Below are 128,360 nucleotides of genomic sequence, written 5' to 3'. Positions count from 1 at the left end.
AGTATACTTGTCAGATCTTTGGGAAAGGAATGGTTTTAAGACCAAGCAAGAGCTAGAAAAAAAATCACAAAATGTAAAATCAATAATTTTGATTACATTGAATTAAAAAGATTTTGTACAAACAAAACCATGAGAAGGGAAGCAACAAATTGGGGGGGGGGGGATCTCCATAACAAAAACCTCTGACAAAGGTCTAATTATTCAAATGTATAAGAAGCTAAATCAATTGTACGAAGAATGAAGCCATTCCCCAATTGATATATGGGCAAGGGACATGAATAGGCAATTTCCAGACAACAAAAAATCAAAACTATTAATGAGCACACACAAAAAATGTTCTACAAATTGTGGTATATATTTGTGATGGAATACTATTGTGCTCAAAAGACCAATGAACTAGAAGAATTCCATGTAAACTGGAATGAACTCCAGGAATTAAAGCAGAGTGAGAGGAGCAGACCAGGAGAACATTGTATCCAGAGACTGATACATTGTGGTATAATTGAATGTAATGGACTTCTCCATTAGTGGAAATGCAGTGATCTTGAACAACTCAAGAGGGATCTATGAGAAAGAACACTTTTCACATCCAGAGGAAAACCTGTGGGAGTAGAAACACAGAAGAAAAACAACTGCTTGATCACATGGGTCGAGGTGTTGATTGGGTATGTAGACTCTAAATGAACATCCTAGTGCAAACATCAACAACATGGAAATAGGTTCTGATCAAGGACACATGTAATACCCAGTGGAATTGTTCGTTGGCTGCAGGAAGGGTGGGGGGAGGGAAAGGAGGGAAAATATACGATTCTTGTAACAAAGGAATAATGTTCTAAATTGACTAAAAAAATAAATAAATAAAAATAAAATTTAAATAAAGAACACTATCCACATCCAGAGAAAGAATGGTGGGAATAGAAACACAAGAAAAACCATTTCCTTGATCATGTGGGTCGATGTGGATATGATTGGGGATATAGACTCTAAATGATCACCCTTGTGCAAATATCAATAATATGGAAATAGATCTTGATCAATGATACATGTAAAACCCAGTGGAATTGTGCTTCAGCTATATGAGGGGGTTGTGTGAAGTGAAGGGGAAAAAACATGTATCTTGTAACCATGGAACAATATTCTAAATTAACTAATTAAATGAAATTTTCTGAAAAAGAAATAAAAGGGTAAATATACCTCCAGTGAAAAGGAAATTGAAGCAATCATTAGAAACTATTTCCCCAATATGTGACAATACATCTGATAATCTAAGTAAAATTGATGAATATTTACAAAAATATAAACTTCCCAGATTAATAAAAGAGGAAATAGAATACTTAAATAATCCTGTCTCAGAAAAAAGAAATTGAACAGACCATCAATGAACTCCCTAAGAAAAAATCTCCAGGTCTAGGTGGATTCACAAGTCAATTCTATCAAACATTTAAAGAACAATTGATCCCAATACTATATAAACTATGGTAAAATAAGCATAGAAGGAGTCCTGCAAAATCCTTTTAATGGCACTAATGTGGTATTGATACCAAAGCTAGGAAGGCCAAAAACAGAAAGGAAATTATAGACCGATTTCCTTAATGACTAGCAATGCTAAAATCTTAAATAATAAATACTAGCAAATAAACAACAGCAATCAATTACAAGGATTATTTGCTATGACCAGGTGGGATTTACACTGGGACTACAAGGCTGGTTTCATATCAGCAAAACTATCAGCATAATTGAATATATCAATAAGATAACTGTAAGGCTCCACTATAGGGTTGGCCAGCCCTGTGTGACCTTACTTGGGGTAAAGAAAATGAAGAATAATGAATGGACGCTGTATGAAATGCATAGTGACAAAGTTTATTGGATCTATAAAGCTTATATAGGTTAAAACCACAGGAATGTATGACGTTACAGCCCAGCACCAGCAGGAACTATGATTGGGCAAATCCATAGGAATTCATGACGTTACCTGCCAGGCACCAGGAGGAACCAAGAGGACTCCAAAAAAGGGCAGAAAAACAAGTTTCTCACAGTCGTTATCAAACCTCCCTCTACTGACTATTCCAACCTTGAGCATGCAGCTGGGCAGGTCGTACACAGTTCAACCCACGACCTTGACTATGCAGCACAAGCGGGGAGAAGAGGACGCTTTTTTGCCTCTACGGCTATGCCTCGACTACAATTCCCCCTTTTTGTTTTGCAACAGTACCCGGTGTTGAGTCAGAACTTCTCCAATCCTACCCAAGCTGGACAAAAGGAATGGGAATAGACAGGGAAGAAGAACTACTAAGATAATTACAAACAGTATGAAAGTCAATATGGTTATACTCATTTGAGCTAAAGGAGATAGCCAGTTTTGGCGTGATTTAATCCAATTGTATAAAGAATCAGCAATATGTTCAGGATAAAGATCCTCAGCTAAGGAACTATCCATTTCTTCAATAATATGGTTTAATTGTTGGATGTCCTCTGAGATATTACTTTTTAGCCAAAGACCTTGCAAACCGTTTCTAATCTTTTCAAATGCATCAGAAATGTTAACTTTAACAGGAAGAAGACAAAAGGCTGAACAGCAATAACCACACCTTAATTTACCCATAATAACTAAAATTTTCTACTTGATTAGTTAGTAACAATACATCTTTAAATATTTGTTGTAAAGCATAAAAAACCCTTATCTTACTATCTTGCTGTATGTGCAAAGCCTTGGTTACATTCTGCGCAAGCCCGTGTAAGTATTCCGCATCATGTTCCAGAGTCCGTATTTTAGCTACACTTTGTGCTAAACAAAAAAATACAAAGAAACTCCTACTAGGAGCATGGAACATCAGGACATTACTTGACAGAGAGAATACCCCAAGACCTGAGAGAAGAACAGCTCTAATCGGTAAAGAACTGGCGCGATATAACATCGACATTGCAGCCTTAAGCGAAACACGCTTACCAGAAGTGGGATCACTCGGTGAACCCACCACTGGATACACCTTCTTCTGGAAAGGTAGAGCCTCAAATGAAGACAGAATGCACGGTGTTGGCCTGGCTATCAAGACCAGTTTGCTCAAACAGCTGCCAGACTTGCCTGTGGGCATCAGCAAGAGGCTCATGAAGATCCGTTTGCCTCTCAGCAAAGACCGGTATGCCACAATCACCAGCGCATATGCCCCAAAACTGACCAGCACAGAGGAGACCATTGAGCAGTTCTACTCTGACCTGAGTGCCGTCCTGCACTCAGTGCCCACCAATGACAAGCTGATACTACTGGGAGACTTCAACGCCCGCGTTGGCTAGGACCATGAAAGATGGAAAGGAGTGCTCGGCAAACGCGGCATGGGCAAAATGCACAACAACGGCCTACTGCTACTCAGCAAATGCTCAGAGTTCGAACTCACCATCACGAACACTGTGTTCAGAATGGCGAACAAATATAAAACAACGTGGATGCACCCACGACCAAAACAGTGGCATCCCATTGACTACATCATTGTACACCGGTGAGACATCCAGGATGTAAAGATTACCAGAGCCATGAGAGGAACTGAATGCTGGACAGACCACCGATTGGTTGGAGCAACTCTTCAAATGCGCATTGTCCCTCGCCATCCAAAATGCGCCCAGACAGTATGCGCATTTTACAATGTGAGTCGTCTTAGAGATTCATTTTAATTGCAAACATTCCAGTCCTGCCTGGATGACAAGCTGTCTGCCAAGGGACCACTCACTGGAAGCTCAACCAAGAAATGGAACCAGTTCAGAGACGCAGTGAAGGAAACATCAAAGGTAGTCCTAGGCCCCAAACAACGCAACCACCAGGACTGGTTCGACGAGAACAACACTGCTATTGAAGATCTGTTGAGCAAAAAGAACAAAGCCTTTATGAAGTGGCAAAATAACCCAAACTCTGCTCCTAAAAAGGACAGATTCAAGTCTCTCCAAGCCATGGCACAGTGTGAGATCAGGAAGATGCAAGACCGATGGTGGGGAAAAAAGGCAGAAGAAATCCAGTGCTTTGCTGATATGAAAAACTACAAACAATTTTTCAGTGCCCTTAAGACTGTCTATGGACCATTAAAACCCACCACCACTCCCTTGCAATCCTCTGATGGTGAAACTCTCATAAAAGATAAAAAAGGCATCAGCAACAGGTAGAAAGAACATTTCAGTCATCTGCTCAACTAACCCTTTTCAGTTGACCAAAGCGCCCTTGACCAGATCCCCCAAAACCGCACCATTGAACAACTTGATATCCCTCCTTCAATAGAGGAAGTCCAAAAAGCCATTAAACAAATGAGTGCAGGCAAGGAACCCGGTAAAGATGAGAACCCAACCGAGGTGTACAAGGCCTTAAATGGAAAGGTGCTCCAGGCATTCCACATAATGCTGACCAGCATATGGGAAGAGGAAGGCATGCCCCCAGAACTCAGATGCCTCCATCGTATCCCTACAAGAACAAAGGCTCACGAGCAGCCTGTGACAACTACAGAGGCATCTCACTACTCTCCACTGCTGGAAAGATCCTCGCCCGTGTTATACTCAACAGACTCCTGTCATCTGTTTCAGAGCAGAACCTGCCTGAATCACAATGTGGTTTCCGACCAGATCGCAGCACCATCGACATGGTCTTCACAGTGAGGCAAATGCAGGAAAAATGCCTTGAGCAGAACCTGAGTCTCTACATTGTCTTCATAGACCTGACAAAGGCATTCAACACAGCGAACAGGGACGCATTGTGGGATATCCTCAGCAAGCTTGGTTGCCCAGCAATTCGTCAAACTGATCCAGCTCTTTCATGTCGACATAACAGGGTAAGTCCTATCTGGTGGAGAGACTTCCAATCGCTTCAACATCTCCAATGGCTTGAAACAAGGCTGTGTCCTCACTCAGGTACTATTCAACCTATTTTTCACCCAAGTATTACAACATGCTGTGATGGATCTAGACCTGGGTGTCTATATCAAATACTGACTGGATGGCTCACTATTCGACTTTCGCCGCCTGACTACAAAAACAAAGACAACAGAGAGACTCATGCTGGAAGCTCTCTTCGCAGATGACTGTGCTCTCATGGCCCACCAAGAAAATCATCTCCCTAGGCTCAAAGTGACATCACTTTCACCAGGATTGGTTGATCTCTTTGACCTTATGCTCTATTGGCACTATGCAGTGGCTCTTTTGTGTATATCTTGTTTTGTAATCAGACAGAATCATTAAGCAAAGTCCCATAATTTTTAAATAATTAGTGGCATTGTTTTTATAGTCACAAGCTTTTTAGGGCATGCATTAGCAAATGTATCTTACACTTGTAGTACTGAAAAATCAAAAGGTTTAAAGAAAATCTTAATGCTGGTGACATGTGCTTCAAATATAAAAAGGAGAGAAAAAATTAAATAAAAAACAAATAGTATATTGCACATGCAAGGAAAATATAATAAAAGAGAGCTTTAAAAAATTCAAAAATATAACTTATAATCATTGACACTCTGTGTCAGTTAAGAAAATATAAAATGCAAGGCTTTCTCACCAAAAATGAGATCCACTTCCTCTTAATATCTGGCCATGCTCACTGTGAGTAGAAGGCAAATGAATTGAACAAGGTTAACAATTTTTTCATTTTTAAAAATACAGTAGTACAAATATGTAGTTATCAAAATCCCCAAAATTCTCAATAGCCCAATTAATTACAATAGCAAACAAACACACTTTCATATTTCACATAAGTTGCTGTATGACATTTTTAAAACCTATGAATTGATGGACATTTGTCACAATTTTTACAAACATAGCAATCTTTCAACCTTGGTATTTAAACATATATTTTTAAACAAAGTAAAACTCATCTTGGATTAAGAACATAATTAAGAAATCTATATATAATTCTGGTGCAAGTAAAATATGAGCTGAAGAGCATAAATAAAGGGGTGCTCCTTTATCTTGGAGGCTTTTTAGGGGTACAAATGTCCTGAGATTAACTGCCCAACTTCCATTCATATGTGGGAAGGTTGGGGGTTATAAAATGTATTTCACTTCAGCTACTATTGGCCTTACCTCGTGGTAGGGGCAGGCAAAATAACCAGATTGTTAAAAAAATTTTCCAAAAATCATATTTAAAAAAAAAACTTAAAATCAAATCATTTGAGGTATTTAGCACATTAATTTTTTCCAAGGTTGTTAATACAATTATAACCAGTTCTGAAGTCCATCTATCCTTGGCAAAATAGAAAAATGCTGTTTTTTTTTCATATATGGGCTTATTCAATAATATTTTTTTTTGCACAGTTATAGGGGGAAAAACAACAGAATTTTAAAACTCAGTACATTCAAAATAAATTCAATCAACCTTCAGTCCAAGCAGAATAATATTGAATCCAGTAATATATGAACTTAAAATCACAAAGTTAAACCGTAACAAAAAATGCAATAGAATACAGAGATTTTTTATAAATCAGTGGAGTTTGAAATGCTTCAAAATATAGCCTTTAAGTTCCTTGGGTTCTTATCCATTTAAATGTCTATTGTCGGAAGGCAGAGTGGTAAGGGCTAGGCAATGGGTTTCAAGGGACCCGTCCAGGGCCCCATAGCTGGGAAGTATCTGAAGCCAGATTTGAACCTAGGACCTCCTATCTCTAGGCCTGGCTCTCAATCTACTGAGCCACCCAGCTGCCCTTTCAAAGTTAAAGTTGCACACAGGTGAAATCAATGCTATTATCAGAACAGTCAAAAGGTATCCTTTTAAAAAGCCCATTGCTATTAAGTTTCTGTTTGAAAAATCTGTTTCTTCTTCTCTGCCTTTCCTCTCTCCCCTGATATGATCCCTCCTCCTGCCCCAGTCCACGTGGAGCCCAGGCAGCCCACGTGGAGCCAATACCCCGTTTGCTCAGAGGCTTAGCCTAAGGGAAAATTACCTGTTCTCCTTTCCCTCTTGTCTCTCCCCTCTGCCCACATGGCCAATACTGTTACCAGCTGGTCTCAATGAGTCCCTAGCGATGTGCTCCAAGGATCTGGGTGATGAGCCGGCTGGGGTCACACTCGTGGGTCTGGGGCTGGGGTGATGAGCCATCTGTGTTGGAGACCAGATGGGTGAGAGTCAGCCCACTGGGGTGGGTAGGGCCGGGAGCTCAGGCACCAGGTGAGAGGCCAGGAGCAGAAGCAGGAGTCGGAGAGAGCCACAGGCAGGAACTGATCAAGATAGTTTTCTAAAAAGGCATCTTGGAGAAACTGGCTTTAAAAAATCATTCTCTAGGCTAAAAAATTTGAGAAGTTCTCATACAATCTAATGGTCACCATCTGTAACAGTTAAAATTTAGGAATATGGGGAGACTGAGGCAGGTAGAAATTAGTTTCTCTCTGCAAGGAGTATTATATTTTTTAGAGGTTTATTAAGGATTAAAGATTAAAGAATATACAAGTAAGAAACATGTGCCTAGGCCAGAGGCCTAGAAAAAACAACCTCACATCACAGAAGAGACGCATCTGCTCCAAAACGGAAGTCCAAAAGAGACCCAAAAACCTTTGCCACCAGCTTAAATCCTTCCTTGATCTCTGCCCACCTCAGAATTCCCGTGAGATTACAAAGCATTTTGGGGAAGTAGAGCAAAGGCTTGTGAGGATTATAGTCCTGTATTTGAGTCTATTTTTAACACTGGCCCTGTTCATAAAAGTCTTTCCACACTGACTATTTTCCCTAGATTTTTCTTCAGGATGCATTCTTTGATGCTTAATATGAGATGAATTTTGAGATGCAACACATAATTCCCTGGAAGCAAAGTTATCAAGACCATCACTAATGGATCTTTGTATGTTCATTTCTTCCACAGGAAAGCTCAGTTGGATACGCCTGAATTTCAGGTCTGATTTCTCCTTCTAAGAGAAACAAATGGTAAAACATACACAGAGAGAAACATATACACTTATATAACTCTTATATCCTTTCCTTGACTGTCAGAACATAAATTGTTTCATATCCTATTTCCTCAGGTAAGAAGAAAAGGCTTCCAACTTAAATGGGCATAAACCATCCTTTGAAAATGCCATTGCCTCAAAACTAAAGAATAATTTAAATAATAAAGAGTCTCCCATATGATCTCATTGGCTCTTCATAAGAAATCTGGGATTTGGGACAGGTTAGTTTTATTACATTCCTATCTGAGTCCATCAACTCAGAAAGTATGGATGAGTGACTTGACCTGAAATCCTGGCAAATGAGACCAAATCTTGTAACTGGGCATGCTCTGTCAACACTACAAGACAGTTCACTTTCAATCTTTTTCCCTCCATGATCTATACATTCAATCCTCTCTTCATAGGTAGGACACTATTGGATGCATGTATGCTAAATATTTCTATTATTTCATCATTTAGCTTCTCTGTTAGAATTATGGAATTCCTGTCATGATTGCTTTCAACCTTATTTTTTTATTCCAGTATCTGAGATCAAATGTTGGAATTCAATACTCTTTTTTGCATTTGTTCAAGGTACAGAAGATTTTCTTCAATTCCCTGAAGTTATTACTTTTCTTTTAATGACTCTGTTCACTAAAATAAAATCCTTCTACTAAATACAATTTAAACAAAAACATGGCATTTCACAAGCTTCAGAAGTGTATGACACACACTAAGGCCATATTCAAATGGTGTTTATGTTTATCATTAGAATGTGGATCATTTGCTCCTTTGATTTCTTTTCTCCTTAAACTTGGATTCTCTTTACTCCTGTAGTTCCTGAATTCCCTGTTGAATTAAATGCATTTCCATTACCCTACACTCCTTTACCCCTGGATCATCTCAGAGGGAGATTCAGGATCTGTTGCTTCTTTCTAACCCACCTCCATGTCTGGATTCTAGATTGTGGGCTCCAGGACAGCCCAGATTGGTGCATCCCTTCCTTTGTATGCTCAGAGTTAAGCACTGTTCTTAAACATATTTATTTAATACATGTTTACTGACTGGGTGGGCACTGGGCTTAACCATTTCACCCCAATGCTCCAAACACTCTGACTTGATCTCTTTCTCCCCATGAGGTACTGTCCATCATCTGTCCTCCGGTTCATGGCTAAACTGCAAGATATGGCCATCTGCAGTGAGTTGTGCTGGTGCTTCTCCTTTGTTTACTTGACTATACATTCCTCCAGAATCCTCAGTCTGACTCTCTTGAAAATCCAGGTTACCTCCCCACATTTGACCTCACCAGTACTCCTTACCTTCAGAGCCTTCCCACTCATGATTAGTTGCCCTGGATCTGGGCTCTAGAGGGTTTCTACAGAACTGCTGGCATAGTACTGTCTGCTCCAGTAAAGGATGAGTTCCAGGAGAGCAGGGGATGTTCCCTTAAAACTTTGATGTCCCCCACAACTTACCCCAGCACCCAGCACAGCGCAAGCCCTCATACATGTTTCTGGATACTAATGTGGCCAGTGAGGATAAGCTCAGCCTTTCTGGCACCTGCAGAAGACTTCAAGGCCCTTCAGTCCCAAACACTGACTTCTTAGAGGATCACAGACAGATCCCCTGAAGGGAACTAATAGGAAATGGAATCTAATACCCTCATCTTACAGATAGGAAAACTGAGGCTCAGGAGTTCATGGACTTGCTCGGGGAGTACCTGCTAAAAGCTCTGAAAAAGAATTCCAAATAAGATCCTCCTGCTCCCAAATCTTGCCCAGGGAGTCCCTGCCAAATCCTCTGAAAAAGAATTCCAATTCGGGTACTCCTGCCCCACAAAATAGCCCTGGCATTACGAAAATACACAGAAACCTCTGGTCACCATGGCTCTCCCACACCTCTTTTCCCTTCTCTCACCTGGGTACCAGATCCTCAGACCTTCTTGCTCCAGCATCCATGGGACATCCCTCTGCCCCAAATAAAAGATCACTATTTCTGGGGGAGCTGGAAGCCCTGGGCATGGGGAACAGTCAGGGAAAACTGAGAGAAGCTCATCACTGAGTTCTCTTGAGGGAAAGGTTGGGGAGTCCAATGGCAGCTAGAAGGAGAATGGACTGGGGTGGGAGCTCAGAGCCAGGAAGGGCTCCATTTACATTTGGCCACAAACCACTCCTAAGTAGGTACCTCAGAACAAGCCACTTAACTCAATCTATTTCCTCATCTGTAAAATCTGGATGATACAGTCACTGAATTAGGAAGATGAAGGTGAGAAAGAAGTGCCAGAATATTAAAGAGAAAATGGTTGACAGAGCCCCAGGCCTAGAGAAGGTCGTTATAAACACTTCATCCCATCCCTTCCTTCCTCACTGGCTCTGTTGGAGGCTTAGGGCAATAGGAAGGATGACTAAGGACAAACCATCTCTCCTGGGGACACCAAGTAGCTGTGAGCTGTGAGTTCATGCTGGTAAAAGAGAAAAAAAATCCCAAATACTAGATCCACCATAGAGTAGAAGATGGTGGAAGGAAAACCCTCCTGAACACTTTTCCCAGATGGGTTTGGGAGATCCAATTCCTGGTAAGGGAGAGGCAAGACAGAATAAGGCAGAGCCCTGGAACAGGAGCAGGCCATTATAAACATTTCACCCTTTTTCTCCCTTCCTCACTGACTCTACTAGAGGCTTAGGGCAATAGAAAAAAGACTAAGGACAAACCATATCTCCTGAGGACACTGAGGAGATGTGAGCTACAAGTTTATGCTGGTTGAAGAGAAAAAGATCTCCAATATAGGGGAAGAGGGTGGGAGGAAAACCCAACTAAACATCTTTCTTAGATTGTTTTAGAAGACCCAATTCAGGGCTAGGAAGAGGTGAGCCAGAATCAGCCATCTGACATTACGTCCACCTATGAGTTTCTCCAGCAAGCATTTGATCTTGGACTTCAGGGGCAACAAAGGGAGCCCTCAAGGTCCCATTACACAATGCAAAGTCCTTTTATAGGAGAACCAGGCAGCGGGAGGGTCCTGGCTCTGGGACTCAGCATATCAGCCCTCATCCCTTCCTCATGACTAAAAACTGCTCCCAACCCTGCCTGCTGCTGAGGGAGATTTTCCCTTAGATTGTAGACTCAGGCAGCAGGGAGAGGCTCCTTACCCACAAAGAGAAGGTTCTGGGCATTCTCCAGCATCACCTCCTTGTACAGCTTCTTCTGGGGAGGGGACAAGAGGCGCCACTCCTCTCTTGTGAAGTCCACAGCCACATCCTGGAACGTCACCACCTCCTAGAGCAGCCCAAGGCAGAGCATAGAGAGCTGAAAGTCACATCACAAGGAAGAGCCCACCTCTGGTCAGTTACAGGAGGAAAATGACCCACAGAGAAGGGAGGGGCCCAAAGGTCCTGCTCTTTGTCAGTGTCAGACCCAGCACTAGATGCTCAGTCATCAAGAGCCCAATGGAGGCTTGAGAAGAGCAGCACTAGGATGCTCAGGAGGAAAGCTGGGACCTTCAGTGAGGCTCGGATCCAGATTCTACTTACCAGTAACTGTTTTTCAATGGTAACAGCCTGAGTCCTGCTTCTCTGCCTCCTAATTACATACTCAGCCAGCCTGTGACAGGGGAAGTGCAGAATGCAGCTCTTGGGCCCTTTATCACTGTTCTAGCCTCATTTCAAGCCATTCGTTGGCCTTGGAAGATTCAGGTGAGCCCCAGTGGGTCAGCTCTAGTCTTTCTTCACCCTCAACTTATCTCAGAGATGTCTGCTTTGCTTCCCAGTTGGGGCCCTGACCTTGCATTGGACTCACACAAAAACCTCTTCTTAGTCTGGGGAAAGAAGGAGGGCTGGGACACTGCTGGCCCCTTATTATTGATTATTCCACCAGTCACAGTGTCCCTGATTATTGTAACCACGAAATTGTGGGTGTCCAACACTGTGAATTTCCAAAACTGTAAAGGTTTCGGCCAAACTGAAAGAATAATTTTTAGTGTCTTCTTTTAAATCAAAAATAAGTGGTTGGGGACAGCTGGGTAGCTCAGTGGATTGAGAGCTAGCCCTAGAGATGGGAGGTCCTAGGTTCAAATCTGGCCTCAGACACTTCCCAGCTGTGTGACCCTGGGCAAGTCACTTGACCCCCATTGCCTAGCCCTTACCACTCTTCTGCCATGGAGCCAATACACAGTATTGACTCCAAGATGGAAGATAAGGGTTTTAAAAAAAAATAAGTGGTCGCCATGAGAAAATTCCCAAATATGAAAATACCCAAGTCATCTGGATTTTATTGAGATTTTAGTTAATATAAATGAAGGAATTAAGAGAAGGGAAGGAGAAAGAAAATAATAGTAGAAAGGGCCTAGGCCAAATGGCCTAAGCCTGAGCCTTAAGGGAGAGAAAGACAGTCTTTATCACTCACCACAAGATCGTCTCAAGCAACCTCCAGTATTTGACTAAAATCCTCAACTCCTGAACTGAGTTCTGAGACACTTTTCTGAACTCCTCAACTGAGTTCAGAGTGTTCCTTTTAAAGAGAATTTCTCTAATGTCACCTCCCCTAAATTTTCACATCTCCCAATCATAGTAGACACTTTTTCCCAGGACTGCCCATTCCTAGTTCTCATCACTCTTTAGTTTTCACCTTCTCTGGGTATATTATAACCTCTGAGTATTTCACATCTCTTTTGCTAAGCTTGCTGTTTGTAAGTTGCTTGATCTTTTTACTGATTAATTTAACCTTTATAGATACTTAGCACCTTTTTGTATTAGATCTAAAAATAGACCAAGCTTAAGATTATTGTGTCACTATAAGTATGAATTGGGGACTTTTCATTGTTCAATCAGGAGTTTTCAAATTTATCTTCCCCTAAGGCACTATCTGAGCAGGGTGCAGTAAAGTTATCAATATATTCCTGACCAAGTACCTCCATTTTTAAAAATGGGGAATAGCTTAATCAAATCTTCTGAAGTAGAGTCTGAGTAATTTTAAGATTCACTTTATCCCAGCTCTATAACTACTGGTGACCTTCCATTCTATGATAGACATCACTTTCCCTGTCTGTTCTTTGTTCTGTGCTCCCCCAAATTTATCAAAGAGATCTAACGTTCTGCTAAGGATATGGAGAATTAACAGAGGCAAATCCCCTGAGCCCATTTATTGACAGGAAGCATTCCTATACTTCGCTTCCTTGGAGAGCTACCTCAGTTTTCCCTTTGGTGAAATTTCACTCCCAACACCTCCAAATCAGAGTTCACAATGCTGCAGAACCACAGGGGAGAAGAGGAGGTAGATAAAGAGAAGAAAGGGACACAACAAAGTATCTCAAAGACCAGAAACTCTCATTTCCATTCCCTCTACATTCAGCACCTGTTCTGCCCTTCTGGGAATTCCCTAAGAGGGAAAAGACAGTCCTTGCCCCCTTGAAGCTCACAGTCCAGTGGGGGAAGGAGATAATACACAGACATATGGACACAAAATAAGCTCTGTCTAGGAGAAATAGGAAAGAAAGGAATGAATGAAGACACTCTGACTAAGAGGGAAGAGGGAGGGTTTCTTGAAGAAAGATTTTAGTCTTTATTTCGAACTTTCATGAAGTTAAAAGGGGTCAGTGATCTGAAATGTGGAGGGAAAATATTACAGACATTAGGCAAAGTCACTCAAAATGTCTGGAACTAGACAAAGCCAGATCAAATGGTGGAGAGTGCCAGATCTGGAGTCAAGAAGACCTGGGTTGAAATAAGACTTCCCTTACTGTCTAGCCATGGAATCCTAGCTAAATCAATTAACTTTGACTGCCTAGCCCTCATCACTCATCTATCTTAGAACTGATCCTGAGATGGAAGGTAAGCATTTAAAAAACAAAAAAAAAACAAAAACAAACATTTCCATTCTGGGGCTTTTAGGTGACTCTGGGAATGGAGAAGTAGAACTACAGTGAGAAGGTCCATTTGGCGACCACGAAGGGATAAAAGAACTTCTCAAAAATTAAAACAAAACATAGCCTAGATAGTGATCTTTAAGCCACATTTCACCAAGATGCTTTTTAAGAAAATCTCTTGATCAGCTCTGGGTCTGCACTCTTGCAATCTGGACCCTGTTCTCTCGCTCACTTTGTCCAGGCCCTACTTGTTTGCACCTGCAGCCTCGCCATCCTCTTCGGACCTAATCCTGGCCCTGCTCTGGCTCCTGCTTCTGGCTATTGCCTCCCTACCCTGCCAGCTTCTGCCTGTCTGTTTCTGCGACCCCGACCCCGGCGGCTCCTGCTTCTGGTCTCTCTCTAGCTCTGCTGTCCCAGCCCAAGCATGGCCTTCAACCCAGATGGCTCATTGCCCCAGCACTGAGTCTTCTGGTAGCAGACCCAATTTCTTCAGGATCAAAACCTAGCTGGTAAAAACGGGGGTGTGTTTTTCCTTAGGCTATGATTAGCCTCCATGAGGACTGGGGGAAAGGGATCACAGGGAAGGAGAAAAAGAAAAAACGAAGGAAGGAAGAGGCTTTTCCAAACAGGAACTTACAAGTATAGGGTATTTAAAAGAATATCTTTAGAGTGTACTAATAATTTCATTTATATCACCTGAGTGTCAGGGAAAAATTTCAGCTCCCTGCAACTCTTTAGCCAAATTTGAGATTCCTTACTATAGGGAAGCATCTCAGTGCCTCAGTGAATTGAGAGCCAGGCTTATAGACGGTAGGTCCTTGGTCAAAATCTGGCCTCAGACACTTCCTGGTGGTGTGGCCCTGGGCAGGTCATTTAAACCCCATTGCCTACCACTTTCCAATCTTACGCCTTCTGACAATAGGCATCTAAATGGATAAAAATCCAAGGAACATTAAAGAGACTGGAGGTTATATTTTTAAGGCATTTCATACTCCAGTGTTTTATAGAAATCTCTGTATTATATTGTATTTGCTAATTGTTTTGTGAAATACAATTATAACCCCCAACCTCCCACATTTATAAAAAATGTGAATGGAAGTTGGGCAGTTACTCCTAGGGCATTGTACCCTAGAAGACTCCCCCCCCAAAAAAAGGGGAGCATCTCTCATTTATAACTCTTCAGCTAACTATTTAACTTCCATCAGAATGATACCTAGATTCCTTGATAATGTTCTAAACATGAAGATGCCTCCAGACCACAAGCTGCAAGAAAAGATCAAGAATGAACTTTGGGTGTGGTTGATTGAACATTTATTTGTATGTATACTTTCATGCCAAAGGGGACTTCCCCCTAACTGTTTTTTTGTCAATGCTTCTAGCAATTATAGGTTTCTCCCTTTTTTCCTTCCTCTTATCCTCAAATTATTGTAATCCTTAAGTTGATTATGTTTTCATGATCCTTTGGGGAAAATCTTTTTCCCAAATGATCAAAAGAGGAATTGTAAAAATGGAGATTTGAATCCCGGAACTCAATTCCCAGGAGTCCTTGATAGCTCCCAGAGTTTCCTTCATATTTACCTTTTCATGTTTCTCTTGCTCTTTGTGTTTGGATGTCAAACTTTCCACAGAGCTCTGGTCTTTTCTTTACAAATACTTGGAAATCTTGTATTTTGTTGAATGCCCATACTTTCCCCTGGAAGTATATAGTCAGGTTTGATGGGTAGCTGATTCTTGGTTGAAGACCCAGCTCTCTTGCCTTTCTGAATATCATGTTCCAGGCCCTACTGTCGTTCACAGTGGAAATTGTTAGGTCCTGTGTGACCCTGATTGGAATTCCTTTATATTTAAATTGTCTTTTTCTGGCTTATTGTAAGATTTTTTCTTTTGTTTGGAAGCTTTGGAAATTTGGTAATTACTTTCCTGGGAGTTGTCTTTTGGGGATTTAGTGTAGAGGGTGTTCTGTGAACTCTTTCAATGCCTATTTTGTCCTCTTGTTCTAGAATCTTCAGGTACTTTTTTTGGATGATATCTTGTCTTATGATGTCAAGATTACTGTTTCTGGCTTTCCTGGTAGACCAATGATTCTCAGATTGTCTCTCCTTCCTCCTTTTTCCAGGTCTGTCACCTTGTCAGTGAGATATTTTATATTATTTTCTAATTCCTTAGTCTTTTGACTTGGCTTTATTAATTCTTGCTCTTTGCAAAAGATCAGCTAAACTTTTATACCCTCTGTTTCTCCATACATATGATGACCAATGTACAGTGGTGAAAGCATACTGTGAATCCAGAAGAATATTAGGCTTTTCCCTCTGGCTAATTCTAGGGCCATGAGCAGAGCCTTGAGCTCTTCTCCCTGGGCACTTCCATGACTTGGCAATGAAACATGCCAAAATGTTCTGTCGTCCACCACCCTGTGAATGTTCTCCCACTGTGAACAAAGGAGGACTCTATTTCTGGATCGATAAAAGGTGTGTATTTAAGGTGTTCATTTGGCCTATGCATGAGTTTCACTATCTGATCACAATTGTGACAAGGAAATCACTTTAAAAGACTGATATATATTAATTTAAGGTCGCCAAGGAATTCAGATATGTAATTCCTAAATGAAAACTCAAGTCAGCAGTCAACCTTTTATGGAGTTTAATTACAAACAGGATGAAGAAAGGTATTAGAGATAGAGAGAGAGAGGGAGAGAGAAAGGGGAGAGAAGGGAATAGGGCTTAAATACCCCTTCTGTTTAGGCTGGGCCAAAAGGCCCAAGCCCTTAGATAGCTGGGGCAAAGAAAGGAGATCAGTCCCTATTACTCATGTGACCAAAATGGAGAAACAGTCTCAGGGGCCTCCACCTCCAGCTTCCTTCAGAGCCACCCTCCAACCAACCCCCCTCAGTCCTCAGACCCCTCTATCTTTAAGCAAACCATCCAAGTTCCCTCCCCTCAGTTCTCACATCTACCAATCACTGTCCATGTCTTCCCTGTGCCAATGGTGGCTCTAGCTTAACCCAGGACCGCCCAGAGGTCTGTGGCTTTGCACATGTCTGTTGAAGGTCATATTCTCAATAATTAAATCTTGATTCTTTGCTGCAGTCCTTCCTAAATCCTGTTAGGACTGAGTGGGGTGGAAATTGTATTTTCCAAGACCTGGTTCTGTCATTCCAAGTATCTCTATTGTATGAATTCTAAAATCAATCATGACTCAAAGAAATTCCTGTTCTATGCTTAAGCATAGGTCAAAGCCCTTTCCATTGCTCAGCAAAAGGTTTCTGTCCTAAAGTAATCTTAAGAAGGGAGGTGGAGGAACCTCCCATGCCAATGGGGTTCACATTCCAATAGAGTTCCCACTATCAATAGGAAATTTTTCAAGTATGAAATTTCCCAATGGTGAAATTTCCAACATTTATAAGTCTAAGAAATTTTAAGGTTTACACAATCATACAATACTTCTCTGCCCATTGGGATATCAGGAATCAGAGTCGCTTGATTCAATCTATGAATTGTGATGTTATCATTGCCTAACAGAATGACTTCATACTGGGATATTAATTTGGTGTGCAGAATACACATGCAATTTATATCCGAGTACTATGTCATAGGACTTCTTGACCATTAGAGCTGGAGCTACTACACTCCTGACACAATGTACCATTCATTGTGCAACCCTGTCAGGGATAGAACTGTAAAATGCAATAGCCATCAGATTTAACCCAAAATACTGAGCTAGCATTCCAGAAGTGATGCCTTTTGCTTCATGGACATACAAGTGGAATTCCTTCTTATAATCAGGTATTCCCAAAGCTGGAGCTGATAGAATAGCTCCTTTCAACTGTGAAAAAGCATGTAAATGTTCTTTATTCAATTGTAATGGTTCTTTAATGTCCTTTTTGTCAAATCAGTTAAGAACATGGAAATATGAGAATACCCCACTATGTACTGTCTCAAGAAACCAGCAACCCCTAGAAAAGCTCTAAGTTCTTTCTTAGTTCTAGGGATGCCTAGCTTCTCTATGTCTGCTATTCTTTTATTAGAGATTTTCCTGGTGCCCCCTTCAGGACAAATCTTAAATATTCCACTATTGGGAGGACCCATTGAATCTTCTTTTTAGAAACTTTATGACCTCTCTTATAAAGTTCCATCAATAATTTCTTCCAAACATGTTTTTGTGTCAGAAGATGCTAGCAACAAATCATCCACATAGTATATCAATCTACTACATTTGAAAGTTATGGTAGCTAGATCTCTTTGCAACAGTTGTCAAAATACTGAAGCAGACTCACAACATCCTTGCAGTACTCTAGTAAAGCACAGCTGAGTTTGTCCCCATTGGAAAGAAAAAATATCTTGAGAATCAGGGTGCAAAGGTATAGTAAAGTAAGTGTTGCTCAGGTCTAACATTGTGAACCACCTAGATTCTGCAGGTATTTGGGTGTAAAGATTAAAATTTAAGGGAGACTGAGGCAGGTAGAAATTAGTTTCTCTCTGCAAGGAGTATTATATTTTATGAGGTTTATTAAAGGTTAAGGATTAAAGAAATTACAGAAGAAGAAAACACGTGTCTAGGCCCACAGAGAGCGTTGACACAACCTCACCTACATTATGAAATGAGCCACGTCTGCTGCTCCAAAATGGAAGTCCAAAAGAGACCAAGGGCCTTTCCAATCAGGTTAAGTATGTTCTCGATCTTGGCCCACATGAGAATTCAGTGATATTACAAAGCATTTTGGGGAAGTGGAGCAAGGAATTCTGGGGATTGAAGTCCTGGATTCGAGTTTATTTTTTATAATTCCCCATATGATCATTTTTGGAAAAAATTAATTTTTTCCCCAAAAGGATCATGAAAACATAATCAATTTAAAGATTACAATAATGTGAGGATAAGAGGGGGAAAAACCAAAACCAATAATTTCTAGAAGCATTGACAAAAAGCCAGTTAGGGGGCAGTCCCCTTTGGCATGAAAGTATACATACAAATAAATGTTCAATCAACCACACCCAAATTTCATTTTTGTACAGCTTGTAGTCTGGAGGCTTCTTCATGGTATCTTCTACAACAGTTCAGTTTCTGAATTCAGAGAGGTAGCATCTTTCTTTACCTAAAATTCTTCTCAAAAGGAATTTAAACTTTGCAATTTAAATAAGAATTTGTTTTTACATTTCCCCATGCTGTGAGTGATTGAAAAAATACAGGATCACTTAGGGATGCATGGCTGAGGTATGAGGTATGTGAACCAATTGGTAACAGAAATTAAAAAGACATCAGAAAAATCCAAATAAAAAAAGGAAAATTTTTGGACGAAAATATAGACTATCAAAGTCTTATAAGTAAAAATTCCAAGTAAAAAGAAAAATAAATCTATAACAGGTCCTTGAATCAGGGCCCAATCAAATGATCAAAGCAATGATGCATTTACCCAGTCAATAGCCAGGACTACAGAAAGGTACCACACTATGAAAGGCAGAAAAGGGGACCAGATTATATGAGCCAAGTTTTCGGGGATACTTGTCTGTGAGTATTTTCAGAGTGAGTGTGGACACAAGGAAAGCCTATGTGTAGCATGTTAAACACAGTAACCTCGAGTCTTCACACTAGGTTCAAGACCTTTATATTGGCCTAGAAGTGCATCAATCCATCCTGGATTGACTTTTCTTTGTCTCTTGTGTGTATATCTTGTCCTGAAATCAGACAGAATCATTAAGTAAAGACCCATAATTTTTAAAAAAATAATTAGTGGCATCATTTTTATAGTCACAAGCTTTTGGGGCATGCATTAGCAAATGTATCTTAAACTTATAGTACTGAAAAGTAAAAAAGTTAAAGAAAATCTTAATACTGGTGACATGTGCTTCAAATATAAAAAGGAGAAAAAACAAATAGTATATTGCACATGCAAGAAAATATAATAATAAAAGTCTTTAAAATTAAAAAATATAGCTTATAATCATTGACACTGTGTCAGCTAAGAAAATATTAAATAAAAAGCTTTCTCACCAAAAATGAGATCCATTTGCTCTTCATGCCTGGCCATGATCTACTGTGAATGAATGCAAATCATTTGAACAAGGTAACAATTTTTCATTTTTTTAAAAATTCAGTAGCACAAATATGTAGATATCAATATCCCCAAAATTCTCAATAGCCCAATTAATTACAATAGCAAACAAACACACTATCATATTTCACATAAGTTGCTGTATGGCATTTTTTAAAACCTGTTAATTGATGGGTATTTGTCACAATTTTTTACAAGCATAGCAAATCTTTCAACGTTGGTATTTAAATATATTTTTGAAACAAAGTAAAATTCATCTTAGGTTAAGAACACAATCAAGAAATCTATATATCATTCTGGTGCAAATAAAATAGTGAGCTAAAGAGTATAAATGAGAGATGCTCCTTTTTTTGGAGGCTTTTTTAGGGGTACAAATGCCTTGAGATTAATTGCCCCAACTTGCATTCACATATTTAGAAATGCGGAAAGGTTGGGGTTTTTAAAATGTATTTCACTTCAGCTACTAGAGTGGGCCTTACCTCGTGGTAGGGGCAGGCAAAAATGACCAGAGATTGTTAAAAAAAATTCTAAAAATCATGTCTAGAAAACCCTTAAAATCAGTTGAGATATTTAGCACATTACATTTTCCAAAGGTTGTTATAGCAATTGTAACCAGTTCTGATGAAGTCCATCTATCCTCTATGTGACAATTTACAAAGGCAAAAATAGAAAAACTGTTTTTTCATATATGGGCTTATTCAATATTGTTCATCACAGTTATAGGAGAAAAACAACAGAATTTAACAGTAATTAACTCTCAGTACATTCAAAATAAACAATGTAACAGAATAATATTGAATCCAGTAATATATGAACTTAAAATCACAAAGTTATATCTTAAACAAAACAATCAGTAAAATGCAATAAAATACAGAGATTTTTATAACCATTGGAGTCTAAAATGCCTTAAAATATATAACCTCCAGTCTTTAAAGTTCCTTAGGTGTGTTTTTTTAATTAATTATCCATTTAAATGTCTATTGTTGGAAAGCAGAGTGGTAAGGGGTAAGCAATGGGGGTTAATGGACCCATCCAGGGCCCCACAGCTGGGGAGTAACTGAGGCCAGATTTTAACCCAGGACCGCAGGTCTTTAGGCCTGGCTCTCAGTTCACTGAGCCACCCATTTGCCCCTTCAAAGTTAAAGTTTAATCTTTTTCCCTGACACACAGGTGAAGTCAATAAAATTACCAGAACAGTCAAAAGGTATCCTTCTAAATAGCCCATTGCTTTTAAGTTCCTGCTTGAAAAAAACTTTTTTTCTTTCCCTCTAGTCTCTCCCTTCCTCCAATCCACTCCGCCCATGTGGAGCCAATACCCCTGTTACCAGCTGGTAGAAATGAGTCCTGAGCTATCTGCTCCAAGGATCTGGGTTGAACAGGGACCAGGTGAGCAAGAGAGAGCACTGGGGTAGACCAGGATTGCAGACAAACAGGGCCAGGAGCTGGAGTGGGCAGCCAGGGTGGGCAGGTGAGCTACAATCTGCAAACAGGTCTGGAGGCTGGAGTGGGGGCTGCAGACAAGGACACACACAGGCAGGGAGAAATGGATGGCGTCAACAAGCAGGCAGGCAGGCAGGCAGAACTTAGCAGCCAGGGGCCAGGTGGGCAGCAAATGCAACAGGTCCGGAGCAAGCCTGTGAGGTATCTACTGGCTGGAACAAGCAGCAGCTTTGCGAGGGTAAAAAAAAACCTTGTCCAGAGAAATGTGGATCAAAAAAATTTCTAGACACTAGCTATTAAAAGCTGAACTTAAGATCAGAAAAGAATCAGAAGAATGAGATATTTCATTTTCCCAAAGTGGTAAGCCAACTGTAAAGATTAAAATTTAGGGGAGACTGAGGCAGGTAGAAATTAGTTTCTCTCTGCAAGGAGTATTATATTTTATGAGGTTTATTAAAGGTTAAGGATTAAAGAAATTACAGAAGAAAAAAACACGTGTCTAGGCCCCCAGAGAGCATTGACACAACCTCACCTACATTATGAAAATAGCCACGTCTGCTGCTCCAAAAGTCCAAAAGAGACCAAGGGCCTTTCCAATCAGGTTAAATACCTTCTCGATCTTTGCCCATGTGAGAATTCAGTGAGATTACAAAGCATTTTGTGGAAGGGGAGCAAGGAATTCTGGGGATTGAAGTCCTGGACTCAAGTCTATTTTTTACATGGGTTATGATATCATTTGGAGATGGCCTGACAATGTGTCTTTTCCTCATAAAATTATTCAGAGCCCTCAAAACCATCACAAATCTCCAGGCAGGAGTGCCATCTCCATTTAGCTTATTCTTTTTAATAGCTAAAATTGGGCTATTGTATTCAGACACCATAGGTCTCAATATGGCTTCCTCAAGCAAAGTATTTATGATAGGTATTATCCCTTCTTTTGCTTCTCTACTCAATTTGTATTGCAGTATCTTGGGTGGTATTCCTTTCCCTGACCTCAATCCTGACAGGTGGAAAGAACACTTCAGTCAGCTTCTCAACTGACCCTCTTCAGTCAACCAAAGTGCCCTTGACCAGATCCCCCAAAACCACTCCATTGAACAACTTGATGTCCCTCCTTCAATAGAGGAAGTCCAAAAATCCATTAAACAAATGAGTGCAGGCAAGGCACCCGGTAAAGACGGGATCCCAACCAAGGTGTACAAGACCTTAAATAGAAAGGAGCTCCAGGCATTCCACATAGTATTCACCAGCATATGAGAAAAGGAAGACATGCCCCCAGAACTCAGAGATGCCTCCATTGTAGTCCTATACAAGAACAAAGGTTCACGAGCAGCCTGTGACAACTACAGAGGCATCTCACTACTCTCCACTGCTGGAAAGATCCCCGCCCATGTTATACTCAACAGGCTCCTGTCATCTGTCTCAGAGCAGAACCTGCCTGAATCACAATGTGGCTTCCGACCAGATCGCAGCACCATGGACATGGTCTTCACGGTGAGGCAAATGCAGGAAAAATGCCTTGAGCAGAACCTAAGTCTCCACAATGTCTTCATAGGCCTGACAAAGGCATTTGACACAGCGAACAGGGACACATTGTGGGTGATACTCAGCAAGCTCGGTTGCCTAGCAAAATTCGTCAAACTGATCCAACTCTTTCATGTCGACATGACAGGGAAAGTCCTATCTGGTGGAGAGACTTCTGATTGCTTCAAAATCTCCAATGGCGTGAAACAAGGCTGTGTCCTCTCTCCGGTACTATTCAACCTATTTTTCACCCAAGTATTACAACATGCTGTGATGGATCTAGACCTGGGCATCTACATCAAATACCGACTGGATGGCTCACTATTCGACCTTCGCCACCTGACTGCAAAAACAAAGACAACAGAGAGACTCATCCTGGAAGCTCTCTTTGCAGATGACTGTGCTCTCATGGCCCACCAAGAAAATCATCTCCAAACCATTGTGGACAGGTTCTCCACCGCAACAAAACTGTTTGGCCTATCAGCCTCAGCAAAACAGAGGTGCTGTTCCAACCTGCACCAAGGAGGCCAACTAACCAGCCGTGCATTACAGTTGGCAGCACGCAGCTTTCTAACATCAACACTTTCAAGTACCTGGGCAGCACCATCGCCAACGACGGGTCTCTAGACCACGAGATCAATGCCAGGATCCAAAAGGCCAGCCAGGCACTCGGGAGGCTGCGCTCCAAAGTCCTCCAACACAGAGGTATAAGCACTGCGACGAAGCTCAAAGTGTACAATGCAGTGGTCCTCAGCTCACTCCTGTTTGGTTGTGCAACATGGACACTGTACCGGAAGCACATGAAACAGCTGGAGCAATGCCACTAAAGCTCCCTCCGGTCAATCATGAGGATCCAATGGCAGGACCAAATCACCAACCAGGAAGTCCTTGACAGAGCCAACTCCACCAGCATCGAAGTCCTGGTCCTCCAAACCCAGCTACGATGGTCTGGACACGTCATCCGCATGGACCCACCGCGAATACCAAGACAGGTATTCTACGGTGAACTGTCAGCTGGACTCAGGAAACAAGGCCAACCAAAGAAAAGATTCAAGGATCAGCTAAAGTCCAACTTGAAGTGGGCTGGCATGACACCAAAGCAACTAGAACACACTGCCTGACAGAAGCACCTGGCGAACCCACATTAACCATGCCGCCACTGCCTTTGAAGATGAGCGATGTGGACGTCTTGCCGCTGCACGTGAACACCGACACCAGGCCACAACTGCACCTCTAGTAACAACTGGTGTCCCATGCCCCATGTGCCACAAACTCTGCACCTCAGGCTTTGGACTCCAAAGCCACATGAGGGTACACCGTAGATGAAACTGCACAAAGACAATAGTCATTCTCGATCACGAGAGACTACCACTGGAACTGGAATTCCTTTCCCTGACCTCAATCCTGACAGGAGTAATCAACTTGATCTGACCCACATCGTTTTGATGTTTTGCAAACACCCATCTGTTGGTATGTCATACATAGATGTTAAAACTTGAATCTTTTCAGGTTCTTATTCTAGTTGTTCTAAGTACAACAATGGCTAGTGCTTCAGTGAATTCCTGGGTAAATTCAAATAAATTTCCCCAGATTTTTCACATTGTAATGTTGCTACAATCTTACACAAAAAATCTCGACCTAAAAGGTTGTCTGGGCATGATGGAATCAATAAGAAGATATGATCTATGGTGAGAGGATCCAATTTAACCATAGTGTTTTTGAGCTCAGGGACCTGTTGTATTTGTCCCGTTGCGCCAGCTACAGAAACCATATACCCTATGTCAGTTGTAAACCTTAAAACTTCTCAGACTTGTGAATGTTAAAAAATTTCCACATTGAGGAATCCTCCATTGGAACAAAATTCCCTCCTGAAAACATTCCCCATTTTGAGGAGAAAACTCCTTGCTGTGGGAGGACCTCTACTCCACCTGTACTTAAGACTGCTTTAGGGGAGAAAACTCCTTGCTATGGGAGGACCTCTACTCCAACCGTACTTAAGACTGCTTTAGGGGAGAAAACTCCTTGCTAAACAATGAAAGTACTTAAAAAACCATACTTATAAAGGCAAGGAGTTCTTTGAGCCATGCCTGTTTATAGAATTGATACAATGGGTTGCTATGTACCTATAAAGGTCGGGCAGGTTTTCTCTTAATGGGATTAGTCGACACAGCAGCATTTTCTCTGGTTCAGACTTACTGAGGAGATTAGTCGACTTAGCTGGAATTCAGATGGGTTGTCCTTTGGAAAATGTCTACTGTGTTTGGTAGATGGAAGAACTTAGGGGAGGTGACATAGGAAAAAAACCCCTATATAAGAAAAGGAATCTCTTGAGAGAGGGGCCTTGGACATAGACATTCTTTTGGAGGAGAGGCTATTTGAGATTGCTTTGGGGAAGCTCTTGGAGGAGGTTTTTGAAGAGGAGATTCTTTTGGAGATTGGTTGAGAAGGAGCTCTTGGAGGAATTCTCTAAGGAAGACTCATTCTGAAACATTCAGATCAAGGAGGGAGCTGGGGAAAGCAGCTGAGATGATGCTGGCCTGGTGTCATTAGAATCCTTGCTTAGACAGATCTTGTGGTGAGTGATAAAAAACTGACTGATTTTTCTCTTAAGACTCAGGTCTAGGTCATATTGGCTTGAGGCCCTTCATACTTATTCTTTTCTTACTCTCTTTCTCTTTCTCTGATTCCTCATTGTATTATTAATTAAATCCTCTATAAAACCCAGTTGACTTGGGCATATTCATAATTGGGAATATATTCCCTGGCGACCACCTTGTATTTGATTTAAAAACCAAGACACTGTAGAGAAACATATTCATATTCATAATTGTTTCCCCTTTCCCTGGCTTCACCAAATTTTAACTGTTACAGTTTATGCTCCCACTAATTTTAACTCTTACACAGTATCCCCTGGACATGTCCTCTAGGACAGATTTTGTAGCACCCGTATCTAACAGAGCCTTGTAGTTTTTCTTTCCCACCTTAATCCCTACATATGGTTCTGGCCTGTGTATTAAGACATACACAACATCTACTTACAAGACACCTAGGTACAAGGAAAAATCAGTGCAGAGAGAAACTAGGGAATGTTTCTTTTGTCACAGGAAAGGTCACTTGATTAGAAATTGTTTTTTAAAGAAGAAACATGAGATTAATAATGAGAACACACAAAATTCACAAACTAGGTACAAGAAGTCCCCTTGTGGTTTACATTGCAAATTAAAGTCCTCTAGGCAAGCTAATGATTTGCAAGACATGCAAAATGTAATTAACTCTGCAGCAAAACCCAAGTACTCTGATGTGGTTAGGAAAGAGTTATGAAGCCAGGACCATATGATATTTAGCGTGACAAATGGAGATAGAAGTAATGGTGACAATGAGGCTGCAGTTGAAAATAGTAGACAAAAGTTGGGAAATGGTGTAAAATTTGTACAAGAAAGTGTATCTGGGAATGATAGTACATGCATTAAAGCAAGAGAAAGGCAGAGACAGATTAAACAGACAGAAACAGAAATAAAAGGGATTATTTCAGTAATAGTAAATGAGATGAGAGACTTTGACAAGAGATGCACAGTAATTACAAAGGAACAGTGTCTGAATGAAATCAAACCTTTCTTAGAGAGCTTTTTCCAGTGTTGAGTGGATAATGGGATTGAATTATGCAAAAGAAAAAGAAAGAATAAGTCACAAGAACTCAAGCAAAAGTTTGTGACAGATACAGGGACACATAATTTCAATTCCCTAAAGGTTACTGTTGCTAAAGACGAAAATATAGAGACTTTGAAATCATTCACAGATTTGTATCATGACATCCCACCAAACTTAGTTAATTCTGTAAATAGTTACATGGCAAAGGTACCCAAAGAAAATACATCTAATTTGAATCCAGAAGCTGAAAACTTCCAACCAGCAATTAGTGATTTAGAGAAGGAAATATTAACTGAAAACGGAGCTGACATTACTGTTGAAAATAATTATCCCATTCAAAGTATTGGAGGTGACACTACAGTTAAATTTGAAAAGGAGGATGGAATGGCAGTCTTAGTAACACCCAAGGATTCAGTTGGTTCCAACCTTCTAAGGGGCACAGGGGAATCTGACCAAAGCAACTGCTGTGATTTAGGTTCATGTTCCACTGTAGTAGAGAATGCAACCTCCAATGTAGACTTCATGGGACACGAATCGAATCAAGAAGAATTAACTAAGTTACACATACAACTGGCAGAGAGTAGCAAAGACATGAACACTGATTCAGTGGTTATGAACACCTTAGCTACAAATTCAGAAACATTTGTCTGTAGTGCGGGACAGAGTGAAGGCACACATCCTACTACTGATACACAGGGAAATGCAGAAGTAGAAACCTTATTCCTAGAACAAAATACTGAAAGAGGGAAAGATTCCTATCTCGACACAGTCAAATAAGAATGAAGATAAACATAAACCTCAGACTAGTGGCAGAGTAGGATCTATGACTATTAACATTATGGTAGATCTGCAAGAAGAAGCTACCCCATACCATTAATTTACCAATTCAAAATGAAATTCTAAAGCTTAGTAATGACAAACTACCTGAAACCGATTTGAGAAACACAGAAGCTGGTGACATGGGCTTAGTTCACAATGCAAAGTCAGAGTTACCAACATCTGACAAAAGCTTACGTGGCATTGAGCAAAATCCTCAGAATAGAGTACATGGATTTAGTGATTCAGATTGAGATACCGAATCAGAAGGAATACCAGAAGGCATGATAATAACGGATGAAGATGATGTAGAACAAAGGCCTTATCAATTTTATAAGCTTTATGAAGAGGTAGACGAAGAAGGGGATGTGTGGGACACAAGTGAGAAGACAGAATACCTGGACCCAGTGCAAACAAAATCTTACCAAGACTATGACGAGGAATTATTCTTTGGGCACTAAACAAGTTGCATATCATTGGAAGAAATTTATGCAAGCTTAGGGGTTGATAATGAAGATGACTTTATAGAGAAGTTGAATTACATGGCTTGTACACATACAGATTTTGGATAGGAACGTGGATATCAAGAAATATATTGAAGAACTGGAGGAGGAGAGATAGATACACAATTTCACTTCTATTCTCTAACTTCACAAATATGACAAGTGCCATTCATGCTGTAACAGTAACACCAAGATTTGTTGGAGTTCCACAGGGTAACATACTACCCAAAACCTTAGGTGAAAGAAGACTAGTCTTAGATAGCATAGAAAATAAGTTATTCCAGCAAAAGAAGAACAAGTAATTCATCAACAAGAACACTCCTAACCTTGTAGCATAAAAACTCCAACTCCATAAATAGGACAGACACAAACATCTAGAATGCTAGAGAACCATGGATTCACATTGGCTGAATTTGTTATCTCAGATTTTAACATCAAGTTATAGATGAGAACTGAAAAAAATTATCCATATCTCTCAACCTTCATCCTTAAACAGTCTCTACCGGGGAAAGGAAGAGAGAGGGTATACCGTGAAGTTATTATCTCATAATTTCAGATACCTCACATGTCATCAGTGAAGACACAAAGAGATGACATATGAAAAAAAAAATCCTACTCATGAAAATCAACATGAATAGCCCAAGAAGAAATCAAAAGCAGTCCTCATGAATGAAAACTAATAAAAACAAAGGAAAGCACATGAGAGTACTTGCCACCAGGATACAGACAAGAGAGCACTGCACATACTAAAATGATGAAAGGATAACACCCCTGAAGCAAATACAGCCAGTAATGCAGATAAAAGGAAAATGTGTATTTGAAAATTTAGCAGTCATATAGAAGCCTTGATATAATTTTAAAGATAGTCTCTTCCAGCCAACCATAGTGACATAACAGAAAGAAACACTGTTATTGCAAATGAATGCATAATTTTCTAAATTCTGTCTCCAACAAATGAAGTACAGTCTCCTTGAAAAGAGTCACAAATGTGATATGGAAATCACTTTAAAAGACTGCTATATATTAATTTAAGGTCACCAAGGAATTCAGCTATGTAATTCCTAAATGAAAACTCAAGTCAGCTGTCAACCTTTTTATGGTGTTTTAATTACAAACAGGAGGAAGAAAAGTAATTTAACCAACCTAATTTAGTCTTCATCTGAGGATTTTTCACTTGTTCACTTTCTAATTTTTTAATTTACATACCCAATTCATTGACCTCTGCCCTCTCTGCCCTGACATTCTACAGCAAAGGGGAAAAGTGGGGATTGAAAGAATTCACAGATCACCTCCTGTACTTAATCCCCAACTGACAACACTCAGGAATGTTATAGCCAAATTCAAGAACTATCAGAACAAGGAAAAAATATTACAAGCTGCCAAGAAGAAGTCATTCAGATACCATGGAACCACAGTGAGGATAATGCAGGATCTGGCTGCATCTACACTGAAGGATTGAAAGGCATGGAATATGATATTCCGGAAAGCAAGGGAACTAGGTCTGCAACCAAGAATCAACAACTCAGCAAAACGGACTATATTCTTACAGGGGAACATATGGTGATTCCATAAAATAGAAGAATTCTAAGCATTTGTAAAGAAAAGACCAGAACTGAACAGAAAATTTGATGCCCAAACATAGAACTCAAGAGAACCATCAAAAGGTAATTAAAAAAGAGGGAAAAAAGAAAAACAAAACCAAAGAAACAAAAAATAACTTTTTTTAAGAGACCCAATAAGTTAGAATGATATGTATCCCTTTAAGAAAAGAGGTCATTGGTAACTCTTAAAAATTGTTAAATGAGGAGTTTTGATAAAATAAGAGAGTAGCTTTTAATCATTTAAGTTTTATGAGAATATAGTAGAATAGTAAATTAATATTATACCCTAGAGGCAGAGGAATGAAAACTTCTAGTAGCTTTTAACAATGAAAATTTTAGCTTAATTAAAAGAGATAGGAAAAAAATGAGGGTACAATGAATATAGTATAGGAGAGAAATATAGGAAAGAGGTAGCGTGACATCAGGGGAAAGCCTGCTACCAGCAGAGGGAGGGGGGGCAGTTCTGGAAGAGAAGAGAGTCTCAAGTGGCACATGAGCCCCTCACTCCGTTCCTCCTCTTCTGCCCCCTCATTTCTCACATCCTCCCAAATCCCCAAGAGGGAGTATGGCATTGGGATCCTCCATGGGTGGTAAAAATCAGACCAGGGAATGACACTTCCCTACCACACACAAAAAAATCTAGTCCTTGTTCTCTTTTATAGTACGGCAACTTCCTGTAGTCTTGGCTGTAAATAGGTAAGTGAAATATTACTTCATTCTGTCCTACAGAGTTGTGGGATAGGCATTACTTTAATTGGACCCTAATACAAGGGTCTGTTAGAAACATATTGGACACTAAGAAAAGGGCCTATTGTGAATTTATTCTTGTTTACTAAAATTTTTATATACAAAAATTTTGATATTTTGATTCAGATTTTGAATTTTTTTCTGTTCTCCCAGAAGTTTAACTTTCTTCCATTTTTCTTCATGTTTTTGGTTTCATTTCCCTCTTCTTTTGATAATTGACTCATACAACCCCATGACTCAACCTTCCATCCTAAGCAGAACTGGGTGTTTCCCAACACCCACTTTGGGGGAGGGGAATTGTATTTTAATAAAAATCAAAGATTACAAAATTTTTTTGTGAGAAAAATCTTCAAGGAAAGAAACTTGCTGATTCCTCAATCCAGATAATGAACTGTTTACAGAAAGATGCCTGAAAACCTACACTACATCAAGAAGATCCTGAATGAACTTTGGGTGTGGTTGAACATTTAACTTGAATGTATACTCTTATGCCAAAAGAGGACTGCCTCCAATTTGCTTTTGTCAATGCACCAAGCAAACATTGGTTGTGCGGTCTCTCTCTTCTATTCCCCTCTTATCTCTAACTATTGTAGTTTCCTCTTAGAAGGGAAAATTTTGTATGCACCTGCAGTTAGAAGAATTCAAAGGTGAAGAATGATCATGTTTAGTGATCAATTGGGGAGACTAGTCCTCTAATCATCTTCAGGGGGATTATAACTTTTAGATTTTCAACATTTTGCATAGTCTTAGAATTCTAGCAACCAGGAATGTCTACACCCCTACTTAAGGATTAAGTGTTGAGGAGAATGGCCTATGACTGACATGTACTAGCAAGTGACAAATAAGAAACAAGTAGGCTGTCCTGAGTTAAGCTTAAGCTACCCTTGGTACATGTGAGACGCAGGAAGTGATGTAAAGAACGGTCTCTATATTTTATGGCACTTTCCCTCACTGAGCTCTCGCTCTAGTTTGGGAACTGCTGATGGGGGAATTTTGTGTGGGCCTTGCTGGTAAGGTGACTGGGAGAAGCTCTTTAGCGTGGGTTAGGTGAAGAGCCTTCCCTGATTGACCTTGGTGAGGTGACTGATTCCTCCTTTCCTTGACCTCCAGTTCCTGTCTGGCTTACCAGATCAGTCCAATTCCCTTTCCTTTCTCACTCTTCTTCTAATTTCTTCCTTCTATTTTAATTAAACCACCACAAAAATCTCAAACTGATTGCTCAAGTCTAGTTTTAATTGTGAGGAGAGTGTTTTGTAGTTGTGTTCATGTAGTTCCTATGTTTGTCTCGGGAGATAGATTCCTAAGTATTTTATTTTGTGTAAGGTGATTTTGAATGTGATTTCTCTTTCTAATTCTTGCTGCTGAGATGTGTTGGAAATATATAGGAATGCTGATGAATTAGGCGGGTTTATTTTGTATCCTGCAACTTTGCTAAAGTTGTTATTTCGATTAGCTTTTTTGTTGATTCTCTAGGATTCTTTAAGTAGACCATCATATCATCTACAAAGACTGATAACTTGGTCTCCTTGTTTCCTATTTTAATACCTTCAATTTCTTTTTCTTCTCTAATTGCGACTGCTAGTGTTTCTAGTACAATGTTAAATAATAGAGGTGATAATGGGCATCCTTGTTTCACTCCTGATCTTATTGGGAATGCATCTAGTTTATCCCCATTGCAGATGATATTTGCTGATGGTTTTAGATATATACTGTTTATTATTTTTAGGAAAGACCCTTCTAATCCTATACTTTCTAGTGCTTTTAGTAGGAATGAGTGTTGTATTTTATCAAAGGCTTTTTCTGCATCTATTGAAATAGATTAGGTTTGGATCAACATCTCACACCCTACACCAAGAATGGGTGAATGACTTTAACACAAAGAAGGAAATTATAAGTAAACTATGTGAACACCGAATAGTATACATGTCAGAACCTTTGGGAAGGGAAAGATTTTAAAACCAAGCAACACTTAGAAAGAGTCACAAAATGTAAAATCAATAATTTCGACTATATGAAATTAAAAAGTTTTTGTAGAACAAAACCAATGCAACCAAAATTAGAAGGGAAGTAACAAACTGTGAAATAATCTTCATAACAAAAACCTCCGACAAAGGTCTGATTATTCAAATTTATAAAGAGCTAAATCAATTGTACAAAAAATCAAGCCATTCTCCAATTGATAAATGGGCTAGGGACACGAACAGGCAGTTCTCAGCCATAGAAATCAAAACTATTAAGAAGCACATGAAAATGTGTTCTAAATCTCTTATAGTCAGAGAGATGCAAATCAAAGCAACTCTGAGGTATCACCTCACTCCTAGCAGACTGGCCAACATGACAACAAAGGAAAGTAATGAATGCTGGAGGGGTGTGGCAAAGTAGGGACACTAATGTATTGCTGATGGAGTTGTAAATTGATCCAACCATTCTGGAGGGCACTTTGGAACTATGTTCAAAGGGTGATAAAAGACTGTCTGCCCTTTGATCCAGCCATAGCACTGCAGGGTTTTGTACCCCAAAGAGATAATAAGGAAAAAGACATGTACAAGAATATTCATAGCGGCGCTCTTTGTGGTGGCAAAAAACTGGAAAATGAGGGGATGCCCTCAATTGGGGAATGGCTGAACAAATTATGGTATATGTTGGTGATGGAATAGTATTGTGCAAAAAGGAATAATGAACTGGAGGAATTCCATGGAGACTGGAACAACCCCCAGGAAGTGATGCAGAGTGAGAGGAGCAGAACCAGGAAAACATTGTACACAGAGACTGATACGCTGTGGTTCCATCGAACGTAATAGACTTCTCCATTAGTGTCAATGCAATGTCCCTGAACAATCTGCAGGGATCATGGAGAAAAAAACACTATCCACAAGCAGAGGACAAACTGTGAGAGTAAAAACACCGAGGAAAATCAATTGCATGACTACAGGGGTTGAGGGGATATGATTGAAGAGAGACTCTAAATGAACACCCTAATGCAAATACCAACAACATGGAAATGGTTTCAAATTAAGGACACATGGGATACCCAGTGGAATGGCACATCATCTATGGGAGGAGTGGTGGGAGGGGGAGAGAAAAAGAAAATGATCTTTTTTTCCCCAATGAATAATGTTTGAAAATGACCAAATTAAATAATGTTGAAATGGGAAAAAAAATTCTCAAACTGACTTTTGTCTTTTATTGGGATTGAATTTTAATCCCTGGCAACCACTAGTATTCTATATTCAGTCAACAACCCTCAATTTACCCTTAACAAAGCAGAGCCCAAACTTTGCTGGTAGGGAAGGGCCCTGAGGGCTCAGCCAGAAGGGGGAGCAGGGAAGCCTGGGGAAGGGGAGCCATGGGAGAGGTTGAGAAGGCATAAGGTCCAAAAGAGCTCCTAGCAGGGAGGGCAGGGACCCTGGAGAGACTCAAGTGTTCCCCAGGGCAGCTGAGCCTGGGGAACATAAAAATAAATTGGTGAGTTAGAAAAATAAAATATTTAGATATTTAGATGGAAAAACTGTTCCAACATATTCAAAACTTTTCAAAACTTTTTGGACACTTTTGATAAAGGCAATCAAAAGTATACTAAGTGACGAAGGGAAGTTCAAAGACTTCCGTTCAGGGCCAGGTGCAAGGATGCTAAAGGACTCTTATTATAAACATAAAATGTTTATTGAAATATATAGGGATAAATAAAGGATGTCTAATTCTAAGGGATTCTAAATCCACCCAAATAAAGTCCCAGAATCCACAAGGAACCGCTTCTGCAGTGTTTCACAGGCTACACTACTCCTTTCTGATCTGACTAATCCAAATTTATTCTAGCTACTTAAAAAGTACCACAATTATCCTCATAAATCTTAACTTTGCCTTTGAATTATTGAGTCTCAGAGACTTCTGGGTAAGCATGGCGGCAGTCTACACTCGGGACACTTCCTCTCCCCAGCAGCCAATGACATAGACTACCTCAAAAGAACATTAAGACCATTTCCATGAAAACGGAGGGACCCTACAGTAGGGCGCAGCATTGAAGGTATGAGGGATTTGGGCATTTCCATAGTATAAGTGGGTGGAAAAGTTCCCACCCACACTCGAGTTGATCTACCCTCCAGACTCAGAGCCAGCATGTGCCAAGGTGGCTGTGAAGCATCAGATCTCAAACTATACTATAAAGCAGTGGTCATCAAAACAATTTGGTACTGCTAAGAGACAGAAAGGAGGATCAGTGGAATAGACTTGGGGTAAATGACCTCAGCGAGACAGTCTATGACAAACCCAAAGAGCCCAGCTTCTGGGACAAAAACCCACTATTTGACAAAAACTGCTGGGAAAAGTGGAAGACAGTGTGGGAGAGATTAGGTTTGGATCAACACCTTACACCCTACACCAAGATGAACTCAGAATGGGTGAACGACTTGAACATAAGGAAGGAAACTATAAGTAAACTATGTGAACACAGAATAGTATACATGTCAGACCTGTGGGAAGGGAAAGACTTTAAAACCAAGCAAGACATAGAAAGAGTCACAAAATGTAAAATAAACAATTTTTATTAAATCTAATTAAAAAGTTTTTGTACAAACAAAACCAATGTAACCAAAATGAGAAGGGAAGCAACAAATACAAATTGGGAAAAATTTTCATAACAAAAACCTCTGACAAAGGTCTAAGTACTCAATTTATAAAGAACTAAATCAATTGTACAAAAAATCAAGCCATTCTCCAATTGATAATTGGAACATTAATTCATTGCTGGGGGAGTTGTGAATGGATCCAACCATTCTGGAGGGCAATTTGGAACTATGCCCAAAGGGTAATAAAAGACTGTCTGCCCTTTGATCCAGCCATAGAACTGCTGGATTTGTACCCCAAAGACATAATAAGGAAAAAGACTTATACAAGAATATTCATAGCGGCGCTCTTTGTGGTGGCAAAAAAATTGGAAAATGAGGGGATGCCCTTCAATTGGGGAATGGCTGAGCAAATTGTGGTATATGTTGGTGATGGAATACTATTGTGCTAAAAGGAATAATAAAGTGGAGGAATTCCATGGAGACTGGAACAACCTCTAGGAAGTGATGCAGCATTGAAGGTATGAGGGATTTGGACATTTCCATAGTATAAGTGGGTGAAAAAGCTCCCACCCACACTCGAGTTGATCTACCCTCCCCCACCCCAACTATGGAGCCAGACTCAGAGCCAGCATGTGCCAAGGTGGCTGTGAAGCATCAGGTCTCAAACTATACTATAAAGCAGTGGTCATCAAAACAATTTGGTACTGCTAAGAAACAGAAAGGAAGATCAGTGGAATAGACTTGGGGTAAATGACCTCAGCAAGACAGTCTATGACAAACCCAAAGAGCCCAGCTTCTGGGACAAAAACCCACTATTTGACAAAAACTGCTGGGAAAAGTGGAAGACAGTGTGGGAAAGATTAGGTTTGGATCAACACCTCACACCCTACACCAAGATAAATTCAGAATGGGTGAATGACTTGAACATGAAGAAGGAAATTATAAGTAAACTATGTGAACACAGAATAGTATACATGTCAGAACCTTTGGGAAGGGAAAGACTTTAAAACCAAGCAAGACACAGAAAGAGTCACAAAACGTAAAATCAATAATTTAGAATACATCAAATTAAGTTTTTGTAAAAACCAAATCAACCAAAATTAGAAGAGAAGCAACAAACTGGGAAACAATCTTCATAAGAAAAACCTCTGACAAAGGCCTAATTACTCAGATTTTTATTTATTTTGGGGGGGGGGGGTTTGAATTTTTTTTTTAATTTTATAGCATTTTATTTGATCATTTCCATGCATTTTTCATTAAAGACAAAGATCATTTTCTTTTCCTCCCTCCCACCCCCCGTGGCTGACACGTGATTCCACTGGTATCATATGTGTTCTTGACTTGAACCCATTGCCATGTTGTTAGTATTTGCATCAGAGTGTTCGCTCCGAGTCTTTCCTCTGTCATGTCCCCTCAGCCATTGTAGTCAGGCAGTTGCTTTTCCTTGGTGTTTCTATTCCCTCAGTTTGTCCTCTGCTTTTGGATAGTGTTTTTTTCTCCTTGATCCCTGCAGATTGTGCAGGGACATTACACCACCACTAATGGAGAAGTCCATTATATTCGATTATACCAGAGTGTATTACTCAGATTTTTAAAGAATGAATAATGAAGGGCTGCCCTTGAATTGGGGAATGTTTGAACAAATTGTGGTACATGTTGGTGATGGAATACTATTGTGCTCAAAGGAATAATAAAATGGAGGAATTCCATGTGAACTGGAACAACCTCCAAGAAGTGATACAGAGTGAGAGGAGCAGAACCAGGAGAACATTGTACACAGAGACTGATACATTGTGGTTCAATCGAATGTAATGGACTTCTCCATTATTGGCAATGCAGTGACCCTAAACAACTTGCAGGGATCTACAAGAAAAACCACTATCCACATTCAGAGGAAGAACTGTGGAAGTAGAAATACTGAAGAAAAACAACTGCTTGATTATATGGGTCGAGGGGACATGGTTGGGGATGTAGACTCTAAATGAACATAGTAGTGCAAATACCAACAATATGGAAAGGGATTCTGATCAAGGACGGGAAGGGTATGAGAGGGGATGGGGGAGGGGAAGAAGGGATAGAAAATGATTTTTGTAACCAAGGAATAATGTTAGAAAATGACCAAATAAAAAAATAAAGAAAAACAAATTATTGAGTGTCAACAAGAATCAAGAGTCTGTTAACAGACTCGGAGTCCAAAGCAAAGACCAGCTTTTTCTTTCGTCTTCTCAGAGTTAAACAATTCATAAAAACCACAATATATAGTCAATAGTATGTCCCAAGTTGAGAAAGGAAAACCCTGAGCTCCTTCAGCTCTTTCCCTCAGACAGAGAAGCAAAGATATTCCTCCTCCAGCCCTGACAGAGTCTCAGGGTGTGTCTCTGCCAAGTGCCAGAGAGAGTAATTGACACAGAAAAACCGGTGTGAATCTTAAAATTTCTCGGACTTATGAATCTTAAAAATTCTCAGACTCTACCTTAGAACACTTGATGAAGACCATTCCCCATCCAAACAATGAAGGTACTTGATCAGGAATGTGAGAACTCTATTTCACCCATACTTAAGCATACTTTAGGGGAAGATAAAATTGTAAACTCTTTGCTAAACAATGAAAAGTACTTAACTCATACTTATAATAAGAGAAAAAGTTCTTAAGCTGTGCCTATTTGTAGATCTAATACAAAAGGGTGCTAAGTACCTATAAAGGTCAGGCAACTTGTGAACTTGCAAAAGGCAAAGAGGTGTGAATTACTCAAAAGTTTCGTCTACTCAGGTGTGAACTAAGAATGGTCTGTCCCTTGGAAAACATCTACTGTGATTGGTAGATGTGAGAACTTAGGAGAAAATTCTCTTTAAAGGGAGATGAGAAGCTGAGAGAGGGACTGTCTCAGAGAACTCTCTCTGGAGATTGAGCTGGCCAAAGCTGAACTGGTGTCTCTGAACACTAGAATCTTGCTTGGGACAAATCTTGTGGTGAGTGAATTAAAGACTGACTGATCTCTCTTAGGGCTTGGGCCGAGGCTGGCCTACCCCTTTTCTCATTATTTCCTCTTACTCTCTCTCTTTCCCTTTCTTTAATTCCTCCTTTGTATTAATTAAAATCTCTATAAAACCCAGCTGACTTGGGTATATTTCATAGTTGGGAATTTTTCCCTGGGGACCACTTTATTTTTAATATAAAAAGTATATCTTTGCGGTCACAATATAAGCCACTCTCTTTTAACTGTTACAGTTTATGGCTCCAACTATTTTAATTGTTACACCGGCTTGTAACTGTCACATCTGAAATTAACACGCTCTCTCACCTGTTTCAAACTCCAGCTCCTTCTCCAGCAGCCACTTTACTTCTTGTCTCTAAACTAATGAAACAAAACATATTTTCTAGCACCCTCATTATAGGAAGCAGGATGAAGGCTTGCTGGGGTTTCCCTGGAGGCTGGGGGGGAGGGGGAGGCGCCTGGGACCTTCTGGCACAGCTGAGACTGGGAATCCCTAAAGGGAACTGGAGCCAGGGAGCCCAAGGCCTGATGGGGACCAGCCCAAGGGCCAGGGGGCCAAATAAGGGGTCAGGAAAGAGCTTTGGTTCCTGGGAGGGTCATGGGACAGGAAGGCAGAGCTCAGGGATCCTCAGAGGGCTGGGTCTGAGGGCAGCCCAGAGGAAGCTCTAAGCACTTGGTTCAGGAATCCCTGGGCCCCTGGAATGGCTCCTCTCTCCCTCTAGAATGCACCCCAGGTTCTGGTTAGAAGAGAGTCCCCCTCCCCCTCCATCCAGTGCCTCCTTCCCTCCCTTCAGACTGTCTAGATACAGCCTGAGGAAGGTGGGGGCAGTAGAGAGCTCCTGGGGGAGAGCAGGGCCCCATGGGGGGTACTGAGAGAATGGGAGGCCCACAAGAAGGGAACTTCTGGGGTTGAACCATCTCAGAAGAATCGGTGTGGTTGGGGGGAGGAGAGAAATTAGGGAGGGGGAGGGGAACCAGGAACAGGGCCCAGATGTCCTAATTACCGAGGCTCGAGGCACGGGACAGAGGGAGTTTCTCTTACAGCCTAGCCTCTAGCTAGGATTCCTTTCCCAAGCTTGATTGTATCCTGTCAGTGAAGTTTGAACACTTCCATTTCCTTGTAGCTATAGTGATGTCAAGCATCTTTCCCTACTCCTGGATTCCCCAAATGGTGTATAGGTTCCCCACATTCTTTTGTTCCCTGGAGTACATCTAGCGAGGTGGCACTCCCAGGGGTCAGTGACCAGAGCGGCCAGAGTTCAATCCTCAGATTCTGTGCAGTCGTGTGTGGCGCAGCTCTGTGTCGAGGCCTCCTAGCGCTGAGCCCCTTTTGCCCTTAATTAAAGAGTGATTTTGACTATTTCATAGTTCTGTTTTTTCCCGGTCAACAGTGTGAAGATCTGCCCATTTTAGATCTAATCACCAAAGATGTAAACACCCCATTGCACACATTAAGTGGGAGGTCTGTTACCCACATGTGAGATAGTGGGTGATGAATCAGAATTGACTGAGTGCCCCCTGAGCAATCCTAAAACAAAGTGTCAACTGTGATTGACAGATGTAAAACTAGGGGAAGACACAGGAAGCGATGAAAGAGAAAATGTCTTTAAAAGCAAGTGACAACTTCCTGAAGTCAATTCAATTCTTCATGCTTTCGTGTTGAAACTGGTGAAGAGGGGCAGAAGGATCTGCTTACTCAATGTGAGACGTTCTCCTGACTGGACTGACAGGTGGTGAGTGAAAAGCTGACTCTTAACTGCTGGTTTTTTTCTGAAGAGACAAGCCTCAGGAAAGACCTCTTCTCTTTAGAAACATCCTGGGTACGGCTGAAAATCACTCTCCCTTCCTGGGGGGGGGGGTTGTGAAAATGGAGATTTGAACCCCAGAAGTCCTTGAAACTTCCCAGAATTCCCTATAATCTCACCTGAGATCCCCACCTGGGCCAAGAACACAACTTGTATTTAAACTGACTGTACTGCCTACTTGCTCTCTCTGCTTCTGATTCTAAGCACACATGTCTCTCAAGATGTAGTAAGTGAAGTTGAATGGGCGTACCAGCCCTAGGCTTTTTTCTATTTTTGCATTTCTTTATCCTTGATTTTTAATAATGTTTAATAAACATCTAAAAATATAATACTTTTAGTAGAGAAACTAATTTAACTGTCACAGGGGCCAGAGATAAATTACTTAGTGCTTGGGCTACCTATCTTACCTTATCCTCTCTCTGATTTCTCACTTCACTCTTTATACATTTTGTAAATAAGTTGTAAATAAAATCTCTTTGGAATTAATTCAATTCCTGGCGACCACACTGTTAAATAATGCAGTCCAACCCTTTTAAAAATAACTCATTTCCCCCATCACAATATCTTTGCCAGCAAAAACATGTATTACTAGGAGAGGCCTAAAGAAGGGGAGGGAGAGGGCACTTGGGCTCATTTTCATTCAGATCTGAGTTATTGGCCTCTTGACAGAGGGCACTCAGACCTTTATCTTAGATGGACTCCAAGAATTTGGATTGTTTCCTCCTTTGATGGCTTTTCTCCCTAAACTGTTATTCTCTTCACTATTCTAGTTCCTGATTTCCCTATTGAATTAAATGCATTTCCATTCCCCAGCACTCCTTTACCCCTGGATCATCTCAGAGTGAGATTCAGGATCTGTTGCTTTTTTCAAAACCAACTGCCTGTCTGGATTCTAGATTGTGAACTCCAGGACAGCCCAGACTGATGTTTGCCTTCCTTTGTATCTTTAGCGCTTAGCACAGTTCCTAGAACATATTTATTATTTAATACATGGTTTACTGACTGGGCCCAGGGCTTATGTCAGGCCCAAACTCTACCAGGATCCTTCCATTCTGTTCTCTCTCCTGGAAGGCAAAAAGCATGCTCTGGTCTCAGCTGTGTTTCTGTCTCTCTGTTGACCTTATTTATCAGTAATGAACAGAAACTCCATTGGAACTAGAGCAGACCCAGATCTGGAGATCCCAGAGGCTTCTCTCTAGGCTCTCATATCCCAAAAGTGAGGTGCTGTGGTCACCTGATTGTGCAACAACAGGACAAAGACTGAGCCCCAGAGACCAGGAAAGGGCCTGGAGCTAAAGATTTAGGGAAAGTTTAGCCTTGGATCACTTCCAAGGAAGGCAGCAGTCTTCATTCCTGCTCATGGTCTGCAGGTCAGTGAACAGAAGGAAAATCAAGAAACCAGATGCCTGGCTCCATTCTTCATTGAGGCTCCCTGACCTCAGCTGGGTATTCACCATGGCAAGGCAATCCTATGAGGTCCCACTCATGGATTCCCTTTGCCACCCACCACAGCAGCTTTTCCAAATATTTCCGTGGTCTCCTGCTCTACCTCATGGTTTCCTCGTATCCCCTGCCTCACCTTCCGAGCTGAGAACTTGGCCTCATTTTTCACTGAACAAGAGCTGGGCCTCTCTGCAGAGCTCTCTTATCCTCCATCTCTCACCCAACTCAGCTGCCTCCTTTTCCTCTCTGGACTCGGGATCAGAGGAAATGGTCCTTCTTCTCCTAGCTAAAGAAAATCTCTTTCCATAGCAAAGAAGCCTATCCCATCCCTCATTTAAGCCCCTCTATTTCTCCCTGCAGTGACCCCAATGTTTTTTCATCTTTAGTCTTTCCCACACTTGTGAGCTAATGACTCTCTTCTTCTGGGAACCAATAAACCATTTCTCCCCAATGCTCCAAACACTCTCACGTGATCTCTTCCTTCCCATGAGGTACTATCCAACATCTGTCCTCCGGTTCATGGCTAAACTGCTAGACATGGCCATTTGCACAGGTGACTTTCTCTTGTTTTCTCTGCTATAAATACCCCCAGAATCCTCAGTCTGGATTTCCTAAACCCTCAGGCCACCTTTTCCCCCACATTAGACCTCCCTAGTGCTCCTTCCCTTCAGAGCTTTCCCTCTTGGGATTGGTTGCCTGGAGCTGGGATCTAGAAGGCTTCTACAGAACTGTCTGCATGCTGCTATCTGCTCCAGCAGAGGGTGAGCTCCCTGAGAGCATTGGATGTCCACAGCAGCCCTTTATGTCCCCTATAACATAGCCCAGGACCCAGCATAGAGCAAGTACTCATCAGTGATTCTGGATACTAAAGAGCTCAGAGGGGATAAGCTCAGCCCTGCTGACCCCTGCAGGAGACTTCCAAGCCCTTCAGTCCCAAACACTGAAGGGAGGTGATAGGAAATCAAATCCAACAGTCTTATCTTACAGATAGGGAAACTGCAGCTCAGGGGCTCGGTGACTTGCCCAGGGAGCCCTTGCTAAGACCTCTGAAAATTCCAATCAGGTCCTCCTATCTCCAAATATAGCCCTGGCTTCACCAGAGCACACAGAAGCCTCTGGTCACCCTGGCCCTCCCACACCTGGGTAGTAGCCCCTCAGCCTTCTGCTCCAAAGAAGAGATCAGATCTTCTGGAGGAGATGGATGCCCTGGGTAAAGGAGAATCAGTCAGGGAGGAGAATAGAGAGAAGCTTATCACTGAGTTCTCTTGAGGGAAAGGTTGGGGAGTCCAGTGACTCCACTCAGAGACTCTGTCCATGGGGTTCCCCCAAGAGTCTACCCTCACCCCTCAGTGTCTGTAATGCAGAAGCCCAGGGTAGGATTTGCCTGTGAACCTGCTGGGGGATCTGGAGTGAGCAACAGCCTGATTCTGGTCCATTCTGGGAGACCTAAACTGGGTCCAAAGGTCAGTGTTTTACATCAGTCTGAAGCCCCAAACACAGGGACCTGAAGGGATTGGCTTTTGTCCCATTACCCTGTCTGTTTCTCCCTACATGACACCTCTCTGGGGTTCAGACTCTTCTCTTGGGGTGTCTCTGCCTCCTCCTGGGGAACTCAGCCATCCTCATTGGGCCCAATGCCATCTCTAGGTCAGTCCATTCATCTTGACAATCACAGAGTAGGGCAAGCAGTGCCAATGGGAGGCTTATGGGGACTCATGGAGGATAGTCTCCTCAGCATTTAGGGTGGGGAGAGGAGTGGGAGACCAGTTCAGGGAACCAATCTGGAGCCATATTTTAGGCCATTTTCGTCAGAGGAAGCTGGATTCAGACTAGTTTTCCATTACCAGGAAATGAGAGGCAGCCATAAGGGGAGGGAGCAGGGAGCAGGAATTAGAGGCAAGAAGGCCTCAATTTACATTTTTTTTAAAAACAGCTCCTATGTGGGTGCCTCAGAACAAGTTAATTTATGGAATCTATTTTCTGATCTGCAAAATGGGGGAAATTGTGTCACTGATTTTGGAAGATGAAAGTGAAGAAAAAGTGCCAGAATATCACAAAACCCTCATCAGAACCACAGGCCAAGAGCAGGTCATTATAAACCATCAGTGAATAAGACTAGATCTGGTTTGTCTACAGAAGTGTCCATGAGATTCTCTCGAGGTTTTTCAGCCATGGACACTTAAGATTCACAGCTATGTAATGGTTCTCCTGAAACTGGCAAATCAGGAAGCAAGTTGCAGGGTTAAGAGTTGTACTACATTTTAAAGTGATATTTTTGTTGCCCAACAAGTTTACATCATATCTTGTGAATCTTTGATCTGAAAATACCTGTGTTTATGCCTTAGCAACAATGCTTCTGCTTCATGTGGGCACATAATTGGTAATGGGCATTCCAATACTAGATAAGCAGCTTTTGTTACTAATAAATCTGTGGCAGCTATGCCTCTAAAGCATGGTGGTGTTCCTGAAGCTACTGGGTCCAGCTGGGCCAAATAATAAACAACCAGATGCTGAATTGGTCCCAAAGTTCAGGTTAAAACACCTGAAGCCACCCCTCTCTGCTCATGTACATATGAAGTATGAATTTTAGATTTACTCCACCCTGCTTAGTCTTTAGAATTCTAGCAACCAGGAATGTATACACCCCCACTTAAGGATTAACTGTTTGGTGGGATGGTTTATGACTGACACGTTCTAGCAAGTGACGAATCAGAAACAACTGATTGATGCCCTGGGCTGTCCTACGCCAAGCTTCAGCTACCATTGGTACATGTGAGATGCAAGAAGTCATGTAAAGAACTGCCTATATATTTCGCATTGCTTCCTGTGAACGCTCACTCGGAGGTGTTAGGAGCTCTTGACAGCTTTTGGTGTTTGTGTGTAGGCAGTGAGGTTACTTAGAGAAGCTTTGAAGCATGGTTTAGGTGAGGTGACATCCCTGAGAAACCTTTGTGAGTTATAAGACTGATTCCTCCTTTACTTGACCTCCTAAAAGCACTATCCTCTGAGGAGGCCCCTTATCTCAGAAGAGACCTTGTGGCTGGAAGCCGAGCTAGATTGAGAAGGCCCCTTGGAGTAGGCCTCTGAACTACCTGGCTCACCAGAGCATTCCAATTCCTTTTCTCTCTCTTCTTAATTTCTTCCTACTATTGTAATTAAACCACCATAAAAATCCCAAACTGACTTGAGTATTTTATTGGGATTGAATCTGGGATGCCTAGAGCAGGGGCATACAGGATAGCCTGTTTTAAATTTGACAAAGCTGACAGGTGATCTGGCTCTGAGTAATTCAGAGACTGAATGCTTTGGTAGTGCTATAAGGGGTTTAGCGATTTACCCATAGCAAGGAATTCACTGTCTACAAAAACCTGTTGTTCCTAAGATTGCTTTTAACAGTTCTTAGTGGTAGCACTCAATTTTTGAATATTTTCAATGCACTTAGGAGAAATACAATGGGCACCAGCAGTTAAAATGAGCCTTAAATAGTCTACTTTGGGGAGATAACAGTGAACCTTTGCCTTTGAGACCTTGTGACCTCTTCTATGTAGCTCTAAAAGATGTTTACTACTACTTGACATGCTGTGGCATTTGGTGAGATGAAGAGTAAATCATACACATGTTTAATGAACTTGATTTTAAATTTTATATTTTCTGTGTCTTAGCTCAAAATATGTGCAAAGAGTGTAGGGCTTTCCATGTACTCTTGTGGTAAATGACAACAGGACCACTGGGAACCTTTCCAAATTGAGGCAAATATATTCCTGGAATCTTCATTAATAAGTATCCAAAACACACACACACACACACACACAAACCTGAGAACAAGTCCACTACTGTAAAGTAAGAGGCTCTACTTGGAATAAAGTGAATTGTGTTTGTGTTTGAAACCACAGGATGCCTTTCTACAACATGATCATTTACAACCCTTAAATCTTGGATGAATCAATATACTACTTTATCATCTGGGCCTGATTTTGGCTCTTCACAGGTAAAATAGATATATTATATTCTGATTTACATAGAATTATTCCTTGCTCAATCAGTGAATTTATTAGTAGGGTTATGCCTTCAATTAACTCTTTTGATAGGGTGTACTAAGGAATGGAGGGAGCTGGCCCACCTCTTGTCTTAATTTGAACAGAAATAGCTGATTTAAATGTTGTTTAAACATCAGAGGAAGATGTGGCCCAAAGAGACTGAAGTATATCAGCTGGTAGTTCAAAAGTGGGAGGTTCCTTCACCTCCTGACTCTCTGAGGGAAATACAGGGAGCAAATTTAGATTCCCCAGGCAATTCTAGTGTCACAGTGGCATCTTGTGAGCAAATTATTGTGGCTTTAAGCTTACATAATAGGTCCCTTCCCAACAGGTTTGTTGGGGCCCCAGGAACTAAAAGAGATTGTTCTACATATAAGTGTCCCACAGTTACCATTTGAGGAGAACATTTGGGGAACTTTTAAGGAGTTCCTGATACATCTACTACATTTAGAGAGCCAAGAGTTGCATTTTCCATCTGGTTTACTCACCAGATCTAAAAAGACAGTTATAATATTAATTTGCCACTTTTAGGGTTACATGCATTTCATTAAAATGTGTGTGGGGGGAATGTATGGGAATAATTGGCATTAAAAAATCAGGGTCTGTATAATCAAAAGTTTTGATCTTTGATTCCAAGGCCCTTCCTCCCCCTGTACATCATCATAAAGATGCTTGTGCATTTTTCTGGGATACCCCAGTATGGGGTGGATTTTCAACCTGAGGATAGCTCAAATTTAGATATACTGTTGTTGAGTTTTTTGTTGTGTGTTATTATTTATCTCATCTGGAATATTGTTTCCATAAATATTTTTATTGTATTTTTGTTATAACATGTTACTTCAAAAATTACCATTATTCCTAAATTTTATGTTATTGAATACCTGATTCCAGTTTCTGCAACTTAACATTAAGTGGCCCTTTTCCCTCCATAATAATATTTTGGTTGTTTGTGAATTCCTGCATAGGGGCTAAAGTTACTCCCTGATTTCCAGTTTTTCTCTTAAAATTTTATTTTCTTTCTTTAAGGCCATCATTGATTCACTGTTCCCCTTATGTTTTTGTGCATGGCCCTTAAAAACATACAACTACCCTCCTCAATCCCGTGAGATATGTAAGAGTCTCAATTCGGGCAGCTAGTCTTAAAGAAGTCTTTGGCCACTTTACAACAATTATCAATGAATTGTCTCTGAATTTGTCAAATATCCCAATCTCTGGACAAAGCAAGGTCAATATATCTATTCCCCAGCTCTATGAGTCGGTCCACAAACTGAGAGCAGTTTTCATTGAATTTTTGTTTAGTCCTTTTGAATTTTGACCATGTATATGGCCTATCAGAGCAAGCTCTCATGGCTGTCAGTAGTGTTTCTCTTGCCTGGCATAGTTTTGTGTAATTTCTCTCAATATTGGGTCCCCTTTTTGGATCCTGAGTCTGTCAATGAGTTGCTCTCCTACCTTACTCATTCTCAGCAAGAGATTGTTTTATTTTTCTTTGTCAAAAAACATCTAATAAAATTTCAATACCTACTCAATTAGGGTCAAATGTTTTCAAAATGATCTCCATTTTTAAAATAATTATGATTTGTTCTTCTTTGGTAAGAGGGGTGTCTTTGTTGAATCTAATTAGATGTTGGGGGGGGATGAAGAGTGAGTGGTCTGAAAGACATCACATTTCTGCCTTTATTAAGGTGGGTACTTCCTTTAAGGGGAAGAAACTTTTAACTGAATCATTTTGTGTTCCTGCCTCTAGGCTCCATGCTTGGTTTTCAGTGGGGTAGGTAAGGTAAGGGGAGGGGCTGAGGGGGTGGGACTGTGGGCAGGGAGGAGAAGAGCAATGAAATGTGGGGTCAAGAGGAGTGGTAGAGCAATAAAAGGCAAGATCAGGAGGAGGGATGAATTGGGTAGGGTGGGAGGGGCTGAGGCAGAAGAGGAAGGACAAGAGATAGCAGGGTTGGGAGGAATAAGTTGGGCAAGAGAGTGAGTGCATTGAGGAGGAGAAAATTCTGTAGGGGAGAGTAGGACAGAGATTCTGATAATGAGGAAAATCATATATATATATATATATATATATATATATATATATATATATATATTTCTGGGTTTCTTTTTTAGCCCTTGGACTTATCCATCATCCCTGTGACCACTTGATTAGCCTTAAGACTTTTCCAACAGTTATTACACAACCATAAACTACTACTTCTTCAAATAAAATTATTTTATTTCAAATTGAATGAAATTTGAGTCTCACATTCTTGGCCTAAGATACTTCTACAAACTTGGGTGTGTTTCTCCCATAAGAATTCCCCTATATTATATTTCTGACCCAGTAATACTGGCCTCCAGAATGATTCTTGATCAGGACCCTTCATCTTAAAATGCTGCCTTTCCCTTAGTTGTTTCACTGCTTGGAATATGTCCTCCATGCTCACCTTAACCTCTTGAACTCAAGTCTTCTCAGGTAGCATATCACTTTCTGAGAAGTTTCTCTTTATCTCTAAAATTCTTAGAGTTTTCCTTGTGAGAGTCCTGAATTTTGTTCTTCCTCAGGCCTTCAAATTCTACCTCAGAGCCTGAATTCTATCTGGGCAATCACCACCTTCCCCATCTCTTCAACACCTTCCTCTTTTCCTCCTTCATTCTCTAGGGCTCAGACCCTCCTACTGATCAGGTAGGTAGACAAAAACGCTGAGAAGCAGAGTAATTTGAATGTAGAGGTCTTTACCATTTGAAATGCTGACAGCAAATGTCTCTTCAGAAAAGATTCTGTAGGTTACAATTTATATGGATGAATATATTTGACAGAACTGACTTAAAATCAGTTATAATCAAGTACTACTTCAATTCACATCTCTATCAGGATAATTGTTTTTCACATTATATGTGTAACTGAAATCCCTACTTTCTCTTTTATGATTGTAATAGTATTAGCTTTTTTGAGGATTTAACATAACCATTAGTTTTGAGTTCATAGCCAAATAATAGTTTGCTTTATAAAAATTATTCACTGCCTGTATCCTCATACATGTTTGCAGATTTTAAAATTTATGAGATTATTGTCTAATACCTCAATTATTGTAATTTTAGTTTATTATCTAACAAAATATAACCACATGACTGTTTTCCTAGCTGATCAAAATCCCCATGTTCTCATCTGCCATCACAGGAAGAGAAGAGAGCAAGAGGCAGGGCTCCACAAAATTTACACTCTGATTATGTCAGCACATAAAAACAGGATGACAGTGGGGTGCTAAGAATCAGATTTTAGGGTTAGATTTCTAATTACACAATGCTGCCCTAGAAAGGTGAGGAGAGAAAATTTCCTTCATACAGTAACAAGACTGGCACCGAATATGAAGATCCTTCCACACAGCCTTTAATTTTATGGTTCTATCCAGTGTAGGTTTTCTGATGTACAGCAAGATGGGAATTCCAACCGAATATCTTTCCACATTCCTTGCATTCATAAGGTTTCTCCCCAGTGTGGATTCTGTGAATCTTAAAATTGCTCAGACTATACCTTAGAAGATTTGATTAAGCTATTCCCCACATTTAACAATGGAGGTACTTGGTCAGGAATGTATTGAGAAGTTTAAAATTACTCCACCCTGCTCAGACAGTGCCTTAGGTCAAGGTAAAGTTGCAAATTCCTGGTGGAATAATGAAAAGTCCCAGACTCATACTTATCATGGAGCAAAAACCTTAAGCTAGGTGGTCTACTTCTAGATCTAATAGAAAAAGCTGATAAGTACCTATAAAGGTTAAATTAACCACTAAAAGGTCAAGCAACTTACAAAGGGCATGCTTAACAAAGAGATGTGAAATACTCAGAAGATATAATCTAATCAGAGAAGATGGCAAAAAAAGGAGAGATGTGAAATAAGAATAGACGGTTCTGGGAAAAAGCATCTACTATGATTAGTAGATGTAAAAATTTGGGGGAGGTAACAGAAGAGATGATTTTCTTTAAAAGGAGATGAGGAGTTCAGAGGAGGGGCTCTGAACATAGTTGGAGTTTAGAGTTAGTTTGGAGGTACTGAGTGTCTGAACTCAGTTCAAGAGTTGAGGATTTCAGTGAAGGATTGGAATTTTGTTTGGGATGATCTTGTGGTGAGGGATAAAGACTGGCTAGTCTCCCTTAAGGCTCAGGACTAGGTCATTTGGCCTAAGACCTTTCTACTATTTTCTATTACTCTTCCCTTAATTCCTTCATTTGTATTAACTAAAATCTCGATAAAACCCAGCTGATTTGGATATTTTCATATTTGGGATTTTCCCCATGGTGACCACTCATTTTCTATTTAAATCAAGACAATAAAAATTCTCTTTACAGTTTAGCTGAAACCTTTACAGTTTTGGCAATTCACAGTCTTAAAACCCACATTTTCATGGTTACAATTTTATGATGTAAAACAAGTTGTGAGCTCCTAATAAATGTCTTCCCACATGACTTGCATTCATAAGGTACCTTCCTAGTGTGGATTCTGTGATGTACAGCAAGATAAGAACTTATACTGAATGCCTTTCCACATTTCTTATAATCATGAGGTTTTCCCCCAGGGGGATTCTATGATATACAGCAAAATTGGATCACATAGTAAATATCTTTCCACACTGCTTGCATTCATGAGGTTTCTACACTGTGTGGATTCTCTGATGCACAACAAGACTGGAGTTCTGAGTGAATCTCTTTCCACATTGCTTGCATTCATAAGGTTTCTCCCCAGTGTGGATTCTCTGATGCACAACAAGACTGGAGTTCTGAGTGAATCTCTTTCCACATTGCTTGCATTCATAAGGTTTCTCCCCAGTGTGGATTCTCTGATGTTCAGCAAGATGGGAATTTGTACTGAATGTCTTTCTACATTGCTTGCATTCATACGGTTTTTCCCCAGTGTGAATTCTCTGATGGTTCACTAGAGTGAAGTTCACACTGAATGCCTTTCCACATTGTTTGCATTTATAAGGTTTCTCCCCAGTGTGAATTCTCTGATGTAGAACAAGATTGGAGTTCTGACTGAATGTCTTTCCACATTGCTTGCATTCAGGAAGTTTTTTCCCAGTGTGAATTCTCTGATGTAGAACAAGATTGGAGTTCTGACTGAATGTCTCTCCACATTTCTTGCATTCATAAGGTTTCTCCCCAGTGTGAATTCTCTGATGTACAGCAAGACGGGAGTTCTGACTGAATGCCTTTCCACAGTGCTTGCATTCATAAGGTTTCTCCCCAGTGTGAATTCTCTGATGTACAGCAAGACGGGAGTTCTGACTGAATGCCTTTCCACAGTGCTTGCATTCATAAGGTTTCTCCCCAGTGTGAATTCTCTGATGTTCAACAAGACTGGAGCTCTGACTGAATGTCTTTCCACAGTGCTTGCATTCATAAGGTTTCTCCCCAGTGTGGATTCTCTGATGTCGAGAAAGACTAGAGGTATGAAAGAATGTCTTCCCACATTGCTTGCATTCATAAAGTTTCTCCCCAGTGTGAATTATCTGATGTCGAGAAAGACTAGAGGTATGAAAGAATGTCTTCCCACATTGCTTGCATTCATAAAGTTTCTCCCCAGTGTGAATTATCTGATGTCTAGTGAGAAGAGAGATACGACTGAATGTCTTTCCACATTCCAAGCATCCATGAGGTTTCTCCCCAGTGTGGATTCTCTGATGTACGACAAGACTGGAGCTCTGACTGAATGTCTTTCCACATTGCTTGCAATGATAAAGTTTCTCCCCAGAGTGAATTCTCTGATGGTTCACTAGAGTGAAGAGCACACTGAATGCCTTTCCACAGTGCTTGCATTTATAAGGTTTTTCCCCAGTGTGAATTCTCTGATGTTTCACAAGAGTGGAGCTCACACTGAATGCCTTTCCACATTGCTTGCATTTATAAGGTTTCTCCCCAGTGTGAATTCTCTGATGTACAACAAGATTGGAGTTCTGACTGAATGGCTTTCCACATTGCTTGCATTCATAAGGGAAAATCCCAGTGTGGAAATTCTGTTGTCCAGAAAGACTGGCCCTGTACATGAAAGTCTTTCCACAATGATTATTTTCACTAGATTTTACCTCAGGATCCATTCGCTGATGTTCAATATTAGATGAATTTTGAGATGCAACACAGAATTCCCTGGAAGCAAATTTATCAAGACCATCAGTGCATCTTTGTAGATTCATTTCTTCCACAGGAAAGCTCACCTCTATTGGATTCTCCTTAATTTCAGGTCTGATTTCTCCTTCTAAGAGAAACAAATGGTAAAACATACATAGAGAGACATATACACTTATATATCTCTTATATATTTCCTTCACTGTCAGAACATAAATTGCTTCATATCCTATATCCTCAGGTAAGAAAAGTCTTCCACCTTAAAAGGGCATAATCCACCCTTTCAAAATGCCATTGCCTCAAAACTAAAGAATAATTTAAATAATAAAGAGTCTCCCATATTATATCATTGAGTCTTCATAAGAAATCTGGGATTGGGACAGACTAGTTTTATTACACTCCTTTCTCAAACCACCAATTCAGAAAGGCTGGATGAGTGACTTGACCTGAAATCCTGGCAAATGAGACCAAATCTTGTAACTGGGCATGCTCTGTCAACACTACAAGACAATTCACTTTCAATCTTTTTCCTTTCATTTTCATTATCTGTACAATCAATCCCCTCTTTGGAAGATAGGTATGACACTACTGGGTGCATTTAGACTAAATATTTCTATTATTTCATTATTTAAGCTTTGTTAGAATTATGAAATTCCCTTCATGATTTCTTTAAAATTTATTTTTTTTATTCCAGTCAGTATCTGAGATCAAATGTTGGAATTCAGTAATGTTTTTTGCATTTATTCAAGGTACAGAAGATTTTATTCTGTTCCCTACTCCTTGAGGGAAGTTATTACTTTTCTTTTCATGCCTCTTCAGTAAAATAAAATCCTTCTACTAAATACAATTTAAACAAAAACATGGCATTTCACAAGCTTCAGAAGTGTATGACACACACTAAGGCCATATTCAAATGGTGTTTATGTTTATCATTAGAATGTGGATCATTTGCTCCTTTGATTTCTTTTCTCCTTAAACTTGGATTCTCTTTACTCCTGTAGTTCCTGAATTCCCTGTTGAATTAAATGCATTTCCATTACCCTACACTCCTTTACCCCTGGATCATCTCAGAGGGAGATTCAGGATCTGTTGCTTCTTTCTAACCCACCTCCATGTCTGGATTCTAGATTGTGGGCTCCAGGACAGCCCAGATTGGTGCATCCCTTCCTTTGTATGCTCAGAGTTAAGCACTGTTCTTAAACATATTTATTTAATACATGTTTACTGACTGGGTGGGCACTGGGCTTAACCATTTCACCCCAATGCTCCAAACACTCTGACTTGATCTCTTCCATCCCATGAGGTACTGTCCGTCATCTGTCCTCCAGTTCATGGCTAAACTGCTAGACATGGCCATTTGCAGTGAGTTGTGCTGGTGCTTCTCCTTTTTTTAATTGACTATTCATTCCTCCAGAATCCTCAGTCTGGTTCTCTTGAAAACACATGCCACCTCCCCACATTTGACCTCTCCAGTACTCCTTACCTTCAGAACCTTCCCTCTCATGATTAGCTGCCCTGGATCTGGGCTCTAGAGGGTTTCTACAGAACTGCTGGCATATTACTGTCTGCTCCAGTACAGGGTGAGTTCCAGGAGAGGAGGGGATGTTCCCTGAAACCTTTGATGTCCCCCACAACTTACCCCAGGACCCAGCACAGAGCAAGCCCTCATAAAGGATCACAGACAGGTCCCCCGAAGGGAGCTAACAGGAAATGGAATTCAATAGCCTTATCTTAAAGATAGGAAAACTGAGGCTCAGGGACTCATGGACTTGCCCAGGCAGTACCTGCTAAAAGCTCTCAAAAAGAATTCCAGGTCGGGTACTCCTGCCCCCCAAAATAGCCCTGGCATCACCAGAGTAAGAAGAAGCCTCTGGTCACTTTGGGTCTCCCACACCTCTTTTCCCCTGTCTCACCTGGGTACCAGATCTTCAGACCTTCTTGCTCCAGAATCCATGGGACATCCCTCTGCTCCAAATAAGAAATCACTTTTTCTGGGGGAGCTAGAAGCCCTGGGCATGGGGAACAGTCAGAGAGAACTGAGAGAAGCATGTCACTGAGTTCTCTTGAGGGAAAGGTTGGGGAATCTCATGACTCCACTCAGGGACTGGCAATTTTGTTCCCACCCGAGTCTGCCCACCCCCCTCAGTGAATGTAACAAAAGTGCCTAGGGTAGGATGGGCCTGTTACCATGCTGTGGGACCCGGAATTAGCAGCAGCCCCTCCCCATCCCTCATTCTGTTCTGGTCCATTCAGGGAGAATCTCAAACTCCCAAACTAGATCTGAGGACATTGAGGCTTCTGTTCTGTTACCCATCATTCTCCTCCCTCTCCCTCTCTGAGCCTCATGGACTCTTCTCTCCTGGTTTTCTGCATCCTTTGCTGGGAAACTCAACAATCGTCATTCAGACCAATGCTGTTTCTCAGCCAGTCCATTCATCCAATTAATCACAGAGAAGAGAAAACAGGGCCTGCGGGAGCCCTGGAGGGTTTCCCCAGCATTTAGGGAGGGGAAAGAAGGTTGGGTACCCAATCTGCAAATTTAAATATTGGTTCTGGGGCATTTTCTTTAGAGAAGGCTGGATTGAGTTCATAGGTTCTCACTATCTGCAGAGGCAGCTAGAAGGGGAATGGACTGGGGCGAGAGCTCAGAGCCAGGAAGGTCTCCATTTACATCTGGCCACAAAGCACTCCAAAGTAGGTGCCTCAGAACAAACCACATAAATCAATCTATTTCCTCATCTGTACAATTGGGATAATACAGTCACTCTATTAGGAAGATGAAGGTGAGGAAAAAGTGCCAGAATATTACACAGAAACTTGTTGGCAGGGCCCTGGGCCTAGAGCAAGTTATTATAAACACTTCATCACGGCCCTCCCTTCCTCACTGGCTCTGCTTGAGGATTAGGGCAATAGGAAGGAAGACTAAGGACAAATCATCTCTCCTGGGGACACCAAGTAGCTGGGAGCTATGAGGTTATGCTGGTAAAAGAGAAAAAGATGCCCAATAGTAGAGGGGAAGATGGTGGAAGGAAAACCCTCCTGAATGCTTTTGCCTTATGGGTTTGGGAGATCCAATTCCTGGTAAGGGAGAGGCAAGACAGAATCAGGCAGAGCCATGGAACAGCAGTAGGCCATTATAAATATATAAATATAAATATAAATCTCTTTTATTCCTTCCTCACTGGCTCTGCTCAGAATCAGCTTTGAGATTATATCCAACTCTGAGTTTCTCCAGCAAACATTTGATCTTGGACTTCAGGGGCAACAAAGGGAGCTCCCAAATTCCCATTACACAATGCAAAGTCCATTTATAGGAGAACTAGGCAGCAGGAGGGTCCTGGCACTGGGACTCTCCATACCAGTCCTCCTCCCTTCCTCATGACTGAAAACTACTCCCAACCCTGCCTGCTGCTGAGGGTGATTTTCCTTTAGATGGTAGACTCAGGCAGCAGTCTCCTTACCCACAAAGAGCAAGTTCCGGGCATTCTCCAGCATCACCTCCTTGTACAGCTCCTTCTGGGGAGGGGACAAGAGGCGCCACTCCTCCCGAGTGAAGTCCACAGCCACATCCTGGAACGTCACCACCTCCTAGAGCAGCCCAAGGCAGAGCAGAGAGAGCTGAAAGTCACATCACAATGAAGAGCCCACCTCTGGTCAGTTACAGGAGGAAACTGACCCACAGAGAAGGGAGGAGCCCAAAGGTCCCGCCCTTTGTCAGTGTCAGAGCTAGCACTAGATGCTGAGCATTCAAGAGTCTAATGGAGCCTTGAGAAGAGCAGCTCTAGGATGCCCTGGAGGAAAGCTGGGAGGAAAGCCAGTGCAGCTGGAATCCGGATTCTATTTACCAGTAACTGCTTTTGTCTGGTAACTGCCCGAGTCCTGTTTCTCTGCCTCCTGACTCAGTTACATACTAAGTCAGCGTGTAACAGTGGAAGTGCAAAATGCAGCTCTTCGGCACTTCAAAACCATTCTAGCCTCATTTCAAGCCATTTGTTGACCTTGGAAGATTCATGTTAGTCCCAGGGAGTCAGCTCTAGTCTTTCCTCACACTTGACCTATCTCAAACATGTCTGGTTTCCTGCCCAGTTGGGGCCCTGACCTTGCACTGGAGTCACACAAAAATCTCTTACTAGTCTGGGGAGAGAAGGAGGGCTGGGGCACTGCTGGCCCCTTATTACTGATGATTCCACTCAGTCACAGTGTCCCATATAATAATAACCATGTAACCATCAAAATGTGGGTTTCCAACACTGTGAATTGCCAAAACTGTAAAGGCTTCAGCCAAACTGTAAAGATAATTTTTAGTGTCTTGATTTCAATCAAAAATAAATGGTCGCCATGGGAAAATTCCCAAATATGAAAATACCCAAGTCAGCTGGGTTTTATAGAGATTTTAATTAATATAAATGAAGGAATTAAGGGAAGGGAGAGAGAGAAAAATATTAGAAAGGGCCTAGGCCTGAGCCTTAAGTGAGTCAGTCTTTATCACTCACCACAAGATAGTGTCAAGCAACCTCCAGTCCTTCACTGAAATCCTCAACTCCTGAAATGAGTTCAGAGACCCTCCTCTGAGCTCCTGAACTGAGTTCAGAGTGCTACTTATAAAGAAAATTTTCTCTTATATCACCTCCCGTAAATTTTCACATCTATCAATCATAGTAGACGCTTTTTCCCAGGACAGCCCATTCTTAGTTCTCATCACTCTTTAGTTCTCACCTTCTTGGAACATATTATATCTTCTGAGTATTTCATATCTTTTTTGCTAAGCTTGCCGTTTCTAAGTTGCTTGAACTTTTTAGTGATTAATTTAACCTTTATAGGTCCTTAGCACCTTTTTGTATTCGATCTAAAAATAGACCAAGCTTAAGGTTTTTGCGGCACTATAAGTATGAGTAGGGGACTTTTCATTGTTCAATCAGGAGTTTGACACTTTATCTTCCCCTAAGGCACTATCTGAGCAGGGTGGAATAATTTTTTTTTAAATTTTATAATATTTTATTTGAATGTTTCCAAGCATTATTCATTAAAGACAAAGATAATTTTCTTTTCCTTCCCCCCCACCCCCAGTAGGCGATGCATGACTCCAATGGGTATCACATATGTCTTGATTTGAACCCATTGCCATGTTGTTAGTATTTGCATTGGAATGTTCATTTAGAATCTCTCCTCTGTCATGTCCCCTCAACCGCGCTCGGTGTTTCTACTCCCACAATTTATCCTTTGCTTATGAATAGTGTTTTTTCTCCTAGATCCCTGCAGATTGTTCAGGGACATTGTAAAGCCATTACTGGAGAAGTCCATTACGTTCGATTATACCACAGTGTATTAGTCTCTGTGTACAATGTTCTCCTGGTTCTGCTCCTCTCGCTCTGCATCACTTCCTGGAGGTTGTTCCAGTCTCCATGGAACTCCTCCACTTTATTATTCCTTTTTGCACAATAGTATTCCATCACCAACATATACCACAATTTGTTCAGCCATTCCCCAATTGAGGACATCCCCTCATTTTCCAATTTTTTTCCACCACAAAGAGAGCAGCTATGAATATTCTTGTACAAGTCTTTTTCCTTATCTCTTTGGAGTACAAACCCAGCAGTGCTATGGCTGGATCAAAGGGTAGATATTCTTTTGTCGCCCTTTGGGCATAGTTCCAAATTGCCCTCCAGAATGGCTGAATCAGTTCACAACTCCACCAGCAATGAATTAATGTCCCTACTTTGCCACATCCCCTCCAGCATTCATTACTTTCCTTTCCCATCATGTTAGCCAATCTGCTCGGTGGGAGGTGATACCTCAGAGTTGTTTTTATTTGCATCTCTCTGATTATAAGAGATTTAGAACACTTCTTCATGTGCTTGTTAATAGTTTTGATTTCTTTATCTGAGAACTACCTATCCATGTCCCTTGCCCATTTATCAATTGGAGAATGGCTTGATTTTTTGTACAATTGATTTAGCTCTTTATAAATTTGAGTAATTAAACCTTTGTCAGAGGTTTCTATGAAGATTTTTTCCCAATTTGTTGTTTTCCTTCTGATTTTAGTTACATTGGTTTTGTCTGTACTAAAGCTTTTTAATTTGATGTAGTCTAAATTATTTATTTTACATTTTGTGATTCTTTCTATGTCTTGCTTGGTTTTAAAGTCTTTGCCCTCCCAAAAGTCTGACATGTATACTAGTCTGTGTTTACCCAATTTACTTATGGTTTCCTTCTTTATGTTTAAGTCTTTCACCCATTCTGAGTTTATCTTGGTGTAGGGTGTGAGGTGTTGATCCAGACCTAATCTCTCCCACACTGTCTTCCAATTTTCCCAGCAGTTTTTATCGAATAGTGGATTTTTGTCCCCAAAGACTGACCACTCTTAATTCACTTCTTCTTTAGATCTCAACTTCTCTGGGTAGACTAAAACTTCTGAGTACTTCATACCTCTTTGCTAAGGTTGTCCCTTGAAAGTTGCCTGACCTTTTACTGATTAATTTGACCTTCATAGGTACTTAGCATCCTGTTGTATTAGATCTGAAAAAAGACCCAGCTTAAGAGCTTTTGCCTTACCATAAGTATGGGTTAAGTACTTTTCATTGTTCAGTAAGGAGTTTTACAACTTTATCTTCCCCTAAGGTATGCCTAAGTATGGGTGGAGTCATTTTAAAGTTCCCAATACATTCCTGATCAAGTACCTCCATTGTTTAAATGGGAATAGCCTTAACCAAATCTTCTAAGCTTAGAGTCTGAGAAATTTTAAGATGCACACAGTGCATCAGTGTTATGCAATTATGCATGTTGTATACTTACCCATTCCATGAGCTATCTTTCTATGTAAGAGTGAAATTTGCACGTGCATGGAAGTTGAAATCTTCATGAATATTTGTCAGAATTTATCAATAATTCTTCATGTATTATGTGTGTACATCTTCAGCATGAGAGTAAGCTTTACATGAGTACATCTTCATGCATGTAAGCTTTATATGAGTTTCTCTTCATGTATGGGACTAAGATTTGCATATGTATATCTTCATGGGTGTGTGAAAGTTCTTAAGCAATCGTAAGTTATGCACAATGCTATTATCTTTTAGATGTTTGAATTTTTTTCTCAAGGAAGTTCATTGTATGATTATTGTAATCATTTCTTGGAAATAGATTTTAGAGAACTATGTATTCATCTGAAATAACATTGTTTCTTTCTGTTCTGTTATTGTGTGGTTGGCAGAGACTATGTATGTGTATATACATATATATATATAGGCTTTTTATTCTTATGGCTGCTAATCTTTCAAATGCATATTTCTTTTTGTTTTACTGGCTTTTCTTTCTGGAACTGTACTATTTGCTTCAGGAGTGTTTTCCTATTGTCACTTTAACATGGGCAATGCTCTCTTGCCTGTACTCTGGTGGCAAGTACTCTCATCTGCTTTCCTTTGTTTTCATTAGGGACTGTTATTGATTGTTGATTATTTTCCTAGGGCTACTCAATATTATGGGTGTGATGCCATTTTACATATGTAAAATGGAGATTTGAACCCTGGACTTCAATTCCCAAGAGTCCTTGGTAGCTCCAAGAGTTCCTCATAATCCCAGGTGAGGTTATCACCTGGGCCACAAGGAGGGGTTTTTAAACTGACTCCGGCTTCTACTCTCTCTCTCTCTCTCTCTCTCTCTCTCTCTCTCTCTCTCTCTCTCTCTCTCTCTCTCGGTTTCCGCTTCTAGGGACACGAACCTCCCAAGATGTAGTGAGTGAAACTGAATGAGCCTTTTGGCCCTCCTAGCCATGTGCTTTCTATATTCGTATTTTCTTTATTTCTTCGTCTTTAGTTAGTTAGTTGTCTCTCGGTAACCGAGGATGACGATTGTCTTTCTGTGTTTTTGTGCACAAAGACTCTTGTGCACGAAGATTTAAGTGGAAGAGTCGATGCACAGAGACAGTCCCACTCTCTCGGCGTTGGAAGCCTGGGTCCAGTGGCACGAAAAGTCGTTACACCTGGAGACTTCAACTACATAAATAGGTCAGACACAAACATCTAGAATGCTAGAGAACCATGGAGTCACATTGGTTGAATTTGTCATCTCAGATTTTAACATCAAGTTATACATGAGAACTGAAAAAGGTTATCCATATCTCTCAACCGTCATCCTTAAACAGTCTCTACCGGGGGAAGGAAGAGAGAGACGGTATACCGTGAAGTTATTATCTCATAATTTCAGATACCTCACATGTCATCAGTGAAGACACAAAGAGATGACATATGAAAAAAAAAGTCCTACTCATGAAAAGCAACATGAATAGCCCAAGAAATCAAAAGCAGCCCTTGTGAATGAAAGCTAATGAAAACAAAGGAAAGCACATGAGAGTACTTGCCACCAGAATACAGACAAGGGAGCACTGCTCATGCTGAAATGATGAAAGGATAACACCCCTGAAGCAAATACAGCCAGTAATACAGATAAAAGGAAAATGTGCATTTGAAAGTTTAGCAGTCATATAGAAGCCTTGATATAATTTTAAACATAGTCTCTGTCAGCCAACCACCGTGACGGAACAGAAAGAAACAATGGTATTGGAAATGAATGTATAATTTTCTAAATTCTGTCTACAAGAAATGAGTACAGTAACTATACAAGAAATGATTACAGTAACCACATAATAAATCTCATTGTAAAGAGTCACATAGCAAAAAGATTAGAAACATCAAATCATTATTCTTAACAAAATCTTGAGAACTCATGCATAATGCTCACACCCACCCATGAAAAACACATGTACAGCTTACTTGCAGGCACAAAGATGAACATATGCAAATCTTACCCTCATGCATGAAGAGGACACATGTAATCCTTACTTTCACAAACAAAGATTGATAAATTCTAACAAGCATTCATGAAGATTCCATCTTACTTCTACGCAAAAGTAAATTTCACTCTTACATGCTTGCACACGTAAAAATCTTAAACACATACATATTCCTGGTTCCTGATTATTCCAGTGGATCCTGATGTGAAGACATGTCTTCAATCAAGACTGGAAGATGAAGAGTGGCATGCTGACCAGAGAGGAAGACAGAGTTCTACAAGCAGAAGAAAAGGACATGGAAGGACTTTGGAACTTTGAAATTTTGGAACTTTTGATCATAAGGAAGACGTACTGATAAGAACTTCTGTGGAAAATTCAAACAAAGATATTTCTGTTCTGCATGAGTTTGCACAGAAATTTAGAAGGATGTACAAATGTAAATCTGCATGAAGTACAACCTATGTACACATGCAAATACTAAGTTACTAATGAACAGTTTATTAATATTATAACTACTAACAATAGTGATAGCCCAGTGAATTTGTCCGAAGCTTAAGGAAGTAGAGACTGAAGTATAGAAGTTTGATTGCATTATGATTGTAGGTTAGCATTTGTTAGTATTAGAAGATTTTACTTAGTGAAGTTATAGACATTAGGAAATAGGACAATTGCATATTTTGAAAGTGAAATGGTTGGAATAATTTGAAAAATTATTACAGGATTTTTTATGTAAAACTATATGCATGTAAATCCCTTACCTAAACCATTTTCCTATAACCCACTCTTAGCTTAGCATCTAGGTAGCCAGAATAGCTAAGATAAGTTAGAATTTTCTTATTTTGGGGAGGTAAAGGAATATTTAAGATAATACAGTTGAGAATAGACAGAATTATAATAAAGTTAAGTATCACTTACAAATGCAAGGTGCATTTTTTTAAAGAAGAAAAGGGGGAAATGTGGAAGAGACATGAAGAAAGAGAGAAATTCATGTTTGCAACACAATAAAGGATCTCATCTGCCAATCAAGGTGAACACTCCAAAATAGAATATACCCAGGAAAGGCAGTTGGAGCCTGGCCAGAGGAGATGAACTGAAAGACTTCTTCTCTGGGGGTTTTTCTGACCAAGGGGGAGACTGGCTTTTTCCTGATCTAGGCAGAGAGAGACCTTTGTAGACTTTGACAGAGTCTGGACTTGAATTACTCAAGCAGAGATTATCTGGCTGCTTTAAAGAAGGAAAGAAAAATACTCCATACTCTCCGATTGTCCCTATGTCACAGTTGTGACAGGATTGACATTTCCAAAAACCCTCCTAATTCTCCTTATAGATTAGGGACATCCCTATCCCTTTTACCTCAATCCCCATCCTGTTCTTCCCAATAAACCCCATTACTTCAGAAAGGAAAAGAAAGGAGTTTTTCCTCATGAATCTCATAGTCCACTGGGGGAGAGGCGGGGAAGGCCAAAGCCAAAGGCTTCAAGAAGAGCGTGGTTAAGGGAGGGGAACGGTGGAGGAGGGTAGGAAATATCTTGATCTATTAGCCATCAGTAGTGATCAATGGGCAACCCCAGAGTACCCTCTAGTAATATCTAGCTATGTTTCAGAATTACCATTATCTCCATTACAACTAGGCACTCTCAGGTTTCCCCAAGTATCTCTCTAGTCAGCCAGAGTATCCATTTACCATATCCAGAAATATTCCTCACAGATTCTATTTTTCTAATATACTTGCTAGTTGATTCATATACCTCATAACTCTGCCATGCATTGCTAAGTGATTCCTGTGTTTTTCAACATCCTCCTATGAATTTTAAAACTATTCCACCCTAATCAGACCACTCTTTTGAAGTTCTGATTTAGCTATTTCTTGATCACTAACAATGGAGATACTTAGAATAACAGAATCGGGTTTGGAAACTCTACATTTCTCCATTCCTTCACCCTCTCCTTCATCTCCTCCACTACCAATTAAAATCAACAAAAAATTTCCAGCTGACTTGGGTTTTTCGTTAGGATATTATAAACAAAATACTTGGTGACCAAAAATTATTGTATATTCAGTCTCAGCCATAATCACACCCTGTACACTCAGGAGGAATGTATTATTACTCTAAAATGCAAAGTTGAAATTCTCTTGAGAGAAATTTCAGAATAATTCTGATTCTGAATTCTGAATCATTGATTACATAAAACAGAAAAACTTCTGCACAGAACCTTAAAACTCTGTTTGCCTCAGTTTTTTCAACTGTGAAATGAGGATAATAAGAACATTTACCTCAGTGTTATTATGCAGATGACTAAAGCAGATTTTTAGATCATAAAGCACTTCAGCCTGTCTGTATCCCATTCTTTGTCACTGAGCCCGATGCCTTTCTGACAAGACCAGGACGTCTCCCTCAAGACTTCCCTAAGCATAGAAAACTCTGAGGCCTTCCAGAAACTCGACCCTTTCTCTCCAGCCTGTCCAACAAGGGAAGGACTAGACCAGTGAGGAATTCTACTGAACAGAGAAGGAATGTACCCAGCTGCTGGCTCTGGTACAAACAGCTCTGTTCAAGAACACTTGGAGCTCTTCTTTTGAGAAAAAGGCCCCATTTCTGTGTGAGGGCCCTTCCTGGGCTCCCTCCAAACTCCTCTGACTCTCTCTGGGTCAGGGAGCTCAGCAGAAAGCCAGTGAGGGGGTCACACCATGGAGTGGATACAAGAGCCACAGGGGAGCCCTTTGGGGGTCTCCCCAGCTGCCTCATTCTAGGTGTCATGGGCAAGGACCCTGTAAATCTTGAAATTTCTCAGACTTGTGAATGTTAAAAATTTCCAAATTGAGGAATCCTCCATTGGAACAAATTCCCTACTGGAAACATTCCCCATTTTGATGTGAGAACTCGCCAGGATCAGAAATGGGAGGACCTCTACTCCACCCGTACTTAAGACTGCTTTAGGGGAGAAAAATCCTTGCTAAACAATGAAAGTACTTGGACCCATGCTTATGATGAGGCAGGGAGTTCTTTGAGCCATGCCTGTTTTTAGAATTGATACAATGGGATGCTAGGTACCAATAAAGGTCGGGCAGGTTTTCTCTTAATGGGATTAGTCAACTCAGCTGTGTTTTCTCTGGTTCAGACTTACTGAGGGGATTAGTAGACTTAGCAGGAATTGAGATGGGCTGTCCTTTAGAAAACACCTAATGCAATTGGTAGATGGAAGAACTTAAGGGAGGTGACATAGGAAAAAAATCCCTATGTAAGAAAAGGAATCTCTTGAGCAAGAGATCCTTAAATCCTTGGATTCCTTGGAGAGAGATCATGGGAGGTTTGGAGATCCTTGATTCCTTGGAGATAGATCCTTTTGGAGGAGGCCCTTTGAAGATCTCTTGAGAAGAAGTCCCTTGGGAGGCTGACTCTGGCTGGAACTCCCTCTGGGGAGACTCTGTTCCCCAGACATCCTTGCTTAAGACAAATCTTGTAGTGAGTGATAAAAGACTGACTGTTTCTCTCTCTCTTAAGACTCAGGGCTAGGCCATGTTGGCTTTAGGCCCTTCATACTAATACTTTTTTTTCTCTCTCTCTTTCTTTAATTCCACATTTGTATTATTAATTAAAATCTCTATAAAACCCAGTTGACTTGGGCATATTCATAATTGAGAATATATTCCCTGGCGACCACCTTATATTTCATTTAAAAACCAAGACACTGTAGTGAAACATATTTTCAGCGGTCAAATTTACACACCCTCTCCTATATCTATCACAATTTATATCTTCCACCATTTTAATCACTACATTTTACAACATCAACCATTTTAACAATTATAGTTTATGATCCCAACTCTTTTAAATGCCACAGTTTATGACAAACAACCTATTTAAAATATAACAACCCTGACCATTCCTACAACACTCTCCACTGGCATATATTGACCTTCCAGCTCCTTCCTCTCCCCTCACACCTCTCTCCTCTGACCCAGGGACACTGGCCTCTTGGCTGCGACTTTCCATGGTCTGATTTTGGGCCATTCCAGGGATTGCCTGTCTCCCTGCAGGGAAGGTTCTTCCTCCTGCCTCTGGTCTCAGAGCTTCCTTTGAATCCCAGCTAAATCTTCCCCTCAGAAACCAATGATATCACCAGAACCGAAGAGCTTCCCCTCCCACAATGCCGGCCTCCATCCAGCCACACAGAGCTTGTTTGGACACGGCTGTTGAGGGGTCTCCTGGGTCAGACCCGGGGGGCCTGGAGGGCAGCTGATGGCTTCTCCCTTCCTTTGTGTTGAGCAATGCCAGGCACACACCAGGATGTTCCTCCACACTGGCTGACTTGGACTAAGAAGTGGGAGAGAGGAAGGAGCTGGAGAGACCTCGAAGACTCGAAGACTTGAGGCAGAAGCCAGTGAGCAGCACCAGAGGACAATGTCTTCCCTGAGGATGGCACAGACCAGGAGACACCCTCATGCTCAGCTCTATGTCAGACTCAAGAGGGAACAGGTGAAAAGCAGCAGAGGAAGAAGATGTGAGTGTCACCAGGCAAACAGAGAGAGCAAAGACTCAATACCTAGACAGGGAAGAAGGAGTTGATGGTCGTCCCTAGCTCTCACTTGTGCCCAGGGAGAAATCTGACATGGGAGGTAGCACCTGGGGGAGCTCTTGGGGTCTTAGCTGCCCGAGGGCCCAGGAATCACTCCCAAAGCCAAGAAGAGTGACAGGAAAGGAAGGGCTATTCCTCCTGCCTGGGATGTGGACAGAAATGGCCTAGGAAGGAGGGAGCAATTTCCCAGCCCATCTTGTGTCAGAGCCAGGGAAGGGCCTCCCTGGCTGAGGGGACTCCCATCTGGCACTGGAATGCACTCACCTGGACTGGGAGTCTGTCCCTCTCCAAGGCCATCCCTGGGATTCCAGGCTCCTTGTCGAGGAAGCAACGTAGCCCCAGTGAGTCCCCCTGGTGAAGCTCCTCTATCGTTTCCAGGACTCGTCTCTGTAAGGGTTAAATGAGGAGTTTTTGTTTTTGAATTAATTTATTTACCTTAGAACATTATTCCTTGTTTAAAATCAACACATTATTTCCCTCCCTCCCGTCCAACCTAATTTAGTCTTCATCTGAGGATTTTTCATTCGTTCACTTTCTAATTTTTTAATTTGCATGCCCAATTCATTTACCTCTGCCCTCTCTAGTTTCTTAATATATGAACTCAAGGATATAACATTCCCCCTGAGTACTGCTTTGGCTGCATCCTGTAGAATGTCTCAGAATTGTCATTTTCTTCAATGAAATTAGTAATTGTTTCTATGATTTGTTCTTTAGCCAGTTTTGGAGAATCGCATTGTTTAATTTCCAATTAATTTTTTATTTACCTCTCCATGTACCCTTAGTAATTATTACTTTCATTGCACTGTGATCCAAGAAGGTTGCATTTATTATATCTGCTCTTTTGCATTTGCTTGCAATGTTTTTATGATCTAATACATGATCAATTTTTGTGAATATACGATGTGCTGCTAAAAAGAAGGTTGCATTCCTTTTTGTCCCTATTTATTTTTCTCCACTTATCTACTAACACTAATTGTTCTAAGATTTCACTTCTCTTACCTCTTTCAACAGAAAAGAAAAAAAGAAATTTACAATCAACAGCTTCTAAACAGGCAATGAATAAAGAGCAAAGGAAACAGAGGAGGAGGAGGGAACATCAAGCAATGAAACAGAAATCCTAGCGAATTGGACACAGGCTTTGGAAGAACTCAAAATGTAATTCAAAACACAATTAAGAGAGGCTGAAAGCCAAAATCAACCAGCTTGAAAACAAGGCAAAGGAGATGAAAGATGAGACAAAGGAAATAAAAGATGAGGTAAAGAGGATTAAAGATGAAGCAAAGGCTGTGAGAGATGAGGTAAAGAGAATGCTAAACAAATACAAAAAAATCAAACCATTCTCCAATTGATATATGGATAAGTGACATGAATACACAATTGTCAGTTAAAGAAATAAAAACTACTAATAAGCACATGAAAAAGTGTTCTAAATCTCTTATAATCAGAGAGATGCAAATTAAAACAAATTATCACCTCACACCTAGCAGATTGGCTAACATGATAGCAAAGGAAAGTAATGAATGCTGGAGTGGATGTGGAAAAGTGGGGATATTAATGCATTGCTGGTGGAGTTGTGAATGGATCCAAACATTCAGGAGGGCAATTTGGAACTATGCCCAAAGGGTGATAAAAACTGTCTGCCCTTTGATCCAGTCATAGCACTGCTGGGTCTGTACCCCAAAGAGATAATAAGGAAAAAGACTTGTACAAGAATATTCATAGCTGCACTCTTTGTGGTGGCCAAAAATTGGAAAACGAGGGGATGCCCATCAATTGGGGAATGGCTGAACAAATTGTGGTATATGTTGGTGATGGAATGCTATTGTGCTAAAAGGAATAATAAAGTGGAGGAATTCCATGGAGACTGGAACAACCTCCAGGAATTGATGCAGAGTGAGAGGAGCAGAACCAGGAGAACATTGTACACAGAGACTGATACACTGTGGTACAATCGAACGTAATGGACTTCTCCATTAGTGTCAATGCAGTGACCCTGAACAAGTCAGAGGGATCTATGAGAAAGAACACAATCCACATCCAGAGGAAAAACTGTGGGAGTAGAAATACTGAAGGAAAAAACTGCTTGATTACATGGGGGGGGGAGCGGAATAGCTGGGGATGTAGACTTTAAATGAACATCTTAGTGCAAATATCAACAATGTGGAAAGGGATTCTGATCAAGGACAGGAAGGGTGTGAGAGGGAACGGGGGAGGGGAGGAGGGGATAGAAAATGATTTTTGTAACCAAGGAATAATGTTGGGAAATGAACAAATAAAAAAAGAAATGAAAAAAGAAAAACAAATTATTGAGTCTCAACAAGAATCAAGAGTCTGTTAACAGGCTCAGAGTCCAAACCAAAGATCAGGTTTTTCTTTGGTCTTCTCAGAGTTAACAATTCATAAAACCACAATAGATAGTCAATAGTGTGTCCCAGGTTGGGAAAGGAAAACCCTGAGCTCCTTCAGCTCTTTCCCTCAGACAGAGAAGCAAAGATGTTCCTCCTCCAGCCCTGACAGAGTCTCAGGGTGTGTCTTTGCCAACTGCCAGACAGAGTAATTGACACAGAAAACCGGTTTGTAAGTGTCACGGCTGAAATTAACCCGCTCTCTCACCTGCTTCAAACTCCGGCTCCTTTTCCAGCAGCCACTTTACTTCTTGTCTCTAAACTAATGAAACAAAACTTATTTTCTAGCATCCTCATTACAGGAAGCAGGATGAAGGCTTGATGGGGTCTCCCTGGAGGCTGGGGGGGGGGGGGGAGCCTGGGACCCTCTGGCACAGCTGAGGCTGGGAATCCCTAAAGGGAACTGGAGCCCAAGGCCTGATGGGGACCAGCCCAAGGGCCAGGGGGCCAAAGAAGGGGCCAGGAAAGGGCTTTGGCTCAGGGAGGGTCCCAGGCAGGAAGGCAGAGCTCAGGGATCCTCAGAGGGCTGGGTCTGAGGGCAGCCCAGAGGAAGCTCTAAGCTGGGGGTCAGGACACCTGGGTCAGGGATCCCTGGGCCCCTGCAATGGCCCCTCTCTCCCTCTAGAATGCACCCCAGGGTTGGGATTCCCCCTGAGCCATCCCCCACCAGTCTGGGCAGCAGAGAGCTCCCCTCCCCCTCCATGCAGTGCCTCCTTCCCTCCCCCACCATCCAAGGGACCCTCCCCTAAGCTTCCCCCAGACTGCCCAGATACAGCCTGAGGAAGGTGGGGGCAGCAGAGAGCTCCTGGGGGAGAGCAGGGCCCCATCGGGGGTACTGAGAGAATGGGAGGCCCACAAGGAGGGGCCTTCTGGGGGTTCTGGGGGAGGTTGAGCCATCTCAGGAGAATCAGAGTGGTTGGGGGGAGGAGAGACATTAGGGAGGGGGAGGGGAACAGGAACAGAGCCCGGATATGACCACGAGGCCAAGGTGGGTGGAACCTGACAAGAAACTGGCCCAAAGCCAAAGCCCTGCTCTCAGGGGAGGGGGAGGGGCTGCAGCAGGACCCCCGGAGCTCTTCCATCCCAGAAGTACTTAAGTGCCTACTGGAGGCCCCTTCGGCTGGGGGAGGGTCATGGGGGTCCCTCCCAGTGCTGGGGGGCCCAGCCAGTCTCCAGGAGATCCTCCAGCCAGGAAGCCCTTCCCGGGGGCCAGGACAGGCTGGGGGTTCAAAGACAAATTGGGGAGCCGCCAAGAGCACAGGAAGGGTCTGAGGCCAGACTGGAACCCAGGCCCTCCCCATGCAGGCCCGGCACCCTCCCCTGCGCTCCCCAGCGGCCCAGATGGGGCTCCCTTTAGCAGAGGGCAATCCTGGGGGGGGGGTCCTCCTCCTCACTCCGCCCCCCCTACAGCCAGGGAGTTTCAGCAGGAAAGAAGACCCAGAAGAGGAAGCCGGAGGTCACAGCCGACCCCAGTCAGACACCAGAGCAGCCCCGGGATACATTGTAGCCCACAGAAAATTCGCCCGCCGCCCTGCGGGCCTCCCGTCCTTTCCAGCCACAGCCAGCCTCGGCCCGCAGCGGAGTCCTAGGACGAGGGGGGAGGGGAGGGGAGGGGCTCCAGGAGGTCCAGGAGGGCCGCGTCTGCCCCAGAGGGACTCGTCTCAGGGAGGATTCGAACTCAGTCCTGCTCTCTGCCGCCAGTCCTCCCCCAGGCTCCCCTCCTCAGACCCCTCCCCACGCGGGCCGCCCCTTTCCCGCAGACCCCCGGCACCACGTCGTAATTACCGAGACTGGAGGCCAGGGACCGAGGGAGTTCCACAGACAGTACGGAGCGGCGGCGGGAAAAGCTTTGGAAGTACGGAAGGGCGGGGAATGGGGTACCATCGTAACTTCCGGATTCCGGGAGGCCTCTGCTCCGCCCGTTCCTGGGGTAGATTGTCCCGCCCAGCTGGCCCTCCCTCTCTGCACCCCTTCCCCTTTCTGAGCCCTCCCCATCTCTGTCCCCCGTTCTTCCCCTTCTTTCCTCCGCAGTCTCTGGGAGTCTGAACCGACCCCGCCCGCCGCCAGGGGGTCTTGGAGGCGTTGGAGCCTGTGCTCGCCTGCATACTGTAGGGCGCTCCGGGCTCCTGTCTTTCCCCGGGCCTCCGGCGTCCCCAATTCCCAGCTCTTCTCCCTCCTAACACAGCTCCGGGCCCTGCACTTTCCTCGGGGTCTCTGCATTCCTGCTTTGTGCCAGGCAGGAGGGGGGCCCGAGGGCACCGCGCGGGGCATTCTGGGTAGCAGATCGATCTCCAGGTGGGCTCTGGTGCTCCAATGGGGACTTCCCAAAGCCAGTCAGGAAGACGCCGGAAGGAGGCCCGAAGGGGGTTCCTGGTCCGGTCCAGCCAGAGCCGGGCCTTTTCCGGTGTCGGGCTCCCTTTCTGCATAGCCTGTCTAGGAAGCCCCCTTCTGCCCCAGGAAGTGAGGCTTCCTGGCGCCTCTCCCCGGCCATCACGTGGCTTCCTTTGTTAACTGGAAAAACCCAGAACTAATAGTCAAAATCCCTCCTCAATGAAGGGCAAAAGGGGTTCAGCTGGGAGGCCTCGACCCAGAGCTGCTCCCACAGCCGACTGCGCAGTCCAGGACTCACCTGTGGCCGCTCTGGTCAGGGACCCCTGCGAGGGCCAAATATGACCACTAGGAGGAGCCACCCAAGGTGGGAGCTTCAATGCTCTCTAGGTGACCCGGGTTTAGGGTGGGAGGGGCAGTGGAGGGACTTTCCAGGGTAAGAGAGGAAAGGAGGACTTCCGGACCGGGATAACGGGAGGGGCTGATGCCCTACAATGGCCGCAAAACGGAAAGACTCAGCCCAGGGCTGGGCCATCTGCTCATGGACATTAGCCAGGGGAGACCACTGGGACACGAAAGATGCTTAACGTGGGATGGGATTAGCTCCTCCCACCGAACTACCCGATGTCCATTGTCTGCTGAACTCTGACCTCCTCTGGGGGGCGGGGTGGTGGAAGTCCCCCGGGACAAGGTCCAAACCTGGGGTTTCTACTTTCCCACTAAATAAACGGGGGACTTCTGGATTCCACCATGACACCTTCTTCCCGGCATCCTCCTCGCTTCCCTGCTTTCTCTCTTTTCCCGCAGCTTCCTCAGGCTTCATCTTCCCCCACAAATCCTCCGTCTTCTCGGTAGCCCATTTTCCCTTTTCTCAGGTTCCTACCTTGGCCCCTCCCACTTGGTGGTTTCCCTCCCCTTCCCTCCCATGCCAAATCCCTCGGCCCCTCCTTCTAAGGGCCCGGATGGAAAAGGATTGTAGGTGCCTCCACAGCTCTCAGCTTCCAGTTTGGTAGACAGACCTGTTTCTTCATACATATATGGTTTGCAGATTATTTTAAAATTGGTGAAATTATTAATGTCTAATACCTCAATTATTGTAATTTTAGTTTATTATCTAACAAAATATAACCACATGACTGTTTTCCTAGCTGATCAAAATCCCCATGTTCTCATCCGCCATCACAGGAAAGAAGAGAGCAAGAGGCAGGGCTCCACAAAATATATACTCTGATTATGTCAGCACGTAGAAACAGGATGAGAGTGGGGTGCTAAGAATCAGATTTTAGGGTTACAGATTTCTAATTACGCAATGCTGCCCTAGAAAGGTGGGGAGAGAAAATTTCCTTCATACAGTAACAAGACTGGCACCGAATATGAAGATCTTTCCACACAGCTTTTATTTTTATGGTTCTGTGCAGTGTAGGTTTTCTGAAGCACAGCAAGATGGAAATTCCAACTGAATATCTTTCCAAAATCCTTGCATTCATAAGGTTTCTCCCCAGTGTGGATGCTGTGAATCTTAAAATTGCTCAGACTATACCTTAGAACATTTGATTAAGCTATTCCCCACATTTAACAATGGAGGTACTTGATCAGGAATGTATTGAGAACTTTAAAATTACTCCACCCTGCTCAGACAGTGCCTATGGGGAAGATAAAGTTGTAAACTCCTGATGGAACAATGAAAAGTCCCAGACTCATACTTATAGTGGAGCAAAAACCTTGAGCTAGGTCTATTTTTAGATCTAATACAAAAGACTGATAAGTACCTATAAAGGTTAAATTAATCACTAAAAGGTCAAGCAACTTACAAAGGGCAAGCTTAGCAAAGAGATGTGAAATACTCAGAAGACATAATCTAATCAGAAGATGATAATAAAACAAATAGGAACTAAGAACAGACAGTTCTGGGAAAAAGCGTCTACTGTGATTGGTAGATGTGAAAATTTGGGGGAGGTGACATAATAGAAGATTCTCTTTAAAAGGAGGGCAGGAGTTCAGAGGAGGGGCTGTGCAGTTTTGGCAATTCACAGTCTTGAAACCCACATTTTCGCGGTTACAGTTTATGGCTGACCGCAAAGTTTATGACAAAAACCCTCAAAACTGTCTGTGAAATCTATTTCCTTTCTCTATCTACTACTTGCTTCTGTTAGTCAGTTCTTTTTAAATGTGCTAACTCAGCCTCAAAACACAGCTGCAAGAGCGGGTAAGTAAAAAACATTTCGATTTCTCCTTAAATTAAATAGAACACAGCTGTTTTAAATCTTAGCAACAGGGCCCTAAGGTCCTGAATAGGAGAGCACTTTCGAAATCTCCTTTCCTTTAGGGAACAACTGCCTAAATTAGAATTAAGAATTACCTAGGAAAAGCTTTTGGCCTTGTCCTGCCCCCCACGTTTACTTTAGAAATATGGGGTTAAAGCCAGCCCACAACAGTTAACAACTGGCTTTTCAGTAAATACATTGTTCTTTTCACAGTACAAACATTGGTCTTCAACTTATGTAACAGCTGGCTCATCAGCTCCATGACCAAATGTGTAAATATAGAATTCTTTGTCTCTCTGAAAGGGCTCATCCCATGGAACTTATGGCAAAGTCTAATTGACATACTACTTTCCCTTGAGATTTTGATTGTTGTAGCTGTAATATTGTATTTCCTTAAAATGCAGAACTAAATACTGGGCTTGAGTTGTTAGAGAAAAGTGTGAGGGAGCTCGAGCTCATAGCTTTCATGAAAAACACTAATGCTCCTAACCAACCCAATACTCCCCCTGCCCCAATTGCTCAGCCCCAGTTTCACACCCTGCCCATGCTTCTAATCCCACACTCTCCACTCTAAGTTCATGCCCACCCATGCTGACCATTCTACCACCTCCACCCTAAGCTTACACTCAACCCATATTAACCACCCTAATGCCTCCACCATGAGTTCACACCCTACTCATTCCTCCAAACCTAAAACCTCTGCATCTTTTCCCCCAGCTACTAACCCTTAATTCCTTTGACCCTCCTTCCCACCCTGCCCAATTCAATTCCCATATCCTTCCTACCTCTGATACTTCTGGCACTGTGGGTCAACGACATACCCTCTCCATCCGTGTGCCCAACCCTTCTTTTTCTCATACCTACCCCATTGAGAATGGATTAAGAAGCCTAGAAACAGAAACAGGAGTATCAAATAATTCAGAATGGTTATTCCCTTAAAGGGAAATGGAAACCTGGTGTCTGCAGAACATCACACACCTTTTAACCCTGAGGATTTGAATAAATTTAAGATCTTCCATCATTTGAGGAAGAACCAATATTAATTATTAAAACAATTAGAGAACATATTCAGAACTTCTGACCACACTTGGATGGATGTTGAAAATTTGTTTTAAGACATTTTTAACAAAAAGAGAAAAAAACAGTATCTTCTCTGCCTAATCAGAAGCAAGGGAGGAAAGGATATTACTGGTCAACTGAAGATCCACATTGGAACCCCAATGTTGAAGCAGATTATACAAAACTAAACCAGACCAGAGAAGCATTATTGACATATTTGAGAGCATGCTAAGAAAGACCTGAAAAATGTTCATAATTTGAAAGAACCCGACAAGATATTGATGAAACACCCTCCCAGTTTATGGACAGACTTATTGACGAAGGAAATACATATATGGACCTTGATTTATCCAGAGAAATGGACATTAGGCAAATACGTAGGCAATTTGTTGAGAATTGTTCTTCAGTGGTAAAAGACTGCTTTAGAACTAGCTGTCCTATTTGGGACTCTATGGACCTCGAACAATTGAGGAGAGTAGCAACCTATGTTTATAAAGGTTGTGTAAAAGACCTGAGGAACACAATACGTTAGTGGAAGACTTAAAGAAAGTAATTCAAATATTAAAAAGAAAATTGAAAAATAAGGGAGTGACCATAGCCCTTTTGCAGGAATCCAGGGATAAAATAGTAACCTGCCACTTCTGTGGGAAGAAGGGCCACAGAATGACAGAATTTAGAACTTTTCTCATGATTATTTGAAGGAATACGCAGTTTAATAACAACTTTAGAAATAATAACTATAGAAATGATGATGATAATCATAGAAACCAGAATTTAAGAAATTATATTAATAAGTATAATAAATATAGAAATAAGAACTTTAGAAACAAAAATTTTAGAAACAGGAATTGGGAAAATAATGACAATGCTCCAAATGAAGAAAATAGTATCCAACAACATTATATAAGAAATGGTGCTCGTCCAAAAAATACTCAAGGTTCTAATGCCCCTCAGGGTGGTTCCCTTCAGCCCAGTGCCCAAGAAATGTCCCAAACACAATGAAGGTGTGTGTGTGTTTGGGGGGGGGGGGGGGATCAGAAGATACAAACATTGATTTTCCAGACACTGTTGTCCTACTACCTGTTGTCCCTATCCACTGCCTTCCCCATACTAATGAACCCCATGTTCCCTTAAAGGTGGGTAACACCTATTATAATTGTCTTTTAGACACTGGAGCTACCAGGTCTGTCTTAAAGAATGTACCTGATTTAAATTGCTAATTCTTTGATTACACAAAGTGTAGGGGGAGTATCGGGAATACCCCAAAGAGTTAAAAAACTTCCCCCTAGAATGGTGTGTGTAGGACCCCTAGAAGTACAACATTCCTTCCTTTTGATGCCTGACTCCCCGTTAAATTTGCTGGGGAGGGACCTTCTATGCAAGCTCAGAGCCACAATAACTTGTTCACCAGATGGTTCTTTATCATTGGAAGTATCAGAGAAATCTTTAAATTTACTCCCTGTACTTCTCTCAGAGAGCCAGGAGGCAAAAGAGCCTCCCACTTTTAAAATACCTACAAATATACCAGTCTCTTTGGGCTACATCTTCTTCCACTGTAGGTTTACTTAAATCGGCTGTTCCTAGGCAGATAAAAACAAAATCTAGCCCACCTCATTCCATTCTGCAGTAAACCCTCTCAAAAAAGCAATTGAGGGTATTACCCCAGTAATTAACTCATTAATTAGTCAGGGAATAACAATCCCTTGTAAATCCGAATACAACACACCTATCATGCACGATAAAAAACCAAAAAGGGGGCCCAATAGCAAGCACCTCTATAGATTCATACAGGATATGAGGGCACTGAATAACCACGTTAAAAAAGACACTGCAGTTTCCAACATGAATACTATTATTTTCTCTATTCCTAGAACAGCTATGTACTTTGCAGTAGTAGACTTGTGCTCAGCTTTCTTTTCCATCCCCATACATGAGAACTCTGGGCATATTTTTGCTTTCACCTGGAAGGTCTCCCAAAAAATGGAGTCATCTGCCCCAGGGTTATGTGGAAAGGCTGAATTTATTTCCGGAAATTTTGAGCCAAGACACAGATAATATAACATTAAAAAATAGCAAACTAATCAAAAATGTAGATGATCTACTATTGGCTTCAACAGACGCAGAAGCATGTCAGGAAGATAGCAAACACCTTCTTTTGGAATTGCATAAGAGGACATAAAATCTCGAAGGATAAGGTTCAGTGGTGTCTCCCTAAAGTAGAATGTTTGGGGTTCATCCTGACTGCTGGTGCAAACTATATTTCTGCAAAACAAATTGAAAATATTCAAAATTAAAGCTCTCCTACCACTAAGAAACAGTTAAGAGCAATTTAAGGAGCAACAGGGTTTTGCAGACAATGGATTTCTTGTTATGGGGAAATTACTAAACACCTTATAGCTATAACGAAGGATTCGGTCCCTGAACCCCTCAAATTAGAGCCTAAACACTTGTCAGCTCTATCAGATCTAAAAATGGCTATCCTATCAGCCTATCTATTCATAAAAACGGTCACTTTGGAACTCAGGGCTTCGTGGGCTCTGTTAAGAGAATATGGATAGCCCCAGGTATAACCATTATAGCCTCTAAAGTATGTTCAGGCTGCTCTACCTGCCAAGCTTAAAACCCACATGCCTTTCATGGCATGGCACCCTTTGATGGGTCCTCTGGCTTACACACCTTTTGAAAACCTACAGATAGATTTCCCAACAATGCCAAATGCTGGACATTATAAACTTTGTCTCATCATAGTAAATCAACTAACCAGATGGCCGTAAACGTTTCCTGCGACCCGAACCACAGCGGATTTTGTTGCTAAGGTACTTTTAAAAGAAATAATTCCTTGGTTTGGCCTACCAGCACATATTGATTCAGATAGAGGAAGTCATTTTACTGATCCTGTCCTAAAGCAGATACATTCTTGCTTGGGGATAACTTCCAAATAACATGTTCCATATCATCTCCAGAACTCAGACCAAGTGGAAAGGATGAACAAATAATTTAAAACTATGATTGGCAAATTATGCACTGAGACAAGTGTAGAATGGCCTGAAATCCTCGCTCTGGCCCTATCTTATCTTAGAAGTAGGCCTGGAGGAGACCTACACATCTCACCATTTGAGATGGTTTTTAGACACCAACCTCTATACAGGTTAAACCTTTTTCCCCTACATATATATCACTATTAGGGGGACATAATACTATTGCTTCCTATATACAGGATTTACAGCACAAACTACATGAACTTCATGAATCCAGAGCTGCAGTAAAAGCTGGACCAATACATTATTCTATTCATGACCTGAACGCAGGAGATAGTGTATATTAAGAATTTCAAGCAACTCAGCCTTCCTGGGAAGGACCATTCCAAATATTGTTAACTACTCCAACATCTATAAAGGTTGGAGAAAAGGACTCTTGGATTCACTGCTCACATGTGAAAAAACCATCTTCTGTTTAGACTGATTGACTCTACCCTATCATGTTCATTGGAGATAATAATCCACTAATATGTGGATTCTGTTTTTCGAGAACACATTGAATTCCTGATTTTTTCCTCTGATTTTATTGTTTTTCTTTTTTGATTAGCATAATTAACTTTTTCCTTTAAAGTATGGGAACCTGCCATTTATTGATAAAATATTATGGGACTGTGATTAATGTCTATATCTGATTTCAGAAAAAGGGATAAAAACAGACTTGTTTTTATGTACACTTAACCTGAATAGTGCCAAAAAGAGCACATAGGGAAAAACTAATGTTGGAGTTGAAGTTGCAAGGCTTGACATGGTAAGTCATAGAACTTCCTTGTATCTACACTTTTTGTTAAGTATTCATATAAGTACAAAAGTTTAACTATCATCCTGGCTTCCTATATCCCTAAGAATGTCAAAAATCAAACGAAGGAACACTTCCCTATAAAATAGAATTCTAGTTCCTTTTTCTTCTACTATGCAACTTCCTGTAGTCTTGGTTGCAAATGGAAAAGTGAAATATTACTGCCTTCTGTCAGACGGACTTGTGGGATAGAAATTACTTTAAATTTAACCTCTACAAGGGCTTATTTTGAAAAATTTCCCCCCATGTTTTTGGTTGTTTTATTTTCTCTTCTCTTGATAGTTGAGTCATACACCCCAACAACTCAACATTGTATCCTGAGATGAACTGGATGTTTTTTAACACCCACCTCAGGAGTATTGCATGTTAATAAATTTCCAAGATTTTTGATTTTTTGGTCAAGAAAAGATCAAGGAAGAAGCTCGCTAACAATTAAATGCAGAGAATTAACTGTTGCAGAAAGATGCCAGAAAACCCACACTACATCAAGAAGATCCAGAATGAACTTTGGATATGGTTGATTGAACTGAAGTTTGATCTAACATTTATTGTAAATGTATGCTTTTATGCCAAAGAGGATGCTCCTAATTTGGTTGTCAATGCGCCTAGCAAAACATTGGTTTTACTTTCTTTTCTATTCCACCCTCACTACTCCAATGTTCTCTTAGAAAATAGAATATTGTATACATCTGTAGTTAGAAGTAATTTAGGACTACAAGATGATTTTATTAAATGATCAATGGAGAGACTAGTCATTGAGGTACTTAGTCAGGAATGTATTGAGAACTTTGAAATTATTCCACCCCACTCAGACAGTGCCTTAGGGCAAGATAAAGTTACAAATTCCTGGTGGAATAATGAAAAGTCCCAGACTCATACTTATCATGGAGCAAAAACCTTAAGCTAGGTGGTCTGTTTCTAGATCTAATACAAAAGGCTGATAAGTACCTATAAAGGTTAAATTAACCACTAAAAGGTCAAGGAACTTCCAAAGGGCAAGCTTAGCAAAGACATGAAAAACCCAGAAAATAAATCTAATCAGAGAAGATGATAAAAAAAGAGAGATGTGAACTAAGAATGGACAGTTCTGGGGAAAAGCATCTACTATGATTGGTAGATGTGAAAATTTGGGAGAGGTGACATAAGAGAAGATTCTCTTTAAAAGGAGGTGAGGAGTTCAGAGGAGGGGCTCTGAACATAGTTGAAGGTTGGAGTTAGTTTGGAAGTGCTGAGTGTCTGAACGCAGTTCAAGAATTGAGGATTTCAGTAAAGGATTGAAGTTTTGCTTGGGACGATCTTGTGGTGAGTGATAAAGACTGACTAGCCACCCTTAAGGCTCAGGACTATGCCATTTCACCTAAGCCCTTTCCACTATTTTCTGTTACTTTCTTCCCTGTAAAGATTGAAATTTAGGGGAGACTGAGGCAGGTAGAAATTAGTTTCTCTCTGTAAGGAGTATTATATTTTTAGAGGTTTATTAAAGGTTAAAGATTAAAGAAAATACAGCATAAGAAAAACACGTGCCTAGGCCAGAGGCCAAGATCACCTCACATTATGGAAGAGACGCGTCTGCTCCAAAATGGAAGTCCAAAAAAGAGAGCCTCAGTAGGTGGAGAACACCGTTAAATAATCATTTGTGTTCTCACCCAGGCGAGAATTCAATGTGATTACAAAGCACTCTGGGGGCTAGAGAAAGGACTCCTGGGGAATGGAGTCCAGAGTTCAAATCTCAATTTTACATTCCCCTCCCCCCCCCATTTGATCCTCTGAGAAGTCCTTCCCCAAAGGATCATAAAAACATAATCAATTTAAAGATTACAATAATTTGAGGATAAGAGAAAAAAAACAAAACCAATAATTGCTGGACGCATTGACAAAAAGCCAGTTAGGGGGCAGTCCCCTTTGGCATAAAAGTATACATACAAATAAATGTTCAATCAACTACACCCAAAGTTCCATTTTTTGTGCAGCTGGCTGGTCTGGAGGCTTCTTCATGGTATCTTCCCCAACAGTTCAGTTCTGGATTCAGAGAAGTAGCATCTTCTTTACCTAAAATTCTTCTCAAAAGGAATTTAAATGTTGCAATTTAAATAATATTTTTTACATTCCCCCCGTTAAGAGGGTGATTGGCAAATACAGGATCATTTAGGGATGTATGGCTGAGGTAGGAGGTATATGAATCAATTGGCAAGAAATATTAAAAAGATATCGAAAAAATAAAAAAAGAAAGAAAAAGAAAAAACTGGATGAAAATATAGACTATCAAAGTCTTATGTGTAAAAATTCCAAGTGAAAGAAAAATAAATCTATAACAGGTCCTTGAATCAGGGCCCAATCAAAATGATCAAAGCAATGATGCCAAGTTTGGGGATACTCCTCTGTGAGTATCTTCAGAGTGAGTGTGGACACAAGGAAGACCTACATCTTAACAAGTCAAGTGTCGTAAGCCCAAGTCTCACACTAGGTTCAAAACCTTTGTATTGGTCTAGAAGTGCATCAATCCATCCTGGATTGGCTTTTCTTTGGCCCTGTGCAAAGGCTCTTTTGTGTATATCTTGTCCTGGAATCAGACAGAATCATTAAGCAAAGTCCCATAATTTATTTAAATAATTAGTGGCATGGTTTTTATAGTCAAAGCTTGTTGGGCATGCTCTGACAAATGTTATTTCTAACTTGTAGTACTGAAAAATCAAAACCTTAATGCTGTTGACATGTGCTTTAAATATAAAAAGGAGAGAAAAAAATTAAAAAAACTTGAAATAGTATATTGCACATGCAAGAAAATATAATAATAAAAGAGCTTTTAAAAAATTTAAAAATAGCTTATAATCATTGACATTCTGTGTCAGCTAAGAAAAAAAAGATTACAAAATAAAGATTTCACCAAAAATGAGATCCATTTCCTCTTAATATCTGGCCATGATCACTGTGAGTATGAGGCAAATGAATTGAACAGTAGTACAAATATGTAGATATCAATATTCCCCCAAATTCTCAATAGCCCAATTAATTACAATAGCAAACAAAAACACTTTCACATTTCACATAAGTTGTATGACATTTACAAGCCTATGAAATGATGGATATGTCACAATTTTTACAAACATAGCAATCTTTCAACCTTGGTATTCAAACACTTTTTTAAAACAAAGTAAAACTCATCTTGGGTTAAGAACATAATCAAGAAATCTATATATCATTCTGGTGCAAGAAAAGTAAAGAGCTGAAAAGTATAAATAAAGGGGGTGCTCCTTTTTTGGAGCCTTATAGGGATACAAATGCCCTGAGATTAACTGCCCAACTTCCATTCACATATTTAGAAATGTGGGAAGGTTGGGGATTATAATTGTATTTCACTTCAGCTACTATTGGCCTTACCTCGTGGTAGGGGCAGGCAAAAATAACCAGAGATTGTTTAAATTCCAATATGGGCTTAATTACAATAATATTTGTTCAGCACAGTTATAGGGGAAAAACAACAGAATTTAACAGTGGTTATCTCAGTACATTTAAAATAAATTCAATCAACCTTCAGTGGAACAGAATAATATTCAATCCAGTAATATATGAATTTAAAATCACAAAGTTATATCTTAAACAGATCAGGAAATGCAATAAATTTACAGAGATTTGTATAAACCATTGGAGTCTGAAATACTTTAGAACCTCCAGTCCTTTAATTTCCTTTCCATTTAAATGCCTATTGTCCGAAGGCAGAGTGATAAGGGCTAAGCAATGGGGGTTAAGGGACCCATGCAGGGCCCCACAGCTGAGAAGTATCTGAGGCCAGATTTTAACCCAGGACCACATGTCTTTAGGCCTGGCTATCGGTTCGCTGAGACACCCATTCTCTCTCCACTGCTCTGATACCTCCTCCTGCCCCAGTCCACGTGGAGCCCAGGCCACCCACGTGGAGACAAAACAGCCTCCCCCCTCCCCGCCCCCCCCATTTTGTTACCAGCTGATAGAAATGAGTCCCAAGAAATCTGCTCCAAGGAACTGGGTTTGTAGGGCAGGCAGGTCACCAGGTGATTGCAATCTTGGTTGAATCAGGTACGCCAGGTGAGCAAGAGAAAGTCCTCTGGGGTTGGCAGGGCCTGGGCCAGAGCTGGAGCACAGACAAGCAAAGCCGAGCAAAGCGGGCAGCTGGGGTGGGGCCGGGAGAAGCGGCTGTCCGAAGTGGATGGCAGAGGCAGGCAGGCACTGATCAACAGGTTTGCGAGAGTAAAAAAAAAAGACAATCAGGGCTGGGAGCTCGGGAACCAGGTGAGAGGCCAAGAGCAAAAGCAGGAGCCGGAGAGGCTGCAGGCAGGAGCTGATCAAGATAGTTTTCTAAAAATCATCTTGGAAAAACGTGGCTTAAAAAAATTTCTAGGCCCCAGCTATTAAAGATTAAATCAGAAGATTGAGGGTTTTTCCTCCCATTAGGTCACCAACTGTAAATATTGTAATTTAGGGGAGACTGAGGCAGGTAGAAATTAGTTTCTCTCTGCAAGGAATATTATATTTTTAGAGGTTTATTAAAGGTTAAAGATTAAAGAAAATACAGAATACGAAAAAACACGTGCCTAGGCCAGAGGCCTAGACAAGATCACCTCACTCACTATGGAAGAGACGCATCTGCTCCAAAATGGAAGTCCAAAAAGGAGAGCCTCAGTAAGTGGATAACTCCTTTAAATAATCATTTGTGTTCTTGCCCAGGCAAGAATTCAATGTGATTACAAAGCACTCTGGGGGCTAGAGAAAAGACTCCTGTGGAATGGAGTCCAGAGTTCAAATCTCAATTTTACATCCCTTAATTCCTTCATTTGTATTAATTAAAATCTCCATAAAATCAAGCAAACTTGGGTATTTTCATATTTTGGATTTTTCCCATGGTGACAACTTATTTTTATTTAAATCAAGACAATAAAAATTATCTTTACAGTTTGGCGAAAACCTTTACAGTTTTTGGCAATTCACAGTCTTAAAACCCACATTTTCATGGTTATAATTTAATGATGTTAAACAAGTTGTGAGCTCCTAATGAATGTCTTTCCACATTGATTGCATTAATAAGGTGTCTCCTCAGTGTGGATTCTCTGATGTACAGAAAGATAGGATCTCTGATTGAATGTCTTTCCACATTGCTTTCATTCATAAGGTGTCTCCCCAGTGTGCATTCTCTGATGTTTCAGAAAACTGGAGTTTATCTTGAATACCTTTCCACATTGCTTGCATTCATAATATTTCTCCCTAGTGTGGATTTTCTGATGTACAGCAAGATTGGAACTTACAATGAATGTCTTTCCACATTCCATACATTCATAAGGTTTCTCCCCAGTGTGGATTCTCTGATGTAAAACAAGACTGGAGCTTACACTGAATGCCTTTCCACATTGCTTGCATTCATAAGGTTTCTCCCCAGTGTGGATTCTCCGATGTAGAAAAACACTGGAGCTCCGACTGAATGTCTTTCCACATTCCTTGCATTCATAAGGTTTCTCCCCAGTATGAATTCTCTGATGTAAAACAAGACTGGAGCTTATACTGAATGCCCTTCCACATTGCTGGCATTTATAAGGTTTTTCCCCTGTGTGGGTTCTCTGATGTTTCACAAGACTGGAGCTCATACTGAATGCCTTTCCACATTGCTTGCATTCATAAGGTTTCTCCCCCGTGTGGGTTCTCAGATGTTTCACAAGACTGGAGTTTATCCTGAATGCCTTTCCACAATGCACACATTCATAAGGTTTTTCCCCCGTGTGCATTCTCTTATGTACAACAAGACTGGAGCTCACACTGAATGCCTTTCCACATTGCTTGCATTCATAAGGTTTCTCCCCCGTGTGGATTCTCTGATGTTTCCCAAGACTTGAACTCATACTGAATGCCTTTCCACATTGATTGCATTTAAAAGGTTTCTCCCCAGTATGGACTCTTCGATGTACAACAAGATAGGATCTCATAGCAAATGTCTGTCCACATACCTTGCATTCAATAGATTTTTCCCCAGTGTGGATTCTCTCATGTACAGTAAGACAGGACTTCCAATTGAATGTCTTTCCACATTGCTTGCATTGATAAGGTGTCTCTCCAGTGTGGATTCTCTGATGTACAGAAAGATAGGATTTCCAAATGAATGCCTTTCCACATTGCTTGCATTTATAAGGTGTCTCCCCAGTGTGGATTCTGTGATGTTGATAAAGAGTGGAGCTCTGAGTGAATGCCTTTCCACATTGCTTACACTCATAAGGTTTCTCCCCAGTGTGAATTTTCTGATGTATAGCAAGATAGGAACTCATACTGAATGCCTTTCCACATTGCACACATTCATAAGGTTTCTCCCCAGTGTGGGTTCGCTGATGTGCAGCAAGTTGGGAATTCCGACTATAGGCCTTTCCACATTGCACACATTCATAAGGTTTCTCCCCAGTGTGGGTTCGCTGATGTACAACAAGATGGGCATTCCGACTGAATGCCTTTCCACATTGCTTGCATTCATAAGGTTTTTTAGCAGTGTGGATTTTCCGATGTTCAGAAAGACTGGTCCTGTGCATAACAGTCTGTCCACATTGATTATTTTTACTAGATTGTTTCTCAGGATGCATTCTCTGATGTTCAACATGAGACGAATTTTGAGATGCAACACAGAATTCCGTGGAAGCAAAGTTATCAGGACCATCACTAATGGATTTTTGTAGGTTCATTTCTTCCACAGGAAAGCTCACCTCTGTTGGATTCACCTGAATTTCAGGACTGATTTCTCCTGCTAAGAAAAAACAAACGGTAAAACATACATATAGAGAGACATATGCACGTATATAACTCTCAACTCCTTTCCTTGACTGTCAGATCATAAGCTGCTTCATATCCTATGTCCTCAGGTAAGAAGAAAAGTCTTCCAACTTTAAAGGGCATGAATCATCCTTTGAAAATACCATTGCCTCAGAGCTAAAGAATAATTTAAATAATAAAGAGGCTACCATTTGATCTCATTGGCTCTTTATAACAAATCTGGGACTTGGGAAAGGGTGGCTTTATTACATTACTAACTCAGACCATCAACTCAGAAAGGTTGGATGAGTGACTTGACCGAAAATCCTGGCAGTTGAGACCAATTTATGAAAATCCAAGAATTTTGAATTTTGTTTAAGATTTTACTGTTATAAAAAATCAAAGATTTTGATTCTGTTCGAGAAATGATCTTCAAGAAAGAAGCTTGAAACTTTTATATCCAGAGAATGAACTGTTGCAGAAAGATGCCAAAAACCTACACAAGATCAAGAATGAACTTTGGATATGATTTGATTGGACTGAACTTTTGATTGAACATTTATTGTAATTGTACACATTTATGCCAAAAGGGACTGCCCCTAATTTGGTTTTCTGTCAATGCTCCTAGCAAAACATTGGTTTTGCTTTCTTTTCATGTTATAGTTAAAGAGCCTGAGACCAGCAGAACTCCTGTGACTTGCCTTTAGTTAAAAATCCTAGCAAGTTTCTGATGTCCAATGAGAATGCACCACCATCTGTATTGGAATTTTTTTTTAAACCCTTTCCTTCCGTCTCAGAGTCAATACTGTGTATTGGCTCCAAGGCAGAAGAGTAGTAAGGGCTAGACAATGGGGGTCAAGTGAATTGCCCAGGGTCACACAGCTGAGAAGTGTCTAAGGCCAGATTTAAACCTAGAACCTAAGCCTGGCTCTCAATCCACTGATCTACCCAGCTGCCCCCTGTATTGGAATTTTTAAAAAGAATATCATGAAAATTCCAGTATCTGTATAAGATGGGAAATAGGAAGAGAATTTTACAAGCATTCTTGCCCATTTCTTTAGAAAAGTATGATGAAGTCTATGTATGAGACACCTTTTAAAGCTTGTGAAATGTCATGTTTTTGTTTAAATTGTATTTACTAGAAGGATTTTCTTTTAGTGAAAAGAGGCACTGAAAGAAAAGTAATAAGTTCTCTCAAGGAGTTGGGAACTGAAGAAAATCTTCTATACCTTGGATAAATGCAAAAAGAGTACAAATTCTAACATTTGATCTCAGATACTAGAATAAAAAAATAAGGATGAAAGCTATCATGAATGACATTACATAATTCTTACAGAGAAGCTAAATGATGAAATAATAGGAATATTTAGTCTACATGCACCCAGTGATGTAATACCTATGAAGAGAGGATTGACTATATAGATAATGAAAATGAAAGGAAAAAGATTGAAAGTGAATTGTCTACTACTGTGGACAGAGCATGCCCAGTCAACCTTTTTATGGTGTTTTAATTACAAACAGGAGGAAGAAAAGTACTAGAGGGAAAGAGAGAGAGAGAGGGAAAAGGGAGGGAAAGAAATAGGGCTTAAATACCAAGGCCCAAGGCCCTCGATAGCTGAGGCAAAGTCCATATTACTCACATGACCAAAATGGAGAACAATCTGTGGACTCCTCCACTCCAAGCACCAGGCTCCAACAACCCCCTCACCTCTCCTCCCAGGAAGTCCTGAGAACTCCTGAGTGTCCTCTACCTCACTTCCTGTGTCTCACATGTGCCAATGGTGGCTCTAGCTTGAACTAGGACTTCCCAGAGGTCTGTCCTTTTTGCACATGTCTGTTGAAGGAGATATTCTCAAATAATTAAATCTTGAGTTTTCCTGCATCCCTTTCTAATCTTGTTACCCTGAGTAGGGTGGAGATTGTAGTTTCTTCTGACCTGATTCTGTTATTCTAAATATCTCTATTGTTATTGATCAGGAAATAGCTAAATCCCATTTTCTAAAAAATTGTCTGAATAGGGTCCAGTAGTTTTGAAATTCACATAAGGCAATCTTGTTACATCTCCCTCATGGATTGCCTTTGCCATCCAACAAGGCCGACTTCCAAATGTTCCCATGGCCTCCAGAACTACCTCATGGCTTACTCCTACCTCCTGCCTCACCTTCTGAGCTCAGAACTTGGCCTCATATTTCACTGAACAAAAGCTGGACCTCTCTGAAGAGTACTCTTATCCTCCACCTCTCATCCAGCTCAGCTGCCTTCTTTTCCTCTCTGGACTCAGGATCATAGGAAATAGTCATTCTTCTCCTGGCCAACGAAAATCTCTTTCCATGGGCAAGGAAGTCCATCCCTTCCCTCATCTAAAACCAACTATTCCTCCCTGCAGGGTGCCCATTATTCTTTCATCTTCAGCCTTTACCACAATTAAGGAGCTAATGACTCTTACTCCGGGAAACAATAAAGCATTTCTCCCTAAAGCTCCAAACACTCTCACTTGATCTCTTCCTCCCCATGAGGTACTGTCCAACTTCTGTCCACGGGTTCATAGCTAAACTCTTAGTCATGGCCATTTGCAGTGAGTTGTGCTGATGCTTCTCTTTTATTTACTTGACTATATTTTCCTCCAGAATCCTCAGTCTGGCTCTCTTGAAAACCCAGGGCACCTCCCCCCATTTGACCTCTCTAGTGTTCCTTACCTTCAGAGTCTTCCCTCTCATGATTAGCTGCCCTGGACCTGGGCTCTAGAGGGTTTCTACAGATCTGTTGGCATGCTCATAGAGGGTGAGTTCCAGGAGAGCAGGGGATGTTCCCTGGAGTCTTTTATGTCCCCCATAACTTACCCCAGGACCCAGCACAGAGCAAGCCCTCATACATGTTTCTGGATACTAATGAGGCTAGAGAGGATAAGCTCCGTCCTTCTGGAACCTGCAGAAGACTTCAAGGCCCTTCAGTCCCAAACACTGACTTCTTGAAAGGATCACAGACTGATCCCCTGAAGGGAGCTAATAGGAAATGGAATCCAATTACATCATGTTACAGACAGGGAAACAGGCTCAGGGGTTCATGGACTTGCCCAGGGAGTCCCTGCTAAATCCTCTGAAAAAGAATTCCAAGTCGGGTCCTCCTGCCCACCAAAATAGCCCTGGCATCACACAGAAGCCTCTGGTCACCATGGCTCTTCCACACTTCTTTCCCCCTCTCTCACCTGGGTACCAGATCCTCAGACCTTCTTGGTCCAGCATCCATGGGACATCCATCTGCTCCAAATAAGAGATCACTTTTTCTGGGAGAGCTAAAAGCCCTGGGAATGGGGAACAGTCAGGGAGGAGAACTGAGAGAAGCATGTCACTGAGTTATCTTGTAAAGTTATAAAGTACAATGACTCCACTCAGAGACTTTCAATGGGGTTTCCACCAGAGTCTGCCCTCCCCCCTCAGTGAATGTAATGCAAGTGCCTAGAACAGGATGGGCCTGCTCCCCCTGCTATGGGACCTGGAATGAGCAACAGCTCCTCCCCATCCCCCATTCTGTTCTGGTCCATTCTGGGAGAAACTCCTAAACTCCCAAACTGGATCAGAGGACCTTAAGGAATTGGCTTCTGTTCCATTACCCACCATTCACCTCCCTCTCCAAGACCTCTCTGAGCCTCATGGACTCTTATCTCCTGGTGCTCTGCCTCTGCTGGGAAACTCAACAATCCTCATTGGGCCCAATGTTGTCTCTTAGCCAGTCCATTAATCCTGATAATCACAGAGGAGGGAAAGCAGAGCATGCAAAAGCCCTGGAGGATGGTTTACTCAGCATTTAGGGTGGGGAAAATAAGGGGGAACAAGGTTGGGTAACCAATCTGGAAACTGAAATTTTGGTTCTGGGGCATTTTCTTTAGAGAAGACTGAATTGAGTCCATAGTTTTCGATTATGTGCAAATGAGAGGCAGGTAGAAGGGGAATGGCCTGGGGAGAGAGCTTAGAGGCAGGAAGGCCTCCATTTAAATCTGGCCACAAACCACTCCTAAGAAGGTCCCTAAGAACAAGCCACTTAATCCACTCTATTTCCTCATCTGTAAAATGGTGATAATACTCTCACTGAATTAGGAAGATGAAGGTGAGGAAGAAGTGCCAGAATATTACAGAGAAAATCGTTGGCAGAGCCCCAGGCCTAGAGCATGTAGTTATAAACACTTCATCCCGTCCCACTCTTCCTCACGGGCTGTGATAGAGGATTAGGACAATAGGAAGGAAGACTAAGGATAAACCATCTCTCCTGGGGAAACCAAGTAGCTCTGAGGTATGACGTTATGCTGGTTAAAGAGAAAAAGATCCCCAATAGTAGATCCACCTTAGAGGGAAAGATGGTGGAAGGAAAACCCTCCTGAACACTTTTCCCAGATGGGTTTGGAAGACCCAATTCCGTGTCAAGGAGAGGGAAGACAGAATGAGGCAGAGTCCTGAGTAGGCCATTATAAACACTTCATCCCTTTTCTCCCTTCCTCACTGGCTCAGCTGGAGGCTTAGGGCAATAGAAAAGAAGACTAAGGACTAACCATCTCTCCTGGGGACACTGAGGAGCTGTGAGCTACGAGTTTATGCTGGTTGAAGAGAAAAAAATCTCTAATACAGGGGAAGAGGGTGGGAGGAAAACCCACCTAAACATTTTTCCCAGATGGGTTTAGGAGACCCAATTCAGGGCCAGGAAGAAGTGAAACAGAATCAGCTCTGAGATTATGTCCACCTCTGAGATCCTCCAACAAGAATTTGATCTTGGACTTCAGGAGCATCAAAGGGAGCCGCCAATGTTCCATTAAACAATGCAAAGTCCTTTTATAGGAAAACCAGGCAGGAGGAGGGCCCTGGCTCTGGGACTCAGTATACTGGCCCTCATCCCTTCCTCATGACTGAAAACTGCTCCCAACCCTGCCTGCTGCTCAGGATGACATTCCCTTGGATGGCAGATTTGGGCACCAGGGAGAGGCTCCTTACCCACAGAGAGCAGGTTCCGGGTATTCTCCAGCATCACCTCCTTGTACAGCCCCTTCTGGGGAGGGGAAAGGAGGCACCACTCCTCCCGAGTGAAATCCACAGCCACATCCTTGAACGTCACCACCTCCTGGAGGAACACAAGGCAGAGCACAGAGAGCTGAAAGTCACATCACAATGAAGAGCCCACGTCTGGTCAGTTACAGGAGGAAACTGACCCACAGAGAAGGGAGGGGCCCAAAGGTCCCGCCCTTTGTCAGTGTAAGAGCCAGAACTAGATGCTGAGACTTCAAGAGCCCAATGGAGGCTGGAGAAGAGCAGCTCTAGGATGCTCTGGTGGAAAGCCGGAACCTCCAGTGCAGCTGGGATCCGGATTCTATTTACCGGTAACTGCCTGAGTCCTGCATCTCTGCCTCCTGACTCAGCAGTGTACTCACCCAGCATAACAGGGGAAGTGCAGAATCCACCTCTTGGGATTTTCATCACCGTTCTAGCCTCATTTCAAGCCATTCATTGGGCTTGGAATATTCAGGCGAGTCCCAGGGAGTCAGCTCTAGTCTTTCCTCACCCTCAACCTATCTCAGACATTTCTGGTTTGCTGCCCAGTCAGGGCCCTGACCTTGCACTGGACTCACACAAAAATCTCTTCTTAGTGTGGGGAGAGAAGGAGGGCTGGGGCACTGCTGGCCCCTTATTACTGATTATTCCACTCAGTCACAGTGTCCCTGATTATCCCAGCTCTATAATCACTTGTGACCCTCTATCCAGACATCACTTACCCTATCTGCTCTTTGTTCTATACTCCCCCAAACCCATCAGAGATCTAACCTTCTGCCAAGGGCTTGGAGCATTAACAGAGGGGAGCCTTTGAGCCCTATCATTGAAAGGGAGCATTCCTCTACGTCTCTTACTTGGAGAGCTGCCTCAGTTTACCCTTTGGTGAAATTTCACTCCCAACACCTGCAAATGGGAGCTTCCCAATGCTGGACAGAATAGTAGATGTTCACTAGTAAAGAGGCGTCTGTAGTTTTAAGGAAGAGACCCCGAAGGGAAGAGATCATTTGTCTCTTGAACACCCTGAGCAGCAGAAGTGCAGGAGGACTGAATAACTGAAGACCACAGTAGTAGCAGAACGTTAGAGAGAGCAGAAAGAGGCTTCTTTGAAAAACAATAGACAAGGAGAAAGGGAGGAAGGAGGAAACACGGGAGGGCTAAAGGTGAAGTTGAAGACAGAGGGGATCATGGAAAGAATGTTCTGTCGTCCCATCCACTCCAGGAGGATGCTTCTTGTGTTGGACTGTAGAAGCACAGGGGAGAAGAGGAGGTAGATACAGAGAAGACAGGGATACACGAGGGTATCTCAAGGACCAGAAACTATCATTTCCGTTCTCTCTCCTACAGCATCTGTTCTGCCCTTCTGGAGATTCCCCAAGAAGCAAAAGACAGTCTTTCCTCACCCAGAGCTGACAGTTCAGTGGGGGAAGGAGACAATACAAAGACACATGGACACAAAGTAAGCTCTGTCTAGGAGAAATAGGAAAGAACGGAAAGAATGAAGGCACTCTGACTAAGAGGAACGAGGGAAGGTTTCCTGTAGAAAGATTTTAATCTTTAGTTGGGACTTTCAGGAAGTTTAAAGGGGTCAGTGATCTGAAATGTGGAGGGAAAATATTCCAGACATTAGGCAAAGCCAATGAAAATGCCTAGAACTAGACACAGCCAGATCAAATGGTGGAGAGAGTCCCAGATCTGGAGTTAGGAAGACCTGGGTTGAACTATGACTTCACTTGCTTTCTAGCCATGGGATCCTAGGTAAATCAACTAACTCTGACTGCCCAGGCCTCATCACTAATTTATCTTAGAACTGATCCTGAGATGGAAGGTAAGCGTTTTAAAAACAAACAAACAAAAAATTTCTATTTGGAAGCATCTAGGTGACTCTGTGAAATGAGAACTAGAACTTCAAACGGAAGGTCCTGGGTTCAAATATGACCTCTGAGACTTCCTACCTATGTAACCCTCGGTTAGCCACTTACCCCTAACTGCCACTTACCCATCTTCTGCCGCCACAACAGATGCTTACAATCAACTCTAAGAAAGAAAGTAAAGGATATTTTTAAAAGTCTACAGCTGAAGGGATCCAGGAGGCCAGGTTCCCTAGATCTAAGAATACAGACTGGGGAATAATGAATGAAAAGACAGAAAAGAGGGATTTGAACACTAAACAGAATATTTTATATCTGATCCTGGAATAGGGAGTCACTGAGGTTCATGGAGTAGGGGAGTCACATGATCAGAACTGATCTGTAGGAAAAACACTCTGCTGGGAGAATAGAGGTTTTGGAGTGGGAAGAGCCTTGAGGGGGACAGACCCAGCAGCAGCTTGTCCTAATAGTCTAGGAGGGAGGTGATGTGGGCCGCCACCAGAAGGATGTCAGTGACACAGGACAAAAGGGGGCATATTGGAGACATTTTGCAAAGGTGAAAATGACAAGTCTTGGCACATATGGGATATGTGTGTAAGGGGCAGTAAGGAGTCAAGGGGGCTCCCTGGTTTTCAGTCTGAGGGACAAGGAGGATATAGCTATAGTGAAGGTGGGTGTTCAGTCTAGGTAAGAGAAAACAATGGGCTTGGGATACACTTTGCTCAAGATAGCTCCTGGTCACTTAGAGTGAAATCCCTGGAAGGAAATTTGAGATGAAAAACTAGAGGTCAGCACAGAGATTGGTGCAGAAAATGCAGATCTGAGACTGCTTGCATTCCTAGAAGCTGATGAGATCACCAAGTAAAGAAGTCTAAAGGGAGAAGAGTACAGGGCCTAAGACAGGGCTAGAGGAAATCCCTCCCCATAACCCTAGCGTGACAAGATCTAGAGGAATGTAAGGATAATTTTAGGGTTGTGACCTCATCTAAATTAATTTGGTCACCAGGGAATATCCCAAATAAAATTCCCAAGTCAGTTTGGACATTTATGGCAGTTTAATTAATATAGAGGGAAGTAATTAAGGAGAAGAGAGGGAAAGAGGATAGGATTCCTCCCACCTGGCCTGTGCCAGGAGGAGTTCAAAGTCCTCCTCCACCAAGTCTCTGAAGAAGATTAGAGGCTTTCTAAGAGGATGATGTTTGGAAGGTAAAGGAGAAAGAATCAGCCTAAACTCCGAGAGCTGAGAGAAGACGACTCACCTGAACTAGGTTACTAGGCTTCTTCCAGTATGGTATCAAGGAAAACACACACTAAACCCGGACAATAGCAGCAGCCTCACCAAAATGCCAAGACACTCAGCATGCTGCCCCCAGCTACCTCTCCGCTGTCAAAGGGCCCAGAGAGAGGAAGAGATGCGAAATATATAGAAGGTTTTTACATCAGTTTCCTACATCTCACATGTAGCAATGGTAGCTAAAGCTTGACTTAGGACAGCCCAGAAGTCTTTCAGTTGTTTCTGATTTGTCATTTGCTAGCACATGTCTATCATAGGCCATCCTCCTAAATACTTAATCCTTAAGTATGGGTGTAGACATTCCTGTTTTTGTTAGACTAATTAGGGTGAAGCAATCTAAAGTTCACAGAAGGAGTCAGAAAAGAAGACAATCACAGGTCTGAAAGGTAGGAGCTAAACCAGGACAGAGAGAGCCATGCCCTAAAACCCTAGAGGGAGGAGAATATGTCCGAGGAGAGATGGGGCCAAAAGCATCAAAGGCTGCAGACAGGGCTGGGAGAAGGAGGACTGAAAAGGTGGTCTTGATCATCTCAGAAAGAGAAGAGAATACAGGGGAAGAGGTACAGAGGAGAAGGCAAAGGCTGAGAAGTTGGAGAAAGGATGGAGGCCCTAACTTGATGTGGAAGGGGATTCCAGTGATGAATATTCTTATGGATAAAGGCAGATGAGGGCTCATGCTGAGATCAGAAAGACTTCGTGCCTGTAGTGAACTTGGCCTGGAGGCATGGTGGGCTGCAACTTGTAGTGGGGGTGGAGGTGTCTAGGGTGGCACATGGAGGACTGGGATAGCTTTCACCCAGGGACCAGATTTCCAGGTAAATATAGAAAATGAAGAGATTAACTTGACAAGTGAAAGATGAAATGCCTGAGGAATCAAAGCACTGTTCTTCTGAGAACATCAATTTATTAAAGCAATGTATGCCAACTGCCTAACCAAGACCTAGCTGAGGGTCTCTAAACAGCAGATATAGGCAGCCCAGTTTCACAGTCAGGCAGGAAGAGGTTCAAATACTGTAACTCAGCTTTCTCCCCATTGAATAGACTTTCTTTCCCAGACAGAATTTGGATGAGGCACACAATAGAACATAAGGGAACCAAGCCAGATCCAGCTCTGAGTCACAAGGTGGAGAATGTTTCCACAATTCACCATCATTGCCCAAAGCCCTTAATTCCTTCCCAATAGGGAAACAGCTCAGTATATGGCACAAAAGTTGGCTTGTCCCAGCTTCTTCACATACCTCACAGGAAATGTTGAGACCATGCTTTATGGGAATGCTGAGGAACAGAGATTTTCTGGAAACAGTAGTCATGTCAGCCTCAGCATTTCTCCTCAGAGAGGGGGAGCTCTTCACTTTACTCCCCATAAATTTCCCTATTAAAATCTCACAGAAGCAGCCTTGGATTGAACAGAATTCTTAAGAGTATCAAATCCAAAAATATAATCCAGTAGAAAAAAATGTAATTTTGCACCTCATGACATGAGGAAGAGGCTATCTGACAGGACTGGATAAAATCATAACAAAATTCATTTGGGAAAAACAAAAGATCAACCATATCAAAGAAAAGGATGAAAAGAAGCCAGCAAAACTGGGGAGTAGTACTGCCAGACCTCAGACCAGATCACAAGTCAGCAGTCACCCTAAACCTGGGCGACTGGTAAGATAAGGAGATAAAGCAATGGAACATACTAAAGAAAATATCTCCATTCTAGTTGCAAATAAGCAATTTGAGAGAAAATTCCTTATTTGGTAAAAACTGCTAAGAAAATTGGAATGCAGACTAGATGGAAATGAGGCTACACCACAGTCTATTAGATATGGTTTAAGGAAATGTGAGCTAAATATTAAAGATCACACTATTAGAATATAGGAGACAAAGAGTGTAATATTGTGGAGATATTTCTAGTTGTGATAAATGAGATACTCTGGTGTGACTAGAGAGATACTAGGGGAAACCTCAGAATGCCTAGTTGTAATAGGGAGAAACTACTAGGGGAAACTTCAAGGTGCTTATCAATTCCCTGGATGGCTAACTGATAAATATTTTTTCTACCCTCCTACACAGTCAATATCTCCCTTTACCACCCTCTTCTGAAACCTTTAGCTTTGCCCCTTTCCCCCTCCTTCCCTGAGTGGACTATGAGGTTTATGAGGAAAATCTCTTCCTTTCTCAAGTAAAAGGGTTTATTGGGAACAACAGGACAAGGATGGATGATGAGGTGAGAGGGATGGGGTTATCCCTAGTCTATAATGAGAATTAGAAGGAATTAGGAGGATTTCGGGAAATGTCAGTCGTCAGAGCAGTGACAAAAATGTCTGTCAGGGAGATGTGGACAATTGATTTTCTTCCCAATTCATCTCCTGGCGAGGGTCCAACTTTTTTTCCTGTTCGCAAATGGAATGTTCACCTTGATTGACAGATGATGTCCCCAGCTGTCTGTCTTAACTGCATAAAAATTCTCTCTTCCTTCATGCCTCTTCCACATTGCTCCCTTTTTAAAAAAGAAATTCACATCTGCAAATTTCAATGATACTCACCTTTTATATAACTCTATCTATTCTTAACTCAGTACTATCTTAAACATTCCTTTACTTAAATATACGTTCTCAAAATAACAAAATCCTAACCAATCTTAGCTATTCTGTCTACCTAGTGCTAAGCTAAGAATGGATATAAGAAAATGGTTTAGGTAAGGATTTACATGAACATAGTTTTTACATAACAAATCCTGTAACAATTTTTCAAATCATTCCAACAATTTCACTCAAATTAAGAATATACCATTGTCCTATTTCCTAATATCTATAAATTTAACCAAGAAAATTCCTACCACTAACAAATATTAACTTACAATAACAATGTAATCTAACTTCTTTACTGAAGTACTTCTATGTCTGTCTCCACTTCCCAAAGACTTGAACAAATTCACTAAAGTGTGATTAATGTTAATAACTAGAATATTAATAAATTACTCTCATATAGTTAGCTTGTTACTAAATTACTCTTCACATAGGGTCACAAATTTACATATGTAAGTCCTTCTAGATTTTTTTGCAAACTCATGCAGATAAGAAAATTCTTAGTCTGTTTGAATTTTCCACAGAAACTTTTATCAGTGTCTTTTTGTTATGCAATTATGCATGTTGTATACTTACCCATTCCATGAGATATCTTTCTAAAGTGTAATTCTATGTAGCATGTGCATGCATATATGTGATGTTAATGTGTATAATGCATTCTTACATATCCTCATGATTAAAAGTTCAAAAATTTGAAACTCCTTCCACGTCCTTTGATATTGTTTCAATAAATCCTTTCTTTGTCTTTGGTCCTCTGTCTGGTCAGCATGCTTCCCTTCTATCTCCTTTCACTTTTGATTGAAGACTTGTGTTCTTCAAATCAGGATCACCTCCATTACTTTGAATGGGATGATTATGTTCAAACGTAATTTCAGCTTCATTTTCAGTTAATTTTGTCTTATCTAAATCACTCATTTCTGGATGGAAGCTTTCAGCTTCTGGATTCAAATTCGATGTTTTTTCAAAGGGTACCTTTGCCATAAAGCTATTTCCAGAATTAACTAAGTTTGGTGAGGGGTCATCTCTGAATGGTTTTAAAGCATTGTCATCTTTAGCAACACTAACCTTTAGGGAATTGAGATTATGTGTCTCTGTATCTGTCACTAACTCCTGCTTGAGTTTCTTGTGACATTGTCCTTTTCTTTTGCACAATTCAATCCCATTATCAAATCTGGAAAAAGTTCTCAAAAAATTATTTTATTTCATTGACACTCTCTTCCTGTTTGGTTACTATGCAGCTTTTCTGTAAGTCTCTTATCTCGTTTGCGATTTGTGATGTAATTTCTATCTCTCTCACTTCTTTCTGCCTTTCTCTTGCTTTACTGCAAATACCTTTCACTCACAGATTCACTTTCCTGCACTGAATTTTCACCATTTCCCAACTTGTTTCTATTATTTTTAACTGCAGGTCGATTCTCACTATTTCTTCTATCTCCATTTGTCACACAAAATACCTTAAAAGCTATAACTCTTTCCTGACCATATCCGAGAACTTAGGTTTCGCTCCAGTTTTTATAGTCTGTTAAATCTAACAGAAATCCAGAGCTTGCTTTGAGGACTTTAACATGTAGTGAGAACAAGAGGACTTTTCCTACCTAGTTTGTGTATTTTGTGTTTGATGTTATTAATCCCATGTTTCTTCTTTAAAAAGCAATTTTTAATCAAGTAGCCTTTCTTGTGGCAAAAGAAACCTTCCCTAGTTTCTCCCTACACAGATTTTTATCTGTAACCAGGTTTCTTGTAACTAGATGTTGTGTAAGTCTTAACCGTGTTTAGATTCTTTTTTTTTTTTTTAGTTTTTAAAACATTATTTTATTTGGTCATTTTCATACATTGTTCATTGGAAACAGATCATTTTCTTTTCCTCCCTCCTCCCCTGCCACCCCTTCCCGAGCCAATGGGCGATTCGTCTGGGTATCACATGTGTCCTTGCTCTGAACCCATTTCTGTGTTGTTGGTATTTGCATTAGGACACTCATTTAGAGTCTCTCCTCAATCATGTCCCCTCAACCTCTGTAGTCAGGCAGTTGCTTTTCCTCGGTGATTTTACTCCTTCGGTTTGTCCTCAGCTTGAGGATAGTTTTTTTTTCCCCCCTCATAGATCCCTGCAGATTGTTCAGGGACATTGTAAAGCCATTACTGGAGAAGTCCATTACGTTCTCTTGTACCACAGTGTATCCGTCTCTGTGTACAATGTTCTCCTGGTTCTGCTCCTTTCGCTCTCCATCACTTCCTGGAGTTGTTCCAGTCTCCATGGAATTCCTCCACTTTATTATTCCTTTTAGCACAATAGTATTCCATCACCAACATATACCACAATTTGTTCAGCCATTCCCCAATTGAAGGGCATCCCCCCGTTTTCCAATTTTTGGCCACCACAAAGAGCGCAGCTATGAATATTCTTGTACAAGTCTTTTTCCTTATTATCTCTTTGGGGTACAAACCCAGCAGTGCTATGGCTGGATCAAAGGGCAGACAGTCTTTTATCACCCTTTGGGCATAGTTCCAAATTGCCCTCCAGAATGGTTGGATCAATTCACAACTCCACCAGCAATGCATTAATGTCCGGATTTTGCCACATCCCCTCCAGCATTCACTACTTTCCTTTGCTATCATGTTGACCAATCTACTAGGTGTGAGGTGATACCTCAGAGTTGTTTTGATTTGCATCCCTCTGATTATAAGAGATTTAGAACACTTTTTCGTGGGCTTATTAATAGTTTCTTTATCTGAGAACTGCCTATCCATGTCCCTTGCCCATTTTTCAATTGGAGAATGGCTTGATTTTTTGTACAACTGATATAGCTCTTTATAAATTTGAGTAATTAGACCTTTGTCAGAGGTTTTTGTTATGAAGACTGTTTCCCAATTTGTTGCTTCCCTTCTAATTTTAGTTACATTGGTTTTGTTTGTACAAAAACTTTTTAATTTGATGTAGTCAAAACTATTTATTTTGCATTTTGTGACTTTTTCCAAGTCTTGCTTGGTTTTAAAATCTTTCCCTTCCCAAAGGTCTGACATGTATACTATTCTGTGTTCACCTAATTTACTTATAGTTTCCTTCTTTATATTCAAGTCATTCACCCATTCTGGGTTTATCTTGGTGTAGGGTGTGAGGTGTTGATCCAAACCTAATGTCTCCCACACTGTCTTCCAGTTTTCCCAGCAGTTTTTGTCAAATACTGCATTTTTGTCCCAAAAGCTGGGGCCTTTGGGTTTGTCATAGACTGTCTTGCTGAGGACATTTACCAAGTCTATTCCACTGATCCTCCTTTCTGTCTCTTAGCCAGTACCAAATTGTTTTGATGACCACTGCTTTGTAATATAGTTTGAGATCTGGGACTGCAAGGCCACCTTCCTTTGTGTTTTTTTTCATTATTTCCCAGGCTATCCTTGATCCTTTATTCTTCCAAATGAACTTTGTTATGGTTTTCTCTAATTCAGCAAAATAGTTTTATGACAGTTCAATGCGTATGGCACTAAATAGATAGATAAGTTTGGGTAGGATGGTCATTTTTATTATGTTAGCTCATCCCACCCATAAGCAATGTTTTTCTAATTGTTTAGATCTACTGTTAATTGTGTGGAGAGTGTTTTGTCGTTGTGTTCATATACCGCCAGTGTTTGTCTTGGCAGATAGATTCCTAAGTGTTTTATATTGTCTCGGGTGACTTTAAATAGAATTTCTCTTTCTAATTCTTGCTGCTGAACTGGGTTGGAAATATATAGAAATGCTGATGACTTATGTGGGTTTATTTTGTATTCTGCAACTTTGCTAAAGTTGTTGATTATTTCGATGAGCTTTTTGGTTGATTCCCTAGGATTCTTTAAGTAAATCATCATATCATCCACAAAGAGTGACAGCTTGGTCTCCTCATTGCCAATTTTAATACCTTCAATTTCTTTTTCTTCTCTAATTGCTACTACTAGTGTTTCTAGTACAATATTAAATAATAAAGGTGATAATGGCCATCCTTGTTTGACTCCTCATCTTATTGGGAAGGCTTACGAGTTTTTCCCCATTGCAGATGATGTTGGCTGATGGTTTTAGATATATACTGTTTATTATTTTTAGGAACGACCCTTCTATTCCTATACTTTCTAGTGTTTTCAATAGGAATGGGTGTTGTATTTTGTCAGTCTTTTTCTGCATCTATTGAGATAATCATGTGATTTTTGTTGGTTTGCTTGTTAATATGATAAATTATGTGTATGGTTTTCCTAATATTGAACCATCCTTGCATTCTTGTTATGAATTCTGCCTGATCGTAGTGGATAACCCTTGTGATGACTTGCTGGAGTCTTTTTGCTAGTATCCTATTTAAGATTTTTGCATCTATATTCATTACGGAGATTGGCCCATAGTTTTCTTTCTCTGTTTTTAACCTGCCTGGCTTTGGGATCAGTCCCATGTTTGTGTTGTGAATAGAATTTGGTAGAAACTCTTCTTGGCTTATTCTGTCAAATAGTTTGTATAGTATTGGGGTTAGCTGTTCTTTGAATGTTTGATAGAATTCATTTGTGAATCCGTCTGGACCAGGGAATTTTTTCTTAGTCAGTTCTTTGATGGCTTGTTCAATTTCTTTTTCTGATATGGGGTTGTTTAGGTAATTTATTTCTTCTTTTGGTCTAGACAATTTATATTTTTGTTACGTGTTCATCCATATCACTTAGATTGCCATATTTTTTGCCACATAATTGGGCATAGTAGGCATCCCATAGGTTTTGAGAGGATGTCATTTTTTTCAATGAAGTTATTGTTTCTACAATTTGTTCTTTAACTAGCTGGTTTTGGAAAATCATATTGTTTAATTTCCAATTAATTTTTGATTTATCTATCCATGTACCCTTACTAATTATTATTTTTATTGCATTATGGTCTGAGAAGGTTGCATTTATTATTTCTGCCCTTTTGCACTTGTTTGCAATGATTTTGTGCCCTAGTACATGGTCAATTTTTGTGAACGTACCATGTGATGCTGAAAAGATGTATTCCTTTTTGTCCCTTTTTATTTTTCCCCATATGTCTACTAACTCTAATTTTTCTAAGATTTCATTTGCTTCTCTCACCTCTTTCTTATTTAATTTTTTATTTGACTTATCTAGTTCGTATAGGGGAAGGTTCAGATCTCCCACTAGTATCGTTTTACTATCTATTTCATCCTTGAGCTCCTCTAGTTTCTCCTTTAAAAATTTGGATGCTCTGCCAATTGGTGCATACATATTGAGTACAGATATTTCCTTGTTGTTTAAGAATAATCAGACTACCAGAAGACCACAACAAAAGGAAAAGCCTGGACATAATACCAGAGGAAATTATCCAGGAAAACTGTCCCGATATCCTAGAACAAGAGGCACTGAAGGACCGATAGGCATGGAATACGATATTCGGAAAGCAAGGGAACTAGGCCTACAACCAAGAATAAAATACCCATCAAAACTGACTATATTGTTACAGGGGAAAGTATGGTCATTCAACACAATAGAAGAGTTCCAAGCATTCATAAATAAAAGACCAGAACTGAACAGAAAATTTGATGTCCAACCACAGAACAGGAAAAAAACAAACAAAACAACAACAAATTTTTTTAAGAGACTCAATAAGTTAAATGATATGTATCCCTATAAGAAAATAGATGGGTAATTGGTAACTCTTAAAAACTGTTGCTATCACCTGAGCAGCTAGAAGAATTACACTTAGAGGGAACAGTGACAAACTGTATAGGATGAAAGGACAAGACATAAATAGGTATACAGATATATGCATGCATTATATATATATATACATGTGTGTATATATATATATTTATATATACACACACGACTAGAGCTAAAAAAAAGAGGTTATGACTAAAAGAAATGGGAAAAGAAACAAATGGGGGTAAATTTATATGTCACAAAGAAGCTCATGGTGGGAGGGGGGGAAACATCGATACACTGGAAGGGTAAAGAGGTTGGAGATAGGAAATACTCAACTCTTACGTACTTTGAAACTGACCTAAAGAGGGAAGAACAATCCAATCCATTGGGGAAGAGAATAGATTTGAGCCCTATAAGAGAGTAGAAGGGTAAAAAATGGACTGGTGGGGAGGGAAGCAGTACAAGGGAGATGGGGGGGGGGGATTTTAAAAAGACTACAGGGGAAAATAAGGGAGGGAATAAAAAGGGAGGGGGGGGTAGAAAGGGAAGTAAAATAAGGGGGGGAACTAGGGAGACTGACTATAAACAAACATTGGTGTAGAAGGAAATAGTAAAAGAAGAAAAGGCAGGACCAGGAGTAGAAATCAAAATACTGAGAAATACACAGCTAGTAATCATAACTCTGAATGTGAATGGAATGAACTCACCCATAAAACGCAAGCGAATAGCAGAGTGGATTAGAATCCAAAACCCTACCATATGCTGTCTGCAAGAAACACACATGAGGAAGGTAGATACGCATAGGGTGAAAGAGGATGGAGTCAAATCTTTTGGGCATCAAATGATAAAAAGAAGGCAGGAGTAGCAATTATGATATCAGACAAAGCCAAAGTAAAAATAAATCTAGTTAAAAGAGATAGGGAAGATAATTACATCCTGATAAAAGGCAGTATAGACACCATGTTTAGATTCTTGATTTCTTCTATTTCCTTATATTTAAGATGTTTCTAAGTCATTTCTAATTTTTCTTTTAGGTCCTGGACTTGTTTGTTTTGCTCTGAATTACTATAATGTAAGTAAGTTACTGTCTCATGCAATTCTATCAGGCCAACTGAGTCATACTTAGGGAAAAAGTGCATCAAGGAATTTTTTTAATTAGGTGTGCAACCCCTTAGAAATTGCCTATGGACATAGCTTGCAGACTCTTCACTATTAGCTTCTTTCCCCAAAATTGAATCTGCCATCTCTGACAGACAGTCAATGTATGTGGCAGGATGTTCCCCTTTATTCTGCAAGATCTTATGGAACCGAGCCCATTCATTTAAGTTTTGAACAGCATTGTTTTATGGCCTGTAGCAAGTCTTCCCTGCATTTTCTTAGGTAAGACATGCTGGTAGGGTTAGCAAAATCCAGATCTTCCCTCAGCTACTTAGTTGGTCTGCTAGTTAAATTGCTATCAGATCTTGTCTTCTACAGGAAGGATCTCCTTTGTTCGTGGGGGCTAAATAACTCCGAAAGGAGAAACTCCACATCCTCAAAATCAGGATCCAAGATCCTAAAAGCTCGTTTCAATTCCTTTTGAGATTTGGAAGGAATTTCTACAAATTTTGGGAAACGTCTTTTTATGCATTCAAGTTCCTGTGAGGTGCATTGCCAATGGACCTTAGACTGCAGTATACCAGCCGTTGATAACAAATTAGTGACTTCTTTTAAAGGACAGATTTTCTCAGGTTGACCAGCAGACATAGTGTCCATGTCACCTTCATTTCCCTTATCAGTGACTGTAGCTGTCTTTTCTTTAGAGACACTGTCAGCCTGTTCATTGTCCTTGTCGATAAATCGATCTAGCCCTTTTTCCTTAATCAATTCCTCAAACACATTCTTAATCATGCTTTCTAGGTTGTTATTAATAGCCAGTATCTTTTCTGCCTTCAGGGGAAACACAAATCTAAAGATCTTCTTTACCTGGGTCAGAGTCTGAAGGACAGCCATAAGGAGCACATACATTTGAGCCAGTATTTGCCAGAGTACCAGTTCAGTTTGGAATGGCAACTGCAAAATAGACATCTTTATGTTGCCTATATAATCAGTAGATTCCACGATCATGTGGGTCATTCCGTTGTACAGTATGTTATAGACCCAGAAACAAGCAATGACAGCAATCACCACAAATTCACAAACTTCTTTGAACATCTTTTCTCATTTCTACCCTGCCTTTCTAAGGATTGTGAGGTTCAGTAAATCTTCGAGGTGCCAATTGTATTAGAAATCTCTCTTCCTTCATGCCTCTTTCACAACAGCTCATACACATCTCACAGATACAGGGAGATATATGTGGAATAATAATGTATTTTCCCCCCAATTAGAGAGAAAAAAATTTCTAATAATAATGTTTTTAGTTCCAAATAGTCTCCCTCCCCCATTCCCCTTCCCTGAGAGAGCGAACAATCAGACCTAGAGTTTACCTGAGCAATCACATAAAATATTTTTCCTCATTAGTCATTTTGTAGAAGAAATCTCAATCTAAAGAAAATTAAAGTAAGGAAAAAAGGAAACACCTTTTGATTTGAATTCAGAGTCCTGCATCAGTTCTTTCTCTGGAAGCAAATAGTTTTCCTCATCACAAGTCCCTTGGGATTGTCTTACAACACTGAATTGCTGAGAACAACTAAATTATTCACAGCTTCTGATGTGTAATTGGAAATCTGCTACCCTAAAAACTAAAAATTTCCTGGGAGCCCACTGTGAACATTGGATTTAACTATCTCCTGATTGTAACAATGAAGATACTTAAGCTCTTCCTTTATTGTGAAAATTCAATTATAATCATCTGATTGTAACAATGAAGGTACTTAGGTACTTGGCTCTTCCTTTATTAGGAAGATTGAATTGTAATCCACAATCTATTTTTAGATTTTAATCCCCAAAAGGTGGTAACTCAGTATTTGAAGTTTATCTACCCATTTTAACTACAAAAAAGTGTTAACTAATTTCCGGTCAAGATGGCGGCTTAGAGAAAGCTAAAGTTCAGATCTCCGGAAAACCCTTCCTGACCGATCTCAAACTATGGGAATCCTCCTCCTGGACCTGGACCTGGATCAGAAGGTACAGCCCCCCTCAAAAGCCAGAACCCAAGATCACTTGGACCTAAGGGGTAGGAGCGCAGAGTCCAAGGCTCCGGGAAGCCACAGCCCCGCCCCGCTCAGAGAGCAGGGTCATCGGAAACAACAACAACCCTCAGGGCCTTCTATTGAGTCCCAGTGAAAGTCACTGCCCTCTGAGCTCCCCCCGCAGAGAGCAGGATTGTCTGAAACAACAGCAACCCTCAGGGCAGGCAAGACAGCCTCACGGGCTGGATCCTGCTATCCAGGTCTCAGTGAAATTCACTGCCCTCGGAGCTCCGGGAAGCCGCAGCCCATCCCCCCGCAGACCGACGAAATAGCCTCACGGCCAGCTATTCTGAAGGCAACTTCTGGAAAGCAACCCGATCCAGAGAGCCGGGGGAGAGTGTGGCCTCCTGGTCCGACCCTTCCATTCCAGTTCCAGTGAGGCATACTCAACTTAACCCAGGGAAACCTCATAGAACCGACAATCTGCCCAGGACTAAAGCCTATGAATACCAGACACAGATAAGAGCTAATCCTCCACATTCAGAAATGGCAAACTCCACAGAAGCACAGAAGCCCCAAAATACCAAGAAAAATAAGAAGGGGCGACTTTGGGCACATTCTATGGAGCCAAAATACAAAATACAGAGGAGATAGAAGAAGATATACAAGAAAATGCTCCAAAATCTTCCAAAGGAAATGGAAACTCTCCACAAACCCCTGAAGAATTTGAATCAGAAATGACCAAAAAGATGGAAGCCTTCTGGGAAGAAAAGTTGGAAATAATGCAAAAGAAATTCACGCATCTACAAAACCGGTGTGATGAAACTGAAAAGGAAAACCAGGCTTTAAAGGCCAGAATCAGGCAGCTGGAAGACAACGGTCGTGTAAAAGAGCAAGAATTAATAAAGCAAAGCCAAAATACCAAGAAATTAGAAGAGAATATAAAATATCTCACCGACAAGGTGACAGATCTGGAAAATAGAGGGAGAAGAGATAATTTAAGAATAATTGGACTTCCAGAAAAGCCAGAAATAAACACCAAACTCAACATCGTGATACAAGATATAATCAAAGAAAATTGCCCAGAGATTCTAGAACAAGGGGGCAATACAGCCACTGACAGCTCACAGAACACCTTCTACACTAAACCCCCAAAAGACAACTCCCAGGAATGTAATTGCCAAATTCCAAAGCTATCAAACAAAAGAAAAAATCCTACAGGAAGCCAGAAAAAGACAATTTAGATATAAAGGAATGCCAATCAGGGTCACATAAGACCTTGCAAGTTCTACTCTGAATGATCTTAAGGCATGGAACATGATCTTCAGAAAGGCAAGAGAGCTGGGTCTCCAACCAAGAATCGACTACCCAGCAAAACTGACTATATACTTCCAAGGGAAAGTATGGGCATTCAACAAAATAGAAGATTTCCAACTTTTTGCAAAGAAAAGACCAGAGCTCTGTGGAAAGTTTGATACCGAAAATCAAAGAGCAAGGAATACCTGAAAAGGTAAATATTAAGGAAAGGGGGAAAATGTTATCTTCTTCTTTTACTCAAACTCTCTTCTATAAGGACTACATTTCTATCAATCTATGTATACTAATATGTGGGGAAAATGTAATGTATAAATAGGGGGTAAAGAAAGACCAAATAGAATAAGCTTTCTCACACAAAGATTCACATGGGAAGGGGAGGGGAAGAAAACTCCTATAAGAAGGAGAGGAAGAGAGGGTTTTTTTTTTTTACTTAAACCTTAATCTCAGGGAAATCAACTCTGAGAGGGAAAAACATCCAGATCCATTGGGATCTTGAATTCTATCTTACCCAACAAGGGTAGGGAGAAGGGAAAACCAAGGGGGGGGAGGGGGAGAGGGAGAACAAAAAGGGAGGGAAAGAGAGGGGGGAGGGGGAGGGAACAAAAAGGGAGGGACTAAAAAGGGAAACATCAAGGGAGGGGACAAGGGGGACTGATTCAAAGTAAATCACTGGACTAAAAGGTAGAGCTGAAGAAGAAAAGGTTAGAATTAGGGAAGGCTATCAAAATGCCAGGGAGTCCACAAATGACAATCATAACTTTGAACGTGAATGGGATGAACTCACCCATAAAACGTAGACGAATAGCAGAATGGATTAGAATCCAAAACACTACCATATGTTGTCTTCAAGAAACACACATGAGGCGGGTTGACACCCACAAGGTCAGAATTAAAGGATGGAGTAAGACCTTTTCGGCCTCAACTGATAGAAAGAAGGCAGGAGTGGTAATCATGATATCTGATAAAGCCAATGCAAAAATAGACCTGATCAAAACGGATAGGGAAGGTAATTATATTTTGTTAAAAGGGACTCTAGACAATGAGGAAATATCATTAATCAACATGTATGCACCAAATAATATAGCACCCAAATTTCTAATGGAGAAACTAGGAGAATTGAAGGAAGAAATAGAAAATAAAACCATACTAGTGGGAGACTTGAACCAACCACTATCAAATTTAGATAAATCAAACCAAAAACTAAACAAGAAAGAGGTAAAAGAGGTGAATCAAATTTTAGAAAAATTAGAGTTAATAGAAATATGAAGAAAAATAAATAGGGACAAAAAGGAATACACCTTCTTTTCAGCACCACATGGCACATTCACAAAAATTGACCATACACTAGGTCACAGAAACATGGCACTCAAATGCAGAAAAGCAGAAATAATAAATGCAGCCTTCTCAGATCATAAGGCAATAAAAATATTGATCGGTAAGGGTACATGGAGAGCCAAATCAAAAATTGATTGAAAATTAAATAATATGATACTCCAAAATCGGATAGTTTGAGAAGAAATCATAGAAACAATTAATAATTTCATCGAGGAAAATGACAATGGTGAAACATCCTTTCAAACCTTTTGGGATGCAGCCAAAGCGGTAATCAGAGGTAAATTCATATCCCTGAGTGCATATATTAACAAATTAGGGAGGACAGAGATCAAGGAATTGGAAATGCAAATTATAAAACTCGAGAACGAACAAATTAAAAACCCCCAGAAGAAAACCAAACTAGAGATCCTAAAAATTAAGGGAGAAATTAATAAAATCGAAAGTGACAGAACTATTGACCTAATAAATAAGACTAGAAGCTGGTACTTTGAAAAAACAGACAAAATAGACAAAGTACGGGTTAATCTAATTAAAAAAAGGAAAGAAGAAAGGCAAATTAACAGCATCAAGGATGAAAAGGGGGATCTCACCTCCAATGAAAAGAAAATTAAGGCAATCATTAAAAACTACTTTGCCCAACTATATGGCAATAAATATACCAACCTAGGTGATATGGATTGCCTAGACTAACAGAAGAAGAAATAGATTTCTTAGGCTTTAAAACCAAGCAAGACATAGAAAGAATCACAAAATGTAAAATAAATAATTTTGACTACATCAAACTAAAAAGCTTTTGTACAAACAAAGCCAATGTAACTAAAATCAGAAGGGAAACAACAAATTGGGAAAAAATCTTCATAGAAACCTCTGACAAAGGTTTAATTACTCATATTTATAAAGAGCTAAATCAATTGTACACAAAATCAAGCCATTCTCCAATTGATAAATGGGCAAGGGAAATGGATAGGCAGTTCTCAGATAAAGAAATCAAAACTATTAACAAGCACATGAAGAAGTGTTCTACATCTCTTATAATCAGAGAGATGCAAATCAAAACAACTCTGAGGTATCACCTCACACCTAGCAGATTGGCTAACATAACAGCAAAGGAAAGTAATGAATGCTGGAGGGGATGTGGCAAAATAGGGACATTAATTCATTGCTGGTGGAGCTGTGAACTGATCCAACCATTCTGGAGGGCAATTTGGAACTATGCCCAAAGGGTGCTAAAAGAATATCTACCCTTTGACCCAGCCATAGCACTGCTGGGTCTGTACCCCAAAGAGATAATGGACACAAAGACTTGTACAAAAATATTCATAGCTGCGCTCTTTGTGGTGGCCCAAAACTGGAAAATGAGGGGATGCCCATCAATTGGGGAATGGCTGAACAAACTGTGGTATATGTTGGTGATGGAGTACTATTGTGCTAAAAGGAATAATAAAGTGGAGAAGTTCCATGGAGACTGGAACAACCTCCAGGAAGTGATGCAGAGCGAGAGGAGCAGAACCAGGAGAACATTGTACACAGAGACTAATACACTGTGGTATAATTGAACGTAATGGACTTCTCCATTAGTGGCGGTGTAATGTCCCTGAACAACTTGCAGGGACCCAGGAGAAAAAAAAAAAAACACCATTCATAAGCAAAGGATAAACTATGGGAGTGGAAACACCGAGAAAAAGCAACTGCCTGAATACAGAGGTTGAGGGGACATGACAGAGGATAGACTCTAAATGAACACTCTAATGCAAATACTATCAACAAAGCAATGGGTTCAAATCAAGAAAACATCTAATGCCCAGTGGACTTACGCGTCGGCTATGGGGGGTGGGGGGGGGAGGAAAAGAAAATGATCTATGTCTTTAACGAATAATGCTTGGAAATGACCAAATAAAATATATTTAAAAAAAAAAAAAAAGAAGTGTTCTAAATCTCTTATCATCAGAGAGATGCAAATCAAAACAACTCTGAGGTATCACCTCACACCTAGCAGATTGGCTAACATAACAGCAAAGGAAAGTAATGAATGCTGGAGGGGATGTGGCAAAGTAGGGACATTAATTCATTGCTGGTGGAGTTGTGAACTGATCCAACCATTCTGGAGGGCAATTTGGAACTATGCCCAAAGGGCGACAAAAGAATATCTACCCTTTGATCCAGCCATAGCACTGCTGGGTCTGTACCCCAAAGAGATAATGGACAAAAAGACTTGTACAAAAATATTCATAGCTGCGCTCTTTGTGGTGGCCAAAAACTGGAAAACGAGGGGATGCCCTTCAATTGGGGAATGGCTGAGCAAATTGTGGTATATGTTGGTGATGGAATACTATTGTGCAAAAAGGAATAATAAAGTGGAGGAGTTCATGGAGACTGGAACAACCTCCAGGAAGTGATGCAGAGCGAGAGGAGCAGAACCAGGAGAACATTGTACACAGAGACTAATACACTGTGGTATAATCGAACGTAATGGACTTCTCCATTAGTGGCGGTGTAATGTCCCTGAACAATTTGCAGGGATCCAGGAGAAAAAAACACTATTCATAAGCAAAGGATAAACTATGGGAGTGGAAACACCGAGGAAAAGCAACTGCCTGAATACAGCGGCTGAGGGGACATGACAGAGGAGAGACTCTAAAAGAACACTCTAATGCAAATATTATCAACATGGAAATGGGTTCAAATCAAGAAAACATCTAATGCCCAGTGGATTTACGCATCGGCTTTGGGGGTGGGGGGGAGGAAAAGAAAATGATCTATGTCTTTAATGAATAATGCTTGGAAATGATCAAATAAAATATATTTTTTTAAAAAAAGTGTTAACTAACTACAAAAGGTGAACTCACCAAAAAAGGTGTTGTTACCAAAAAAGCTATAATCTAGTGAAAGAAACTGTGAACGAAAATGAATTACTAAAGTAAAATGTAATTTATGGTAGTTTTATTTACAATAGAGGGAACATATTAAGGAAGGGGGAGGGGAGAGGAGAGGAGAGGAGAGGAGAGGAGAGGAGAGGAGAGGAGAGGAGAGGAGAGGAGAGGAGAGGAGAGGAGAGGAGAGGAGAGGAGAGGAGAGGAGAGGAGAGGAGAGGGAGAGGGAGAGGGAGAGGGAGAGGGAGAGGGAGAGGGGGAGAGAGAGAGAGAGAGAGGGAGAGAGAGAGAGAGAGAGAGAGAGAGAGAGAGAGAGAGAGAGAGAGAGAGAGAGAGAGAGAGAGCAGAAAATTAAAATGAGTCCAACCACAATTAAAATTTAAGACCACTGACGTCCTGTCATTACATACTTCCTATAGATAAGGGATATTAGGCAGTGGGGTTGCTGATCCTGCTCTTTACTTCCTGTTGGAGACTATGGTGGTAAGAGGGGATTTTGTACAGGCTGATTAGCTATGATCACGTGGTTTTTTATTTCGTTACATGTTTATTCCTTTATTTCTAATGATAATTAATAAACTGTCTAAAATATATTTTTATCATGAGATTAATTTTAATTTTTACAATGTTGTCAACCAGAAATTGGAGAATTCTTAATTTTTTTTAAGATAGCCTAGATATATTTTTTAAGTCATGTTTCTCCTGCCATAGCTTTTCAACACCTCCCCAGTCCCCACACCCCCACACCCCCTTGCAAAGGCGGAGAGAAGTCCAAACTCTTTTCAAAGCTGCTGTTCTACTTCTGCTGATTTTCCCCCTAATTTTTGCCAGTTGTCCACTCTACTGGCCTGGTTGATTTAGTTTGACGGACTTAGCTGAGGACTCTTGGAGAAGAAGGGATAAGCTGCTTCTGCTGCCCATCTGCTTGAGTGGCATTCCTCACTGCTACTTCTGGCACTACTGCTGCCAATCCAGCCTCCTGGGTAATCCCAGCAATCCACTTCTAATCTTCCTGATCCTGGTTGCTCCTGATCTTGATCACTCATCTCCCAACCCTTGCTCTAGCCATGGCCCTAGCTCTGGCTGATGGAGCTATTCCTTTTGGTGCTGCTGGTAGCTGACAGAGTGTCTTTGGAACTCACAAACTGGAAGTCCTTGGAGTTGCTATCTTGGCAGCTGGTAAAACCAGGGGTGTACTTTCCTTAGGCAATAATTAGCCTCCTAACTCCCTGTCTGTGTGTCAGGAAAAGCAAGCTGCTTCCTAGCATTTTACTCCATGCGGGATGGGGAAGGAAGGTTACTCTTCCAAAGAGGAAGTAAAATTGCAAGCACTGTACACTCTATGAAAGAGCAGTACCTTGCCTATTTCAAACAGCTTCCAGTTTTAGGATGATTTTTCTTCCTACCATTTCTTGGAGCATTGGTCCTTTCAATTATCTTCTCTGACATTCAGGAGTGAAATTCATCTCCCTACAACCCTTTGCCATTTGCACCTGCCCATTCTCTAAGATTCATCAAATTTGGGATTCCTCCACACTATATTCAGCAAGGAATTCTCCCTCATTGTGTCAAAAGGAACCTGAACGGATAGGGAAGGAATTTTAGAACCTTGAGGTGAAATTTAAAGTCTTTTAAGACACAATTGTTTTATGAAAGTCTCTGTATATTATTGTATTTTGCTGATTGCTTTGAGATTTAATTTTGTTGTTTTTAAGATCATTTATTTATCTGATCAATACTATTCTCTTACACTGAAACATTTTAATCTACTCTGTTTTGGCTATTAGATATACTGTTACCTTTCCTCTATGACTACTAAAGAAAATATTGTAAAAGTCAATAAACAGCCTTTTCCTCCATTTTGCCTTTGTTAATTGTCACATAGATGATGGATAAACTCTATCAACCTGTTTAACAACCTTTGAATAATTTAATGAGCTAAATATCTTTAATTGATTTTAAGGGATTCTCAGAGATGATTTTTAGATTTTATTTCCATAGCTCTGACTGATCAACTTGCCTTCCTCTGAGTTATTTGTAAGAGGTAAAGGGTCAATTTTTTGTAGCTGAAGTGAAGTGCAACTATATCCCCCCACCTCTGTGTAGCAGTCCACCCCTAGCTATGGGCAAGGGAAACAGAGTGTATTGTCTTAGAAGAGAGCATGCTCAGTCTTGAGCATGCTCAGTATTGCATGTGGCTGGGGAAGCCTCTGACCCTTGACCCCAGCTTCCCCCAGGTTAGGCTGGAACACAGGTTTCTTTGTGCTCACCTGGTTAAGAGAAACCACACCTATACCTTGTCATTAACCAATGAGAATCATCCCTATGTACTGTGTATATTTGCATATCAAAGATTATACATAGCCCAGCAAGCTCCGTGTCTCTCTCTCTCTCTCTCTCTCTCTCTCTCTCTCTCTCTCTCTCTCTCTCTCTCTCTCTCTCCCTCCCTCCCTCTCCCTCCCTCCCTCCCTCCCTCCCTCTCTCCCTCCCTCCCTCCCTCTCTATCTCTCCATCTTTAAACCTTCTCTATCTCTCTTTCATCTCTCCGACCTGTGTGGTATTAAATGTGGATCTCTGGACTGGTATAAGCCTTCGGAGTGGTCCTTTGATCAAAGCTTGGCTGTGGCTTATGGATAATTAATAAAGACTCATTCCTGCCACCTCATATCTCTAATTTGACTCCGTCATCCCCCTCGTGGTATCTAAAACTTCTATCCTGTTTCTATCTTCCTACCTGAAAGCTTCTCTCCCCTCTGAGGAAGCTTTACTCTGCATTTGTAAAAATGTAAATGGATGGGATATATCAGAGTCTCATACCAGAGGAACTGGGAAGTTGTTCCTAGGGTGTCGTACCCCTGGATGGCTCCCAAGATGGAGCATCTCATTTGTAAGTCTTCAACTCACTCTACACTTCCACCACAATGATCCAGATTCCTGGTGATGTTTTTAGACCCAACATGAACAGTACAGAGTTTTGTTTCTTCTCTACACTCCCCTACCACATTTTGTAATGATGGCAGTAATAGCTTAAATACACACACACACACACACACACACACACACACACACACACACACACACACACTCACACACATATATAAGCCAACATTGAAAGATTTCCTACACCTGAAAAACTTGTGACAAGTATCCATTAGCTTCTAAGGTTTTTTTTTTTTTTAATGTCATACAGCAGATATGCGAATCCTAATGATAGTGGGTTTGTTTGCTATTGTAATTAACTGGGTTATTGTGAATTATGGGGACTTTGGTACTTCTTGAATGTGCATTACCTGTTGTAATACTGTTCTTTATAAAAACTATTACTTTGTGAAAATCATTTGCACTCACACAGTGGATCATGGCCAAGCTTGAAAAGGAAATGGTTATCGTTTTTGGTAAGGAACCTTTGTATATTCTATCTTTTCTTAACTGACATAGTGAGTCAATGATTATAAGTTATATATTTTTTATTTTTAAAACTTTCTTATTGTTGTTGTGTCTGATTCCCGGAGAAGGTAATAGAAAAAGAGCCTTGTTAAAGTGCATAGTGCCTATCGAGCACAGTCAAAGAGACGATTCCAGTGGAAATGAAGTAATTTGGAGCCAAGACAAGAAGACTTGTTTGGGGTTCAAGGTTGTGGCTGTTTTGAAATATGTCAAAGGTAGGTAGGTCTTCCTTGTCCCACATTCTACAAAGTATCTCAATTTTGCTCCTACCCAAATCCCATGAATCTAGTCCCCCTTTTCTGTCTTTCATACTGTGTAAAACATACTGTAGTGCTGGCTACTGATTGGGTAAGTGCATACTTGCATAAGTCATTTTAATTAGGCCCTGATTCAAGAGTGAGCTAGCTATAGGTTTATTTCCTTTAGTTGAGAACTTTTACACATAAGACTTTGATATTTTGTATTTCATTCACAAGTCATTTTTTCTCTTTTGTTTTGGATTTTTTAAATGTTTTTGATGTCTCTTGTGTGGAAGAGGCATAAAAAAAAAAAGATAACTTCAAGATTGAAACCCAAGAGTAAAGGACCTCAGCTGTCAATCAAGGTGAACATCCCAAACAGAATATTCCCAGGGAAGGCAGTTGGAGCCTGGCCAGAGGAGATGAACTGAAAGACTTCTTCTCTGGAGGGATGGGGGTGTTCTGACCAAGGGGAAGACTGGCTTTTTCCTGACCTAGGTAGAGAGAGACCTTTGTGGCCTTTGACAGTCTGGATGTGAATGACTCAAGGAGAGATTATCTGGCTGGTTTAAAGAAGAAATAAAGAAAAATACTTGTGCTCCACACTCTCTAATTGTCCCTATGATACAGTTGGGACAGGACTGACATTCCCAAAACCCCCCTAATTCTCCTTATAGATTAAGGACATCCCTATCCCTTTTACCTCAATCCCCATCCTGTTGTTCCCAATAAACCCCCTTACATGAGAAAGGAAAAGAATGGGTTTTTCCTCATAAATCTCACAGTCCACTGGGGGGGGGGGGGGGGGGGGAGGGGCAAAGCCAAAGGCTTCAAGAAGAGGGTGGTTAAGGGAGGGGAAGGGAGGAGGATAGGAAATATCTTGATCTATTAGCCATTAATAGTGATCAATAGGCAATCACAGAGTACCCTCTAATAGTATCTCTCTATCTCTCAGAAGTACCACTATCTCCATTACAACTAGGCACCCTCGTTTCCCCTAGTATCTCTCTAGTCAGCCAGAGTATCCCATTTACCACATCCAGAAATATTCCTCACAAATTCTTTTTTTCTAATACACTTGCTAGTTGATTCATTCACCTCGTAACTCAGCCCTGCATCGCTAAGTGATTCCTGTGTTTTTCAACATCCTCCTCAAGAGGAATGTATTATTATTCTGAAATGCAAAGTTTAAATCCTTTCAGAGAAATTTCAGGATAAGAAACATGCTACTTCTTTGAATCACTGATTATTTAAAACAGAAATACTGCACAGGACCTTAAATTCTGTTTGCCTCAGTTTCCTCAACTGTGCAAAGAGGAGAATAAGAACATTTACTTCAGTGTTATTACGCAGATGGCTGAAAGCAGATTTATAGGAGAACATGAAGCACTCCAGTCTGTCTGTATCCCATTCTTTTCCACTGAGCTGGATGCATTTGAGACAAGCCCAGAATGTCTCCCTCAGGACATCCCTAAGCCTAGTTGCACAGAAAACTTCCAGGCCTTCCAGAAACTCGACCCTTTCTCTCCAGCCTGTCCAACAATGGAAGGACTAGACCAGTGAGGAATTCTACTGAACAGAGAAGGATTGTACCCAGCTGCTGGCTCTGGTACAAACAGCTCTGCTCAAGTACACTTGGCGCTTCTCTTTTGAGAAAAAGACTCCATTTCTGTGTGAGGGCCCATCCTGGGCTCACCCCAAACTCCTCAGAATCCCTCTGGTCAGGGAGCTCAGCAGCAGCAGACCAGTGAGGGGGGTCATACCCTGGAGTGGATAAAAAACCTACAGGGGAGCTCTTTGGGGGCCTCCCCAGCTGCCTCCTTCTTGCTGTCACAGATTAAGGACTCTCACCATTTCTACAACAGGCTCCACTGGCATATAATGACCTCCAGCCCCTTCCTCTCCCCTCATACCTTACTCTGACCCAGGGACACTGGACTCCTGGATGATCCTTGGTCAAGATCTTCCATGATCTGATCTGGGCCTTTCCAGGGACTGTCTGTATTCCTGCAGGGAAGGTTCTCCCTCCTGCCTCTGGCCTGTGAATCTTAGAAATTCTCAGACCCTACTTCAGAACACTTGGTTAAGACCATTCCCCATTTTAAACAATGAAGGGACTTAGTCAGGAATGTGAGAACTCTACTCCACCCATTCTTAAGCATACATTAGGGGAAGATAAAGTTGTAAACTCTTTACTGAAAGATGAAAAAGTACTTAACTCATACTTATAGTAAAGCAAAAGCCTTAAGCTAAGTCTATTTTTGGAAGGTGCTAAGTACCTATGAAGGTCAGGCAACTTGCAAACTTGCAAGGGACAAGCTTAACAAAAGAGGTGTGAGGTTTTAGTCTACTCATGTGTGAATTACTCAAAAGTTTAGTCTACTCAGGTGTGAATTAAGAATGGTCTGTCCTTTGGAAAATTTCTACAGTGATTGGTAAATGGGAGAACTTAGCGGGGGTGACATAGGAGAAAATTCTCTTTAAAAGGAGGCCAGAAGCTGAGAGAAGGGAACTCTCTCTGAAGAGGTCAATTTGCCAAAGCTGAATTGGAGGGCTCGATGGTTGAACTTAGTTGAGCTGCGGACCTGAACTGGTGGGTCTTTCTAAACACTAAAATCTTGCTTGGGACAAATCTTGTGGTGAGTGGATTAAAGACTGACTGACCTCTCTCTTAAGGCTTAAGCCTAGGCTGGCCTAGCCCTTTTCTCATTCTTTCCTTTTACTCTCTCTCTCCTTTTCATTAATTCCTTAATTTGTATAATTAAAATCTTCATAAAAACCTAGCTGACTTGGGAATATTTAATAATTGGGCATTTTCCCATGGAGACCACTGTATTTTTTATTTGAAACCATATTTCCGCAGTCACAGTTTATGCCTCCACTCTTTTAACTGTTACAGGCCTGGGAACTTCTTTGAGCGAAATCCTCCCCTCAGGAACTAATGATCTCAGCAGACCTGAGAGCTTCCCTCCCACAATGCCTGCCTCCATCCAGCCCACATAGAGTTTATTTGGAAACGGCTGCTGAGGGGTCTCCTGGGTCAGACTGGAGAGGCCTGGAGGGTAGCCGATGGCTTCTCCCTTCCTTTGGGCTGAGCTATGCCAGGCGCAAACCAAGATGTTCATCCACACTGGCTGACTTGGACTAAGAAGTGGGAGAGAGGAAGGAGCTGGAGAGACCCTCGAAGACTGGAGGACTTCAGGCAGAAATCAGTGAGCAGCACCAGAGGACAATGACTTCCCTAAGGACGGCACAGACCAGGGGACACCCTCAGGCTCAGCTCTAGGTCAGACTCAGGAGGGAACAGGTTAAAAGCAGCAGAGGAAGAGGGTGTGAGTATCACCAGGCAAACAGAGAGAGCAAAGACACAATATCTAGACAGGGAAGAAGGAGTTGATGGTCCTCCTAAGCTCTCACTTGTGCCCAGGGAGAAGTTTGATATGGGAGGCAGCACCTGGAGGGAGCTCTTGGGGTCTGAGCTGCCCAAGGGCCAAGGAATCCCTCTGAAAGTGGAGAAGAGAGCCAGGAAGGGCTGTTCCTCCTGCCTGGGATGTGGGGACAGAAATGACCTAGGAAGGAGGCAGCAGCTTCCCCGCCCTCTTGGTCAGAATCAAGGAAGGGCCTCCCTGGCTGAGGGGGCTCCATCTGGGGCTGGAATGCACTTACCTGGGCTGGGAGTCTGTCCCTCTCCAAGGCCATCCCTGGCACTTCAGGCTCCCTGTAGAGGCAGTAACTTAGCCCCAGTGAGTCCCTCTGGTGAAGCTCCTCCATCTTTTCCAGGCCTCGTTGCTGTAAGGGTTAAATGAGGAGGTTTTTTCTTTTAATTTTCTTTATTTGAATTAATTTATTTAGCTTAGAACATTTTTCCTAGGTTACAATCATCACATTATTTCCCTCCCTCCCTTCTACCAACCCTTCTGGCAGACGTCTAGCAATTACACTGGGTATTACAGGTGACCTTGATCAGAACCTTTTTCCATGTTGATGTTTGCACTAGTATGTTCATTTAGTCTCCATCCCCAGCCATATCCCCTTAACCCATGTAATCAAGCAGTTGGTTTTCTTCAGTGCTTTTACTCCCACAGTGTTTTCTCTGAATGTGGATAGTGGTTTTTCTCATAGGTTTTTTTCTCAAAGTTGTTCAAGATCAAGGCATTGCTACCAATGGAGAAGCCCACTACATTCGATTGTACCACAGTGTATCAGTCTGTGTACAATGTTTTCCTGGTTCTGCTCCTTTCGCTCTGCATCACTTCCTGGACGTTGTTCCAGTCTCCATGGAATTCCTCCACTTTATTATTCCTTTTAGCACAATAGTATTCCATCACCAACAGATATCACAATTTATTCAGCCATTCCCCAATTGATGGGTATCCCCTCGTTTTCCAGTTTTTGGCCACCACAAAGAGTGCTGCTATGAATATTCTTGTACAAGTTTTTTTCCTTATGATCTCTTTGGGGTACAAACCCAGCAGTGCTATGGCTGGATCAAAGGGCAGACACTCTTTTATCGCCCTTTGGGCATAGTTACAAATTTCCCTCCAGAATGATTGGATCAATTCACAGCTCCACCAGCAATGCATTAATGTCCCCACTTTGCCACAATCCCTCTAGCATTCATTACATTCCCTTGCTGTCATGTTAGTCAATCTGCTAGGTGTGAGGTGATACCTCAGAGTTGTTTTGATTTGTATCTCTCTGATTATAAGAGAATTATGGCACTTTTCATGTGCTTATTAATAGTCTTGATTTCTTTAACTGAAAATTGCCTATTCATGTCCCTTGCCCATTTATCAATTGGAGAATGGCTTGATTATTTGTACAATTGGTTTAGCCCTTTTTAAATGGGTTATTTAGACCTTTCTCAGAGGTTTTTCTTATGAAGATTGTTTCCCAGTTTGTTACTTCCCTTCGAATTTTGGTTGCATTAGTTTTGTTTGTACAAAAACTTTTTAATTTCATTTAATCAAAATTATTGATTTTTTATTTTGTGTCTCTTTCTATGTCGTGCTTGGTTTTAAAATCTTTTCCTTCCCAAAGGTTCTGACATGTATACTATTTGATGTCACATAATTTATTTACAATTTCCTTCTTCATGTTCAAATCATTCACCCATACTGAGTTTGTTGTAGGGTGTGAGATTTGATCCAAACCTAATGTCTCCCACACTGTCTTCCAATTTTCCCAGCAGTTTTTATCAAATAGTGGATTTTTGTCACAAAAGCTGGGAATGAATAGGCAATTTTCAATTAAGGAAATCAAAGTATTAATAAGCACATGAAAAAAGTGCTCTAAAAAAGACTTGTACAAGAACATTCATAGCTGCAGTCTTTGTGGTGGTTAAAATTGGAAAATGAACTTCCGGGTAATCATGGCTGCAATCTAGACGCCACACGCTTCCTCTCCCCGGCACCGAACGAAATAGACTACATCAAAGGAGCATAAAAATCACCTTTGGAGGAACAGAAGGACTCCCCAGTACCCCACAGAGGAGAAGGTACGTGGGGCTTGAACATTTCCACACTATAATAAGGAGGAAAAGCTTGCACAGAAACGTGAACTGGGCTGCCCTTCCCCCCCGACTTCCCCCACCAAACCAGAGTGAGCTACCTGAGCGCTCACCGGGACAGCAAGTGAGTGGGGAACGTCTCTGCAGGGGGGGGGGGGGGCAGTCCAGGGTCCTTGGGATCTGGGGACTGCCAGGAAAAAACGTCTCAGGACGGTTTCCCGGGAGAACCCGGCACTGAGCACAGGGGTCAGCGGAGCTGTACTTGGGGTGGTTGCGCTGAACATCTCGGCGGAGCTAAACACCAGGGGCGGACCTCACGCTGATTATCTGAGTGGAGCTGAACACCTGGGCAGTGTGGCTGTGATCAGGGACCCAGCGCTCTAAGAAACCTTGGAGACTGGGAAGAACTAGTCTGAGGCAACCTAAATTCACAGAAAAACCGCCCACATCACCCAGACCCCAGACCAAAAAGGAAAGGGGAATAAAACCACCAAAGGGATGGCTCACATGGAACAAAATCAAGCCTCCAGGAAGAAAGGGAAAAAGGTGACTATTGAAAACTTTTATGGTGGAAGTACCCAAGGAAAAGAAGAGAATGAGGAGGAAATCCAAAAAAAAAAATCAGAACATACCTCCCAAAATGGAAACTATCAACAAGCTCTGGAAGATCTGAAACTGGAGCTTACCCAAAAGATGGAAACATGGAAAGAAAAATGGGAGAAAGAGATCAGCAGTCTGACAGATAAGACTGTTCAATTGGAAAAAGAGCTCGAAGCATCCAATAGAAGGGCAGACAAAGCTGAAAAGCAAAACCAGTCCCTAAGGACCAGAATTAAGCAACTTGAAGAAAGTGAGACCATAAAACAGCAAGAATCAATAAAGCAAACCCCAAAAATTAATGAATTAGAAGAAAATATAAAATATCTCACTGAGAAGGTCACCGATCTCGAAAACAGAGGGAGAAGAGACAAACTCCGAATTATTGGTCTCCCAGAAAAACCAGAGATAAACAATAAACTCGATGTTATTCTACAGGAGATTATAAAAGAAAATTGCCCCCACGTTCTGGAGCAAGGGGGCAAAATAGAAATAGAAAGGATTCATAGAACACCTTCTATACTAAATCCCCAAAAGACAACCCCTAGGAATGTAATTGCCAAATTCAAGAGCTTCCAAGAAAAGGAGAAAATCCTACAAGAAGCCAAGAAGAGGAGCTTCAGATATAAGGGGGCTCCCATAAGGATCACACACGACTTAGCGGCTAACACACTAAGAGACCGCAAAGCATGGAACACGATATTTAGAAAGGCAAGAGACCTGGGTCTCCAACAACTACCCTGCAAAACTGATTATATACTTCCAGGGGAAAGTATGGGCATTCAACAAAATAGAAGATTTCCAAGCATTTGCTACGAAAAGACCAGAGCTCTGTGGAAAGTTCGATATCCAAGCACAGAAAGCAAGAGAAACACGAAAAGATAAATATGAAAGAAAGGGAAAAGGAGATAAATCTTATCTTTTTCTTTAAGTCAAACTCTCTTCTATAAGGACTACATTTACATCAAATTATATATATTAATATTGGGGAAAATGTTTTGTGTAACTCTCAAAAATTGTAGCATCATAAGAATAGTTAGAAGAAACATGCATAGGGAAAGATTGGGGCATTAAGAAGATTTGGGGAAAGTGGGGGAAAAGAAGGGAAAAGGGAGGGGGGAACCGTGAATAATACTAAGATTTACTTCAAGAAATAGGGGGGACTTAATAGAATAATCTTTCCCATATAAAGATACACATGGGAAGGGGAGGGGAAGAACTCTCATATGAGAAGGAGAGGAAGAGAGCGTGAAGTGGAACTACTTAAACCTTACTCTCAGTGAAATTAAATCTGAGAGGGAAGAACATCTAAATCCAGTGGGATCCTGAATTCTATCTTATCCATTAGGGCAAGAAAGAAAGGAAAATTAAGGGGGGGGGAGCATAAAAAGGGAGGGAAGAGGAGGGGGGAGGGGAAGGGAGCACAAAAAGGGAGGGGCTAGAAAGGGAAGCATCTCAAGGGAGGGGACTAGGGGGACTGACCTAAAGAAAATCACTGGTTCAAAAGGAGATAGCTAAAGAAGAAAGGTCAGAACTAGGGGAAGGTATCAAAATGCCAGCGAATCCAGAAATGACAATCATAACTTTGAACGTGAATGGGATAAACTCACCCATAAAACGTAGACAAATAAGAAATTGGATTTGAACCCAAAACCCTACCATTTGTTGTCTTCAAGAAACACATATGAGGCGGGTTGACACCCACAAGGTCAGAATTAAAGGATGGAGTAAGACCTTTTCCGCCTCAACTGATAGAAAGAAGGCAGGAGTTGCAATCATATCTGACAAAGCCAAAGCACAAATAGACCTGATCAAAAGGGATAGGGAAGGTAAATATATTCTGTTAAAAGGGACTCTAGACAACGAGGAAATATCACTAATCAACATGTATGCACCAAATAATATAGCACCCAAATTTTTAATAGAGAAACTAGGAGAATTGAAGGAGGATATAGACAGTAAAACCATATTAGTGGGAGACTTGAACCAACCACTATCAAATTTAGATAAATCAAACCAAAAACTAAACAAGAAAGAGGTAAAAGAGGTGAATCAAATTTTAGAAAAATTAGAGTTAATAGAAATATGGAGAAAAATAAATAGGGACAAAAAGGAATACACCTTCTTTTCAGCACCACATGGCACATTCACAAAAATTGACCATACACTAGGTCACAGAAACATAGCACTCAAATGCAGAAAAGCAGAAATAATAAATGCAGCCTTCTCAGATCACAAGGCAATAAAAATATTGATCGGTAAGGGTACATGGAGAGCCAAATCAAAAATTGATTGAAAATTAAATAATATGATACTCCAAAATCGGATAGTTTGAGAAGAAATCATAGAAACAATTAATAATTTCATCGAGGAAAATGACAATGGTGAAACATCCTTTCAAACCTTTTGGGATGCAGCCAAAGCGGTAATCAGAGGTAAATTCATATCCCTGAGTGCATATATTAACAAATTAGGGAGGACAGAGATCAAGGAATTGGAAATGCAAATTATAAAACTCGAGAACGAACAAATTAAAAACCCCCAGAAGAAAACCAAACTAGAGATCCTAAAAATTAAGGGAGAAATTAATAAAATCGAAAGTGACAGAACTATTGACCTAATAAATAAGACTAGAAGCTGGTACTTTGAAAAAACAGACAAAATAGACAAAGTACGGGTTAATCTAATTAAAAAAAGGAAAGAAGAAAGGCAAATTAACAGCATCAAGGATGAAAAGGGGGATCTCACCTCCAATGAAAAGAAAATTAAGGCAATCATTAAAAACTACTTTGCCCAACTATATGGCAATAAATATACCAACCTAGGTGATATGGATTGCCTAGACTAACAGAAGAAGAAATAGATTTCTTAGGCTTTAAAACCAAGCAAGACATAGAAAGAATCACAAAATGTAAAATAAATAATTTTGACTACATCAAACTAAAAAGCTTTTGTACAAACAAAGCCAATGTAACTAAAATCAGAAGGGAAACAACAAATTGGGAAAAAATCTTCATAGAAACCTCTGACAAAGGTTTAATTACTCATATTTATAAAGAGCTAAATCAATTGTACAAAAAATCAAGCCATTCTCCAATTGATAAATGGGCAAGGGACATGGATAGGCAGTTCTCAGATAAAGAAATCAAAACTATTAACAAGCACATGAAGAAGTGTTCTAAATCTCTTATCATCAGAGAGATGCAAATCAAAACAACTCTGAGGTATCACCTCACACCTAGCAGATTGGCTAACATAAGAGCAAAGGAAAGTAATGAATGCTGGAGGGGATGTGGCAAAGTAGGGACATTAATTCATTGCTGGTGGAGTTGTGAACTGATCCAACCATTCTGGAGGGCAATTTGGAACTATGCCCAAAGGGCAACAAAAGAATATCTACCCTTTGATCCAGCCACAGCACTGCTGGGTCTGTACCCCAAAGAGATAATGGACAAAAAGACTTGTACAAAAATATTCATAGCTGCGCTCTTTGTGGTGGCCAAAAACTGGAAAACGAGGGGATGCCCATCAATTGGGGAATGGCTGAGCAAATTGTGGTATATGTTGGTGATGGAATACTATTGTGCAAAAAGGAATAATAAAGTGGAGGAGTTCATGGAGACTGGAACAACCTCCAGGAAGTGATGCAGAGCGAGAGGAGCAGAACCAGGAGAACATTGTACACAGAGACTAATACACTGTGGTATAATCGAACGTAATGGACTTCTCCATTAGTGGCGGTGTAATCTCCCTGAACAATTTGAAGGGATCTAGGAGAAAAAAACATTATTCATGAGCAAAGGATAAACTATGGGAGTGGAAACACCGAGGAAAAGCAACTGCTTGAATACAGCGGCTGAGGGGACATGACAGAGGAGACACTCTAAATGAACACTCTAATGCAAATATTATCAACATGGCAATGGGTTCAAATCAAGAAAACATGTAATGCCCAGTGGATTTGCGCGTCGGCTATGGGGGTGGGAGGGGTGGGGTGGAGGAAAAGAAAATGATCTATGTCTTTAATGAATAATGCTTGGAAATGATCAAATAAAATATAACTTAAAAAAAAAAAGAAATAGATTTCTTAAATAATCCCATATCAGAAAAAGAAATCTAACAGGCCATCAAAGAACTTCCTAAGAAAAAATCCCCAGGGCCTGACGGATTCACCAGTGAATTCTATCAAACATTCAAAGAACAGCTAACTCCAATACTATACAAACTATTTGACATAATAAGCAAAGAGGGAGTTCTACCAAACTCCTTTTATGACACAAACATGGTACTGATTCCAAAACCAGGCAGGCCAAAAACAGAGAAAGAAAATTATAGACCAATATCCCTAATGAATATAGATGCAAAAATCTTAAATAGGATACTAGCAAAAAGACTCCAGCAAGTCATCACAAGGGTCATCCACCATGATCAAGTAGGATTTATACCAGGGATGCAGGGCTGGTTCAATATTAGGAAAACTATCCACATAATTGACCACATCAACAAGCAAACCAACAAGAACCACATGATTATCTCAATAGATGCAGAAAAAGCCTTTGATAAAATACAACACCCATTCCTAATAAAAACACTAGAAAGCATAGGAATAAAAGGGTCATTCCTAAAAATAATAAACAGTATATATCTAAAACCATCAACTAATATCATCTGCAATGGGGATAAACTAAATCCATTCCCATTAAGATCAGGAGTGAAACAAGGATGCCCATTATCACTTCTATTATTTGACATTGTATTAGAAACACTAGCAGTAGCAATTAAAGAAGAAAAAGAAATTGAAGGCATTAAAATAGGCAAGTAGGAGACCAAATTATCGCTCTTTGCAGATAACATGATGGTCTACTTAAAGAATCCTAGAGATTCAACCAAAAAGCTAATCGAAATAATCAACAACTTTAGCAAAGTTGCAGGATACAAAATAAACCCACATAAGTCATCAGCATTTCTATATAATTCCAACACAGCTCAGCAGCAAGAACTAGAAAGAGAAATCCCATTCAAAATTATCTTAGACAAAATAAAATACTTGGGAATCTATCTCCCGAGACAAACAAAGGATCTATATGAACACAACTACAAAACACTTTCCACACAACTAAAACTAGACTTGAACAATTGGAAGAACATTAACTGTTCATGGGTAGGACGAGCCAATATAATAAAAATGACCATCCTACCCAAACTCATCTATCTATTTAGAGCCATACCCATGGAACTTCCAAAAATTTTTATTACTGATTTAGAAAAAACTATAACAACGTTCATTTGGAAGAACAAAAGATCAAGGATATCCAGGGAAACAATGAAAAAAAAAATACAAAGGAAGGGGGACTTGCAGTCCCAGACCTCAGACTATATTATAAAGCAGTGGTCATCAAAACAATTTGGTACAGGCTAAGAGAAAGAAAGGAGGATCAGTGGAATAGATTGGGGGCAAGCAACCTCAGCAAGACAGTATATGACAAACCCAAAGATCCCAGTTTTTGGGACAAAAATCAACTATTTCATAAAAATTGCTGGGAAAACTGGAGGACAGTGTGGGAAAGATTAGGTTTAGATCAACACCTCATACCCTACACCAAGATAAATTCAGAATGGGTGAATGACTTGAACATAAAGAAGGAAATTAGGTGAACACAGAATAGTATACATGTCAGACCTTTGGGAAGGGAAAGACTTCAAAACCAAGCAAGAATTAGAAAGAGTTACAAAATGCAAAATAAATAATCTGGAATACATCAAATTAAAAAAGTTTTTGTACAAACAAAACCAATGTAACCAAAATCAGAAGGGTAGCAACAAATTGGGAAACAATCTTCATAAAAACCTCTGACAAAGGTTTAATTACTCAAATTTACAAAGAACTAAATCAATTGTACAAAAAATCAAGCCATTCTCCAATTGACAAATGGGCAAAGGACATACACAGCCAGTTCTCAGCCAAAGAAATCAAAACTATTAATAAGCACATGAAAAAGTGCTCTACATCTCTTATAATAAGAGATGCAAATCAAAACAACTCTGAGGTATCACTTCACACCCAGTAGATTGGTCAACATGATAGCAAAGGAAAGTAGTGAATGCTGGAGGGGATGTGGCAAAATCCGGACATTAATGCATTGCTGGTGGAGTTGTGAATTGATCCAACCATTCTGGAGGGCAATTTCGAACTATGCCCAAAAGGTGATAAAAGACTGTCTGCCCTTTGATCCAGCCATAGCACTGCTGGGTTTGTACCCCAAAGAGATAATAAGGAAAAAGACTTGTACAAGAATATTCAAAGCTGCGCTCTTTGTGGTGGCCAAAAATTGGAAAACGAGGGGATGCCCTTCAATTGGGGAATGGCTGAACAAACTGTGGTATATGTTGGTGATGGAATACTATTGTGCTAAAAGGAATAATAAAGTGGAGGAATTCCATGGAGACTGGAACAACCTCCAGGAAGTGATGCAGAGCTAAAGCAACAGAACGAAGAAACATTGTACATAGAGACTGATACACTGTGGTACAATCGAAGGTGATGGACTTCTCCATTAGTGTCAATGCAATGTCCCTGATCAATCTGCAGGGAGCTAAAAAATACTATCCACAAGCAGAGGATAAACTGTGGGAGTAAAAACACCGATGAAAAGCAACTGCTTGACTACAGGGGTTATGGGGATATGACTGAGGAGAGACTCTAAATGAACACTCTAATGCAAATACCAACAACAGGGAAATGGGTTTGAGTCAAGAACACATGTGATAACCAGTGGAATTGTGCATTGGCTATGGGAGAGGGAAAGGTGGTGGGAGGGGGGGAGGGGAGGAAAAGAAAATGATCTTTGTTTCCAGTGAATAATGTTTGGAAATGACCAAATAAAATAATGTTTAAAATTTAAAAAAAATAAATAAAGTTATTCCTGCACAAAAAAAAAATTTGGAAAATGAGGGGATGCCCTTCCATTGGGGAATGGCTGAACAAACTGTGGTATATGTTGGTGATGGAATACTATTGTGCTCAAAGGAATAATAAAGTGGAGGGATTCCATGGAGACAGGAACAACCTCCAGGAATTGATGCAGAGTGAGAGGAGCAGAACCAGGAGAACATTGTACACAGAGACTAATACACTGTGGTATAATCGAACGTAATGGACTTTTCCATCAGTGGCGGTGTAATGTCCCTGAACAAACTGCAGGGATCTACAAGAAAGAACACTATCCAGTCAGAGGAAGAACTGTGGGAGTAGAAACACGGAAGAAAAACAACTGCTTGATTACATGGGTTGAGGGGATATGGCTGGGGATGGAGACTCAGAAGGAACATCCTAGTGCAAACACCAACAATATGGAAATGGATTCTGATCAAGGACACATGTAATACCCAGTAGAAAAGCACGTGGGCTTTGGGAGGAGACAGGAAGTGGAGGGATAGATAGAAAATGATTTTTGTAACCAAGGAATAATATTCAAAATTGACCAAATAAAAGAAGAAATTAAAAAAAAAGAAAAAAAACAATTATTGAGTCTCAACAAGAATCAAGAGTCTGTTAACAGGCTCAGAGTCCAAACCAAACCAAAGACCAGGTTTTTCTTTGGTCTTCTCAGAGTTAAACAATCTATAAAACCACAATAGATAGTCAATAGTGTGTCCCAGGTTGGGAAAGGAAAACCCTGAGCTCCTTCAGCTCTTTCCCTCAGACAGAGAAGCAAAGATGTTCCTCCTCCAGCCCTGACAGAGTCTCAGGGTGTGTCTCTGCCAACTGCCAGACAGAGTAATTGACACAGAAAACCGGTTTGTAACTGTCAAGGCTGAAATTAACCCGCTCTCTCACCTGCTTCAAACTCCGGCTCCTTCTCCAGCAGCCACTTTACTTCTTGTCTCTAAACTAATGAAACAAAACTTATTTTCTAGCATCCTCATTACAGGAAGCAGGATGAAGGCTTGCTGGGGTCTCCTTGGAGGCTGGGGGGGGGGGGGGGATTGGGCTCCAGGCCTTCTGGCACAGCTGAGGCTGGGAATCCCTAAAGGGAACTGGAGCCGGGGAGCCCAAGGCCTGATGGGGACCAGCCCAAGGGCCAGGGGGCCAAAGAAGGGGCCAGGAAAGGGCTTTGGCTCAGGGAGGGTCCCAGGCAGGAAGGCAGAGCTCAGGGATCCTCAGAGGGTTGGGTCTGAGGGTAGCCCAGAGGAAGCTCTAAGCTGGGGGTCAGGACACCTGGGTCAGGGATCCCTGGGCCCCTGCAATGGCCCCTCTCTCCCTCTAGAATGCACCCCAGGGTTGGGATTCCCCCTGAGCCATCCCCCACCAGTCTGGGCAGCAGAGAGCCCCCTCCCCCTCCATGCAGTGCCTCCTTCCCTCCCCCACCATCCAAGGGACCCTCCCCTGCGCTCCCCCAGATTGCCCAGATACAGCCTGAGGAAGGTGGGGGCAGCAGAGAGCTCCTGGGGGAGAGCAGGGCCCCATCGGGGGTACTGAGAGAATGGGAGGCCCACAAGGAGGGGCCTTCTGGGGGTTCTGGGGGAGGTTGAGCCATCTCAGGAGAATCAGAGTGGTTGGGGGGAGGAGAGACATTAGGGAGGGGGAGGGGAACAGGAACAGGGCCCGGATGAGACCAGGAGGCCAAGGTGGGTGGAACCTGACAAGAAACTGGCCCAAAGCCAAAGCCCTGCTCTCAGGGGAGGGGGAGGGGCTGCAGGACAACCGGATCTCTCCCATCCCATAAGTCTTCACGTGCCTACTGGAGGCCCCTTCGGCTGGGGGAAGGGCATGGGGGTCCCTCCCAGGGCTCCCGGGGGCCCAGCCAGTCTCCAGGAGATCCTCCAGCCAGGAAGCCCTTCCGGGGGGCCAGGCCAGGCTCGGGGTTCAAAGACAAAAGGGGGAGCCGCCAAGAGCACAGGAAGGGTCTGAGGCCAAACTGGAACCCAGGCCCTCCCCATGCAGGCCCGGCACCCTCTCCTGCGCTCCCCAGCGGCTCACATACGGCTCCCTTCGCCAGAGGGCAATCCTTGGGGGGTGGGGGGTCCTCCTCCTCACTCCGCCCCCCTTCAGGCAGAGAGTTTTCGGAGAAAAAAAAGACCCCCAAGAGGAAGCCGGAGGTCACAGCCGACCCCTGTCAGACACCAGAGCAGACCCGGGATACATTGTAGCCCACAGAAAATTCGCCCGCCGACCTGCAGGCCTCCCGTCCTTTCCAGCCACAGCCAGCCTCGGCCAGCAGCGGAGTCCTAGGACGAGGGGGGAGGGGAGGGGTTCCAGGAGGTCCAGGAGGTCCGTGTCTGCCCCAGAGGGACTCGTCGAAGGGAGGATTCGAACTCAGTCCTGCTCTCTGCCGCCAGCCCTCCCCCAGGCTCCCCTCCTCTGATCCTTCCCCTCGCGGGCCCCCCTTTCCCGCAGACCCCCGGCACCACGTCGTAATTACCGAGGCTGGAGGCGCGGGACGGATGGAGCTCCACAGCAAGGTATGGAGCCGCGGCGGGAAAAGCTTTGGAAGTACGGAAGGGCGGGGCACGGGGTACCATCGTAACTTCCGGGTTCCGGGAGGCCTCTGCTCCGCCTATTGCAGAGATAGATTGCCCCGCCCAGCTGGCCCTCGTACTCTGCACTCCTCCCCCTTTCTGAGCCCTCCCCATCTCGGTCTTCCGGTCCTCCCCTTCCTCCTTCCGCTTCCACTGGGAGGCTAAACCGCCCGCGCCCCTCCCCCGTGGGTCATGGAGGGCTGGAGCCTGTGCTCGCCGTAACACTGTAGGGCGCTCCGGTCTCCTGGCTTTCCCGGGCCTCCGGTGTCCCCAGTTCCCAGCTCTTCTCTCTCCTAACACAGCTCGGGGCGCTGCGCTTTCCTCGGGGTCTCTGCATTCCCGCTTTGTGGGAGGCAGGAGGGGGGCCCGAGGGCACCGCGCGGGGCATTCTGGGTAGCAGCTCGATCTCCAGGGGGGCTCCGATGGGGACTTTCTCTGGCTCTGCTTCCCGAAGCCAGTCAGGAAGACGCCGGGAGGAGGCCCGAGTGGGGTTCCTGGTCCAGTTCAGCCGGATCCGGGCCTTTTCCATTGTCAGGCTCCCTTTCTATGTAGCCTGTCAAGGAAGCCCCCATCTGCCCAGTCTCGGCCAGTGAGGTCTCTGCAAGACTTCCTGGAGCCTCTCCCAGGCCATCACTTCTGTTAGGGTCCGAGTGGAAGACCACCCAAAGGAGCACAGGGACACAATGCAATTTAGGCAAAGGGAAGTCCTTTATTGCTAGCGCTAGGGGAATCCCAGCAAAAGCGTTCCACCCCCATACAGTCGGGGCAGATGTGATATATGTTCAAGGGTCCGGGTTAGAAACAGGATGTGCTCAGGGGGCCAGACTTGCAGTTTCCATGTGGCCCGACAGAATTTCTGTGCTTAGCGGTTCCGGCTGGTTCTGTGGCAGCTGGGCTTGTTTGGTTCTGGTTCCAGGGGGTGGAGCTCGCTTTGCCCCTCAACATCCCCCACTGGTTGGTCCATAAGGAGAAATCGTTCTCA

At 41.5% G+C, this 128,360-nt stretch overlaps 2 protein-coding genes and 1 pseudogene across 4 annotated transcripts; all 3 read right to left on the bottom strand.

The window, feature by feature from the left end:
- Positions 1 to 47,106: 47,106 nt before the first annotated feature.
- Positions 47,107 to 69,676, bottom strand: LOC100617463 (zinc finger protein 420-like). Of its 3 annotated transcripts, XM_056820245.1 has the most exons (6): positions 68,566 to 69,669; positions 66,989 to 67,042; positions 64,640 to 64,762; positions 54,474 to 54,600; positions 52,926 to 53,021; positions 47,107 to 51,142 (listed from the first exon to the last, which is right to left on the bottom strand). In XM_056820245.1, exons 3-6 carry the CDS (start codon positions 64,670 to 64,672, stop codon positions 49,542 to 49,544), a joined length of 1,857 nt encoding a protein of 618 aa, XP_056676223.1. In that variant the 5' UTR covers positions 64,673 to 64,762; positions 66,989 to 67,042; positions 68,566 to 69,669; the 3' UTR covers positions 47,107 to 49,541. The 3 variants fall into 3 exon arrangements, with proteins under 3 accessions (XP_056676223.1, XP_056676222.1, XP_056676224.1); XM_056820244.1 differs by lacking the exon at positions 66,989 to 67,042 and having other exon boundaries at positions 68,566 to 69,671; XM_056820246.1 differs by lacking the exon at positions 66,989 to 67,042 and having other exon boundaries at positions 50,935 to 51,033; positions 68,566 to 69,676.
- An 812-nt stretch (positions 69,677 to 70,488) lies between these two features.
- LOC130457867 (zinc finger protein 420-like) lies at positions 70,489 to 82,954 on the bottom strand (annotated as a pseudogene).
- A 2,932-nt stretch (positions 82,955 to 85,886) lies between these two features.
- LOC100617437 (zinc finger protein 350-like) lies at positions 85,887 to 127,476 on the bottom strand. The gene is made up of 6 exons (XM_056820263.1): positions 127,282 to 127,476; positions 125,697 to 125,750; positions 115,420 to 115,542; positions 88,001 to 88,127; positions 86,227 to 86,322; positions 85,887 to 86,023 (listed from the first exon to the last, which is right to left on the bottom strand). Exons 3-6 carry the CDS (start codon positions 115,522 to 115,524, stop codon positions 85,959 to 85,961), a joined length of 393 nt encoding a protein of 130 aa, XP_056676241.1. The 5' UTR covers positions 115,525 to 115,542; positions 125,697 to 125,750; positions 127,282 to 127,476; the 3' UTR covers positions 85,887 to 85,958.
- Positions 127,477 to 128,360: the final 884 nt, after the last annotated feature.

Source organism: Monodelphis domestica, chromosome 3, assembly GCF_027887165.1.
Source record: "Monodelphis domestica isolate mMonDom1 chromosome 3, mMonDom1.pri, whole genome shotgun sequence".
NCBI lineage: Eukaryota > Metazoa > Chordata > Mammalia > Didelphimorphia > Didelphidae > Monodelphis > Monodelphis domestica.
The sequence above is the reverse complement of the archived record's forward strand: the minus strand, read 5'-3'. Positions and strand labels throughout refer to the sequence as shown.

What these genes read in the sequence shown, in the direction of transcription:
- LOC100617463 (XM_056820244.1), bottom strand. Translation starts at nt 69,051, where the DNA reads ATGCCCCGCGCGGTGCCCTCGGGCCCCCCTCCTGCCTGGCACAAAGCA. An exon ending in GGGACAGACTCCCAGTCCAG is followed by an intron (nt 54,601 to 64,639) that starts GTGAGTGCATTC and finishes GGGCTGCTCTAG; the next exon opens with GAGGTGGTGACGTTCCAGGA. An exon ending in CCGGAACTTGCTCTTTGTGG is followed by an intron (nt 53,022 to 54,473) that starts GTAAGGAGACTG and finishes CCCCATGCCCAG; the next exon opens with GGCTTCTAGCTCCCCCAGAA.
- LOC100617437 (XM_056820263.1), bottom strand. Translation starts at nt 115,524, where the DNA reads ATGGAGGAGCTTCACCAGAGGGACTCACTGGGGCTAAGTTACTGCCTC. An exon ending in GGGACAGACTCCCAGCCCAG is followed by an intron (nt 88,128 to 115,419) that starts GTAAGTGCATTC and finishes GTGTTCCTCCAG; the next exon opens with GAGGTGGTGACGTTCAAGGA. An exon ending in CCGGAACCTGCTCTCTGTGG is followed by an intron (nt 86,323 to 88,000) that starts GTAAGGAGCCTC and finishes CCCCATTCCCAG; the next exon opens with GGCTTTTAGCTCTCCCAGAA.